Source organism: Sminthopsis crassicaudata, chromosome 1, assembly GCF_048593235.1.
Source record: "Sminthopsis crassicaudata isolate SCR6 chromosome 1, ASM4859323v1, whole genome shotgun sequence".
NCBI lineage: Eukaryota > Metazoa > Chordata > Mammalia > Dasyuromorphia > Dasyuridae > Sminthopsis > Sminthopsis crassicaudata.
Window position 1 is genome coordinate 66,658,592 of NC_133617.1, and position 144,179 is coordinate 66,802,770.

The window sequence follows — 144,179 nt, forward strand, 5'->3', positions numbered from 1 at the left end:
TCTGGGGGGATAGAGGTGGGGGTGTTGTATCATGACCTGGTGCCACTGAGATCAGCGAGGGGAGAAGTGCTGTGTGTGCTCTCCGTGGAGCAGATTACATGCCTGAGCTCCTTTTCTAAAAAATGTGTTTCTTCCATTCCCACCAGGAGAAATACTTTTCGATTAGCACAGAGGCTTGGTTTCTATTTCTGCTTTCGAAAAGTGGCGTGAGGAAATTGGACTGTAATCATATAAAAGCCTGGGAAATTGCTGGGCTAGAACCAGTAGAAAGAATTCTGTGGGCCAATGGACTCATTCATACTCTTTCCCCCCATCCCTGGTCCAAATATTCTCATAAATATACCTCCCTTCGATCAAGGGATGGAGGCAGTTTAAAGTCACCCCAGTGGCTGACTGTTGTGGACAGTCTTGTTAGACACAGAATTTCAGGGATCCCAGAGCTAGAAGGGACCTTAGAAACCATCTAGTACAGCCTTTCAACCTTACCATGAGTGAATGAAGGTGGGATCTGGAGTCAGACAGAAGTTTCCAATCCTGGATATGACTTTTTAGTGCCTTAGTGACCTTGGACAAATAACTTAATTTCTCTTTCCTCACTCTGTTTCCTCATTTACAAAATGAAAGGATTAGATGAAGCCCTTTCTAGCTCTAAATCTGTGACCCTAAATAATTTTTATGTCTAGTGATCCTTTCCTTCCACTTCTCAAAAAATCTTTCTTCTCACAGAATGTCAGAACTGGGAGGGCCCTTAGAACCCAGGATGGCAGGGCTGGGAGGGCCCTTAGAACCCAGGAAGTCAGAGCTGGGAGGGCCCTTAGAACCCGGGAGGTCAGAGCTGGGAGGGCCCTTAGAACCCAGGAGGTCAGAGCTGGGAGGGCTTTTAGAACCCAGGATGTCAGAGCTGGGAGGGCCCTTAGAACCCAGGAAGTCAGAGCTGGGAGGGCCCTTAGAACCCAGGATGGCAGGGCTGGGAGGGCCCTTAGAACCCAGGAAATCAGGGCTGGGAGGGCCCTTAGAACCCAGGAAGTCAGAGCTGGGAGGGCCCTTAGAACCCAGGAAGTCAGAGCTGGGAGGGCCCTTAGAACCCAGGATGGCAGGTCTGGGAGGGCCCTTAGAACCCAGGAAGTCAGAGCTGGGAGGGCCCTTAGAACCCAGGAGGTCAGAGCTGGGAGGGCCCTTAGAACCCAGGAAGTCAGAGCTGGGAGGGCCCTTAGAACCCAGGAAGTCAGAGCTGGGAGGGCCCTTAGAACCCAGGATGGCAGGGCTGGGAGGGCCCTTAGAACCCAGGAAGTCAGAGCTGGGAGGGCCCTTAGAACCCAGGAGGTCAGAACTGGGAGGGCCCTTAGAACCCAGGATGGCAGGGCTGGGAGGGCCCTTAGAACCCAGGAGGTCAGAGCTGGGAGGGCCCTTAGAACCCAGGAGGTCAGAACTGGGAGGGCCCTTAGAACCCAGGATGTCAGGGCTGGGAGGGCCCTTAGAACCCAGGATGGCAGGGCTGGGAGGGCCCTTAGAACCCAGGAGGTCAGAACTGGGAGGGCCCTTAGAACCCAGGATGGCAGGGCTGGGAGGGCCCTTAGAACCCAGGAGGTCAGAGCTGGGAGGGCCCTTAGAACCCAGGAGGTCAGAGCTGGGAGGGCCCTTAGAACCCAGGAAGTCAGAGCTGGGAGGGCCCTTAGAACCCAGGAGGTCAGAGCTGGGAGGGCCCTTAGAACCCAGGAGGTCAGGGCTGGGAGGGCCCTTAGAACCCAGGATGGCAGGGCTGGGAGGGCCCTTAGAACCCAGGATGGCAGAACTGGGAGGGCCCTTAGAACCCAGGAGGTCAGAGCTGGGAGGGCCCTTAGAACCCAGGAGGTCAGAGCTGGGAGGGCCCTTAGAACCCAGGAGGTCAGAGCTGGGAGGGCCCTTAGAACCCAGGAGGTCAGAGCTGGGAGGGCCCTTAGAACCCAGGAGGTCAGAGCTGGGAGGGCCCTTAGAACCCAGGATGGCAGGGCTGGGAGGGCCCTTAGAACCCAGGAGGTCAGAGCTGGGAGGGATCCATATATTTCTAATACAACCCCTCATTATACAGATGGGAAAACTGAGGTACACAAAGAGGAATCAATAAATCACTACTCCATGCTCTGGTATGTCAATGCCCTTTCTAAAATATCACTTCCATTACTTCTGGTAGGATGTTCCCAAGTCATGGACTTTAGGACTGTCGCCTTCATTGTTATAGTCACTCGATCTTTATGGATACAGATTGAAATCACCATAGCTTTGTTTAATTTTTATCAGGGAGACTAAAGACTAAGCCAGACATAGCACAATGGAAAAATGGGCCAAGGAAAGGAGGCAGGTTTTATAGTCCAAACAATTAAAGACTGAAAATAAAAGGATGGTTGAGAGAGAAAGACACACACACACACACACACACACACACACACACACACACACACACAGAGTGAGAGAGAGAGAGAGACAGACAGACAGAGACAGACAGAGAGAGACAGAGAGACAGAGAGGGAGTGAGGGAGAGGGAGGAAGGGAAAGGAAGGGAGGGAGAGGGAGAGGGAGAGAGGGAGAGAAGGAGAGGGAGAAAGGGAGAGAGGAAAAAGTAGAGGGAGAGGATGGGAGAGAGAGAGAGGAGGAGAGGGAGAGGGAGAGGGAGGGAGAGAGGGAGAGAGAGAGAGAGAGGTCTAATTTAATGGGATAAAACAGCCTATTTCCAACAGGATTTTGGTCCCATTAATGTTGAAACATAAAGATAGATGCTTCCTGTAGCCGGCAGAGCTGTCTAGGGCTGGCAGCTGTGGGGAGCCACCACGTGACCCCATTGCTATAGAAAACCATACTGGACCAAGGGCAATGGGAAGATCCAAGGAAGCAGACATCACAGGATCACAGCACTGACAGCTAGAAGTGACCTTGGAGATTGTGTCCCAGAGTGACATCTGACCTTTCTCTTGCTCTTTAAGACTCACAAAAATGCTTTCTTCATGAGATTAGGAAGATCAACATTTCCATTTTACAGATAAAAAAACCGAGGTCAAGAGAAGTAGAAGGGCTTATTTCAGGTCACACAGCTGTCGGTGCTGGGCTATAAATCTGGGTCTCCTGATTGAGAGACGCACCTGGAGTATTGTGTATTCTGGGTGCCATATTTTAGGAAAGGTTCTGATTCAGGTAGAGTTAGTCCAAATGGGAGTAACCAGGCTAGGAATGGGCCGCTTAAGGTATAAAAGGAAGAGAAGACCTTAGGGGGATCTCTTTCTACTGTGGAAGGTCTGTCTCAGAGAAAAGGAGCTAGCTCTGTTCTGCTCGGTAGAGGGTAGAAGGAGGAGCAATGGGGAAGAGATGGCTGAACATCTAGACTCAACATTAGGAAAAGGTTTCCTGGGATTAGAGCTGTTCAGTAGTGGAATGAGGTCCCTAGGGGAGGGGGTTGCGGGCAGCTTTCCCCTTAAAGCCAAGCTGGATGACCATTTGCAGAGAGGAGGCAAAGAGCATTCCTGATCAGGAAGAGATTGGGCTAGATTTCTTCTGAGGTCCCTTCCATTGCTAAGACTCTGCCATTTTGTGAAGGTCCAACTACCTTCCACTACCTTGAAAAGATGTGATTTAATTCCTCATTTCACAGATGAAGAAAATGAAGCTCAGAAAGGGCCCCTTCTGCTATGGGTGAATCTCCATTTTGAGGAAGGGAAGGACCAGCCCAGCCATCATTCATGCTCCAGAACCACCATGGTGCCCCTAAGTGGGTAGCTTTCCTTACCTTTTTATGTACTGTTTTGTCCCAGTAGAGATCCTTAAAGGCAAAGACTATCCTTGTATTTCTATCTTCAGCTCTTAGTGGTTTGCATATAATAAATAATAGTAGTAAATATATTTTAACATATATTATATATTATATGTAATATACATAAATAATTTAATAAATAGTAAGTAGTAAATGAATAAATAAAAACAGGCAAATAAATTATGACAAAATAAATAATAAAAATAATAATAAAATGCTGATTAACTAGGACTAAACGAAAACTAGGAAACTAAGAAAACATAGGAAACTAAGGTCACATAGAACAAGTCAATGGCAGAGCAAGGAACAGAGCCTAAGGTTACAGCTACACATCCATCATGTGATCAAAGAATCAGTCGTGTGACTGGGAAACCCATTAGAGGCTATCAGAGATCTTCCACTCAAAAACTCTCTTTCTGCAGAGGAACAAACTGCAATCTGGGAGAAATTAAGTCCCAGATCATATAGTTATTAGGGAGCAGAGCCAGGATTCAGATCCAGACCCTCCAATGCCAAAAATCCTATGCTTTTTACAGCATTGTTGAATTGAAATTAGAAATGAGAAAAGTCCATCATGCTTTTTGCCATTTTCTTCCTCCAGGAGCTAGATGGAAACATACAGGAAGCAGGTGGATGGGGGGGGCATCCAACAATCTTGGCCTACTTCAAGACTAGGAGGAGGATTCCAGCAGCCCTTTCTAGGCTAGTACTGGCACCTGGGACATTCAACAATGATCAGGGGACAGAAACCTTCAGTGGTGGCTTAAATCAACACATAACCGACCCACTTTCAAGGAGATTGAATGATCTCTCACCAAGGAGTCATCTTGGTGGCTGTTGATTCTACAGCTTTGTTTTCTCTCCTTTTAGGGTCGTTTTTAATATTTTATTTTCCAAATACACATAAAGATAGCTTTCAACAGTCATTTTGTGGTAAGACTTTGTGTTGTAATTTTTTTTCTCCCTTCCTCCCGTATCTCCTCTCCCCCTCCCCCCCTCGCTCAAGACAGCAAGCAATCTGATATAGGTTAAATCTTTTAAAACATATTTATATATTTGTCATGTTGTATAAGAGAAATCAGACCAAAAAGTAAAAAAAATAAGAAAAGAGAAACAAACAAAAAGGTGAAAATGTTATGCTTCAATCCACATTCAGTCTCCATAGTTCTTTCTCTTGATGCGATTGGCATTTTCCCTCCCAAGTCTACTAGAATTGTCAGAGCTCTCCTTATCAAATATCTACTCACAGTAGAGCAGACTCCCCACTTAGTCCTCTCTATTTTGTGACAAGAAGGCTATATACCTGGTCCCTGAACATATTTAGAATCAGGAAACATTAGACCACAAAGCCATGGAGCATCAGAGGTAGAAGGAGTCTTAAGAAGAAGTATAGAGCATGAGAACTAGGAGGAATTGTAGAGATCATCTAATGAGATGTCTGCCTTTTATAGTTGGGGAAAGCTCAAGGCATCCCCAAGAGAGAAAGTAAGTCATGCCATAGACCCCCAGAGGCGACTGGGACCAGTTCTGGGACCAGAATCCATATCTCTCGATCGTATCTCTCTGGGGTATCTTGGGATTTCACCTGGTAGAAGAGGTCATGGTGCAGGAGGAAAAAAGTCCTGCCCAGCTTAGATTTAGGAAAATTGGGCCCTAGTCTCAGCTTTTCCAAGAACCATGTGGCCTTAGAAAATCCATTGCACCCCATTGACTCTAAGGTCATTCTATGGGGTAAGATCAAAGAATTTATGTGATCAAAGAATCAGTCATGTGACTGGAAACCCATTAGAGGCTATCAGAGATCTTCTACTCCAAAAACTCTCTTTCTGCAGAGGAACAAACTGCAGTCTGGGAGAAATTAAGTCCCAGATCATATAGTTATTAGGGAGCAGAGCCAGGATTCAGATCCAGACCCTCCAATGCCAAAAATCCTATGCTTTTTACAGCAGCACTTTGTAAAAATTTGTTGAATTGAAATTAGAAATGAGAATAAAAACAAAATCTGGTGGATGTAGAAATGAAAATGGAAGGTCAAGAAGAATATGCTAGGGGAAGTTTAAGAATTTTAGAAAAGGGAGAGTAGTTCTTGTGGAAGAAGTATTGGATTTACAATCAAAAGATCTGGGTTCCAATTAGCTTTATTGGCCCTCAGTTCCCTCACTGTTAAGATGAAAGTACTTAACACTAAGATTTCTTTCAATTGTAAATGTCCAATCCCATAAACTTAGAAGTCTAGCATTCTTTCTGCTAAGTATTAAAACCATACAGGGCCCTAGGAAAGCCCATAGAAGCGGGGGCTCTGACATGTGGGAATGGGGTCCCGACAGGCCTGCTGGTCTGAATCTCGCCGCTGGCCTATTTTCACAAGTACCACGAAGGTGTCTTTATGTCCCGTTTCCATTCTGGCCCCTCGCCTGAAGCCCCTGCACAGAGGGCTGGCTGCCATATGGGCTTTTTGCTGCCAATCTCAGCTGCCTGATGCACCTGGGGTGGGCTTCTGCAGCTGCCAAGGGGCATATTGCCTACACACAACAGCCACTCTTTCCCATGCCTTCAATGGCCCGGGCAGCAGCAAGGGCTGTATAACATAGCAGGAAGCTCTGTGCATTCTGTTCCAAGCTTCCAGGCTGCAGAATATACCCGTGTTTAAATTTCAGCCTGTCCTACACTCAGGGGACAGACAACAAGGGCACTGGCTCCACAGGAGCCCAGGTGATGTGGGAAAAGCCTGCCCTTCCATCCACAGCCAAATCACATCTGGGTTGGAGACCAGGGACAAATTGGTCCTTGTTTCCCCATAACACAGTTTTATGTCTGCAGGTGACTGAATCATTTTCGCCTTTCTTCTGGTCTCACCTGGCCTGAAGCTTTGAGCAAACTCTCTTTTCCTTCAGGGACTGATTAGGGACATTGATTGGGACACAGGCAGTGAGGAATGCATAAGGAAGCTGGGGGAAGGGTCCCCTTCACACTGAGATGTCCTCAGACCCCTGCATGAGGCAGAATGATGTCAAAGTTCAGTGTTGGGCTTTGGATCACAAGACCTGAGTCCAAATTCAGCTTCTGACACTTATTAGCTCTGTGACTATAGGCAGTTTTACCTCTCTGAGCATAGGGTGGAAAAAAAAAGGATGGAGAAACAGAGACAGAAAGAGGGAGAGAGAGAGAGAGAGAGAGAGAGAGAGAGAGAGAGAGAGAGAGAGAGAGAGAGAGAGAGACAGAGAGAGACAGAGAGAGAGACAGAGACAGAGAGACAGAGAGACAGAGAGACAGAGACAGAGACAGAGAGACAGAGACAGAGACACACACACACACACAGAGACAGAGACAGAGACAGAAAGAGAGAGACAGAGAGACAGAGACAGAGACACAGAGAGAGAGAGAGAGAGACAGAGACAGAGACAAAGACAGAGACACAGAGAGAGAGAGAGAGAGAGAGAGAGAGAGAGAGAGAGAGAGAGAGAGAGAGAAATTCACACACACTCACACACACACACACAGAACGAGAGAGAGAGAGAGAGAGAGAGAGAGAGAGAGAGAGAGAGAGAGAGAGAGAGAGAGAGAGAGAAAGCATGCATCAAGTAGGACCAACAAAATTGTTGATAAAGTGAGATGACAAAACAAAATCAAACCTGGGAGACAAGCTTTTCATTAGAGCCAGAAAGGGAAACAGCTTAGTGTACAGATGGGCCTCGTAGGCACTTACACTTTAGAGAAAGGAGTGCTAAGCTTTGGCAAGGTGAGCGATGTGTGTGCATGTGTAATGCGGTGGGAGTGAGGGGAGGAATAGGGATGGTGTTGATCAGTCCCTCCCTGCCCCCAAATCCTATACTTCGGCTGGGGGCTGGAGGGGGGGGAATGCTGTGCTCTCTTTCAGCACGGAAATAAAAGCAAAGAACACTCAATTGTGAATTCTTGGTTTACTTTAATTCAATTCAAAGCACCCTGGTCAAAGCTTGGCAAGTGATGGCTCAGTCTTTATATCATATTTTGGGGTTTGTATTTTAAGGGATGTCTTTTACTCCTCATTTAAAAATTCTTGCCTGGGGCCTTTAGGATTCACAATTAATTAAGGAAAAGCAAGGGGAGGTGTCTAGCTTCTGAAATGAAGTATTATCATCATTCCAATGTCCCTTAAAGGTCCACATTTTTGAATGTTTGGGCATTTGAATGAGGAAATAAACAAAGAGGGCTGGCTCAGCTCTGGGCTGCCTTGGAGACTTATCACACAATGCACAGAGATGGGAGTTCATTTCCATGACCTTTCAAGTATCTGTTATCTCAGGATGGAACCAGATCATGGGACCCCTCTCAATAGATATGTATTTGTAGATATACTCTAGTATGATATTTAACCCATGAAATACAAAAACCTTTACCTTTGCTTAAAATTGCCTAGGCAAAGAGGGAGATGCTTCTTTTAGTTACGATGCACAAACATAGCTGGGCTTCCAACCAAGTTTGGGGAGTTGTTTATACTTCCCCATTTGTGGAAGAAGATGTACCTCCTAGTCAGTGGCAGCTATATACCTATCTAAGATGCAGAGTTGATAACAGAACTTTTTGGGGAGAAAGGCATGTGGTTCCAGATATTCTTCAGGAGAGACCTATGGCTAGGTTTCAGAAGTGAAGTCATGGACAAGAAACCGACTCCTCAATGTGTCTCTAGTTCTATCTCTAGAGACTGCAGAGAGAATCTATCCTCTGAATTAGATTGGGAATTCTCTCTTGGTTTCAACTGAGAGTCTCACCTCCCATCTAAAGGGTAAGCTAAAAAAAGAATGAATTCACTCTTGTGTATTTTGGGGCATATTCTAATCTGTGTTTTTGTTTGCTGCTTGCTTGGATAAATGTCCTATTTCTGACAGCCTTTTGTATAATCAGCATCAGGTAGGAAGGGGCCAAGCTGGTGGGTGTAGGCTTGAAGTCATTCTTCAAGGAAACATCAGCTTTGTCTTTACCATTTCCCTACAAGTTGTACCCCAGAGGCCAGCGATGTTTGAGGGGCAGATGGATATGACTAATATAATACCCCTCTTGGTCATAGAAGAAACAAGTATGTAGCTATTTGTCTCCTTGTGCTCCCATCCAGGCAGAGAGAAAAAGGGAGGGAAAGAAGAAAGAAGGGAGGGAGGAGAGAGAGAGAAAGAGAGAGAGAGAGAGAGACAGAGAGAGAGAGAGAGAAAGAGAGAGAGACAGAGAGACAGAGACAGAGAGAGAGACAGAGAGACAGAGAGAGAGAAGACAGAGAGACAGAGAGAGACAGAGAGAGAAAGAGAGAGAGACAGAGAGAGACAGAGAGACAGAGAGAGACAGAGAGAGAGAGAGACAGAGAGAGAGAGAGAAAGAGAGAGAGACAGAGAGACAGAGACAGAGAGAGAGACAGAGAGAGAGACAGAGAGAGAGAGAGAGAGAGAGAGAAAGAGGGAAGGAAGAAAGAAGGGAGGGAGGGAGAGGGGGAGAGAGAGACAGAGAGAGAGAGAGACAGAGAGAGAGAGAGAGAGAGAGAGAGAGAGAGAGAGAGAGAGAGAGAGAGAGAGAGAGAGAGAGAAGGAGGGAAGGAAGAAAGAAAGGAGGGAGGGAGAGGGGGAGAGAGAGAGAGAGACAGAGAGACAGAGAGACAGAGAGAGACAGAGAGAGACAGAGAGAAAGAGAGAGAGAAAGAGATAGAGAGAGAGAGAAGGAGGGAAGGAAGAAAGAAGGGAGGGAGGGAGAGGGGGGGAGAGAGAGAGAGAGCATGCATCAAGTAGGACACAGTTTCTCTTGCATAAGGAGTGGGCCAAATTACCCAGATCTCTATTCCTGAAACCTCAGAACCACATCTATACATTTTATTCAAATATGTGAACATACATCTGTCATGGATACCTATAGCCTCCCCAGACATGATCATAGCTCACTGCTGACTTGTGTCACTCATTTGGACTATAATTTGCCCTCAGGACAAGCATTTCCTAGTTTTCTGGCCATGGTCATTCCTGCTTTAGGTTTCTTCCTCCTATAAAGTTGGCTTAGATGACTTTCTGGGTCATCTCCAAAATTCTATTCTCTCCCTCCCTGTAAAAAGGAAGGTTTTGTTATTTTTTACTTTTGATGTAAGGAAGAAAGCTTTGGTTTTTTGTGATAGTCCTTCCCATCCTCTTCTTTGTGTATTGATTGGGTTGTCATTGTTTTAGTCCTTTCAATTTTCCAATTCTTCTTTTCCCTTTTTGGAATTTTCTTGACAAAGATATCTGAGTGAGTTGCCATTTCTTTCTCCAGCTCCATTTTCCTCCAGATGAGGAAATTGAGTCAAACAGAGTTAAGTGACTTGCCTAGGGCCACAGCTCGTAAGTGTCTGACGCTACATTTTAACTCAGGAAGATGAATCTTCTGGACTTCAGGCCTGACATCCTATTCACTTTGACACTTGACTGTCCCCTGTGTAGAGGGAACTGTCCATGAGTGGAATGGGACACCCCAAGAAGTGTCAGATTCTCCCTCTTTGCAGGATTTCAAACAGAAGCTGGATGACCATTTGTTTACTGTGTTATAGTGGGAATTTTTTTCATGAATGATTTGGACCAACTGACCAATGAAGTCCCTTCCAATTCTCAATTCTGTGATTCTATTAATTGATATAGACCTTAAAAAGTGAAAGAGTTGAATTCAAAGAGTTAAGAGAAAGGGTCTTGAAACCTTAACTTTTCTAGGGAAATAAATAAAGGAATAAATAGTTCTTATAAATAAAAATTTGATGATAATTTCAAATGACTTCTTAACATGCAATCTTTCCCATTGGAATCTTAACCTTCTTCAGGGCAGGGGCCCTTTTGTACCCTCTAGCACTTGACACAGTTCCAGGTACATAGTAAGCACTTAATAAATGCTTATCAACTGAACAATACACAGGGATTTATTTTTAGCAGATCCAGGAAAGAAAAGCAAAGGCCATAGGTTAGCCTGACAGATCAGCTGATTGGTCTTCAGATTCACATTTCAAGGTGTTTTTAGGAGAGACTAACAAAGCTCTGGGAGCTGTCTTAATATATTTGAAAGCCTGTCAACGGGAAGAGGGATTAGACTTGTTCTGTTGGGCCTCAGAGGAAAGAACCAGGAGCAATGGGTGGAAGATATAAAGAGGTGAATTTAGACTTGATATAAAGGAAAACTTTTTACCAATGCAAGCTGTCCTGGTGTGGAATGGTCTGCCTCAGGAGGCAGTAAGTTCTCTTTTACTGGATATTTTCAAACAAAGAAATGGATGACCACTTGTGAAGTAGAGTATTAAAGAGCTGCAGGTTGTGATGGCCTCTGAGATTCTGTCTATCACTGTGGCTCTGTGACTGTAAAGGTTGATGGGAGAGACATAATCATTAGGGATTCATTATCATTAGGAAGGGTATCATTATCATCATTTTACACAGGAGGAACTGAGATGGAAGTTAGCCATGAGACTTGCCCAGGATCACCAGGGGAGTTCATGACAAAAATTGCACTTCCAGGTCTTCCAACTCCAATGAGGCAGCAAGGCATAATGGATCACCAGGGTCTCTGTGATCTATTGCCCTGTAGTGGCCTTTCCATCCAGCATGGTTGACTTGAAAAGAGGGCTTGTTATAGGCCCCCATTAATCAAAGATGCAGCAGCTAGGACATTGCCCCAGTGCTGAAGGGGTCTGTGTCCCTCTCCAGTTGAGGAAAACCCTCTTAGGGTTCTAGGGCACTTCAGGAAACTAGGATTAATGGATTCTTATTTTTAGTAATATAGTTCATGAGCCTTCACTGGTATGTTTCCTTTAGTGACTAACAATTGTACCAAATTGTCCAGCCAATTAATTAGTTTTTATTAAAGTAGTAAAGTACCAATATCTTCCCCCCCCTCCAAAAACTGGGGATACACTCCCATAAGCACATATTGACTAGAAGGGTAATCGCATCAAGCTGATACATGTGGCAAAAGGACAAATCATAGCTCTTGAGTGTTGGGAATGCTTTGCTCCCTTTGTTTAAGCATCAGGAAAATCTCCGTGTGTACAGTGTGGCTTTCTGCTGAGCCCCTTGTAGAGTCCCGAAGCTGCCTTTTCTTAGGATGCCTACCTGGTCCTCGACTCCAGATACTGATGCTTCCCTCAACTACTGCCATTACAGGATCACTGGGAGGTTGCTAATGAGAAGCCCAAATCCCTTAATCTTCCAAAGTTCAAAAAGGCTGGACAGAGGGTTTTTTATCTTTCCACCCCCATCAGTGATTTCCTCTCCAGGGCTTGAGTGGACTCTTTCTCATCTACATTGGTCAGGCACTAGACACCCAAGTTACAAACTGCCCTGTTTGTTTTATACATGCCCCACAAAGAGCAAATGAGTGACTCCAGCTAGTCTCAAACACACTTCCTGGGTAACACTATTTCATGTCACCCAATGGTATTCATGCCTTCCAAATTGATTAGCTGAGTTGTTCAAACCTAGCTGTAATGCCATTGACTGATTGATTCAGTAGAGGTGTTCTCACTTGATAAAGGTCTTGGGAGTTACTTAAAGGGGGGGGGGGTAAGGATAATTAATTGATTGATTCAATTGATTTACATTCTTGCACTGGGAAACAGAAATATAAGTGGGAAAACTCATGACATGATTATATTTCTCTCTTATAGGCAGCCAGTAGAGTCAGCCAATAATATAACTGTTGTCCTCCAAAGATAAGTTTGCAAGTATATTATGAACAATATCTATAATAAATACAGAAGAATGTCAAGAACACTAAAGCTTAGAAAGATCTGAGGCAAATAACAAATGAATCCAATAGACTTTGTATATACATGGGAAGCGGTTATAAGAATATAAAAGAACCAGAAAACACTGATCTGGCTATAAAGATCAATGGAAAGAAGGCAGAACTACTCAACTCTTACTCTGCTTCTTATTTCTCTTCCAAGTGAAATAATCTTGGGATTAGGAAGGACAGAAGAAAAACGAGTAATAGAGAATCGAAAACCAGAGTAAGCAAAATAATGAGAGCTCCTGACTAGCTACCCTTAAACAAATTGTAGGTCTTTCCTTCTAATTTTACAATGATGATGGCTGACATTGAGGTTGTGCTTTAAAGTTTACAAAGTGCTTTTTGTGTGTATGTAATTGCTGGTTCACATCAGAGATCTTTGAAAAATCTTGGTGATTCAGAGGTGCTGAAGGACTGAAGAAGAGAGGAGCATCTTAAACTAGAGACCAGTGAACTTGACCTTGGTCCCTGACTATATTATTTAAAGCAGGATTGAAGAATGTGTGGCTGAAGGGCCACCTAAGGCCCACAAAATCATTTGCCAAGGCAACCACAGATGATGATGAACTGAAAGCTAGGTACTGCCTCCCACTGCTTGAGTTTTATAAGTTGATAACTTTGTATGGCCCACAAATGATGTTATAAATATCATAATAGCCTGTGGCAGAAGAAAAAGGTTCCCCTCCCCTGATTTAAAGCAATGTGACCATTTAGAAAAGAAATCAGTATCACTCAAAGTCAGCATGGCTTCATCAAAAAGGTCATAGTCAGACTAATGTTTGTCTCTTGAAATGGTCACTAGACGGGTAGATCATGGGGATGCTACAGACAGATTATGCTTGGATTTCAGCAAAATATTTGATGGAATCTCTCCTACTATCCTTGTGGAAAAGAATAGAGCGATCTTATCTAGATTATAGTACAGTGAGGGGAACTCAGAACAGGCTGAAAAATTAGATTAAAAGACCAATTATAATTGAGTCAATGTTAAATCAAAGAGAGGTCTGTAGTGGGGTGCCTTGGGGATTTTTGTTTTTATTAATGATTGGGTACATCTGTTATTTGACACCTAAATTCAGAGAAGTTTATCACCAAAGTTGCTAAAGGGTGATTAATTTTTTTAAGTACAGCAACTTCTGAGGCCTATCAACTACCAGCTAAGAGGGTTATTGCTACATATGTGACGTGATTGGTAAAAAAAGTGCACCAATTGAAGAAATCACAGTTATTTAAGTACCGAGTTTTCTGACAAAATTAGATTGGGAGGAAAAACCACCATGTCAGAATAGAATTGGGATCCAAGATGATGGTTATTAATGCGGTGCATTTTAAAACAAAATTAAATGTAAAAATCCTACACTTTGGTTCAAGAATCTCCTCTGCAAGTTGGTGTACTGCAAGCTCATTGAGGAATCATCAGATTGATGTACAGCCAAAATAAAGTCTAATGGGATCTTGTGGAAGGGGATGGGGAGGAGTCCAGAACTGTGACTTTTTTTTTTCAGTATGAGAATTTTCCCATCAATGCTGATCAATAACTTATAGTCTTAGAGAGCAGTGTGTGGAGGAGAGGGGGTGGGGTGGGACTGAGAGCTTCTGTGACTTGCCCATGACCAGTCAGCTAGTACGTAGTGGGGGCTGAAGGTAGACCCAAGTTTTCTTCATCCTTTATACCATTCATGCATTCTCTTGATATGATCTTAGGCTGACTTGATAGACCCATAGGTTCAGAACTGATTGTTCAAGAGAGCCAGTTATTATATTTCTAGTATAAGCATTCATACCTCGGAAAATGGCAAATTGGGACTTGATTTACTGTTTTGTTAATTTTTTCTAGACTTAATAAAAGGAGGAAGAGAATGTTACTATTGCAGATTATACTTTAAAATGTGCTGAGTATATCACATCCCTCCCTCTCAGCCTGTGGTTAAACATTTTACCACATGGCTGTATAGACTTTTTTTGCATAGAGACGCATTTAGGGTTTATGTAAAGAAAGACTTCAAGGTGTCAGCAAGCATTTATTAAGTTTACTTTGCTCTGCGCTTTAGATGCAAAAGGGGCAGAATTAGGTTCTATGCAAGGAATAAATGGCCATTATGTATTTCTAGCCATTTTGTAATGGTTTCTTTTTTTGACTTTTTTTTTTAAATTAAAGCTTTTTATTTTCAAAGCATATGCATGGATAATTTTTCAACATTGACCCTTGCAAAACCTTGTGTTCCAAAATTTCCCCTCCTTTCCCCCACCCCCTCCCCTAGATGGCAAGTAATCCAACATATATTAAAATATATGTTAAATTCAATATATGTATACATATTTATACAATTATCTTCCTGCACAAGCAAAATAAAATCAAAAAGGAAAAAAATGAGAAAGAAAACAAAATGTAAGTGAACAAAACCAAAAAGAATGAGAATGCTATGTTGTGATCCACATTCAGTTCCCTCCTCAGTCCTCTCTCTGTCTCTCTTCATCACAAAATCATTGGAACTGGAGTCAATCATCTCATTATTGGAAAGAGTCACTTTCATCAGAATTGATGATTGCATAATTTTATTGTTCCCGTGTATTATGATCTCCTGGTTCTGCTCATTTCATTCAGCATCAGTTCACATAAGTTTCTCCAGAATCATCCTGCCGATTGTTTCTTACAGAACAATTATGTCCCATAACATATGTAATGGTTTCTTAGTCTAGATCTAACACAGGATGGGTCCCTGAATGAAAGGGACTTTGTTCAGCACTTTCTGTAAGGGAAACATTGTGTAGTAGGAGTTGTCCTCTTATTCCCGGGAGCCCTGTCCCTCTCAATCCCCCTGGTGACCCACAGTGAGGCCATAGACACCAAAAACCCCAAACGCTTTTCGGAACAGTGGTTATCCGGCTTCCTGCGTCTGGTCCTGGGAAAGTGGCTTTATCTTTCATTAGAGGCAGGGAGGGCTCAGGTCTGCTCCTTTCTTCCCAGGAGGAAGGGAGTTAATGGTCCTGGGTCACCCTTGACCCTCCTGCGTCCTCTGGCCTGGAGGCCCCTGGTCACAGGGCTCTGGGACTGAATCGTAAAGAACAGGAGAGGAGAGCGGGGGATGAATTATCAGTCACCTCCTCACAACCTGCACCGAGGGACGTGAGTCACTGTTCACTGAGCTGGATTCAGTCCCCGGGGCCTGGCTTCCTCATGTCAGACTCTCTCCCTCGCTCAGTCCCTGGAGTCCCAGAGCCAGCGGCAGGTGTTTATGGGTGTCGCTCACCCGTGGCCGACTTGTCTCTGCCCTCGGCCGCCTGCTCTGGTGGGAAAGGCTGGAAGGGAGGGAGAGACGGATAGGCTCCTCACAGGCGACGGCTGGTGTCGGTAACATCCCGGAAAAGACCCAAATCCAGGCTATGAACCACGGAGGGGGCCCATCAGCGCTCGGGCCGGCGCTCATTTGCCCATGGGCTTCTGTGCTTCACGTGTTTCTGTGACATGGGGGGGGTGCATGTCCCTGCACACATGAGCCCACACTGGTCAGTCCCCTTGGTGGGGGGGTTTAACGCCACTAGAGAGTGTGAGCCCCTCAAGGGCGGGCCCTGTGTTCTTTTTGCCTTTGTGTCCCCAGCGCCCATCACAGAGTATGGAGAGTGACCTGGAAAACCAACCGGGCGGTTGTTGCAATAGTCTGGACATGAAGGGGTCAGGGAAGTAGCCCGGAGGATGGCGGTTGTTAGAGGAGAGGAAGAGTCACATGAAAGATGTCGAAGATAAAACTGGGAGGACCTATGGGATAAGAGGGTGACAATTCAATCATGATATCAAGGTTTCAGGCTTGGGTGACTGGAATGATGGTGGCTGTTATTAAAATTGTTATTAAAGGAGGGGTAATAACAGTACCCCAGGGCTGCCGTAAGGACCAAATAAGATAATATTAATAAAGTGTGTGGCCTGGTATAGAGAAGGTGCTTAATAAATGTCTATTCCTTCCCCCTCTCATTTCTGTAGATCCTCTGACTCCAAATCCAAGACTCTCTGCTTCTCCAACCATCCATGGAAGCCTCATAGTATAGAAGAGAAGCAGGGAGAAGAAGCTCAGCAGACCTCACTCCAGGACCAACTCTGACACTCATTGTAGTGTTCCCAGCTACAAGCCATTTTCCATCTCTGAATCTCAGTTTCTTCCTCTGTCAAATGGGAAGAAAACTCACACTTGTGAGAAAAGCACTTAAAAATCACTAACGATGGAATGTGGAAGCATTGTTTAATCCAGGAGGGGTATATTTAGTGCCTGCCCCCATGCCAGGCACTGTGCCAGTCTCTGGGGGGACTTGTGTCCTCTCTGCCTCTGCCCTTAGGAGTTATCTTCTACTTGGGGGTGGGAGGGAATGTAGCAGCTAAACTCTATATACACATGTAAGTTAATGCAAAACGCCCTTAAAGTAATGCAGGGTAATTTCCAGAAAGAGAGAGAGCTAATAATAGGGGAGTCAGGAAAGGCTTCATGGAAGAGGCGGCGTCTGGACAAGACTTGGAAGAAAGCCAGAGATTCTTCAAGGTGAAGGTGGAAAGGGAGTCATTCCGAGTGGGGAGAACCATGCTGTGTGAAAGCACACAGGGAACGCCATGTGTGGGGAACACTGGAGTGGCGAGCACAAGAAGAGTAATGTGGAAGGGGAGGAGAGATCCAGAACTGAACATATTCTCTCTAGACAAATTAGCTCATCTGAACCTGGTTAAAAAAAAGGTGGTACGACGGGATAGTCACTAAAAGGGAATTGTTTGCCCTGACAAGACTCTCTAAGGCTCCTTGGGATGCCAGCTGTGAAGTGTAGTTTTTTTTTTTTAATTATAGCTTTTTATTGACAGAACATATGCATGGGTAATTTTTACAACATTGTCCCTTGCACTCACTTGTGTTCCAACTTTTCCCTTCCTTCCCTCTACCCCCTCTCCTAGATGACAGGCAGTCTCATACATGTTAAACATGTTAAAGTATATCCTAGATACAATTATATGTGTGCAGATCCTAATTCTCTTGTTGCACAAGAAAAATTAGATTGTGAAGTGTACTTCTAAAGAGGTACTGAGTCAGATCCATCTCTCTCTTCTCTCTCTCTCTGTCTCTCTCTGTCTCTCTCTCTCTCTCTCTCTCTCTCTCTCTCTCTCTCTCTCTCTCTCCTCCTGTCTCTCTCTCCATCTCTCTTTCTTTCTCTCCATCTATTCCTCCTTTCTTTTTACCATTCCTCCTCCTCCTCTCCTTCTCCTTCTCCTTCTTCTCCTTCTTCTCCTTCTTCTCTTTTTCTCCTTTTCCTTTTCTCCTTCTCCTTCCTTCTCCTTCTCCTTCTCCTCCTCCTTCTCCTCCTCCTTTTCCTCCTCCTCCTCCTCCTCCTTTTCCTTCTTCTGCTTCTTCTCTTCTATCTCTGTCTCTGTCTCTGTCTCTCTGTCTCTGTCTCTCTGTCTCTGTCTCTCTTTGTCTCTCTCTCTCTGTCTCTCTCTGTCTCTCTGTCTCTGTCTCTGTCTCTCTCTCTCTCTCTCTCTCTCTCTCTCTCTCTCTCTCTCTCTCTCTCTCTCTCTCTCTCTCTCTCTCTCTGAGTGTATGAGAGTACAAAACAGTTTAGACTGATAGCTTCCCTCCTGAAGTAGAGCCTGATTGGGCAGCTTTATTTAGGACCAATCCTAATTTTCTGGGGCTAATTAATGAGCAGAATTCTCAGTCACAGGCATTGAGGCAGCCCACAAAGTTCTCTCTGGTCCCTGGGTAGAAAAAACTTCCTCCCATGAAAGCAAAGGATGGTGACCTGCCAGGGAAACCCGCTGGGAAACATGTCCTGGAAATGTGTGTATCATAAATGGGGATGGGAGAGTGTTTGAAACAGTGGAGAGTTCTTCCTCTCTTAAGTACTCCAGCCCTGGTCCATGTGTGGAGAGAAGCATAGCATGGACAAGGTGTACTTACAGACAACAAACTTCTCAGCCCTGAAATAACAACAGCAACAACCATCACTACAGTAACAATAATGTTCCTTTCTATGCACTTTAAGTTGGGAGAAGTAAAAGGGGGATGGAAATTAGCTTTTATATAACTCCTGTGCTGATCACTTTACAAGTATTATCTCATTTGATCCTCACAACAATTCTTCCAGGTATGTGCTGTTACTGCCCCCATTTTACAATTGAAGCTGACAGAAGTTGTATGATGTGTCCAAATTTTTGAACTCAGCTTTTCCTGACTCCAGGTCCAGCACTCTGTGCACCATGGTGTCACCTAGCTAGCTTTGAAAGAATGCTTTTCTTACAATAATTTGAGGGAGATCATCTTCTCATTTCACAAATGAAGACACTGAATCCCAATCCCAAAGAGGGGAAAGGGCTTGATAAATAGTTCATGTCTTCATGTAATACTATTTTAAAAACTTGAAGAAGTTTTCTTACCATAGGTCTACACCTGTTTTACAGATTAGTACATTGAAGTTCAAAGGAATTGATATGACTTCCCAAGTTAGCATGTGTTTGTGCTTCCTTAGTCTAGATGGCTCTTCCTACTACCTAACTAGTATTATATTTATTATATTTATATAATATTATATATATTATATGCTAGTACTATAACTAGTATTCTGAACTTAATAGCTACCTCCATGACCTTTCTAAATTCCTAGAGAAGTAAGACTGGGAACCATGAAGTAGTTGGGAACTAGGGTCAGGTTTGGATGTTAGACCTTAGAAATCATCTTGTCTAGTTCCCAGAGATGACAAAGGGCTTGCTTAAAATCATGCAGTCAATAAGGGATAGAATTTGGATTCAAACTCAAGCCTCTTGATTTCCAGTTCAGGGACCTTCACTGTCTCAACTTCTAGGGCAAAATTTTTTTTCTGAAGAATTTAGTTCAACAGACTGATGTGCCAGACACAGCGTTCAGTGCTTGAGATGCCCTCAAGGAACAAGGAGCTTACATTCTTTGGTGGGGAAGGGGAAAACAATACATACATGGAGAAATATATGCAACATACACACAGAGGAAAATCAAGATGTTTTTCAGGGAAAGGAAAATCATGAAACCACTTCAGGGATCAAAGGAGATCTTCTGAAGGAGTTGGAACTTGAGTTGTGCTTTGAAGGAAGACAAAGATTCTATAAGATAGAGGTGAAGAGAAAGGGCATTTTAAGCATGGAGCACAGCCTATGCAAAGGTTCGGGGGAGGGGATGTCATGTATAAAGGAGACCAAATGTGCTGGTTTGGCTGAAAGATAGTCATGTATAATTAACATGGAAAGATGTGTTGGAAAGCCAGATTATAAAGGGCTTTAAATTCCAGGGAGAGTCAGAGGGGGGTGGTTAGTAAAGCTTCTTTAGCAGGAGAATAAAATTATATCTGTAGAAGTATCAATTGGATAGTTGTGTGGAAAATGGATTGGAAAGGGAAGAGTCTGGAGGCTATGAGCAATTAGGAGGTTAGTTCAATATTACAGATGAGAGGTCATAACAGTTTGAAATAGTAAAAAAAAGTGGAGAGAAGAGAATAAATATGAGAAATATTATATAGATCGAATATACAAAACTTGGGAAATGATTCCATATGGAAGGATGAAACAGAAGGAAATATAGAGTCATCCAAGAAAATCTTGGGTAATTTTAAGGTTAAATTTCTCAGTGACTGATAGTTGGGGTAATTTTAGGAGAAATAAATAAATCTGGAGGAGGATTGGGTTTGGGAGAACATAGCCATTTAATAACCTCACACCTGGATTATTCCAACAATGTACTGATTGGTCTCCCTGTCTCAAGCTGATGCTCCACTCAGCTGTCAAAATGACCTTCCTAAAGCTCAGGCCTGACCATGTCATCCCCCTATTCCATAAACTCCAGTGGCTTCCTATGACATACAGGATCAAGTAGAAAATTATCTATTTGGCATTCAAAGTTGTTCACAACCTGAATCCTTTTCATTCCTTTTACACCTTACTCACCCTATATCCACATTTCCAAGATGCATTTCCCATTGGGATTCCCTCACAGATCACTACTTTCTGCTTCCATGAGAGGTAGTTTTCTGCCCAGGGACTAGAGTTCGCTTTTCAGGTTGCCTTAGTGACTGTGACTGAGAATTCTACTCATTAATTAGAGATCTACACCTGTGTCAAAGTGTGTGTGTGCATGTGTATATTTGAGGTGGGTGATTTTTTTAAGAAATATTTTTTTCCAGTTACATGTAAAAACAAATCTTAACATTCATTAAAAAATTGAGTTCCAAATTCTCTCCCTTCCTCCCTGAAATAGTAGGCAATTTAACTGGAGGATGAATGGATGTCCATCAGTTGGAGAATGGTTGGGTAAATTGTGGTATATGAAGGTTATGGAATATTATTGCTCGGTAAGAAATGACCAGCAGGAGGAATACAGAGAGGCCTGGAGAGACTTAGGTCAACTGATGCTGAGTGAAATGAGCAGAACCAGAAGATCACTGTATACTTCAACAACAATACTGTATGAGGATGTATTATGATGGAAGTGGAAATCTTCAACATAAAGAAGATCCAACTCACTTCCAGTTGATCAATGATGGACAGAAATAACTATACCCAGAGAAGGAACACTGGGAAGCGAAAGTAAATTGTTAGCACTAATATCTGTCTGCCCAGGTTGCATGTACCTTCGGAATCTAATGTTTATTGTGCAACAAGAAAATGATATTCACACACATGTATTGTACTTAGACTATATTGTAACACATGTAAAATGTTTGGTATTGCCTGTCGTCGGGGGGAGGGAATAGAGGGAGGGGGGGCAATTTGGAAAAATGAATACAAGGGATAATATTATAAAATATATATATAATAAAAAAAAAAAAGGAAGAGAAAAAAAAAAAATAGTAGGCAATTTGATATATACATGGTTATACATTATAATCATGCAACTTATATTTTTATATTACTTATGTTGTGAAAGAAAACACAGATCAACCTTCCCCCCACATCTATAAAGTGAAACATAGTATTCTCAGATCTGCATTCAGACTCCAGTAGTTTCTTTGGATGTGGCTAACATTTTTCATACTTTGTGATTATCTTAGATTATTGTATTGCTGAAAATAGTTATGTCATTCACAGTTGATCCTTACTGTGTACAATGTTTTCCTAGTTTTATTTACTTCTCTCTGTATCAGTTCATGTTCTGGTTTGTTCTGAAATCATCCTGCTTTTCATTTCTTATAGCACAATAGTATCCCATTACATTGATCTACCACATAAAACACAAGTTTTCCATTCCCCAAATGATGAACATATCATCAATTTTCAATTCTTTGCCACCACAAAAAGAGCAACTATAAATATTTTTTGTGTGAATAAGTTCTTTTCCTTTTTTTTTTCCTTTATCTCTTTGGGATACAGACCTAGTATTGCTGGATCAAAGGGTATATATAGTCCGTGAGGCTTAGTTCTAAATTTCAATGAGTGATGTTTTAGATGGAAACAGCCTAAGTCAGGTGTGTACATTCTCCTAGAAATGACATGCAGCCTGGCCCAGTACTAAGTTAATACCTTGCCATTCTCTGTGCTGATACTTTAAGAGGATTCCCCCACTTCTTCCCTATTTGTTCTTCCAGACTCTGACATCTAGTAGCTTCTCTCTCTACCATCAGAGCATAGTCTTAGAAGACAATTCCTATGGAAAGTAAAAACCCAGGGCATGTACTCAAACTCAGGGAAATGAGGAAAGTTCATAGTCTTTCTTGAGAGCTGTAAGAAGGGAAAGCTTTAGACATAATGGAAAAAAACTCAGGATCTGGAAGTAGGGGATTATAGTATAAAAGTGGGTGTTAATTGAATAACCAATCAAATAATTTAAAGTAAATTTCAAGATGCTGAGCCCTAATACTTTAACCAGGAGAGAAATCTCTTTTGAATCACTCCATCATTATCTTTTATCTAATTGCAGAAAAAAAATCCTTTATCAACTGAAGTAAATTACATGGGGAATGTGTGTAGATTGGTTAAGGAAATCAAGCCAAGAGTGCTCTGGTTAACCCCCAGAGAGTGAATTTCTTACGAGTGGGGGGAGTGAGGTTGAGAACAAATTTGATTTGTACCCCTGCCTCCTTCATGTATCTGCCTCTACTACCTCTATCCCGACATGCCCTTTTCTGGAAGAGAACTTTGTAGATATCAGAGGACCAGAGGATTTGGACATTTTCACTGTCTTCCTAGCAGTGATCGTGGGACAGCAGGGGCTGATAGTATCATCTGCTACAGGAGCCAAGAATAACGTGGATGGAGTGAGTAAAGGCAGATTTGAGTCTCTAAAAGAAACCCAGCAAAAAAAAAAAAACTGCAACATGCATATGGGGAATTTCATGAGTATCTCAAAAATGGGAAAAAGGGCCTTCTGGCCCTTTGCCATAGCATCATGCATTCTAAGCTTTAGCCTACTTTCCCTTGGACTCTGTATATATTATGCCCCTAGTTTGAAAGGATGCTTTGTAGCAACTATATACAACTGTATTAAATACTTATTTCTAAAAGCTAATTAAGGGTAGTTCAATAATTGATATCAACTCATAATCATGGGAGGAAAGAATATCAGTAGGGGCATATGAATTCTAGTGGTAGAAAACTACCCCTAACTCTTCAGGACTACCTTTAGGTCCCATAAGAGGCCATAGCAGTTGAGCTCTTGGGAATTGCTCTCTCAAGGCCAGTGGGGATTGAGAGCATGGCCCTAGAACCTACTTTATAATAGGACCACAGATTTAGCACAGGAAGGAAGTTTAGAGGTCAGAGAACCACAGAATCTCTGATTTGGAAAGGTCCTTAGTAACCATCCATTTTTAAGCCCATATATAATTCCTATTTTGAAAGGAATTCTCATTATAACATCCCTGACAAGAAGTTGTTCGTCTTCTGCCTGAAGACTTCCAAGGAAAGGGAGTCCATCAAACACTTGAAACAGCCCATTGCCTCTCTGTTAGTTCAATGGACCAAACACTGGGCTTGGAATGAATAAATCTCACATTCATGAGTTCAAATCCAGCCTCAAATCCAGATTAAATGACTTATTGCCTACTTGTACTGGGCTTATATCCCAAATTGGTACTAAAGAAGGGAAAGGGACCTGTATGTGCCAAAATGTTTGTGGCAGCTCTTTTTGTAGTGTTTAGAGACTGGAAATAATGAATGCCTATCAATTGGAGAATGGCTGAATAAATTGTAGTATATGAATGTTATGGAATATTATTGTTCTGTAAGAAATGACCAGCAGGATGATTTCAGAAAGGCCTGGAAAGACTTATATGAACTGATGCTAAGTGAAATGAGCAGAACTAGGAGATCATTGTACACTTCAACAACAATACTGTATGAGGATGTATTCGGATGGAAGTGGTCATATTTGACAAAGAGAAGATCTAATTCAGTTCCAATTGATCAATGATGGACAGAAACAATTACACCCATAAGGAACACTGGGAAATGAGTATAAACTGTTTGTACTTTTGTTTTTCTTCCCAGGTTATTTTTACCTTTTGAATCCAATTCTTCCTATGCAACAAGAAATTCCGTTCTGCACAATATACTGTATCTAGGATATACTATAACATATCTAACATGTCTAAGATTGCCTCCCATCTAGAGGAGGGGGTGGAGGGAGGGAAGGGAAAAATTAGAACAGAAGTGAGTGCAGGGGATAATGTATCCATGCATATGTACTGTCAAAAAAGTTATAATTATAAAATAAAAATAAAAATTAAAAAATTACTTACTGCCTTAGTTTCTTTATCTGTAAAATGAGCTGGAGAAAGAAATGGCAAACCATTCCAGCTTCTTTGCTAAGAAAACCCCAGATGGGGTCATGAAGAGTCAGAAAGATTGAAGAACAAGAACAATAATAGTTAGGAAGTTTGTCCTGACACCAAGCCAGATTTGCTTCTGCAAATTCAGCTAATATGGCCCTTCTTTTTACAGATGAGTAAACTGAGGCCCAGAGAGGTTAAGTAACTTGTTTCAAAATCATATAGTCATTAAATATCAGAGTTAGAATTCCAGGCCATGTCTCCTGACACCAAATCCAGTGGCTTTTTTTTTTAAACTACACAACTTCTAGACCTGGTTGCACCTTCTAGCTCTGCTACTGTATGTAATGTTGGATGAGTCACTTAAAACAAAAAAGGACATAATATTTGGAAAGTCTTAGCACAGATCCTGGCATATAGTAGGTGCTGAATAAATGTTTGTTCCCTTTTGGGTCTCAGTTTTAAAATGGAATGGTTGAACTGGTTGATCTCAAAAGTACTTTCCAATCTAGAATCTGTTGACTTTAGGGATGAAACAATAACAGCAATAATAATGATAATGATAGCATTCATATAGCACTTTAAAGTTGGCAAATTAGTACAAATATTTTCTCATTTGATCCTCACAACTCTTGATTTGAACTCAGATTTTCCTGACTCCAAATCTAGCATTCAATTACTCTACCTAGCATCCCTGTGAATGGGATTTGAATACATATTCTTAGACTCCAAACCCAGGGTTCTTTCTGTAGGGCTGCTAGTTCTAAATGGAGCAAGATAGAGAAGGGGAGCTCAGGCTTTGAAGACAAACTTCAGTCACAATGTTATTATTTTGCTCAGAATACTTAGTTACTAGTTACCTACCCAAATCTTAAATGTCCTTTATGGCCTACAATCCCAATCCTTCCTCTCCCAGGGAGCCTTTCCTGATTTTCCCTCTCTCCACCCATAATGCTAAATCTCTTTTCTTCTCTGAGTGCAGAGTCTGGAAGCAGACCTGAGCCTCAGCAGCACTCAGTTTAACACTTAATTATAGACCATCTTATCAGATTTCTTTTCAACCTATCTGCTTTCCTTCTTATTCACTCCTTTGCTCCAACTCCTTCTGCCTGCATCCCTAGAACTTCCTAAACGTGGCTCATTATGGTGCTCCAAGGTCTCTGGGCACCCTCGGTCCCTGCGCCCTCCCAGAGTTGGTGCTAGGCTCTGGGGAAAGACAGAGCTGTGTCTGGTGTATCTGGGAGAGGATGATGCAAGGTAGGAGAAACATTACCTTGGCAACCAACACCCCTCTCTCCCATTCCCAAGGTCCCCTGGCCAACCTGGGTTTTCCCAATTTCCTGTTTTTCTTAGTCCCCCAGCCCTTCCACCAAGGCCCCAGGTATTGCTTCTGCCCCTTGGGAGGGAAGGAGAGATACAGTGCAGAGCTTAGCCAACACTCAAGAGTGTGAAGGGTGCTGAGTTTGCTTCATAAGATATGGATTTGAATCCTTATCACCTGTTAACACACAGTCACAGACTTGCAGAATTTCAAAGGGACCCCCTGAGGCCATCTAGTTCCGGCCACCTGAATTGTCTCTAAATTAGACATCCCAAAAGGGAGACTCCCTCCATCCACTCCCAACTATTCAGTGTAGTGTCTGGCAGGGGAAGAAAAACTGGATTGGAATCCCACAAGTGACACCAAAAAGTGATCTTGATATTCCTAGCTCTCAGTGCCTCTTCCCCAAACTATCTCGAATCCTTTTGTAGTGATCTTAAATAACTCCCAGACCCTCACTAGTGGCCTTGAATTTTGTCTTGCTGCTGTGACTGGAGGAGAGAGGGAAGCCAATGGCTTCGTGCATTTCTATTTGACTTAGTTCACTGGCCAAGTCAAGCTGTCATGTCCTTGGTCTTCTTTGAGAAGGATTAACAACAGCATATGCAAGTATTTGTCATCTCTTCAGTCAGAATGCATTCTGTTACCACAAAGAGAAATATTATAATCATTTTTGTGTATGTAAGTCTTTTTTCTCTTTGATCTCTTTGGATGGGGTTATTGGTATCACTGGGCCAAAGGATATGCATGTTTAGTGGTATTTTCAACACACTATGGATTCACCAATGACTCTTTGTGGAATCCAGTCATTTGCCCAGAGGGTAGGAACTTCAGCTCTCTGTCTGGATAGCCAGTGAGTAATAACGATCTCAGCACATAGTAGGTATTTAATAAATGCCTGTGGATTGATCCACTGATAACTTTGCATCCTGGGTAAATCATCTCTCTTGACTGTCAACTGTAAAAGGAATAATAACATCAGCACTACAGGGGTGTTATGAAGATAAGAAGAAAAAGTGTTTTGCAAAGCTTAAAGCACTATATAAATGCAATTTATTCTTTTTTTGATGATCTATTATTATTCATTATTATTTTTATTATTACAATCACTTTCTGAGGAAGCCTATTCCATTTTTGGGACAGTTCTCATTGTTAGGAAATTCTCTCTTATTTGGAGCCCAATTTACCTCTCAGAACTCAATCCTTTCCATTTTCCCCTTCCAGCCCCTGTTCCTTGCTGCTAGTGCTGTCCTCTGGGACCAAGGGGAATATTTCCAACCCTTGTGTCCTGAGCCTTTTTCACTTGTTTCTAAGCTTTCTCCCTTAGTGAGCCCATCTACTCCCAATGGAGCAATTATCATCTCTATGCAGATGACTTCTAAGTTTATAGATCCAGATGTAGCCTGAATTCTAAGTTTATGTTGTCAGTTGCCTGCCAGTCATCTCCACCTGGACATCTCACAGGCCCTTCAAACTTAAGCATCCAAAACAGAATTCACCAAATTTCCCTTTAAACACATATGTCCTCCAAACTTCTCTGAGGAGGGTACCACTATCCTCCAATTGTCCCTAATCATCTTTGACTCTTCTCTTGGAATCCAGTCCAATCAGTTGCCAAATCCTTTTGATTCCACTTACACAATCAATCTCCTCTTCATAGTCCTTCAAATAATAATAGTCCTTTGCATTCTTCCAGTAGAATATAAACATCTTGAGGGCAGAGTTTATTTTTTCTTTTGTCTCGTGCCTCCCACAAAATAACCACATACTAAAATGTTTATGACATTGAGTCGAATTAAGCTACACAAAGTAGCCTTTCATGTATTTAAAGGCATCTATCATGTTCCCCCTAAAATCTTCTCTTGTCCTGTCTAAACATTCCCAGTTCCCTTAAGTAGATTTCATATAACTTAGTCTCCAGTCTCCTATCTTGGTCGTCTTCTTCTGGAGGCTTTCCAATTTTTCAATAACGTCTTTTCTAAAATGTGGGGCTCACACTTGAATATCCTTCATCACCAATGAAATCTGACTGTGGTAGAATAAATGAATTTTCCTCTCCCTAGTTCTGGACACTGTCTCTCAATCAAAGCAAAAATTGCTTGAACTTTTTTGCCTCCTTTATCTCAATGCTGAATCTCATTGGCTTATCGTACCTCTAAACTCCAGATTGCTTTGTAAGAACTAGTGTCTATAACTCTATTCCATCTTAAACTTACGGAAATGATTTTTCAAGCCATTGTATAAGATTTTATATTTGTTCTTTGTTCATTTCATCTCTTTAGATTCAACACATTGCATTCTCACCTGTTGAGATCTTTTTGGATGCAGGATCTGTTGTCCAATGTGTTGGATATGCAGGCACCTCAATTTTTCATCATCACAAATCCACCTTTTATGACTTCATCCGAGTCAATGAAAAAATGTCTAATAGCTCAGACATAAGCACAGATCCCCGGGGCACTCTCCTAGAGACCTCTTTCTTAGAAGCTTTAGATTTTTAGCCTTAAATTTTTAAAATCCTGAACTAACAAACATCAAATAAAATGAGCATTTTTATACATATCATGGAACAGATGGAGAGGATTGCACGTGAAACTGTGAATCTCTAGTATATAGAGCTTGTGTTTCCTTTTACATATATAATAAATTCAACATGTCAATTTCATAGCTGTCCAGCTTGCTTTTTAATCCTTCTGGTCTTCCTTCTGTTCTCTTCTTATTGGGGGAAGTGAGAGGAACATTATCCCTAACTCTTTCTCTTCCTTCTACCCTTCCCTTAAAAAAAAAAGAAAAAAAATTCTTGCAACAATATGCATGGTCAAGCAAAACACATTCTTACACTGGACATATTGTTTTTTAATATCAAAATAAAAAATATCTTCTCAATCTTTACCTTGAATCACCCCTGTGTCATAAGGTGGGTAGGATTTCATTCAGGGCCATTTCCTGTCATCTTGATCTACATCTTGCCACTGGGCCCAGGTGACTCTGGAGGGGAAAGTGAGGTAAGTGACCTTGCACAGCCCTCCCTCACTTAAATCCAGTTCACTTGCACATCATGGCATCACCTCCCTGATGTCATGGGCCTCTTGGAGAATGAAGAACAAACAACAGCACGTTTTATCAATAATTCTCTGAGACTACAGTTTGCCATCACATTGAACAGAAATTTTTTAAAATTAAAGCTTTTTACTTTTCAAAATATATGCATGAATAATTCTTCAACATTAGCTCTCACAAAACCTTGTGTTCCAATTTTCCTTCCCTTCCCCCATGCCCTCCCCTAGATGGTAAGAGGTCCAATATATGTTAAATATGGTAGAAATGTATGTTAAATCCAATATATGCAGACATATTTATACAATTATCATGCTGTGCAAGAAAAATCAAATCAAACCAGTAAAAAGAAAAAAGAAGATGCAGAATAAAATGTAAGCAATCAACAATGGAAAGAGTGAAAATGCTATGTTGTAAACCACATTCAGTTCCCATGGTTCTCTCTCTGGGTGTAGATGGCTCTCTTCATCACTGAACAATTGGAACTGGTTTGAATCATTTCATTGTTGAAGAGAGCCACGTCCATCAGAATTGATCATGGTATAATCTTCTTGTTGCCATGTATAATGATGTCCTGGTTCTGCTTGTAAACAAATCATCATGAACAGAGATCTTAAGTCTTTCAAACTTGTTTTTCTTTACAATGCTGTTATTGTTTAGATCGTTTCTCCTGGTTCTGCTTACTCCACTCTGTGTCAGTTTGTACAAATCTCATCTTACCCTTTGTTACAGTACAATATCGTTCCATTACATTCTGATACTAGAATTTGTTCAGCAATTACCCAATTGATAGGTACCTCCTTAGCTTTACTATTCTGTTACCACAAAAGAAATATTAAAAACATTTTTTGTGCATATGAGTCTTTTTTCCTCTTTCTTTTATCTCTTTGGCTGAGGTGATAAAAACTTAATACTGGTATCACTAGGTCAAAGGGTATTTATAGTTTAGTGGCATTTTGAATACAACATGGTTTCATCAATGACTCTTTGTAGAAGTTCAGTCATTTGCCTAGTTTTCCATCCAGTTAGCTGGATTGTCGTTTAGCCCACATCCCTTTATCTTGTCCACAAGGCTAGCCTGAAAATATTTGCTTTTCTAAAATTATAGTAAACTCTAACTGCAACATTTCCCCAATTGACCAGTTGAATAACCCTGTCAAAAAAAAAAGGAAATGAGGTTAGTCTGGTTTGACCTGTCCTTGATGGACCTGTGTTGGTTGTGACCACTGTTTCAAGTTTGGAAAGAGGAGATGGTTAGAGAGGGAAAAAGAGAAGGGGATCTGGGTCTTGCATCTCTTTACACTCAAATGCACAAGATCTGACCCTTTTCCCACCCCACCCCCAGTTTTTAGTCCTTCTCTAGAAAGGTCAAACTTTTTGCTTGGCCTTTTAGGTCCTCTGTAATTTGACACCTAATGTTTTATCTATCTGATATTAATCCTTTTTCAATGTTGTACTGTTAAGCCTAAATATTTTATAAATAAATATAAATATAAAAATAAATTCTAATAATAAATATACTTTTCTAAAATAAATCTTTGCTGCCTAGAATGTCTTTTCCTTCATTTGTTGAATTCCATTAAATCAATTCCACTAAAGTTCAATTCAGGTGCCATTTTTTCAAACCTGATATTTTGTGATTTTGGGAATAAATGAACTTTGGTTTCCAAGAGCTCCTCTCCAGCCACTGCTCCAATAGACTATTGGGTAGTCATGTGACCATGGGCAAGTGATTTTGCTTTACAGAAATTCAGTTTCATCATCTGTAAAATGGGGAACATAAAAACATAGATCTAGAGGGAATCTCAGAGTTTATGTAGACCAACAAACTTATTTATTAAGTAAAAAACTGAGTACCAGAGAAATAAAATGAAATCCCTGAAGTAATACAGACAGTAATCAACCAGTCAATGAAAAGATGATTACTTTAAGTACTAATTTTGTGCCTTGCACTGTGCTGATCTCTGGGAATAGAAAGATAAGACTCTATTTTCAAGGAGAGAGGCAGTGTATCAATAACTAGGTGCATATAAGATTTTTTCAGAATGTGCAGGAAGGAATCAAAAAGGGGAAGACATTAGTATCTGGGGAAACCCATAAAGGCCTCCTACAAAGGGTGGGAGTTGATCTGAGAGTTGAAAGGAACCAACTGAAATAAGAGAGAGAGGTGAGGAGGGGAGGCATTCCAGGTGGATAACACTGCAAAGGTGTGGAGGTGGGACATGTAATGGGAAGTTTGAGGAATAATAAGCACATCAGTATAACTGGATGATGGAGCAGGGTAAGAAGTATGGGACTTGCCTGGGATTGACTGATACAGAGTTTGGGATGAGAGTAGTGGAAGGTTGGGAAGAAGAGGAAGGGAAGGGGGAATAGAAGGGAATAATCATTTACATGGTTCCTATTGTGTAGCATGGACAGCTAAGTAGATTAGAAGGCTGGGCCTGGAGTCAGAAAAAACTCATTTTCTTGAATTCAGATTTGGTCTCAGACATTTAATTCTCCGCAAGTACTTAGCTCTGTTTACTCATCTAAAAAAAGAGCTGTAGAAGGAAATGGCAAACCCCACAGGTGTCTTTGTCAAGAAAACCCAATCAGGGTTACAAAGAGCTGGACACAATTCAAATGACTGAATGACAAAAACCAAAAATGTGCTATGTCTTGGGCTAAAGATTTTATAAATATTATCTCATTTAATCCTCACAACAAATCTGGAGGCAGGTATTGTTATACTCTTCATATTTTACAGTTGAGGAAACTGAGGCAAACAGAGCTTAAATGACTTGTCCTGAATTAAACATCAAAATTATTGAGACATACCTTACTCTACTAAGTGCATGACACAGAATTAGAATTCTGGTCTTCCTGACTCTAGATCCAGCATTCTGAGCCACCCAAGGCTGATTGGGAAAACCATGGTGCCTTAAAAGATGAAGAGAACAGATAATGAGTTCTGTTTTGATCACCTTGAGTTTGAGATGCCAATGGAACATCCAATTAAGAAGCAATTGTTAAAATAGGATCAAAGTAACTCAGGAAAGTTGTTTGTGGAATTAAAGAGCTCTACAAATATGAGATATTATTTGTCCGGTTCCCTTCTGAAAGGCAGGTTTTGGAGCAGCAGTCTCTGCCCTGACCTCCTCAATACTACTTCTGCCAGTGGTGTATGGAAGAGTTCTGATTCTGGAGGCAAAACACCAGCATTTAAGACATTGGCTCTGCTTCCAGTCTCTCTTCTCTCCAGTCTCTCTTCCACATGTCAACTAAAATCATCTTTCTAAATCTGATCATGTCCCTGTTCTGCTCAAGAAACTCTGGTGGCTCCCTATTGCTCATCAGATAAAATGCAAACTCCTCATTCAGCTTGATTTAAAGCCCATCAATCTGAATATTCTAGTCCTTTTTCTTACTCTACTTCCTACTCTCTGTGTTCCAGAACACAAGGTGGCCTTGAACTTGGTGTAAGCTGACCTTGGCATTCATCTTTGTTCTTTTGCATAGATTGCCCCCACAGGATTGGAATGTTCCTCCTTTCCATTAATTAAAACAATTCAAGCTTAATTTCCAACTTCTGGGAGAAGCTTTTCCTTTAAAAGAAATAGATTTTTATTGATAGCTTTTGTTTTCACATGACCTAGATTTTTCCAGTATCCCTTCTCCTCCCCCAGAATCATTCTTTGTTACAAAGAATTTTTCCAAAAAAGAAAAAAAGAGGAAGGAGAAAAAAATTCAACAAAATCAATTAATCAACAACATCAAAATAAACATGAAATTCCATGACAGTTCTATGCATTGTTCCCACACCTGTGGACTTTCTTCTTCCCTCCCTCCCCCACCTCTACAAAGGAGAGGGAAGAGGAGTTTTCTCATATCTTACAGAAGTTTTTCCTAATCTGCCTAGATCCTCCTCCCTTAGATTTATGCTGTATTCATCTGTTTCTATCCATATCTCCTCTTCCTGTCCTCGAGGGCAGGAACTGATTTTTCATTTTTGCTTTGTGTTTCTAGGACCTAGCATGTGTAAATATTTGCATTAGAGAACTGTCATCTATTTTTAATTTCATTAGGGAAGTTATTTTTATATTTTTGAACTTCAATTTTTTCACAGATGAAATTGGGATAATAAGTTGGGAAGCTAGGTAGTGCAGTAGAGAGAGTTTCAGGCTTGGTGTCTGGACAAGACTCTTCTTCCATAGTTCAAATCTAGCCTTACACACTTATTAGTTAGCTGATTCTGGGCAAGTTATTTAATTCTACTTTGCCTTAGTTTTCTTATCTTTAAAGTGAACTGGAGAAAGAAATGGCAAAATATTCTAGTATCTATACCAAGAAAAGCCCAAATACTCAAAAGAATTAGGACTACAACCAAGAATCACCTACCTGGTAAAATGAAGCATAATACTTTGAGGAAAAACATGGTTATTCAATGAAATAGAAAGATTTTAGGCTTTCATAAGGAGAAGACTAGAATTGTACAAAAAATTTAATCTTCAATCAAGGGAAACCTAAAAAGGGGAAAAGGAAAAAGAAAATATAAAGGACCCAATGAAGCTTAATGTTTTACATCTCTATATGGAAAGATATTTGTAATTTAAAAAATCATACCACTAATAGTATAGCTAAAAGGAATATACATAGACAAAGGGTATTGACATAAGGTGAATTTGAAAGAATGACATAGAAATAATTAAGGGATGAGAAAAAAGAATGCACTGGGTACAGAAAAAAGGGAGAAATAGAGTGGAGGAAATTATTTCATATGAAAAACCTATTACAATGGAGGGAAAGATGGGAGAGTGGGTGATGGGCATTGCTTGAACCTTACTTTCATCAGTATTGATTCAAAGAGGCAATAATGTACACAATCAGTTGAATATAGAAATCTATCTTACTTGATAGAAAGTAGGAGGGAAGGAGATTAAATAAAATGTTTGTTTGTGGGGAGGAGAGAGGAGACACTAACCGAAAAGAGGGCAGACTGGGAGAGGTAGAAGGCAGAAGTAAAACACTGTCAAGGAGGGAAAGAGTGAAAGAAGAAAGAGGAAAAACAGAAGGAAAAATTGGATAGGAGCAAATACACAGTAATCATTATTGGGAATATGAATGGGTTGAACTCTTCAGTAAAATGGAAGTGGATAGCAGAGTGTATCAAAAACCAGAAATAATATATTGTTTGCAGAAACACACTTGAAGCAGAGAAACACATACAGAGTAAAGGTAAGGGTCTGGAGCAGAATCTATTATGCTTCAGCTAAAGCAAAAAAAATTGGGGGGGGGGAGCAATCCTGGTCTCAGACAAAGCAAAAGCAAAAATAGAACCAATTTAAAGAGAGAAGGAAGGGAACTACATCTTGCTAAAAAGTACCATAGACAATGAAGTAATAATATCAATACTAAATATATATGCACTAAGTGCTGTAACATCTATATTCCTAAAGGAGAAGCTAAGTGAGTTACAGGTTCATGACCAAACAAGAGAGAGAGACTATTAAGAAATATATAATAGATAATTTTGATTACATTATGTTAAAAAGAATTTGCACAAACAAAAACAAAGCAGCCAAGATTGGAAAGAAAGAGAAAACTGGGTAATAATCTTCATAATCTTTATTGTTTCTTATAAAGACCTATCTCATTTCTCAAACATATAAAGAACTGAGTCAAATTTATAAGAATACAATCCCAACTGATAAATGCTCAGAGGATATGAACAGGCAGTTTTCATGTGATGAAATAAAAGCTATCTATAGACATATGAAGAAATGCTCTAAATCACTTTTGATTAGAGAACTGCAAATTAAACCAACTCCAAGATACTACCTCATTTCAGATTAGCTAATGTGCCAAAAAAGGAAAATAAATAAATATTGGAGATGATATAGGAAAATTGTGACACTAATGTACTGTTGTTGGTAGGATTGTAAACAGATCCAATCATTCTGGAGAGCAATTTGGAACTATGCCCAAAGAGCAAGCAAACTGTGCATACCTTTGATCCAGCAATAACACTTACTATATTCCAAAGAGATCATAAAAAAGGGAAAGACCTACATGTGCAAAAAATGTTTATAGCAGTACTTGATGTGGTGGCAAAATAGTGAAAAATGAGGGGATGTCCATCAATTGGGGAATGACTGAAGAAGTTATAGTATATAAATATAATGGAATACTACTGTGCAATGAGAAATGGATAGGCAGATTTTAGAAAAACTTGGAAAGACTTGCACGAACTGATGCAAAGTGAAATGAGCAGAACCAAGAAAACACTGTACATGGTGTCTGTAACATTATGTAACTATGTAAAGAGGGAGATAATAAATAGATTAGAGGAACAGAGGATAATCTACCTCTCAGACTTGTGGAGGAGGAAGGAATTTATGACCAGAAGAGAACTAGAGATCATTATTGATCACAAAATAGAAGATTTTGATTACATCAAACTAAAAAGTTTCTGTACAAATAATACTAATGCAAACAAGATTAGAAGGGAAGTAACAAATTGGGAAAATATTTTTAAAAACAAAGGTTCTGACAAAGGTCTCATTTCCAAAATATATAGAGAACTGACCATAATTTATAAGAAACCGAACCATTCTCCAATTGATAAATGGTCAAGGGATATGAACAGACAATTCTCAGAGGAAGAAATTGAAACTATATCCACTCACATGAAAGAGTGTTCCAAATCACTACTGATCAGAGAAATGCAAATTAAGACCACTCTGAGATACCACTATACACCTGTCAGATTGGCTAAGATGACAGGAACAAATAATGACAAATGTTGGAGGGGATGTGGGGAAATTGGGACACTAATACATTGCTGGTGGAGTTGTGAAAGAATCCAGCCATTCTGGAGAGCAATCTGGAATTATGCCCAAAAAGTTATCAAACTGTGCATACCCTTTGACCCAGCAGCGCTATTACTGGGATTATATCCCAAAGAAATACTAAAGAGCGGAAAGAGACATATATGTGCCAAAATGTTTGTGGCAGCTCTTTTTGTTGTAGCTAGAAACTGGAAGATGAATGGATGTCCATCAGTTGGAGAATGGTTGGGTAAATTGTGGTATATGAAGGTTATGGAATATTATTGCTCGGTAAGAAATGACCAGCAGGAGGAATATAGAGAGGCCTGGAGAGACTTAAATCGACTGATGCTGAGTGAAATGAGCAGAACCAGAAGATCACTGTACACTTCAACAACAATACTGTATGAGGATGTATTCTGATGGAAGTGGAAATCTTCAACATAAAGAAGATCCAACTCACTTCCAGTTGATCAATGATGGACAGAGGTAGCTACACCCAGAGAAGAAACACTGGGAGGGGAATGAAAATTGTTAGCACTAATATCTGTCTGCCCAGGTTGCATGTACCTTCGGATTCTAATGTTTATTGTGCAACAAGAAAATGATATTCGCACACATGTATTGTACCTAGACTATATTGTAACACATGTAGAATGTATGGTATTGCCTGTCGTCGGGGGGAGGGAATAGAGGGAGGGGGGGTAATTTGGAAAAATGAATACAAGGGATAATATTATAATATATATATATATATATAAAAAAAAACAAACATTATGTAACTATGAATGACTCAACTCTTTTCAGCATCACAATGATCCTAAATAAATGCAAAAGACTCACAAAGGAAAATCCACATGTGGATAAAAAACCGATGAATTCAAAATGTAGATTGAAGATTTTTTTTTCATTTACTTTATTCTTTTTCATGTTATTTTTTCTTTTTGATCTGTTTTTTTTTTTTCTTTCACAACTGTGACTAATATGGAAATGTTACATATGTATAACCCATATCAAATTGCCTGCCATTTTATAGTAAGAGGGAAGGGAAGGAGGGAAAAATTTAGAATTCAAAACCTTGTAAATTTCAATGCTAAAAATTGTCTTGACATAGAATTAAGGGGGGGAAATACTACGAGGAAAAAAAATCCTAAATGAAGTTATGAAGAATTGGATATGACTGAAGAATGACTGAAAAACAACAAAATCTCAGCCTTTTAAGAAATGTTGTAATGAAAGTACACTATCAATCTTAAAGGGCTATAAGGGTGAAAGTTTCTAGAGACCAGGAGTTGTTGGTGGAGAGAGGTGATTAGAAACTATTTCCTATGTTGAAAGATATCCAAAGAGCCAGTCAAACAGGAGCCTGTCAGATTAGAATGGATCTCAGATATTTTCTATTCCAGGGTTGTTTTTTCCCCTTGGTATCACAGAAGTGTTTGCGAATGGGGCAAAGCCTATAGATTTCAAGGGGATACACTTGAAGAAAATGCTAAATTTCAGGTAAATGTTCATTAAAAAATATTATTTTTTTCTTGTCCAAATTCATGAATTCCCTGAAAATTCAGGTTAAGAACTCCTTTTCTAGCCCATTTTTTTTCATTTTATAGATGGAGAAACTGAAACCCAGAAAAGGAAAGCAATTTGCCCAAAACCAAAAGGAATAGTGTAAGACTTGGCACCTCGGAGCCACTGCTCTCAATTAAGGATCTTGTTCAAGTTAAGTATAATGGACAATCAACAGCCAGGGTTTGTCCTTAGGCTCTGCTTCTGCCCCTCCAGTTAAATTTGCCATGGTTCAGGTTCTGGCTTTCCAGATCTGCTACTTTGACATTATCCTTAAATTCTTACTCTCTTACCAACATATACAATCAGTTTACCAACCTTGCCATTTTTATTTTTACATTTTACATGGCCATTTTACAACATCTCTCATAACTATCCCTTTCTCATAACTTTCTTGGCCATCACCATGGTTCAATTTCTTATTTCCCCACAGGAATGCTGCAGTGAGCTTTTCATTCTCCTTCCATTCAAGTCCTTCCCCTCTTTAACCTGTTCTCCAGATAGCTGCCTTAAAGGGTTTTTTCCCCTTTAAGTATAGATCTAACTATACCACTAAGCCTTCTCAATAAACAGTACATCTGATTTACTTCAGCATTCAGAACAAAGCACCACTTTCTATATGAGGCCTTTCTTGATCCCCATAATTGTCAGGACCTTCCCTCCTTAAATACCTTGCATTTATTTTGTAAATATTTTGTTTTATATTTATTTTCTTTCTTTCTTCTTTTTCTTTTCTTTTCTTTTTTTGCAAGTCAATTGGGGCTAAGTGACTTTCCCAGGGTCATATAGCTAGGAAGTGTTCAGTGTCTGAGATCAGATTTGAATTCAAGTCCTCCTGACTTCAGGGCCTGTGCTTTATAAAGTGTGCCATCTAATTGACCCCTTTATTTTCAATTAATAGGTGTTTATTTTCTTTCTTTCCCAATTCTCCTCCCTGTTACACCTCTATGGACTACTCCAACCTGGTAGCTCCCCTTAGAGCTACTCTTAATGCCCGTCCATCGAGGGCACGGCTAGGCCACCCTTACCCATCTTCGGGCACCAACCTGGATCCCATAGAGACAGACCACCAGAAGGTAGGAGTGAATGAAAGAGAACTGTATTCTGAGATAGCACATATTTATACCCCACTGATGATATGGGGGAAGGAGGAAGTCCTCCAGGAACCTGGCATAATGGGATTGGCCTGAGGAGAAGGAGGGAGGCATGCTAGGCTTTGAGAGCACTAAGGAGGGAGGCGTGGTACCTGGAATCAGACACCACCTCTTGGGCCTATGCCCCACCACCACGTAGGACTCACCTGAGCCTCAGAACCTCTCATCCCTCAGGTCCTCTCATATTCCTTGAATTGCATTCCTCGCTTCTAGAGGCTTTTTAACCTTTACATATCCCCCTCTTTTATTAATAAGACAGAGTGTTCTCATGTTGACAAACGAGAAGCTCTTCCATAAGTACCTCTAAAGAATTTTTTTTAAAAGAATAAGTATAAAGCATCCTAGCAAAGTAGGCAAAAGCAAAAGAAGCAACAATACAAAAATGGCTACATAGAGCCCATGGGATACAATAGAAGGGGTTGGGAAAGGAAGTATGTTGGATCCAATCACTAAGTTGGTTTGGCAAGGATAGATCATTGGAATTGTTACGTTCCTCAGAATTGATCATCCTATAATATTGATGTTGCCGTGTACAATGATCTCCTGATTCTGCTCATTTTACTCAGCATCAGTCATCTAAGTCTCTCCAGGCCTTTCTGAAATGATCCTGCTGATTGTTTCTTATAGAACAATAATATTCCATAACATTCATATACCATAATTTATTCAACCATTCTCCAATTGATGGGCATCCACTCAGTTTCCAGTTTCTAGCCACTACAAAGAGGGCTGCCACAATTATTTTTGCACATGTGGGTCCCTTTTCCTGCTTTAAGATCTCTTTGGGATAAGCCCAATAGAAATACTGCCGGATCAAAGAGTATGCACATTTTGAGAACTTTTTGAACATAGTTCCAAATTGCTCTCCAGAATGGCTGGGTCCATTTTTCTGGTACTTTTTCTGGTAGTCTTTTTGTCTTGGGGCCACCACTTTTGTTGAATGTGAATATTGAGCTTGGAGAGGATAAGTCTATGATCAGTTCAGCACTTTGCATCACACATTGCCTTGGTCACTTTCACATCTTGCCTGTCTTTTCTTCTTATAGTCTCATAGTCTACTGAATGCCAATGTTTGCTGTGAGGGTGCATCCATGAAGTTGTATTGTGTTTAAGTGAATAGAGCGTAGTGTTGCTGATAAGAAGGTCATGAGATGTACAAGTTTTCAATAGTGAAATGACCATTGCTGTTGCTGTTTCTGACTCCATTCCCAAGGACTCCCTTCTATGTCTGGTAGTCTGAGTCTACTCTAGCATTAGTCACCCAGAATTATAAGCTTGTCCTTTTTTTGTCATATATACACATTCATATGACATTTAAATATATATATATATATATACATACACACACACACACACACACACACACACACACACACACATATATATATATATATATATATATATATATATACAAGCACACTTGCTCTAATAGAATGTAAGGTTTTAGAGAGCAGGGATTGTTTCATTTTCATCTTTCTATCTCTGATACTGGCTTCCTTGTGGAATGTGCTCTCTTTGTCTATCACTTCCACTCACCATTCACTCTTGGGAAAAGTTCTACTTGTTTTGCTAGAGGAACCCTGGCTGAATTCTTGAAATGCACTCCTTTCTCTGCCTCTCTGTATGTAGCAATGCCACAAAGCCCAACTCTTTTCCTATCCCACTACCATTCAGTTCTCCTTGAAATCATATAAAGTCCATTTTGCCCACACTGTTCTGGGCTCTATGTTGGGTGGATGCTCCTTTTTCATTTTTTGGAGGACTGGGATGAACTGGAGAAAATCCAGAAGAGGTTGACCAGAAGGACAATCAGGATTCTGAGGAGATTATAGACCAAATTATAAGAGGATCAGCTGAAGAAACTGGGGAAATTTAGCCTAGAGAAGAGAGAACAAGAAAGAAAACCTGATAGCTACCTTCAAGTATTGGAAGGATTATTGGAGAAAAGGGAATAGCCTTGATCTGCTTAACCCTAGAGAACTAGAAGAAGTGGAGGGAAGTTGGAGAGAGGTAGATTCTGGCTACACATAAAAAAGTTCTCCAATAATGGAAATTTTCCAAGAGTGGATTGCCCAGGGAGAGGAAAAACGTCCCTTGGCCTGTGACCATGGAAGTTAGATGACCATTACTTGAGGATACTGCAGAAGTTATTCATATCCATCCTATCCTTATCAACTTAATGAACATCATTTTTCCTTCATGTATTTCTTTTCTAACTCAACTGATCTTTTTAAAATCTCCCTTGTACACGACACACTGGAGATATCTTTACTTCTTATTTCTTTTGAAACTTCCCCTAGCCCTGATTGTCCAGACTTCATTCAGATTGCTTGGCTGTTCATGCTGCTTGGATGAGATGAGAATCACTAGTTCTTTTCCTTCTAGTAAGATGGAGGACCACCAACCCTTCCAATCTGTCTTGAATGCTAAGGTCCTCCAGTCTTTACTATCTACCCTGCCTTTGAGCCTTTCAGACCTCTGAATATTCTCATCTTATTTACTGGTGCAATGTAAGTTAAACCTAGGCCTAATTATCCACATTGATACTGAGCACTCTTAAACTTCTGGGTTTTTCTATTTGCCCTTAGCTGAATATTTTAATGAGTTGCCTTCTCTTATTAGAGTGTGAACTCCTTGAAAAATGGAATTAACTCACCTTCTTATTTGCATCACCAGTGCTTAGCATATAGAAAAGACTTAATAAATGCTTTTTAATTTATTCATTTGTTTATTCAATCAATTAGTTTCCCACTGCACCTGTGTTCCTCCCTTGTCTGGAATATATTCTCTATCCTTTGGAATTCCTATTTTCTCTAAAGCTTATCTTATAGACCACCTTCAACATGAGTTTTTTTCTATTTCTTGCCCTCCCTCCCCCAAATGTTAGAGCTTCCCACACAAACTATCTTGAATTGCTTTTTTTTTTTTTTAATGAACTCACATATATGCATATTTTCTCTATTGATAAACTATAAAGGAAAGGACTGGTTCATGTGCCTGGCATATTATCTGGCAACTTACTCAGGTGTTATTCTCTCTGATTGAACAGGTAAGGAAACATAATAATGATAGTTAGATGCTTAATAAATGCTTACTGATTGATTTGGTTATGGGCTCTCTTTTATTAGTCAGATTAATCAAAGGCTGGACAATTTTATTAACCTTTTGAAAGAATGACTTTTTAGTTTTATTTATAAATTCTATTTGGTCCTCCCCCAACTTACCTATTTCCATTCTAATTTTTATCATCTTTTTTGTGCTTATTTTAGGTTTGTTTATTTGTTAGTTTTCTAATTTTTAAAATGCATATTCAGTTAATCAGTCTTCTCTTTTTCTATTTTGTTAATGTTATGTTGTCAGGATATGATTTTCCCTCTCAGGACTGATTTAGCTGCATTCCATAAATTTTGGTATGCTGCATAATTAATATTTTTACCATTATTTTTTGTTTGTTTGTTTTGCTCTTAATAGTATCTTCTCCCCCTCCCCCCAATTACATGTAAAGATAGTTTTCCACATTCATTTTTGAAGATATTGAGTTCCAAATTTTTCCCCTTCTCTCCTTCCTTCCCCTTCCCCGGGACAGCAAATAATCTGACATATTAATCACATTCCCACATTAGTTATGTTGTGAAAGAAAAATCAGAACAAAAGAGAAAACCCACAAGAAAGAAACAAACAAAAAAGTAAAAATAGCATTTTCAATCTACATTTAGATTAAATTTTTTTTTCTGGATGTGGATGGCATTTCCCATCATGAATCTTTTGAAATTGTCTTGGATCATTGTATTGCTAGAAGAGCTAAGTCTATCATAGTTGGTCATTACATAATGTTGTTGTTACTGTGTATAATGTTCTCCTGGTTTTGATCACTCAGTATCAGTTCTTGTAAGCCTTTCCAGATTTTCTGAAATCTTCATGCTCATCATTTGTTATTGCACAATAATATTCTATTACATTCATACATCATAACTTATCCAGACCTTACTCAATTGATGGGCATCCCCTCAATTTTCAATTCTTTGTCACCACAAAAATAGCTGCTACAAATACTTTTATATGTGTGAATACTTTTCACTTTTTTATGATCTTTATGCTATATAGACCTAGTAGTTGTACTGCTGAATCCAAGGGTATACACAGTTTGATTGCTCTTTGAGCATAGTTTCAAATTGCTCTCCAGAATGGCTGGATCATTTCACAACTTCACTAACTTTGCATTCGTTTTTTACGTAGTTATTAATCTATAATTCATTCTTTGACACATGCATTACTTAAGATTTCATTGCTAAATCTTTATTTGGAACTATATCTTTTGTTTGTGGTTTCTGAACCAGTTATGCATTATGGTCTAGGACAGATGTAATAACTATATATTTTTGCATTTTTATATATTTTGGTCTATATGTCTGTGCCCTAGTATATGTTCATTTTTTTGTAGAGGTTCCATATGGTATTGAGATATGTGTATTCTTTTGCTGTCCCATTCAGAAGACAGTTTTCTTTTAACTCTAGTTTCTCCAGAAATTTGTTCAATTCTAGATTTTCTCTTTTTCTACTTTTTGGTTTGATTTATCTAAAACACACAGAAAGAGAATATTAAAATCTTCCATTAATATCGTGTTATTACCTATGTCTTTTTTGTGGATCAGATAATGTTTCCTTTAGATCATGGATGCTAAGGTATTTGGAACATATAAGTTTATTACTGATATTGGTTTGTTGTCTATGGCTCCTTTCAGCATAATATGGTTTCCTTGTTTAGCTTATTTTACTTTTTTGAATGCTCATTTTTTGCTTTGTCAGCATAATTGCAACTCTTATTTTTGTGGATTCAATTGATGCATAGTAAACTTTTCCCCTCTGCTCAGTTTTATTTTGTGTATAGAAATAGATTAATTATGGCTTAAAATAGATTAAAAATAATCTCTTCAGTTCTGGTTTTCTTTCTAAAAAAATTGATCTAGACACCTATTTATTATTGAATGTCCATCTTCTTTTGTTTATGGTTATGTTCTTACAGGGATAGGTCTCCCTCAATCTCCATTGCTCTTTGAAACATATTGTTACATTCCCTCCTGTGTTTCCTAGTGGGTACAGAATAGTCTTGCAGTTTAGAGCTTTGCAGCACTGGTGCTATGGGGTTGTCTCCCAAGTCGCTAGCTGTCTCTACTGGCACACAAGAAAACTTCTGCAGCGTGGAGGCAGTATCTACCCAGCTTGGACAGTGGAAGGGGAGCTTAGGGGGTGGAGGCAGGTTTTTGTACACATCCTAGCCCATGGGATGGGTCCTTGGGTCTGCCAGTGCAGCACTGATGATGGTCACATTGGAGATGGGAGAGGAGTGCTAAGTGAGCTCAGGGTAAGTGAGCATCAGTTTGTGGATTTTTTAAAAACTTTATTGTGCTTTCTGAAGGTGCTAGACCATGGAAACATGAAATTGCTTTATCTTTGACACATAATTTCCTTTTTGGAGAGGTTTGGAGATCTCGGTGATCAGAGAAAATGTCTAATCCTCTCTCTTGGTACTCACACGACTCCAAACTCTGAACTAACACTATTTAATTCTTATGAAAGCCTAGCTATTGTTATCCTCATTTCTACAGATGAGTAAAGTGAGGGCCACAAGGATGCACTCATTTGCCCAAGCTTGCACTGTTAAGAAGTGGCTGTGTCAGTTTTGAATATAATTCTCTTGATTCCAAGTATGACACTGCCTGAGAACTCTCTGAGAGCAAGGACTGTGCCACCTTCTCTGTGTCTCTCCTCCATTGGTCACCCCAATCTTTTCTGCGTCTTCCCTTCAACTTCCATCCCAGCACTAAGCTTGGGGCTGGACTCACAATGAATCATGAGGTAGGAGATTCTGCATGTGGGCTCAGAATGAGGGACAGGTGGGTGAGGATTTCGTTTCCCTGCCTCCTCCTTTTCCAGGGAAGTAGTTCACGGGGCTGCCTGGCCAGTGGGGAAGACTCTTGGCTGAGCTTCACAAGGAGGGAAGCAGATGGGGAGAGGGTGTGGAGAGGATGCCCAGGGAAGGATGGGAGAGGAACAGAGGGAGGAGAGTAGAGACAGAGAAAATCCGTTAAGGACAGTGACTTTAAAAAGAGGACTGACAGTTCTCCTGAGGCGGAATTCACGTCTCCTCCCACACTGCCCCCTAAACAAACACAATTCTGCCTAGTGCTTTCCCAGAAAACCTTCACACATCGTCACACACAAGCACCCCCATGCCAGCTCATTCCTCCCCCGAGCATGCACATATATGTGTACACACCCCCTATAGAAACACAGACATCTTCCTTTTGCAAGCATACATGCATATCTCCAAATATCAGGTCGCTCCCCCTACCTGTCACCTCATTCTTTTTCTAGGTTCCCAGGCGTGCATGAGCCTGGGTGCCCACCCACGCTAACACACGTGCCATCTCCTTTTTCTTGGAGTACATGCCTATGTGTACCTGCCAGCCACCATGTTTTCCCACAGATCCAAGTAGCCACGTGTTGCCACATTTTGCCTGTATGTACACCCACTCCCATATGCCAGCTCATTCTTCACCCAGGCAGGCGCACACATGGTCTTCTGCTGTATACACATATATACCCATGCCAATTCCTTCTTTCAAGAGCGCTGAGATGTGCCCATATGCCATGTTCTTTCCCTGCAGAGAGAGTGCCCACATGTTACCTCATTTCTCCCCAGCACATACATGTTAGCACAATGCTATTGTGTTGCTTCCTGTCTCCATGATCACTTCCTTCCCCACCTAAACACACAAAATGCATACTCTCGTGCCTTTGTCACTTACATTTCCCATTTTTACATATCATTGTTTAGTCATGTCAGTCATGTCCAACTCTTTGTGACCCCATGGACTCCATGGGATTTTTGGGGTAAAGAAATGCCATTTCCTTCTCCAATAGATTAAGTTAAGTGATTAAGTACCTTGTCCAGGGTCACACACTCTCAGGCTGCCTTTGAACTCAGGTCTTCCTGACTCTAAGCCCGGAGCTGTATCCACTGAGCCACCATCTAGCTGCCCCTATTTTTATATATTTTTATATATGCTCACAAGTCACAAGATGTGTCCTCACATCACCATATTTCTCCCTTAAGCTGACATGTGTCTACAAATGTCAGTCCCCCTTTTCCTGTATTTACAAACACACACTCATCTACCTACAATCATATTCCTTTCTGAGTATTTCTACATATCCTCACATTCATACACATGTGAAAACACCCCACCATATTCTGCTCCCTCTTAAATATTATACACGTACCACACACTACACTTCTCTGAGCTTATACTCCAATTCTTTCATCCTTTGTACAAGCAAGGACATATGTCACCTTGTTCTCCCCATACCCATAAATCCACCCATTGCTTCAACTGTTCCTGCTACTTATGTGCCCCTATGTACCTTCACTGTAGTCCTCTCCCACAAATACCTGCTTGTACACCTATATACACACATGTATGCATAGACACATGTAAACCACAGATCCCTTCTTTGATTCAAACCACTGGTTGGGTGAGTTTGCAAGTCCCAGGAGAGACTTCCTCATCTGTCAGATGGATTAGAATACCCATCAGTTGCTCAGCCTGGCAAATACAGACTATGGTCGTTACTTGGGGTGGGGGGACATGAGTGGGGCAGAGAAGGAGAATGGGGTTAATTCAATGCCTGTTGCTCCATTTCCCAGCTCTGATTCTCTCTTGGGATAGGAACACAAATGGGCGAAGAAGCCTTTCCTCTGGGGTCCTGGGGGTCCTGAGGGATGTCTCAGCAGAGCAGAGTTGCCCTTGCTTTGACATTTCTTTGCTGGAGAGCACAGCACAGAGCAGTCCTCCTGCTGGGGCCTCCTTGTCCCTCTTGGGGAGGTGGTAGGATTAATTTAAGATAATGTTAGCTTGAGTGACGGCTCTGGCTTTTGTGTTCTCCTTGTCTATTTTCTGCTTGGTTGACCACGGTAAAACTTGGGAACTGTTCTTCCATTCCCACAGCAGCCGAGACCCAGGCTCTGGCTGTCCTGTGGTCCTGAGATCTAAAAATCTGGAGCCTCCCACTCTTCAAGAAAATCCTTATTTTCTTTTTTTCTTTTTTTTTTATAATTTGGAAATATTTTATTTTTTTATTTATTTATTTTTTTATTATATATATATATATATATATATATATATATATATATTTTATAACATTATCCCTTGTATTCATTTTTCCAAATTACCCCCCCTCCCTCTATTTCCTCCCCCCGATGACAGGCAATACCATACATTCTACATGTGTTACAATATAGTCTAGGTACAATACATGTGTGCGAATATCATTTTCTTGTTGCACAATAAACATTAGAATCCGAAGGTACATGCAACCTGGGCAGACAGATATTAGTGCTAACAATTTTCATTCCCCTCCCAGTGTTTCTTCTCTGGGTGTAGCTACCTCTGTCCATCATTGATCAACTGGAAGTGAGTTGGATCTTCTTTATGTTGAAGATTTCCACTTCCATCAGAATACATCCTCATACAGTATTGTTGTTGAAGTGTACAGTGATCTTCTGGTTCTGCTCATTTCACTCAGCATCAGTCGATTTAAGTCTCTCCAGGCCTCTCTGTATTCCTCCTGCTGGTCATTTCTTACCGAGCAATAATATTCCATAACCTTCATATACCACAATTTACCCAACCATTCTCCAACTGACGGACATCCATTCATCTTCCAGTTTCTAGCTACAACAAAAAGAGCTGCCACAAACATTTTGGCACATATATGTCTCTTTCCGCTCTTTAGTATTTCTTTGGGATATAATCCCAGTAATAGCGCTGCTGGGTCAAAGGGTATGCACAGTTTGATAACTTTTTGGGCATAATTCCAGATTGCTCTCCAGAATGGCTGGATTCTTTCACAACTCCACCAGCAATGTATTAGTGTCCCAATTTCCCCACATCCCCTCCAACATTTGTCATTATTTGTTCCTGTCATCTTAGCCAATCTGACAGGTGTGTAGTGGTATCTCAGAGTGGTCTTAATTTGCATTTCTCTGATCAGTAGTGAAAATCCTTATTTTCAATGAAAACCCCAATTCTTCTGGGTCCAACTAGAATAGCTGCAGATCTCAAAGGCACCAACCCGAGACCCCAAGTTTCTCCCAGACCTTTCTATTTCCTGCACTCACCCACCTTCTTCTTTGGATCTGAGCTCCAATACTCACTAGCTGAGTGACTGGAGTTAATCATTTTATCCCTGTAAGCCTCCGTATTCTCATCTATGAAATGGGCTACCTTGTTCACAGGTTTGTTGTGAAGAAATAACTTTGACAGTCATTATTTCATCTCTAGTAGAATTAGGTAGCTGGAAGGGGAGGGACTAGTACTTACTGTGTGACCTTGAAAAAATGCTTTTTTCTGAACCTCAGTTTTACCTCCCAGAGGGGATGACCATGCTCAGACTATGTATAGAAGACATGAGAATCACCGGCTGACAGATTTAGCTGGAAGGAACTTTTGGGCTATCTTGTTCAAACTTCTTATGAAGCCCAGGTAACATCAATGCTAACTAGCAAGATAGGGCTTTGAAACTAGACCGGAAATGTTCTTCCTCTGGTCCCACTTCATTTTTTCTGCTGTGGTTTAAGCCATTAGACTTGCCTGGCTTCTAGTGAATTTCCCCGCCTTCCCTGCCCTAGTTCCTTCCTCCCCTGGAATTTCTGAAGGCGAGGAAGTTTATTTTCTGAAACTTCCCAGAGATGATTTCGCACCCCGGACCAGCCACGAGTGAAACTTGAAATTTTTAAAGGTCAGCATCTATATTTGAATTTCCCCTGATAAAAATAGTGGCTTCCTAAGAGTTTAGATTGTGCTAGTGGAGAGGCAGTAGAGGGATAGAATGAATTTGTGGTCTTGAGGAGAGTAATTCAGTATGTGGTGGCTTACTCCCATGGTCCTACACACCTTGCCTGTGCAGAGCACATATATATGTCAGCACTCAGCCATGTGTTTATTTTTGCACAGCGATTCAGTGTGTGAATGTACATGTGCGAATGTATTTATAGATGTATCTGTCTATATTTTTGTGCATATCTCTCTCTCTCTATCTCTATAATACACACATATATTTGGCTGTGTGTCTGTAAATGAATCTCTATATCTGTGTGTTCCCTGAGCAGAGCACATGTATGTGTCAGCACTCAGCCATACGTTTACTTTGCACATGTGATTCAGTGTGTGAATGCACATGTGCAAATGCAGTATTTATAGATCTGTCTATATCTTTGTGCATATCTATCTCTGTCTAATATACACTAATCTATAACTGTGTGCTTATAAATGAATCTCCATAGATGTGTGTATGTGTTTACATATATGTTAAATGTCCTTGTGTAGATGAAGAAAACATTTATTAAACATTGATTATTTACCAGATGTGCAAAGCACTGGGTAAAGAATAGGAACGCAAGCAAGCAAGATAATGTCTGCCTTCAAGGAGCTATATGTTCTGCAGTGGCCCATGAAGGCAGGTACAATAATGGCTCAGGAGCTCTCAGCTCAGAGAAAGCAAGGGAGTCAGATAGCTTGTCAAAAAGATTACAAGGGGCCCTTTACAAGTTAAGGACCCTGTTGTATTGTCCTTGACAGTTCTGGGTGGCAATTTAAGGACAAAGAAGAGTAACCACATGAGAGAAGGGACTTGAATTACAGTCCTTGGACCAAAAGGAACAATAGCACATGTGACTTCAGGGCAATGGGAACCCTGATCACAGTTCCAGGGCCAAGAGAAATATTAACACTTGCAGCTACAGGATAACAATGTATTTTCCTGGGTAAAGATCAGAACACAGACTAAGAAAGCAGAAAGCACACCTGTACTTAGATGAACGAAGCACCAAAAACTTATGGATCCCCAGATCTAGCACTGAAAACAGCAGGATAAAAAATCTTAAGTTTGGAACACTGCCCTCTTTATTTTATTTCATTTTTATTGATCACACAAGCTATTTTTTTTTTAGTTATTTTTCTTCATGGCAGATCTTTTTTCAATTAAAGCTTATTATTTTCAAAATGTATACATGGATAATTTTCAGTATTCACCCTTACAAAGTGTTGTGTTCTAAATTTTTCCTTTATTCCCCCCACTCCCCCCTTAGAGGGCAAGTAATCCAATATATGTTAAATATGTGCAATTCTTCTATACATATTTCTACAATTATCATGCTACACAAGAAAAATCAAATCAAAAAGGAAAAAAATTAGAAAGAAAGAAATGCCAGCAAAAGCAACAAAATGAGTGAAAATACTGTGTTGCAATCCATATTCAGTTCCCATAGTCTTCTCTCTGGGTACAGATGGTTCTCTTCATCACAAGACATTGGAACTGGCCTGAATCATTTCATTGTTGAAGAGAGCCACATCTTTCAGAATTGATCATCATATACTCTTGTTGCTGTGTGTAATGATCTCCTGATTCTTCTTATTTCACTTGGCATCAGTTCATATAAGTCTCTTCAGGCCTCTTTGAAATCATCCTGCTGATTGTTTCTTATAGAACAATAATATTCCATAACATAAATATACCATTACTTATTCAGCCATTCTCCATGATGGGCATCCATTCAGTTTCCAGTTTCTTGCACTACAGAAGGCTGCCACAAACATTTTTGTACCATATGGGTCATTTTCTCTCCTTTATGATTTCTTTGGGATACAAGCCCAATGGAAATACTGCTGGATTAAAGGGTAGGCACAGTTTGATAGCCTTTGGACATAATTCCAAATTGCTCTCCAGAATGGTTGAATCAATTCACAATTCCACCAATAATGTATCAATGTCCCAGTTTTCCTATATACTCTCCAACATTAATCATTATCTTTTCCTGTCATCTTAGCCAATCTGAGAGGTGTGTTGTGGTACCTCAGAGTTGCCTTAATTTTCATTTCTCTGCTTAATAGTGATTTAGAGCACCTTTTTATATAACTTGAAATAGTTTTAATTTCTTCATCTGAAAATTGTCTGTTCATAGCTTTTGACCATTTATCAACTGGAGAATGGCTTGTATTCTTATAAATTTGAGTCAATTCTCTAAATAGTTTAGAAATGATGCCTTTATTGGAACCCTTGTATTTCCCCCCATTTATTGCTGTCTTTCTAATCTTGTCTGCATTGGTTTTATTTGTATAAAACCTTTTAACCTTAATATAATCAAAATTATCCATTTTGTATTCAATAATGTATTCCAGTTCTTCTTTGGCCACAAATTCCTTCCTTTTCCACAGATCTGAGATGTAAATCATGCTTTGTTCTTCTAATTTGTTTTTAATATCACTCTTTATATCTAAATCATGAACCCATTTCAACCTTGCTTTGGTATATAGTGTTAGGTATGAGTTAATCCTTAGGTTCTGCCGTACTAATTTCCAATTTTCCCAACAGTTTTTGTCAAATAGTGAGTTCCTATCCCAAAAGTTGGGGTCTTTGGGTTTGTCAAAGAGTAGGTTACTAAAGTAACTTTGTCTAACTTTGTCCTATGAACCTAACCTATTCCACTGATTGACTACTCTATTTCTTAGCAACTACTAAATGATTTTGATGACCACTGCTTTATAATATAGCTTTAGGTCTGATACAGCCAGGCCACCTTCATTTGCATTTTTTCATTAATTCCCTTGAAATTCTTGATCTATTGTTATTCCAGATGAACTTTATTATTATTTTTCTAGATCTGTAAAATAATTTCTTGAGAGTTTGATTGGTATGGCACTGAATAAGTAGGTTATTTTAGGTAGTATTGTTATTTTTATTCTATTAGATCAGTTTACCCTTGAGCACTTGATATTTTTCCAGTTGGTTAAATCTAACTTTATTTGTGTGGAAAGTGTTTTATAATTGTGTTCATATAGTTCAACAGTGCCCTCTTTACTTCAAGAGTAGAGCCCAACTTAAAAATAAAGTTAAAAGTCAAAATATTGGCTGGGAAGATAAGCAAACAACAAAAAAAAAGAACCATAAAAAGTTACTATGGTGAAATCCAGAAGACAATGATGTCAAATAACCATAAACAAAGCCTCAAAGAAAAATATGAATGGAACACAGACACTACAAGAATTCCTGTAAGAGCTCAAAAAGATTTTTTTTTTTTTAAATCAGAGAGGTAGGGAAAAATTGGGTAAAGAAATGAGTGCGCTAAGAAAATTATAGCCAGTCAATATATGAACTGATGCATAGTGAAGTGAACAGAAGCAAGAGAATGTTGTATATAGTAGCAACATATTAAGTCCTTCTTTCCCTCCCTGCCTTTCTTGCTTGCTTCCTTCCTTCCTTCTTTCCTCTCTCATTCCTTTTCTTTCCCCTTCTTTTATTTAATCCTTCTTATACAAAATTTCTAATAAGAAAATATTTTACATAATAAAAAAAGAAAGTCAACATCTTGAAGAAGGCACAAATAATACCTTAAAAACAGAATTGGTCAAGTGAAAAAAGAGGCACAAAAGCTCATTGAAGAAAACAATTTCTTAAAAATTAGATTGGGCAAGTAGAAGTCAATTACTCCATGGAACATCAAGTTACAATAAAAAAGAATGACAAAAAAGAAAGTGTGTAATATTTACTTGGTTGTTTGGATGACTTGGGAAATATATCCAGGAGAAATTATTTAAGAAGGTATTACTGAAGGACCTATACTGGAAAATCCTATACAACTGTAGAGAAAGAACTGATGTAGTTTGAATATATATTGAAGCATACTTTTTTATTTTATTTTTCTTGTTTTTTTTTTTTTAGTGTTTCTTTTTGCAGCTTGGCTAATATGGAAATATGTTTTGCATGACTTCACATATATAATAGATATCAAATTGCCTGCTTTCTCAAAAAAAAGAAATGGAGGTAGGTAGGGAATTTAGAAATCAAAATTTAAAAAAAATAAAAAGACTTATGTGTAATAGAGAAAAACAATAGTTTTTTTTTTAAAGAAAATAAAAGAAAAACAACCACCTCAGAGATTTATTGTAAAGATCCAATGAATCATATATAAATTATTTTGCAAATATGAATGTCTATATAAATGCTACTCATAATAATGATGCCTCCAGCTTTATTATCTGCTGTCCTGCCTGGTTTCCATTGAACAAGTTGTTCATCCCAGAATAGGATCATCACTTCTAAATTCACTACTATGTTGCAAAATTGGGTCTTGATTGACTCCACTTCCCTCAGCTTTCTCTGCCTTTTGATTGGAGGGCCAAAGGGTGAACTATCCAATTCCTCCCCAGTGCTTTTCTTTATAAACAAGGCAGAAACTGGACTCTGCTTTGCATCTCCTGCCCTGCCTGGTTTCAATTCCATAGAACAAAATGTTCCCTTTGCCAGGTGTCCCTTGATGTCCCGCTTCTCCTCCTTTCTCCTTTCCTACATTCTTCTTTTGTGTCATTTCCCATTTTAAAGTGTTAAGCTCCTAGAAGAGAACTGTCTTTTTCCCCCTCCCCCTCTTCTTCCTTCTTCTTCTTCCTCTTCTCTTCATCTCCTCAGTACTTAGCACAGGACTCCTTCATCTTCTCTTAAGTTAAATATTCGTAGTTCCTTCAATTTAGCTTTACATCTGATGTCTTTATAACTGAGCTTAATATTCAGGATTATTTTTATTTTATTTTATTTTTTTTTACCATCCTGGTCTTCCTCTAATGGATTAGCTCCAGGCTGTCAATGTTCTTCCTAAAATATGGTCCCTTGAATTGAACACCATGTTCAGTCAGTCAACTAGCTTTATCAAAGACTGATGATGTGTCAGACAGAGTAGAGAAAACCTGTTATTTCTCTAATTATGGACACTCTGCCTCTTATAATGTAACCTAATATTGCATTAGCTCTTTTGCTGTCATTTTGGTATTGAGCTTGTGGACCATTTAGATCTCCAATCTTTTTCATGTCAATTTCTTTAGCCACACTTTCCCTAATGCTGTAAACTGCAGTTGGTTTCTTAAAAAATTATCTTTATTAATTTCAATTCAACAGACATTTATAAAATGCCTATTGCATACAAGGGATGTACTAGGGCTTGAAAATATAAAGACAAAAGCAAAACGATTTCTTCCTTCTAGAAACTTGAATTATAGTGTAGCATTTGCAGCATTCTTCTTTCTCACATTGGGAGTTTTTCAGAAAAGTGACCTCAACTTCTAGATACTCTGTGGATCTATATCCTCTCAAAAGTTGATAAGCTTGCGAGCCCCTACTGATGCACTTATTTTTACTAGTCAGCCAAAGGACACAATACTTTTTAAACAGGCATGAAATAAAATTACTTAGTAAGAAAACTAGTAATAGAACATTTCTTCCATAAACCTAGATTCTACTTTTTCACAAATGCACTCCCCATGAGTGAAAAGAATAGATATACTTAGGGGACACAGACTGAGAGGTAAATAGGTAGGGGACACATATGGACAGGGTATATACATTGTTCCCCTGGTAGTGCAGGGTAACCAAGGCTCCCAGTGATAACATCTGTTCTGTTTAGACCTACTTCCCATTGGTCTCATGAAACAAGCAGTCTCTAAAAGACACATAGTTCCTTCTGGGCTTGTGATCATGAAATGACTCTGTCACATATTGATCTCTGTTTTCACATGGATGTTGCTGGTCAATGTCACATTGTTCTCAGGAAACATGCAGTCTCTGAAAGACACATAGTTACTCCTGGACTTGTGGTCATGAAATGACTCTGTCACATATTGATCTCTGCTCTCACATGGATGTTGCTGGTCAATGTCACATAGTTCTCAGGAAACATGCGGTTTCTAAAAGAAACATAGTTACTCCTGGACTTGTGGTCGTGAAATGTTGTCTCTGCCAGGTATCAATCTCTGCTCTCACATGGATGTTGCTGGACATTGTTACATTGGTCTCATGAAACATGCAGTCTCTAAAAGATACATAGTTCCTTCTAGGGTTGTGGTCATGAAATGTCTCTGCCATGTATCGATCTCTTCTCTCACATGGATGTTGCTGGACAATCTCGTGCATTTCTGTTGGTCTCATTTCTAATACATTATCTGAGTTTTCAGAACTTCAGAGGACCTGGCTCTTAGTTGAATGCAGTAATTAGAAAATCTCTTTTGATAAGGATAGGCTGATCAGTCCTTGAGATCAGAGTTAGGCAGAGAGCTCTAACACTGAGATTCAATCTACTTTTTAAAACTCTTCTTCCTGTTAAGGTCCACATCCTGTCCCAACATTCTATATAATTTGCAGTTATTGCAACTTCTGCTTAATTGACTTCTGGGGAGACTATTTTAAAGGACTCTGCTTACCATATAAACCTCACACAAGCGCAGTGTGAGTCTTGGATGTTACATTTTTTTCTCAATCTCAAAATTCTCTAGGTTTTGACACAGCAAAGAACAAAACCTCCAATGCTCCATTGAGGCATAATCTCCACCTAACTTTGTTCTGAATTCCTGCTTTTCTTATGTAAATGTGATTGGCAATAAGACTCCCCTAAGCAGACCTACATTACAATGAAATTTCATCTTTGTAGATTTTATCCCATCATTTTAATAGAATCTTTTGGGATCTTGACTCAGTTATTAAATACCTTAGCTCCTCATTTCCCCTCCCTTTCCTTCTCAGCTTCATTTATCTGTAAGTTTTCTAAGCGTACACTCATCCAAGTCATTGATAAAAATGTTAAATAGCACATGGCCAAGGACAGAGGCCTGGGCCGCAACACTAGAAACGTCCCTACAAGCTGTTCCTGAAACCAGTTGGTTGTCAGGTTTGACAAGTCTGTCAAGCCTGGATACATGTCCCAGGAAGACAGCTGCCCTTGCGGTTGTTTATGTCAGGTCAACAGATGGTACTGTGGCTACTCATCATTTCTTTCCCTGATTCTTTCTGGATGACTTCTCTTTTGATCTGTATCATTGTTTCTTGGAGTCAAGTCAAGAAGCATTCATTAAGCATCCATGCCAGATATTGGGGATACAAAGCCAGAAGTAAAATGGTCCCTGCCCTCCAGGAGCTAACTGTCTAATGGGGAGACAACATGCAAACAACTATATACAAACAAGTTACATACAAGATAAATTGGAGATTACTTAGCAGAGTGGCCCAGTAGCATTAAGAGGGATCAGAAAAGGATTCTTGCAAAAGGTAAGCTTTTACCTGGGACTTGAAGGAAGGCCAAGGAAGCTGAGAGTTAGAGATGAGAACAGAGAATGATTCAGCTATGGAATGTTTTGTTTAAGGCTGTGGGATCACAGAGTACATGGAGAAGAGTGAGGTAGAAAAGGATCAGATTATAAAAGGCTTTAAAGTCAATCAGAAGATTTTATATTTGCTCCTGGAGGCGATAGGGAGCTATTGAAGTTTTTGGAGTAGGAGAATAATGTGATTCTATCTTCACTTTAAGAAGATCACTTGAACAACTGGAGGATGGACTGGGGAGAGGCAGGAGCTGACCATTTGACTTTTGAAGCAGTTCAGGTATGGGGGTGATGAGGGCCAGGACAAGGGTTATAATAGGGTCAGAAGAGAGAAAGAGGTAAATATTAAAGCTATGAAGGTGGAAATGGCAGGATATGGTGGCTGAGGCAGGATGAGGCAGGTTGATAGTTTATGGGGGTGAGAGAGAAGGAGAAGTTGAGGATGATACTAAACTTCCAAAACTAGAAGGCAGGGAAAAGGGTGGCTCCTTGGGTGGTTCCTTAGGAAGGGTAGAAGGTTTGGGGGAGGGGTGGGATAATGAGTTCCATTTTGACATCTGTTAGGAATGGGAAACTGTTTCCTTTAGAAGTGACCCAGCCACTTCCTCCAGTAAAGAGCCTCATGGCACCCACTGCATTCTGCCTTGGTTAGACCACATCTGGGGCAGGATGGTCAGGATAAGGAGGGTAGTCAGGTATGATAGAGGGCTTCAGATCATACCATATAAGGATTTGTTGAGGGAACTGGAGATGTTAGCTTGGAGATAAGATTAAGTCTAAATGGGGGAAGTGCTGATCATCAGCTGAGGAAATCAAGTATATGGAATAGTAGGTGACACAACAGTAGTGGATTACATTTGGAATCAGGAAGACCTGAGTTCAAAACTGGTCTCAGACACTTACTAGTTGTGTGATTTTGATAAAATCATTTAACCTTTGTTTGCCTCAGTTGACTGAATTGTAAAATAAGGATGATAATGGCACCTAACTCCCAGGTTGTTGTATGTATGTATCTCTATCTATATCTATATCTCACAGTGCTTGGCACATGGTAGGCACTATACTAATGCTAACTACTTCCACCACCATTATTACTATTACTTTTATTACTATTACTATTACTTTACTACTACTCTTCCTGCTGCTGTTGCTATCACCACCACTACCACCATTATTACTTTTTTTTTTTTTCCCTGAAGCAATTGGGATTAAGTGATTTGCCCAGGGTGACACAACTATAAGTGTTAAGTGTCTGAGGTCACATTTGAATTTAGGTCCTCCTGACTTCAGGGCTGGTGCTCTATCCACTGTGCCCCCTAGCTGCCCCACTACCACTACTCCTACTTCTTCTACTACTATTACTGCTGCTGCTACTGCTATTATTGCTACTACTATCACTACTATCACGACTACTACTTCTACTACTACTGCTGCTGCTGCTGCTGCTGCTATTACTACTGCTCTTCCTCCTCCTATAACAACAACAACAAAAGAAACGACAAAAGGAAAGGTTTCAGAGAAACTCAGGAAGATTTGTGGGAGCTGATGAAGAGTGAAGTGGGCAAAAACAGACAGTAGTTTATGCTATAACAACAAAAATGTAAAGATAATTACTTGAGAAGATTTAAAATTTCTGCTCATTGCTGTGATCAATAATTCCTGGGGATAGATGTTGAAACATATTGCCCACCTCCAGCTGGTGAGGTCATGGACTCTGGCTACAGAATGAGGCCTACATTTTGAGACATGGGCAATGCAGGGATCTGATTTGCTTGAATATAAATATTTAGCCTAAGGATTTTGGTATGTTTTCTCCCCCATTGCAAAAGTAGGTAGGAGGAAGAGGAAATAAATCTTGTTAATTGAAAAAATATATTTAAAAGACATCCTGTAGAAGAGATAATAGCTATCTCAAGTTTAGGAAGGGCTTTCATGAGAAAAAGGACTGAGACTTGGTCCATTTGATTCTAGAGAGTAGAAATAATAACTAGAATATGGAAGTTGCCAAGAAGGGAATTTAGTTTGAATGACAGAAAACAATGAAGAGCTTCCTGACAATTAGTGCCTGACCTATACACAGGAAGAGTCACCTACTTGAATTCAGATCAGGCTTCAGACATTTACTATTATGTGACCCTGGGTAAGCCACTTAACTCTATTTGTCTCAGTTTCTTCATTTGTAAAATGAATTGGAGAAGAAAATAGCAAAACCCTCCAGTGTTTTTGCCAAGAAAACTCAAATGGGATCACAAAGAGTTTGACATAACTCAGTAACAATCACCCCACCACCACCATCACCACTGGCCATTAGAGCTATCTCAGAGTAGACTGGGCTACTTTCAGAATAATTGTTGGTCTTCAAACAAAGCCTTTAGGACAATAAGGTAAGGATTTTGTGGAGGGGACTCATTCAGGTGAGAGATGGATGAGATGTACTCTGGTGGTCCAGATCTTGTGATGATTCCATGATTCTCCTTTTCCTTCTCTAAGTCACATTTTTCTATTGTCCAGCCTCCTGACATAGGAGAGAATTCCTCTCTGCTATTTTGGATTCTTTTTCCTCTTTGTTTTCTCTGTTGAAAACACTCCTTCCAGGAACAGCTCATTCTGATCATCAGGAAAGAGGACAATCTGTACTCTGTACATACACAGCTGCGGCTTGGAACTGGTAGGCCTAGGAAGAAAAGGATTTCTCTAAGGTCACATTAATAGTAAGTGGCAAGATTGGGATTCAGACTAAGGTCTCTTGATTCTGAGTTCAGATTGCTTTTCACTCTGTAGTATCTGCCCCTTTCATTTTGCAAAAGGAGAAACTGAGGTCATCAAATTGAAAGGCTTTAGAAGCATAAAAAATGAGTGGGAAAGGGTCCTTAGAGAGAAAGCCTCTCATTAAGGCAGGTAAGAAAACTGAGTTCTATGGCCCAAGAAGTGTCTCTTTTTTTGAGAACAAGATCACACAGATTATAAAGGCCAGAATCTGAGCCTATCTGGCCCTCTTTCCAAGACATTGTTCTGGTTTTTTCAGAGGTTTCTGCTAGAGGTAGCTCTGTGTTTTCCTGCAGTCCCTCCATCCCTACCCCCATCCTTCTGCATTCTGCTTTAGATGCCCAGGAATCTCTGGGACCTGATGGACAAGGGTTAGGGCTGCAGACTCATCCCACAATGCCACAGTTCCAGGAGTCTTTGTTCTCCCTAAGAAGGGGAGAGTAAGCTGACAAAGCAGGGCTAACAGAGCAGCAGCTCCTAGCCCTGGCCCAGCTCTCTACCTCAAACAGCTGCCAAATCTCTCCCATGTCAGAAATGCATCAGCCATCATTATAACCCCCTGCACTTTGCTCACACCTTTTATTGTTCGGTTGGAGAGATGGGCCTACGTTAATGAATAGGCTTCCATTAGAACTGCATGTCTCCTGGCTTTGTTGCATTTGGAGGCCAAGCTAATGAGCCAGAGCCAGTTAGCAAAGGGGCAGGTTTATTAAGAATGAATATCAATGGTGTTTAAATGGAGCTGCCTAAGTGCATGGGATTGCTATGAGCACCCCCCTCCCCAGGAAGCTCTATGGCTCAGCTTTGCACTGTTCTCTCCTGGTTTGTACATTAGCCACACACAGTTAAGATACCAGGTTCATGCTTAGGGAAAAAGACTGGCCACAGAGCACCTCAAGAATGAGTGCTGTATGGCCTGGATGCTGCTTGGTCCTCAGCTTTCTGGAGAGAGACTCATAGAGCTAGAAGGAACCACAGAGATCATGGGCTTCAGCCTCCTCATTTTATAAATGGGGAAACTGAGGTCCAGAGGGTGGAAATATGTTAGCCCAAAGTCAGGAAGTGCAAAAAGTGCCAGATTCTCTGTCCCCAAATGTAATACCTTTTTTTGTGCCCCATAATGTTCTCTGGGATAGATTGAGCTCTTACCTTCTGGAGAAATCAAACATAGAGAGGAACTTCTGACGGCAATGAAGGTCTGCTCCAGTTTGGTCACAGGGTAAAAAATAACAGAAAGAAAGGGGAGGGAACCTTAGAATAGAGGATAGTATGTCAGAATGGAAGAAAGCTTTGAACACTTTTGTCCCATTTATGGCAAACAGATTTCCTTCTATGTCTGGTGGTATATAGATGATGATGATGATGATGATGATGATGATGATGATGATGATGATGACAATGATGATAATTATGAAGATGAACAAATTTTTCAGATATGCCCAGCACTATTCTGGGAGCAGAAAGTACAAAGAGGGAAATTAAACTAAAAAAGTCCTTAAACTTAAAGAACTTAAACTTTGGTATGTGCTTATGTGTGCATGCATTGTGAGTTGTGTTGTGGAACTAGTCCCTTTCCTTCCCTGAGCTTCAATTTGTAAAATGAAGTGTGGGATTAGACAATCTTGTCATTCTCTATAATTCCATGGTCCTTTGTAAAGCTGAATGGGATAGTGTAATAGAATTCTACAAGTCAGGAGACCTGAGTTCAAATCTGGCCTCAGACACTAGCTGTGATCCTGGGCAAGTCACTTAACCCTGTTTGTCTCAGTTTCCTTATCTGTAAAATTAACTGGAGAAGGAAATGGCAAATCATTCCAATATGTCTGCCAAGAAAACCCCAAATGGAGGCATAGAGTCAGACAAAACTGAACCCCAGTTTGGGATGAACCCAGATAAGTAGAATATAGGATGGAGAGGGGAGGGGAGAAAAGAGAGATCTTCATAAGATGCTCTAGGATAACTCTGAGGAGAGAGAAAACTGTTTCAGCTGGGAGGAAACAAGCAAAATTCCACAGATGAAGAAACTGAGGTACATGGAAGTGACCTTTCTTGTCCATAGTCATAGAAATAGTAGGTGCAAGAGCTGGGATTAGAACTTAGGTTACTGGATGTTTGATGTGCGTGTCCAATATACACTTGCAATGGGCTACTTGAAAGAGTGGCGGATTGCCTGTCTCTAGAGGTCTTTGATTTAGTTCAATTCATCAAAAACATTTATTATTAGTGCTTAACATGCAAGATACTATGCTAGGAACTGGGCATAGAAAGGCAAAACTAAATCAGTACCTGCCTTTGAGGAGTTTATATTCTCCTAGAGCAGAGGATGGGGATAGATGTTTATAAGAAAGTAAGTGCAAAGAAATTTCAAGAAGATTGAGAGAGAGAGAGAGAGAGAGAGAGAGAGAGAGAGAGAGAGAGAGAGAGAGAGAGAGAGAGAGAGAGAAAGAGAGAAAGAGAGAATCCTAAATAAGGGGAGGGGAGAATATCGAGGAAGAAATCAGGAAAGAAAAGCATGAGATAGGAGTTGGAACCTTAGCTCTACTCTGAAGGAAGTCAGGGATTCTATGGGGTAGAAATCAGCATAGAATACATGCCCCCAAATGGGCAATAGTTTCTTCTTAGTTATCAGTTCCAAGATTAGGTATTCAGTTCTAAGATTCCAGGATTTGATCATTCAGTGATTCTGTGACCCCTTTGTGGGGTGACCTTAGATACCTCATCTACCCCTACATCTTTCTCTTGTTGAAATGAGAATTGGAACCCAGATGGATAGAGGAAAGCAGAGTGTAACAAAGCCTTCTAGGTGACCAAGTAGTTGTAATGAGACCCAACCAGTAATACCAGCTCTAAGACTTTCTTCATTAGCCTTGTTTCTAAGTATCAATTTTGATATGGCGAGAAAGTGGGTTTGACTTTGAGGACCAAAGAGATATGAGAGTGGGAAGGGACAGGTATCATCTTTAGGCTAGTCCCAGCAAAATTTTTGCTTTCTAAGGTTCTACCCACGCATACTCAAAGTTCTTCAAATCCATTACTTCCCTAGTTACTCTTGACCACTGACAACTTACTGACTTTCATCATTTAATCCAAAGAGGCTAGCCTTGGCCCAGATAACATTTCTTCGCGGAGATCGTTAGGGAAAATAGGAACAAATCTAGGTGCCCCATCTTGCTTCCTTCTCATACAGGTTGCATTAGGATGCCTTCTGACACTCAATCAGTCTTGGGAAGTCCAGATGTCCCAGTCTGGTGCCAAAAGGGAGCTCTATTCTTCTTCACTCCAGCTGTTGGGGAGAGGAAGGAGGTGTCAATGGACATAATCAATTATCTCAATGAATTAAATAATTAGATTAACAGCCTGGGTTTGTCTGGAGGCAGCCTGGGGATGATATAAAGAATTCTGGAATGGTAAGGAGTCAGAAGACCTGGGTTTGAATATTGGCTTTGTCATTAATTTTTTGTGTATATCATTAGGCATATATATATATATACATGTATGTATATATATATATATATATATATATATATATATATATATATATATATATATATATATATATATATATATATATATATATATATATATATATATATATATATATATATATATATGTATTTTTTTTTAACACATACATGTATAAATAGAATGAAATATATACCAGGAATATCTCATCTACTCCTTAGTTGTTAGATTCTTACTAAGTGCTAATGTGATAATGAGATGATAGGTTCTTACTAAGTGCTAAGTCAGTACTTAACAATTCTCTAGTTCCGGCCTTTAGGGGAGTTTTACCCCTGTGAACTCCTGTGGAGGAGTTTACATGCTTAGGAGGAGCAAGTTCATTGGTTGAGGTATTTTTCCCCAGAAGTCCTTGTGTTATCCCACGCCCATTCTCTGGGAGGATAAAAGAAGACACCATTGAGTAAGAAGAGAGTCTTGTCTGGGCCAGACCTGGGGCTGCTCTCTGGAGGAAGAGGAGTCTCTACTCTAGGTCAGACTTGGCGGCAGTTGAGACAGCAGATCTCCTCCCAGAGAGCGATCAGCAGTTTCTGGAGACAACAAAACTTTACATATTGGTGCCCACAACGTGGGGCAAGGACTTTTGCTGATCTTGACAAGGACTTATTCTGAGCCCTTCAGAGGAGCTAGCCTGGATCTTCGCATTAGTTTTGCTTAGTTCTATTAGTATAAGAGGATCTGTGGAAAAGGATTCCACAAGTGTGGCCCACAAGTATGGAATTTTAGCCCCTTTTCACTAACTTAATGCCCATAATAATAAAAAAAAAAAATGGCCTGGGTTGGGGAAGGGCAAGAATGGGCTCCTTGAGCATAGCTGCCTCCTCACCTGTCACAGTTTGTGTCATGCACCATGACCTGGGCATAGAACCCAAGGATTGTGGGCCACTTCCCTCTTCCACTTCTCCCTGTGTTGTTTCAGACTTCCAGGGTACAAAGCATGGAAAAGGGATTTTGTTTAATTCTTAGAAGGCAGGACTAGCAGAAATGGGTAGGAGTTGTAGTGAGAAAGATTTTAGCTTTACATCAGAAAATAAAGATCTAATAATTTTAGGGTCATAGAATTTAGATCTGGAAGGGAACTCTGGGATTATCTATCCTACTTTCCTCATTCAAAAGATAAAGAAACTGAGGCTCAAAGAAAGGGTTCAGCATAGTACAGAACTTCTTAACCTGGGGATCCATAAATTAAAAGTTTTTTGTTAACTATATTTCAATATGAATGGTTTCCTTTATAATTCAGTGTATTATACACATTTAAAACCATGATTCTAAGTGGGGGGGGGGGAGGGAACATTGGCTTTAATGAAGTGTCAGAGACAAATCCATGACCTAAATTAGATTTAGAATCCCTGGTCTAGTACCTAGAATTCAAGGAAATCTAGGGTGCAATGATGCCTCATACTAGCTGTGTAACCATGGACACAATAAAAAATCACTTATAGGAATAATAACTACTCATTATCCCTACTATATATACTTTTATAAGCCTTGTATGTAATAATGAATTTAAGGAGCTTTGTAAATCTTAATCATAACACTATTTTTAAAAAGCCAGTCATCTTCCTCCTCCTCATCAATCATTACCATCATCATCATCACTTATCCTCTGCTTGCCTCAGTTTCCTCTTCTATAAAATGGAGATACATAATAGTACCTACTTCTCAGTGTTGTTGTAAGGACCAAATGAATTGTAAAGTGTTTAGCATAATGCCTGGCACATTGTGAGTGCTAAATAAATGTTAGTTATCTTCCTCTTGCTTAAGGTTTATGGTTCAAAAGTAATAAAGAACTGAAATGTAAATCCAAGTCCTGTGACTCCAAGTCTCTTTCACTTTCCACTACACCATGCATTGTTCCCACAAGCTGAGGAGGGAGGAATTTTTTCTTTGCCTAAAGGTTTTCAAGTGGAAATGGAAGCTAATAATTCACTCAGAACAGAAGTTGTATACCATATTCCTGGTTAGGTACAGGTTGGACTAGATGGACTCTAGGATTCTGGGTCATTTGTTCATTCATTCAGCAAACAATTATTACATTCCTATTATGTACAAAGCATGATACTAGGCACTTGAGATTCAAAGCTAAAAAGGAAATCAGCAGAAACTCACCACACACTGTCATACAATGAATGCAACACAGCCAGAGTCAATACAATCCCTAACTTACACACATGATCTGTGGTATACAAAACTACCCTCAAATTGCCCTAGTCAGATACAGAGCCCTTGCTCTCCTTCCATTCTCTCCTTCCCTGGGTTTTCTGAAAGAAACTTCCTTTCCCCTCCTGCTTCTCACCAGAAGGACAAGTGTGTCTGTTTAGGGAAAGGGAGAAGGGAAGTAAGAAGGGGGAAGGGTTTTTCTCTGTTGGACTGTTCCTTTCCATCGATCCCCTCCTCCCTCTCTGGTTCCCTCCTGATCAGCCAAGCACAGTGGCTTCCAAATGAGGAAGTGCTGCCCACAGAGAAGTCTTTGACAGATCGATGTTGGGAGAGTGGGAGAGCTGGGAGTGTGGAGTCTGGGCCAGGCCACTGTGAAGGTTCAGAGCAGCCACTGGAAAGGTCAATGGCTCAGAAGGTTTCAGACTCATTTGATCAGAGTTGGAATGGATCTTTGAGACCACTTAGTGCCATCCCCTCATTTTCCAGATGGGAAAGCTGAGGCTCCAAGAGGGAAGTGATTTTTTTTTAGGGTTACATAGTAAGTCAATAAACATTTATTACCATGTACTGATACTGTGTTAGTGGTAGAGACACAAAGAAAAGTAAAAACATGCTCGTTGTTCTCAAGGAACTTACAGCCTCGTGGAAGAGACAAAAGGAAAACAATTATATTTGCAAGATATCATCTCAGAGGGACGGTACCAGCAGTGGGAGGACCAGAAAAGGCTTCTGATAGAAGAAGGGGTTTAAGTTGAGCCCCAGGAAGCCAGGAGGTAGAGATGAAGAGAAAGAATATTCTCTCATAGGAAGCAACCAGTGAAGAGCCAGGAAATGGAGTACCACATTAGAGGAACAACAAAAAGGTTATTGTCTATGAATCACAGAGGACAGAGAGTGATGAAGTATAAGAAGACTGAAAGGGGGCTTTGAATGACAAACAGAAGATTTTTTAAAAATTTGATTCTGGAGGTAATAGGGAGCCACTGAGTTTATTGAGTGGAAGGGCAACATGATTAATTAGATCTGTGCTTTAAGAAAATCCATTTGACAGCTGAGTGAAGAATGGATCAGTGGGGAGACTTTTGTTGCAGGGAGACTTTACAGCAGCCTCTTTCAATTGAAGGCGCTGTATGAGGGTGGTGGTGATGTCAGAATAGGGAAGAATTTGTACATAAGAAATGTTGGCAAGGTAGAAACAGCAAGACAGGTATAGATTGGCTATGTATAGATTGGCTATGTGGAGTGAGTATGTGTGAGGAGTCAAGGATAATTTGGAGGCTGTGAGCTAGGAAAAGTAGAGGGGTAAGGTCTGAGAACTTGAATCAAAGTCTTGAATCCAAATTGACTATGCTTCCTATCCATAGTGTGGCCAAAGTCCATACCAACCAAAGAAGGAGGTTATGTGAGTAACTCCGTCCAAAATGAGTATACTTGCCATTACAGCCTTGCCTTGAGCCTTCACTTCCCATCTAGCAGTATCTCTTTTCCTGAATACCTAGGGTGAACTTGAGACATAGCTAGAGAGAAGAAGAAAGGGTCCCATGACTCTAAGGAAAATTGGGAAGATAGAATCAGACTCTGTCATTTGGCTTGGTCATAAACTATCAACCTAGTCTAAATTCAATCTCTTAGCACACAAACTTGGATCATCCGGGGTCTCAATCTCCTGTGCTGTAAAATGAAAGGGTTGAACTAGATATTCTTTGAGGACCTTCCCAGGTCCCATGTTTTCTGTTCTCTGTTTTAAGGCTCTTACAATTCTGACTTTCTGTGCTCTGAGTTCTATGGCTCTTTTCAACTGTAATGTTCTGTGACTTGAGAGAAAGAATGAAAAAAGGGAAGCAGGCAGAGGAGAGGGTGAAAATCACAGAACAGCAGAAATGGAAGGGACTTTTGCAATTCCTTCAGTTCAGCTCATACCTTAAAGGAATCCCTAATGAAATATTCTTAATTAGCTGTCTAGACTCTGCTTGAAGACTTCTAATGAAGGGAAACTCACCACCTTCTGGGGAAGATGGGCCCATTCTTGGACATCTCTAATTGTGAGAAAGCTTTTTCTGCCACCAAACTAAATTAGCCTCTTTGCAACTTTCAACCATTCTGTTCTCTGGGGCCAAACAGATTTCTTTCTCAGGGCACTCCTTCAAATACTTAAGCACAGCTACATGTATCCCCTTTGAATCTTTTCTTTTCTAGACGAAATATCTCAGTTCCTTTCATAGAACATAGACTTTCCTTTTTCTTCTTAATTGTTAGTGACTTATCTTTGAGATTACCTTTAATTTGTCCTGTATCTTATATGTACATAGCTACTTATATGTTGTCTCTTGTACTAGACTATAAGCTCCTTGAGAGTAATGATTGTTTTTGCCTCTCTTTTTTTTTTGTATCCCCAGTACCTGTCATTTAGTACATGTTTAATAAATATTCATTTCCCCCTCTTCAAAAATGAGATGAACTAAATCAGTTTCAATAGAGCAGTAATGAACTGAACCAGCTACACCCAGCGAAAGAACTCTGGGAGATGACTATGAACCACTACATAGAATTCCCAATCCCTCTATTTTTTTCCGCCTGCATTTTTGATTTCCTTCACAGGCTAATTGTACTCTATTTCAAAGTCCAATTCTTTTTGTACAGCAAAATAACTGTTTGGACATGTATGCATATATTGTATTTAATTTATACTCTAACATATTTAACATGTATTGGTCAACCTGCCCTCTGGGGGAGAGGGTGGGGGGAAGGAGGGGAAAAGTTGGAACAAAAGGTTTTGCAGTTGTCAATGCTGAAAAATTACCCATGCATATATCTTGTAAATAAAAAGCTATAATAATAAAAAAAGAAAAAAATAAATACTCATTTTCACTGTTGTAGTCATTACATATGGTTTTTTCCCAGTCCCATTTCCTCCACTTTTCATTATTTCATATTCAGCAAGTTGTCAACAATGATAGAAGATAGTCAATGCTGGAAGAGCTTCAGATAGATGGATATACCCTTATCTATCATGTAGTCTTCTCATGCTTCTCTAAATTCTTTATAGTCATTATCTCTAGTAATATTTCATTATATTCATGCATGACAACTTGTTTAGTTAGTTCCCTGATGGATAGATGGTCATCTACTCTGCCTTTAGTTTCTTTGCTACCCTAAGCAAAATGCTGCTAAGAATATTTTGATGCTTATGGGACCTTTCTGTCTTTGTCTTGGAATATTTGCTTAGCAATGGGATCTCCGGGTCAAAGGGTATCAATATTTTAGTCACTTAGAAACAAGATTAAGTGTGGTCCTTTTACTCAGGCTGGAAGTGAAGGGACTATCCATGGGCCTGATCCCTCTGTAGAACAACATGGGAACTCTGACTTAGTCCATTTCTGACCTGGATAAGTTTGCCCTTCCTGAGGCAATTTGGTTGCCTTCCATTTCTAGAAACTCACCAAATTAATGTCAAATTTAGTGTGAACACCCAATTTGTATAGAAAACAGCAGCTCACAACTACCCAACTCAAGAGATCGTCCAGCCTCAGCTTCCTTGGAAACTGGGATATTGGCAATTTTCATCATACCTGGTTAGTCATTAAAATACAAAACAAAATAAAACAAAAACCAGAATTCTAAATTATTTTTAGGGTGGTTGGATTAATCCAAAACTTCACCAAAAAATGTAGTTTTCTGTAATTGACTGTTTCTATCATTTGTTATCTTTGCCAACTTTTGGGGTTTGAGATAAGGCTTCAGAGTTGCTTTTATTTGTATCTCTCTTATTATTAATGGTCCAGTACAATTTTGGATATATAATGTTGTGATCATATGCAATTCTTTGAGAATTGACTTTTGTTGGGTTTTTTTGACCATTATGTAAAACAATAATTTTAGCCTTATGTATTTATGTTAATTCTCTCTATATCTTTTATATTAAATCCTTGTGAGTGATAATTTAATTCTTTCTCTCTGTCTTTCTCTGTCTCTTTCTGTCCTTCTTTCTCTGTCTGTCTGATCTTTTATATTTTTGTTATGCTATTGCAGCAAGGTAAAAAGGCAAAGCAATAAGAATTTATTAAATGCCAGGCACTGTTCTAAAAACTGGAGATGCAAATACAAGGGAAAAAAGCAATTTTGTGCCCTTGGGGAGTTTACAATCCAGTTGGGGAAGATACCACACTAGAGAAAGCTGATATGCTAGGGATAGAATGTGAGAAGGAAGGTATTTTCCCCTTTTTTGGGATGATGTTGACTATTTAATCCTATGGAATATTCTTTTCCTCTTTTTATGATATTTCTGTGTTCGAGTTTACCTTTCTTTCTGACAATTCCACTGGATCTCTTCCCTGCTTCACTTTCATCTTTTGATCCACCAAATATGGCTACAACCCATGACACTGAGCTTCTGTTTTCTTTGTATACTTTCTCACTCAAACTAATTCTCTTCTGCTTCTCCTACCTAATTGCTCCTTTTTTATTCTTCTTTTCTTAGATGATTATCCATCTCCCTAGGTATCTCCCAGGCTCTGTCCTAGGTCCTCTTCTCTACTTTTCCTATATTCTCTCTCAGTGAGCTAATCTACTCCCCTGGGTTCAATTATTATCTCTACGTGGAGATAATGTGTTGTTGCTTATTATTTAATTTCTATTAATCCACATCTCTATCCTGAACTCTCAGAAAAATAGAGTTAGGGTGCTGAGACTTGATTCTAGTTCTTCACAACACTAATATATCAAACTCAGCATGTCTCAAACTTGTGATATTCGACCCAAAGTTCATATCTTCTTCAACTTTCTCCATTTATGTTGATGATACCATCACCTTTATAGTCTCCAAGGTTAGGAACCTTGGTGCAAGGCTTGAATCTTCCCCTTCTCTCAGTTTTTTCATCCAATCAGTTGTCAAGTTATATTGATTTTCTACAACATCACTCACACCTGGCCCTCTTTACTCACATGTCCATCCTCCCTAGTTCAATCCTCCATCTCTTCTTACTTGGACTATTGTAATAATCTTCTGGGTTTTTCCCCTATTATCTCACTTCCCTAATTTATCCTTCATAAACCTGCCAAACTTTTTTTTTTTTTAACAAGGCAATTAAAGTTAAAGTGACTTCCCTAGGTTCATAAAGATAGGAAGTGTTAAGTGAGTGAATCCAGATTTGAACTCAGGTCCTCCTGCTTCCAGAACCTGCTCTATCCATCCAACAGCCCCCAAAATAGTATTCTTGTACATTTTTTAATATATTACTCCCCACTTAAAAATATTCAGTGACTTTCTATCACTGCTTTAATAAATTGCAAACTTTTTAGCTGGGCATTTAATATCCTTCAAAGTCTGACTCTGGTCTACCTTAACTGGCTTATTTTACATTACTTCTCTTCATATACTCCATATTATGGACAAATGACACTACTCGTTTGCACAGGACATGCCTTTGCATATGTCAATCACCATCCCTAGAATGTCCTCTTCCCTTATTTCATTTCTTAGAATCTCTTCCTTCCTTGTCATTTCCTATGCAAAGAAAAGCTTTTTCTGATCCTCTAATTTGTTCTCTCTGTCCTTGAATTAACTTGCGTTTATCTATCTGTATTCACATTATTTCCCTGGATAAAATGTAACTTCCTACTAGATAGTGACTATTTCATTTTTGTCTTTATATTTCTGCTGAGCACAGTATCTTGCATGGAGTAAACCCTTAATGTTTATCACACTGAATTAATGATTTCAAGTATCCTCACAGTTTCAGTTATAGCCTCTGTGCAAATGATTATCTTTAATCACAAAACCCAGTCTTTCTCCTCAATTCCAAGCCCACATCTTACCCTGACCCTTAGACATCACCACATCAATGCCTGTCTCAGTATCTTATGCCCCAAACTGACATCATTATCCTTCATGTTAAACCCAAATCAGTTGAATGGAAGATCCTAGAGACTGTTTTTTATTTGTCTTTCTGTGCCCAGCATCTAGAACAGTGCCTGGGAAATAGTACCCAATAAAAGTTTGTGAATTGAATCAAACTGAACATTTGCATCTTCCCAGTTTCTGGTGTTGATCCTGCAATCCCCCCAGTCCAAACCTTGGAGTAAAATTACCCAGTCAGGGTGTTGGAGAATTGGAAGGGACCCCAGCCACCATCTAATTCAACCCATACATGACCAACAAGTCAGCATCCAACTTCTGCTGGAAGACATCCCAGGGAGAGAGAACAAGCCACCTTTTGAGGTAGCCTCATCCATTGGGGCAGCTCTAATTGGGAAAAAAGTTCTCTTGACATCAAATCTTGACCTCTTTGCAAATTCCATCCATTGATCCTTGCTTTGCTGCCTCAGGACAAGTGGAACGAGTCCAATCTCTCCTCCTTCAGAGACTTGAACACAGTTCTTATGCCTTCTTTGTATCTTTTCCTCTTCAGGCTCACAACGTCTGTCCTGTGTCCTCAGAGGACACAGATTTAAAGTACCCATCATCCTGGGTAGCCTTTTTTGAATGCTTTCCAACTTATCAGTGTCCCTATAAAACTGTAGAGTTCTAGATGAGTTCTGACAATGGCAGCAGGCAATGGTAGGAATATTACCCATTGCTGGAAGTTCTGCTTGGAATTGTTCCCGACACTTTCTTCTCTCTTGTCCCATACATCCCATCAGTTGTCAATTCTACTTTCTGTTAATTCTATTTCCATAATTTTTTGTTCACAATCTTCTCATCTTCATTCATAATCTTAGTTTAATCCTTTAGCCCCTATACCCTAGATTATTTTAACAACCTTCTAACTGATCTCCTAGAATTTAATATCTTCCATCTTTAATCTATGGCTTTAAAAGTTTTGTAGCAAATGTATTTTGGAGTATTTTTTTAGAGCAAGGCTGGCTACATTTCTTTTCAGGGTTCTCAAGAACCCTGAGTGATTAGTATATTTCTCTTTTCTATTGCCATTGGTTACCCTAATTGGCTATGTTCCTTATTGTCAGAGACATGTGAACAACACCACAGTTACATTTACTGCTAACTTTGATTAGTGTTTCCAGAATGATAGTTATTTCAAAGATACAGCATTCCTCCCTCCCAACCCCTTGGGTATCTGGAGGACAAGGGTCAAAACAGGTCAATTCCCATATGGCACTGGTTCCATAAAGTTTGTGTTCAGACATGGCATGATTGCTGGGATGAATCTTCATCATCATGTCCACTGGTCTGGGTCTCATAGGTCACTTCTACCATCTAGAGACATCACTGCTGCACTGGCTCTAGAATTTAGAATCTGGACTTTGAGGATACCTGAGCATTCTCCTGACTTTCTGAAACTCACAAGATTGTGAATTCTCTGCTTCTTTTGCCCCAAAGGGAAAAAAAGAGATGCAGAGGCCAAAGTCTCAGGCCCCCTATTTCTTTGGGATATATATATATATATATATATATATATATATATATATATATATATATATATATATATATATATATATATATATATATATGTATATATGCAGAGAGAGAGAGAGAGAGAGAGAGAGAGAGAGAGAGAGAGAGAGAGAGAGAGAGAGAGAGAGAGAGAGAGAGAGAGAGAAAGACTTCATCACTTCTCCCCTTACAACATAGTGTCTTATGGGACTCTGTGAGTGAATCACCAACTGAGGCAAAAAAGAAATGGCTAAATTTGGAAGGTCTCTATAGCTCATCAATGAAACTCCTCTTCAACATGTGGTTAGCCACCTGGAATTACTTGTAAAATGTCTACACATGTTCCACACTCTCTCCAAAATACTCCCCTTACATGTCATCCTGACCACCTTCTGAATTATAAAGTGCTTTGTAAACCTTAGAGTGATCTATTAAACGATAGCTGTTATTATTATCGGCAGAGTAGAGGCTTAATAAATGCATGTTGAGTTGAATTTAGTCTTTCAATATTGAATGTATACCAGTGGAATATATGGAGTGCCTCTTGGTAATTTCTTTCTCTCACTATATAACCAGCTCACCACTTTTTTTTCCTGGTCATACAGCTCTTTGACTGTAGCATCAACACTGCTCCTCCCATATAATTCTTCATTAATAATATGCTTTAATGTACACCCACCCACATGTGCTTCTTCATTGCCCTTAAACAGGAGCTTTAATTCTTCAGAAACTGTGGAATTCCATGATTTAAAACTATACAGCCTCGCTGGAAGAATATCAATGTTTTAAAAAAATAATCCTTTGTTTAGTGGAGAGACATGGGTTCATTAAAAAACACTGTTCATTTTCCTAAATGCAATCCAGCTTATTCTCTTCCTACTCAATTCTTGGCTTAATTCATTGTTCTATTGTAGTGTCTGTCCATTATAGAGTTAGGGGACTAGCTCTATGAATTGTATAACTAGCTGTAATTCTCAGCCACCAGTTTCAAACTATGCCATCTTCTCTCTAGTCATCATCCTTGTTCCCAACTCTCACAGGAACCTTAATGTCCTCCTCTGGAATCACCCTGAGTCTGACATATGACCTGTCAACTTATCTCACCTACATTCAAGCTCTACCTCACTTCCCAGCTACTAGCTCCAAACCAATACCACTAAGTTTGCTGTAGTCCCTTTACAGCTCCCCATTATGTCTTATCTTCACCTGAAACATAAACTTCTTGAGGGCAAAAATTATGTTGTTTTATTTATTATATTTGTATCCTCAACATTTAGCACAGTGTTTATCACATCCCAGGGGCTTAATAAATGTTCACTATCTATTTTTTTGTTTGTCACCTTATCTACCTCCCTACCACCCTACCTCCCTAGCTTTCTTTACTTGGTTTTTCTTGAGTGGATACTTAACTTGACAAGAGTATATGGGATGCTCAGGGAAGAGTAGCATATGTGGTGGGAGAGTTTTCTGAATCCATTTCAATGTTGCTTTTCCATCTTTGATGTCCACTTGTCACCCAGCTCTCATCTATGGCTCCAAGAACCTGTAGCACATATAGTGGGTACATCCCAGTAAAATCATTTTAGCAGATGGGCTAAACAAATTGAAGGTAACTGACAGGGCCATCCATAAATATGAGGACTTCTCCCCAGTGGAATGAGAAATGAGATCATTTTGCTTCATTGTCTATGAAGGCAGCTGAAGCAGGCCCTGTGAAGTGCTTAGAGGTTGGTCAGACATTAAAGATACCAAAGTCACTGTATCCTTTGCCATTGCCGATGGCCCTGACTTTTGTCCTACCACTGGACTACGATTACTCTGGAAGAGAGAGTAAAGCTTATGACTTTACACAACTTTGTTTTCCTTAAATCCAATTCATGCACAAGTCAAGATATCACCCATTGCATTGTGATATCATTGGTCTTCAAAAACAAAAGATGAACAACAGTGAATTTGACCTTCTTTGAGAAATTATGAATTATATTGTTGGGGTTTGGTACAATCTGCCTATAGGAACAATCATCTGTAGGAAATGCGTCTTCAATTAGGAATTTGCCCTTAAATCTTCCATTTTGGTATCAAACCCTTCTTGTAATAGTACCATACTTTCCCTGCTTCTTGAATCATGATATTGATAAGTCAAAGAACTGTCCAACACGTTTATCTTTCTTATTCAAGATGTAGTTCTTTCACAATTTTTACATGTTCTCTAGAAAGTTTTCTGGAGGATAAACTTTTATAGGGTGTTTTGCCAAACCAAATACATTTTTATAGTTAACAAATAACAAATAAAAAGCAGTCGGTTCTTATATTCTCTATTTTTTCAGTCAGTTGTATGGCTGTAAGAATGTGCTCTATTTCCTTATGTTGTTAAATGGAAATCTGCTTATTCTTTCATATCCTCATCAAAGATGCTCTTAATTAATGTGATTATTCTTATAAATATTTTATTAAGATGAGAGAATAGACAGATAAGTCACAAGTTGTTGACACATTTAGTTGCCTACTTTTTATAATAAAATGCCCATGATTATCTCCCAAATATTTTTTATCTTCCTCTCTTTCAATTGTGAATAAATCCATTAGTTCCCTCAAAATTGTGTGTCTTCCAGCTTGGACCTATTCTGTGTATCCTTGATGTAGTCCAACTACTTTGGCCAGTTTTGTTTTCTTCAGTGTGGTTTCTACATCATTTTGTACCATATTGGGGATTATGATACCAGAACACAAATGTAATATTCCATAGTCATTGATAGATGGAAAAGAATTTGTCATATAAATATTTACAAGCATTCACCATTTTCATCAGTTCATTGTTTTTCTTCTAGTTTCATTCTTGGATGCCTTCAAAAGGATCTTTTTTAGTTGGGTCACTCACTGTGCTTTCTATGAAATTATTTAAACTTTAATGCTTTGTAGCTCCCTTAAAGTTCTAGTTAAAAATATCACCTTTTTTCCTCTAAGAAATCTTTTCTAATATTCTTTATTGCTAATGACTTTCCTCTCTTGACTATACTAAACTAAATTTTCATGTAACTTGTTTGTACATAGCTATTTGCATGTTATGTCCCCTAGTAGACTGTGGAGTCCTTGAAAACAGGGACTGTCTTTTGCTATTCTTTGTAACTCCACTGCTTGTTATAGTACGTGGCACATGGGGAGTATTTAATAAGTGTTTATAGACTAATTGATCAACTGGCACTGCTTCTCATTGATCTGTGAGTTGATAATGCTCACATCTTCTAAAATTCTCCTCTGTAAAATTTAAAAAATTATTTAGTATTCTGAACCAGTGTTGCCCTTGGTTGCTATTTTTCACTGACAAAGAAAACAAATATTTGATGGTTGAGATGGTTCCAAGACTTTTTTGATTTATATAGATTATATTTCTTTAGAAAATAGTGATAGTTTTTGCCAATGTTTGTTCTTTTATCCATTTCCCATTTTAAAGAAATCTTTAATAGCTTGTCTAGAAAGATCATGTTGGAATTGACTCAATTACGTCTCATATCTTTGCAATTTTTTTTTTTTTGCTTTTTCTTCTAATTCGATGTTGATTTTGATTTTTTCTCTACTAGGTTATTGGTCTACCTGGATATAGATACTCGAAATGATTGCCCCATTGGTAATCAATTATTTTTTGTCAACATATAATCAGATCCATTTTTGCTGGTACTCTTTGTTTCTCACCTTGTCCAATGTCTGCTAAATCTCTTTTTGAGGAAAGCATTTGTCATATACATAGGTATGCAGGTTCTGTAGTGTATCAAGTCTTTCCCTATTCCAATTCATTTTCTATTGTAGCAGCCAAAGTGATTTTCTTAAAGTGCAGGTGTGACTATGGTGCTTCTTGACTTGTGGTACTCTCTGGCTTAATAAATTCCAGTAGCTCCCTGGTACCATTAGTAGAAGAATTCTCAGCCTACTCATCCTTTACAATAAATATGAGCATATAAACTACTATTATCTGATCTGAACACTACCAAATCTCTCAAGGAAATTATGTTTCTTAGTGCCTTTGAATATACAATAAAATCAATTCTATTAACTACCAAACTACTAACTATCCTAAAGGATAACTTATGAACATGCATTGTTCCATTTAGCTGTAGTAGACCTGTTGCCAGGGAAATTACTTGCTTTTCCCTTGAACTACATCTCCTAAAACACTTTGAGTGCATGAGTTCTGGAGGTTTTCCCAGGGACCTGTATGCAAAGCATAGACATCTCTGAGTACAGAGCTAACAAGGTGATGGTTGAAAGATGAGATCCTAAGAGTGGAAGAAGTCCTTCCATGTCTTGTTGACCTCTCTCCTTTCAACCAGCAGAGAATCAGTAAGCATAAATAGCAGAGCAAGTACCATCCTAAACACTCCAAAGAATAACGTGGAGAAGCAATGGGTAAGATCTAGGTCCTTGCCATTTTTAGATGGTAATAATGTGGTGATAAATAAATGGTAATTAAAACCCTCCCCTCCAAAGCAAAATAGACTATGTAGCTTAATCAAATCCACCCTATCCCTGAACCTGTAAGAATTAGGAGAATGGTTTAAGCACCCAAAAATCCTATTTATTTTTAACTAGAGGTGAAGTCCAACAAGAATGATGTTCTGTCCCTGCTGGGGATCTGATAAATCAAGTTGAATATTGCTTCTGAGCTACATATGTCTATGTTTACTTTTTAATACTCTTTTACCTAATCCAATTAAACTGTTTAATAAGATTCAATTCAATTTAACTCATCAAACATTAATTAGTCCTTTCACTGTGCAAGACACTGTATTAGCCACTAACTATATAAAGACAACCATGAAACAATCCCTGACCTTTTGTTCTAATATATCCAAAATAGTTTGAAGTAGGAGAAAGAAATATAAAATAAGGGTATTAGGAAGACTTCCTGTAGAAGGTGGCATCTGAGCTTTGCTTTGATGGAAGCTAGCAACTCTTCAAGATGGAGATGAGGAAGAAGTACAGTTGAGATATTGGAGTCCATTTGTACAAAGGCAAAAGACAAAAGATGGCTTCCAATGTATTGAAAACAATGAGTAGGCCAGTTTGACTGGAACAGGGTGTGGACAAGCATGTAAGAGCCAGATTATAAAGATTTCCTGGATGAGAGGTTTACACCTTACCCTAGAGGTAACTGGGGACCATTGAGGGTTTTTGAGATGGTATGGAAAGGTGATGTGATCACATTTATGTTCTAGATAGTGACTGTACTAATTTGGCAATTATGTATAGAAACATTAGAGATGGGAGAGACCAGAGATGGAAAGACTAATTAGGAAGGTATTACAATACCCCAACAACACGAAATAAGATTCTGAAACAGAGTATAAGGTGTGTGAGTGAGGGGGGGGGAAGGAGGATAGTTATGGATTATGTTGTAAAGATAATGATTGACAAAACTTGGTCATTGAATGGATATAAAATTTGAAGAATAGGGAAGAATCCAGGATTACATAAGAATTTCAAACCTGAGTGACTGTAAGAATAATGGTGTCTTCAATAGAAATAGGAAAATTTGAAGGAGACGTGGGATTAGGGCAAAATAAAATGAATTTGGGCTATATTGAGCTGGGGAAATCTGAAAGGGGATCTATAGCAGGCAGATAATAATGAGGACTCAAGCTCAGAAGAGAGATGAGGGCTAGCTATGTAGGTATGGGAGTCATCTGTATAGAGGCAATCATTTAATCCTTAAGAACTAATGAGATAACCAAATGATAGAATGTAGAGAGCGAATAAAAGGGGGCCTAGGATATAATAGCTTTAGGGGGTGTGAGCACCCTAAAGGGATGTTAGGATGGTGATGAGGAGGAGGCAATAAAGGAGACTGGAATGGAAAGATCAGCAAGTATAAGAGGTGGATCAAGAGGGAATAACAGTATGGACAACAAGGGAGGAAAAAGAATCCAGAAGGAAGGGGTCATCAAATAGTTTCAAAAGCTACAGAAATATAAAGTAAATGAGAATTGAGAAAAGGCTGTTAGATTTAGCTGTTAAGAGATCATTTGTAATGTTGGAGAGAGCAGTTTCTGCTGAATAGTGAGGTTGGAAGCCAGATTGTAAAAGATTGAGAAATCAGTGGGAGGTGAGGGAATGGAAGCAATGAGTATAGACAGCCACCTCTAGGAGTTTGGCTGTGAAAGAGAGAAAGGATATATATTAATATCTTGGGGGAATGGTAGGGTTGAGTGAAGATTTTATAAAGTTCAGGGAGAGATGGCCATGTTTTTAGGTAGCAGGAAAGGCACCAGTGGAGAGTTTTAAGGTAAAAGAAAGGGAGTGATCAAGAGTACACAAGCTCTCAGAAGTGATGGAGAGAGATTGTGCAATAATAGCATAAAGGAAGGGATTTATCTTAGCAAGAAGAGAGCCTATATCCTTGTCAGAAATATGTATAAAATATAAAAATCTTCTATTTGAGAGCAGTAATGAATTGAACCAGGTACACCCAGCATAAGAACTCTGGGACATGACTATGAACCACTACATAGAATTCCCAATCCCTCTATTTAATTCTGCCTGCATTTTTTATTTCCTTCACAGGTTAATTGTACAATGTTTCAAAGTCTGATTCTTTTTGTACAGCAAAATAACTATGGACATGTATAAATATATTGTATTTAACTTATACTTTAGCATATTTAACATGTATTGGTCAACCTGCCATCTGAGGGAGGGGGTTAGGGAGGGGAAAAATTGGAACAAAAGGTTTGGCAATTGTCAATGCTGTAAAGTTATCCATGCATATATCTGGTAAATAAAAAGCCACATATTTTTAAAAAAAATTTCTATTTGGAATTTAAAGCCCTTCACAATTTGGTTCCTATTTTTATCTGCCTTTGTCTGTCTATTTACCTATCTGTTTGTCTATCCATCTTCCATATTTCTATTTGCTTGTCTACCATTTGTCTTTCTGTTTATCTATCTTTATTCTCTCTCTCCTCCCCCCTGACCATCTACCTTCCTTCTCTAAGTTATCTATCCTTACTGCACTAGACAAAAAGGCCTCTCTAATTTTCCTCATGAAAAGCACTTCCTCTCCCATTTCTATACCTTAATACTGGTCATTCCTCATGCTTGGAATCCTTTTCCTCCTCACTTCTATTCTGGTTTCCTTCAAAGCTCACTCAAGCCTCATGAAGTCTTTCTTGCACATACACTCTCCCTCCCCCAACCCTTATTAACTTCTTCTCATTTTGTTTGCATATATAGATTATCCCAAAAGTTTTAGTGAAGTTTTAGACTTAAGTAACTTTACAAGTGTAACTTTTACCAAAAAATGTAAAATTATTTAATATTTTTAAATCTTGATGTTTCTTATCAAAATTCACCATTACCACCATCTTGTACTCTTCATTGCTCTGTTTCATTTTCTTACTTTGTAAAAACTTTCATCAGTTTCTGCTCAGTGATTAAAAGAATTATACCTGTTAAGTCTCACTTTAAGATCAGTCAAAGACTGAGCTTTTGATGCCCATGTGACAGTTTTGATGTGACTCTTCAAGAAAATGTCTAATGGAGATAAATCAGGGGAACAAGGTAGCCAAGCAAGAGGGTACCTTGCTTCTTTTACTGATCTACCAGTCTCAGAAAACGTCATCTAGAAACAATTGCACACCCACAAAATGATGACTGGCAGAGTAGCTGGTTTTGTTAAAATTAAACATTTAATTATCCCAAATTCACAAAAATAAAAATTTCAATAATAAAGCTTTCAAATGTGTTTTGTAATTGTGGGGCATTTACACTTCTGAAGTTTTAAAGCTTCATACCACTCTAAAACTTTTGGGACACTGCATATATAGAAATGTATTTGGTTTATATCATTATATATACATATTGTCTTCCTCAATAAAATGTAAACTCCCTGAGGGTAAGGTATGTTTCATTTTTGTGTTTTTGTCTTTATATTCCCACATTCCCAGACTAGCACACAGCAAATGAGGAGGATTGTGGGACAATGAAGAAGAATTCTGTGGTAAGGAGTGGGTTCTTGCAACAGATGTTCTCTATTTTTTCAGTAAAGTGGGAAGTAAAGAGGGAAGGGAGAAAAGTTGTACATCTGAGGAGAAAGGTGAAGGATTAACAGTCATTCTGTGGAGCCTGTGAGATTCAGCAGGGAAGAACAAAAGGATTCCAAGTCAATGTGAATTTCACTAGGTAATGACTGTAGGATTGTTGTTGTTAGTCCTTCATTTTTCAAAGAGAACTGATAACATCACAAGTGTATGTGGTATTTAGGGAAGACTAGCCCTTTTCCGAGCTGTTAATCCACTTTGGCATCTACTTGTCAACTCTCTCTTTTTTTTTTAAAATTAATTATAATTATAAAATTTTTTGACAGTATATATGCATGAGTAATTTTTTTATAACATTATCCCTTGTAATCATTTTTTCCAAATTTTCCCCTCCTTCCCTCTACTCCCTCCCCTAGTTGACAGGCAATCCCATACATATTACATGTGTTACAGTATAACCTAGATACAATATATGTGTGTAAATCCAATTTTCTTGTTGCACGTTAAGAATTGGATTCCGAAGGTATAAGTAACCTGGGTAGATAGACAGTAGTGCTAACAATTTACATTCACTTCCCAGTGTTCCTTCTCTGGGTGTAGTTGTTTCTGTCCATCATTGATCAATTGGAAGTGAGTTGGATATTCTTTATGTTGAAGATTTCCACTTCCATCAAAATATATCTTCATACAGTATTGTTGTTGAAGTGTATAGTGATCTTCTGGTTCTGCTCGTTTCACTCAGCATCAGTTGATGTAAGTCTCTCCAAGCCTCTCTGTATGCATCCTGCTGGTCATTTCTTACAGAACAGTAATATTCCATAACATTCATATACCATAATTTACCCAACCATTCTCCAACTGATGGGCATCCATTACTTGTCAACTCTCAAGTGTGACTCATTCTTAGTGTAAAGAGCATTGCACCTAGAGTGAAGAAGACCTCAAACCAAATGATCCCATGTAGCCTTAAGCAAGTCATTTAACTTCCATTTCCCCCTTTTTTCATCTATAGATTGAAAATAATAATAGCCCTTCTCTTCCCATTGTTGTGAGGATCAAATGAGATAACACAGTATTTGCAAACATTAAAGCACTACAAGGGGGCAACTAGGTGGTGCAGGGGTTATAGCATCAGTTCTGGAGTCAGGAGAAATGCAGTTCAAATTCAGCTTCAAACCCTTGCTAGCTGTGTGACTCTGGGCAAATCATTTTATCCCCCATCTCCCCATCTCCCACAAAGCACCATATAAATGTTAGTGATTATTGGTTTATTGGGAACCCAGGAGACACAGTTGCTTGATTTTCTCCAGGAGGGAGAGTTGAACAGCATATGAGTAGGAATGGAAAATGCAGATGGTGGGGGCAATTCAGGCAATGACAATTTGCACAAACACTTTTGATTGATAGCTGTGAAAGAAAGGAGGGGGCTGAGAATGAGTAGAAGATGACCCAAGTGATTTATTGGGTATAACATAAATATCTATACCTAGGCTGGAACCCATATTTAGGGTAGGTGGGACTAGCAAGTGATTGACAATCAGAGTTCTAGAGGGACCTGCAGCTTGGCTGATTTCCACAGTGCCCACTGGTGGCAACATGTGTGAACTCATTTGGGTAAAATAATTTTTAAAATTTTTGTTTTCTTTGGGAGTCTGAGAATTATATTGTTCCAAGTTTGAGAATGTTTCCTTTTGGCTAGAATAAAAAAAAAAGAATCTGTCTTTTTTTTTCCTGTTGGATGTTATTTTAAACGGAATTAACAACTCAAAAAATTGTTGCTCCTACTGGAACTCCTTTCCTGAAGGAGCAGCTGCGTTACATTGTTAATGTTAATGTCTCTAATGTTAGGCTGTTGTTGGGTGGTGTTGCTTAAAATTGTCACATAGTTGTATAATTGAGTATACACGTTCCTTGTGATGCTAGGTATGATTTAAGCAAGAAAACAAGCGAGAATGACGTTCCGTCGTTAGCGAGCTAGACTCTAGCTTTGTACCTGGAGCCTCACCAAGGATCTCAGTCTTGATGCTGAAGACAAGGACGTTGCGGGCACATTGTGTGGTGCTGAGGATGGTGTGAATTACTTAAATGTGCCAGGAGTCAAAGCTAGGTGCGTCTGTGTTCTGTAAATTAGCTGAACCAGCAACTCATTCCAGCATCCCTGGATAAAAGTTTGGAGGAACATCTGGAAATTGATAATGAGACATCCTACTGAGGACAAGGAGCTGCTACAAAGGGTCAGACTCCTCCTGCAGAAAGAAGGGTTCACTCCAGATTAAATGATGTGACAGTTTGTGCTGAGACTGACATCTGAAAGATCAAAGACAGACAAATGTTTATTTTTGTGATATCTTCAATTTGCCACCTCTCCTCTAACATGGCCATCACCCTGGTGCAGACCCTCCCCCCCTCCCCCCGCTTTCAATCCAATCGTTTTTCTGTCATGTCTGACTTCATGATCCTAGTTGGAGTTTTCTTGACAAAGATAGTGAAGTGGTCTGCCATTTCCTTCTCCATTTCATTTTACAGATGAGGAAACTGAAGTAAACAGAGTGAAGTGACTAATGTCTGAGGCCAGATTGGAACTCAGGAAGATAAGTTTTCCTGACTCCAAGCCCAGGGCTCTATCCACTGGGCCACCTCATTGCCTATCACATCACTTCTGGACTATTGCAATAACCTGCTGGTTGATTTCCCTACCTCAATTCTTTTCTACTGCAGTCTATTCTATACAAGCTGCCAAACCAATCTTCCTAAAATATAGATCTGCCTTTGTCACTCAGCCCTCTTCTGTACTTAATTAATTCAGGTGGCTCCCTATTACTCCTGGGGTAAAATATTTGTTTGTTTTTTAAAACCCTTCATAATCTGGCTCTTCCTACCTTTTCAGTTTTCCCATAGCTGATGACCCTGGCCTTCTCACCATTTCTCTGACAGAATCCCCCATCTTCCAGCTCTTGAGCATTTTCTCTGGCTGTTCCCCATGGTTAAAACTCCCTCCCTTCTCAGTCCTTGTCTTCCTTTAGCCTCAGCTAAAAATCTTCCCTTTTTGCAAGTAGTTTTTCCAGTCATCCTTAATTTTAGTGCATTCCCTCTGTTGACTGTCTCTATTGTATCATATATATTATATATGTAAGCTTATATACATATGCACACACATGTGTGCACAAATACATAGGCATGTATATATATACACATGAACACATGGCCACATAGTCATGCCACAATGCAATGTATGTATGTTCACACATGCATATACATACACACAAACACATTCACATATATGCATATGCACACACAATGCCTGCATATACATACATGTGCATATATGTGCACAACACATAAAATACCTCATGTGTGTACACACGTGCAGCTACATACACACACATATACATGCATACACATACACCTATACAATTCACATGTATGCATTATAAACAGATGCATGTACATCTACACACATACAAAAATGTAAATGCAACACACATATGCATATACACGTGTGTGCAAACACATCCACACATATACATGATATATACATATGAATACACATACATGCAATACACAATATGCAAACATACCATACACCCAATAACATATAAGCACATGCATATGTATACATTTGTAGAGGTCCCAACTTTATTTGAAGCAAGGATACTTACAACAAGGTGTTAACTCAGTGGAACTGAGGAGATGATGGTTCTTTAGTATACATATACTTAGTAGTTAGCATGGTGATGTAATGTTCTCTAGTTCACACATATTCAGTGTGCTGTAATGATATAATTACAATAGAGTATTTAAGTACTGTAAATGAGACATTCCATCTTTGACCAGCCTCGTGGTGGCCCTTCTGCCTCCTGCACTAAGACCAAGGACTCAGGCTGATCCTGAGGATCTCAGAAAGCTAGCCTGGACATTACACACATGTGTGCACATGTACACACAGTGCAATATGCACAATACATATGCATATAAACATACACATACATGCAAATGCACCCATACCTATATGCATATACACTTAATAAATATTAATATATGCATATATACCCACATATATGCATATATACATGTACATACATAATATAAGCATACACATATATACAGATATGTACATATACACGTACACACATATACTTCTTTTTTGTATATAATCATTTTATTAGTCTCTCCCATTACCTTGTGAGCTTCTTTGTCTCTTTGTATCAATGGGGGCTTAGCACAGAGTCTGCTACATGGTAGTCATTTAGTAAATACTTGTTAATAGTTTTGTTCTTGGAGCCTCACCAAAGACTCCCGGTTTTTAAAATGCCCTTGGATACTGAGGACAAGAATGTCAAAAGCACATTGAATGGTACTGAGAACAGGTGAATTATTTACTGAAGTACATCAGGAATCACTCCTACGACTGTTTGTGTGGAGGGCAGCTGGGCGGCCCTGGAGGCAAGAAGACCTGAATTTAAATCAAGCTTCAGACACTTCCTAGCTGTGTGATCCAGGGCAAGTCACTTTAACCCTTTTTGCCTTGATGTATTGGAGAAGAAAATGGCAGAGAGCTCCAGGATCTTTGCTAAGAAAATCCCATGGACAGTATTGACATGCTAAACTCTCCAGGGTCACAAAGATTTGGATATGACTCAACAACTCAACTACAACTTATCAGAGACATAGGCTATCATACATTAGTGACTGAGGATTAAAGATGCAAAGTGTCATTAGGCCTGTATCACAAAGGGACAAAGAAGAAGGAAAATGCCCAATGTGTATAAAATATTTACAGCACTCTTTTTGTAGTGACAAATAACTAGATCTGGAAATTAAGGGGGAAGCTCATCAAGTGGGGAATGACTGAGCAAATTATTATATATGAGTGCAATGGAATACTATTGTGACATAAGAAATAATGGAGGGGGAGCATTTCAGAGAAACCTGGGAAGATTTAAAAGAACTGCAGAGTGAAACTAAAAGAACCAGGAAAACAATTTAAACAAAACAACACCATTGTAAAAATAAATAACTTTGAAAAAGTTCAGACTTCTGATCAATGACTAAACACTATTTCAGAGGGCTAATGATGAAACCTGCCGACCCAACTCATAAAGAGGGGATGGACTGAGAGAACAGAATGAGACATTTTCCAGATGTGACCAATATGGGGATTTATGCCTGACTATGCATATTTGTAACAAAGAACTTGCTTTTTCTCCCCCAATGGAGGAAGAGGTAAAAAGGGAGAGAAAGTGAATTTTTATTAGTTGAAAACAATTTAATTAAATAAAACAAGATGTCAAGTGTCTTAGGCTGGTAGTTGGTGGGTAGTGACAAGTGAATTCTCATTGTTCTATGACAGACATTTGCAAAATATATCTCTACATTCTGATAATCCACAGATTCTGTGGAAGAGTTCACAGAAATGTAAAGGCAGGTTGTAATAGGAAGTACCAAGTGACAGAGGCCTCCACATTAAGGAAATAATAATAACATAACAACAACAATAATAGCTAGCATTTACATTGCACTTTAAATATATTATAACATTTGATTCTCACAATCCTGGAAGATAGATTCTATTATTATCCCTATTTAACAGATGAGAAAATTGAGGTTGAGAGAGTTTTAGCAATTTGTCTGGGATCATACAGCCAAGAAGAGTTTGAAACAAGATTTGAATTCTTTGCAACTTTGAAAACTGCAGTTCTTGAAGAATGGAAAGATTATATGCATCTGAGGAACTAGCATAATCTTACTGCGTAAATGAGCCTATGGAGTAATGTACAGAATCCATCTCCTTGACCCCTGGCTCCTTCAAGTTGTTCCAGCTGCAGCATCCTTTTGTCTTTTTCTTTCATTTATAGTGAAGACGTCAAGATGGGTATGACTCAGTTCCTCTAGCAAGATGCCCATTCATTGGTCACTGGATGAGGATCTTATATTTAGAATGCTGCAGCTGAGTTCACGTTTATAGATGGTTTAAAAGTCATGTGCTTCTGTCCCAGGCATCCTGGGAGCAGGAGGGGCCATGTGGGACCGAAGACCAGTCTGTACATTGTGAGTGTTTATTTCATGAGTTGCAATGGTCAAAGCATTCATTTGCAGGTGGCCAGCCTGCTGTGGACAAACCTCTCTATGCTTAGTAGGCTGGTTCTCAGAAAGGAAACATAGTCTGTAACTGGCTCTGTCCTTGAAGCCATCCTGGCTTGGAAGAACTTGCCAGATTGCGTGCTCTGTGGGAATAGCCTTTGGGGACTCCTGGCTACCTCTATGACATAAGGGGGCACTGGAAGGGGATGTTGTAGGGGTCTAGCTTTCCTGTGGTTTCCAAAACAATCTTTCTGAGGCACACTTCTGATCATGTCACCTCTTTGCTCAAAAATCTTCCATGATTCCTTAGTCCTTCTGGGAAAGAATAGAAATATGTAGCCTAGAAGTTCGTGGGATTGTAGATTTACGGCTGCTCACTTAATGTAACCCATTCGTTTTACAGTAGAGAAACTGAGGCAGGATTCAAACCCAAGTTCTCTGACTCCAAAAGTGAGCTTCCTATCACACCAGCCTGATTTCAAATTACTCCTGTTCACATAGACTGTGCTTAGAGACAGCTAGGTGGTACCACCATGAACAGAGCACTGGGTTTAAAGCAGGAAAACCTGAGTTCAATTTCAGCCCTAGACACTTATAAGAAATATGAACCTGGGCACATCACTCAATTTCTATTTGCCTCAGTTTCCTCATCTGTAAAATGAAATTTTTAATTGTAGCTTCATTGAAGGATTACTGCGAGTATCAAATGAGATAATATTTTTTAAAAGGTGCTTAGTACAGTGACTAGCACATAGTAGTCACTAGATAAAGGCTTATTCCCTTTCCCTTTTGGTCAAATTAGACAACAAGTTGTTACCTCCATTTGACATGTGATTTCCAGCCTTCATGCATTCATATCTCCTTTTCCTTCAAGACTCAGCTCATGTGCACCTCCTCCATGGAGCCTTGCTAATCTGCCTAGATTCCTGTATTTTTTCCCTTTTCAAATTTTCTGGAGATTTTGTATCATGCATTTCTTTGAGCCCCACACTGTTACTACCTTCTTCTACTGGATATTTTACTTCAAAATTTAAGTACATACATGCATATATAGATATTATATTTACATACACACACATATATATATGCATATATATGTATAGATATAGATGTAAATGAGATATTTTGCACATAACCTACATCATCCAAGATGGAAGCACTTATGTGAAAGATGCCGGGGATCTGCTTCTGGGAGAAGTCATTCTGTGTTCCCTACCATATGGGAGGGAAGCAGTCTCCTTCTATTGACTGTGTAGCCAGCACTAACTGTACTCTTAAAACCACCTGACTGAAGCATAGTCACTGTCTTTCTGGTGGAGTTTTGTTCATCTGTGCTATTGGTGCCATATATTAGACTTACTGGTGGAAGCCCTATATTCTTCTTAAGCCTCGTGGCCCTAGAAAATAGACTTGGGGATTAGTGGGAGTAGGAGTTGGGGAGAAGAGGGCTTCTTTTTGTCTATGCTTTTCTAATTGTAGGGAATAAAGTCTCTGACTTGGAAGCTTGAACCATGGTGACTTCAGAGGCAGGATTTCAAGCTGGATGTTTCAGGGAAGCAAGTGTGTGCTCTGTGTGGATAGCTTTGGGAACTCCTGGTTATCCCCATGACACGAGGAAGCAGTAGAGCAGGATTTTGTAGTGGTCTAGCCTTCCTGGGGCTGCCAAAATAATCTTCCTGAAGCATACCTCTGACCATGTCATCTCCTTGCTCAAAAATCTTCCGTGATTCCCAAGTCCCTCTGGGACAAAATATGAATACATGGCCTAGAGGAAGCCTAGAAGAGTGCAAGCCCAAGGGCACTTGGACTTGTAACTTGGTGGGAAGGATGCTCGACAAGAACAGAATTAATCATGAAACCTTGTTAGGATTACTAGGTGAGAACTCAGGTTGTCTGGATAGTGACAAGGTGAGAATTCAGGTTGGACAATTACAAGGTGAGAACTCAGGTTGACTTGATAGAAGGAGCAAGCTCATTGGCTGAAGTGGTTCTTCCCAGAAGCCCTTGCATTATCCCACCCCCATTCTCTGGGAGAATAAAAGAGAGGACACCCAGAGATAGAAGAAGACTCTGCATTGCATCAGGCTTGACGGGGCTCTCTGCAGGAAGGGAAGTCACTTCTCTGGACAAGAGTTAACAGCAACTGCCTGGAGACAACAGTTCGTTACAGGAAGAAGAATCTGTATGAAAGATTTGAGTAGACACAGCAGATCTCTTCCCAGAGAGCGATCCAGCAGCTTCTGGAGACGACAGCGCGTTACAATTGGCGCCCAACATGGGGCAAGGACTTTTGCTTATCCTGACAAGAGGAGCTAGACCAGGCCTCCGCAATTTGCACCCGAATAGGAACAGACACGGTCCTGATTCCAGTGGAAAAGCCTCCCATCCAGATCTCAGTCTCTCTAACCCAGAACCGTGAGTAAAGAGGAAACTTTGTTAAAGATTAAGTGAGCGTGCTAATAGATAAATAAGGAACTTAAACTTGTTAAGGGCTAAACCAGGAATCTCTTATAGCTGAAATGGGGCACATGTTAGCTAAATTCAATCCCTGGACCTCAGCCGACTCAACTCCAGCCCCAGAAGCAACCTCAGCTCCACCCCCATTCAGGAGTGGTACTATAGAGAGTATAATCAAGATAATTGAGGAGCAGAGTTTACTTGTAACCTGGGTACAGATTGCTAAATTCTTGGCTGCATTAAGACGCACATCCCCTTGGTTCTTAGAGGAAGAAAAGATAGATGTAGATAAATGGAAGCTAGTGGGATTTGAAATGAAAGAATTTCAAGCAAAATGGGCCTCGTTCAATTTCTGCAGAAGTATTTTATATCTACAACATAGTTCAATTAGCCTTAAACTATCAAGCAAGTTGTAGGAGAAGGAAAAGTTTTAAAAATGAACAGAGGAGGAAGTGTGAGGAAAAAAGGAAAGATCAAGATCTTGCCCTAGAGCAAGAGGATTTAAATGAGGAATTGTGGTATGATTCTCTTGAAGAAGCTTCAACCCTGCCTAGAGAACAGATTATTGACAGGCCCACATCAACCACCACCCACAGAATCGAGAAAGAGCTATCAATCTGTCAATCCTTTCCGTGTCCAGGCCGGGTGAGGTTTCCTGTGTTGTAATTGTAATGCGCTGTCGTCTCCAGAAGCTGCTGGATCGCTCTCTGGGAAGAGATCTGCTGTGTCTACTCAAATCTTTCATACAGATTCTTCTTCCTGTAACGAACTGTTGTCTCCAGGCAGTTGCTGTTAACTCTTGTCCAGAGAAGTGACTTCCCTTCCTGCAGAGAGCCCCGTCAAGCCTGATGCAATGCAGAGTCTTCTTCTATCTCTGGGTGTCCTCTCTTTTATTCTCCCAGAGAATGGGCGTGGGATAATGCAAGGGCTTCTGGGAAGAACCATTTCAGCCAATGAGCTTGCTCCTTCTATCAAGTCAACCTGAGTTCTCACCTTGTAATTGTCCAACCTGAATTCTCACCTTGTCACTATCCAGACAACCTGAGTTCTCACCTAGTAATCCTAACAAAACCTAATCTCCCTTCTTCCCCAGAATCTGAGGTGGTGTTGGGGGGGTGATGAATCATGACCCTAAAGTCTGGGAGAAGGAAATGTCATGCCTTTAAATTAAACATTCTCATGGAAGAGCTTATCTGATTGGTAAGTGGTTAAATGGAATGCTGGGGACCCTTTATAATTGAAGAAATACTATTAATAGGCCAATGGCATGAGACTAGCTGTGCTTCAACCAACCCCTTTAAGGGTACCAGAAAGCCCCACGGGAGAAGCAAAATGTAATAGACCTGGCTCTCAAGCAATGGAGGCCAGAATAGATATTTTTACATATATATATTTGCATATATATATATATATATTTATACATGTATGCTCCAAAAATGTATCCTCTTTTAGGGGGACTAAGTCATTTTTTGTCTTTACACCTCCAGTACTTGTACACTTAATAAATGTTTAATGTCGGTCCAGAAAGAACCTGAAAAATTCACAAGGGGAAACTGAGGCCCAGAGACAAGGAATCATATACCTTAGGTCACATAGCGAATTAGCAAAAGAAACTAGAATCTAGGGCTCTTGATACTAAGCCTGAGTGTGTTTTTTTAGATCAAATAGCATTCCTAAAAGGACTTGTTTGGTGATATCATTTTTATTGATTTTTAACAAGTGCACAACACAGAAATAACACTTCACTCTGCTGTTTACAATGACATCTGGATTACTCCTATTACATTTCTTCTCTCTCTCTCTCTCTCTCTCTCTCTCTCTCTCTCTCTCTCTCTCTCTCTCTCTCTCTCTCTTTCCCTGTATTCCTATGTGCATGTATATGTGTGTGTATGTGTGTTTTTATGTGTGTGTATATATGTGTAGAATGCAGCTGACTTTTCATGATTTAATAAAGCTCTTGAAGAGCTCTCACATTACTCCAAGGAAAACTATGTTCAGAACTTTTCTAGATACACAATTTGTTCAAGATTTACCAATTGTACCTTAATGCTTTCTCTCTCTCTCCACACATCATCCTTCTCTCAGTTTAAGTTCATTGGGCTTTGGCCCAGTAAGTGCCAGAATCTTAAGGGTGCTATAAGATGGACTTTCAATCCTATCTATGTAAAATGGTGGGGGGTTTCGTTGTTTAGTCATTAAGTAATATCTGACACTTTGTGACCCTGTGCCCATAGTGTTTCCAGGCCCTTCTATCCTCCATTATCACTTAAGGTCTGTCCAAGTTCATGTTTATTGTTTTCACGATACCATCTATCTACCTTAGCTTGCACTGTTCCCTTTTCTTTTTGCTTTCAATCTTTCCCAACATCAGGATCTTTCCTAATGACTCTCATCTTATTATGTGGCCGAAGTATTTAAGCTTCAACTTTGGTATTTGACCTTCCAAAGAATAGCAAGAATTAATTTCTTTAAGTATTGACTATTTTGGTCTCTTTGATATCCAAGGGATTCTCAAAAGTATTCTCCAACATGATTTGAAAGCATCTATTCTGCAGCAGTCAGCTTTCCTTGTAGTCCAACTCTCAGCCATACATTGCTACTGGGAAAACCATAGCTTTGACTATATGGACCTTTGTTGGCAAAGTGAGCTCTCTACTTTTTAGTATGCTGTTCAGATTTGACATGCCTTTCTTCCAATGAGCTTCTTTTAATTTCATGGTTGCAGTCACTGTCTGTGGTGATCTTTGAGCTCAAGCATATAAAATCTGACACTGCTTCCATTTCTTTCTTCTCTATTTACCAAGAAGTGATGAGACCACTTGCTAAGATTTTAATTTTTTTTGATGTCAAGGCAGCTTTGATATTCTCCTCTTTCACCCTTATCAAGAGGTTTCTTCACTTTCTGCCATCAGAGTGGTATTATCTGCATATCTGAGATTGTTGATATTTCTCTTGGCAAACTTAATTCCAGCTTTTGATTCATTCAGCCTGGTAATTTCTTCCCTCCCTTCTTCCTTCCTTCCTTCCTTCCTTCCTTCCTTCCTTCCTTCCTTCCTCCCTCCCTCCCTCCTTCCTTCCTTTCTCTTTCTCTCTCTCCCTCTTTCTCTGTTTCTCTTTCTTTCTATCTTTCTGTCTTTCTCCTCTCTCTCTTTCGCTCTCTCCCTCTCTCCCTCTCTCTCTCTCTCTTTCTTTCTTTCTTTCTTTCTTTCTTTCTTTCTTTCTTTCTTTCTTTCTTTCTTTCTTTCTTTCTTTCTTTCTTTCTTTCTTTCTTTCTTTCTTTCTTTCTTTCTTTCTTTCTTTCTTTCTTTCTTTCTTTCTCTCTTCCTTCCTTCCTTCTTTCCTTCCTTCTTTCCTTCTTTCCTCCTTCTCCTCCTCCTTCTCCTCCTCCTCCTCTTCCTCCTCCTCCTCTTCCTCCTCCTCTTCCTCTTCCTCCTCCTATTTCTTCTTCTTCTTTTTCATCATCTTCTTTCTTACAAGGCAATTGAAGTTAAGTGACTTGCTCAGGGTCACACAACTAGCAAGTGTTAAACATCATCAGTCTGGAATTCTGCATGCTGTACTCTTATTTATAACTTAAATAAATAAGGTGACAATGTACAGCCTTATAGTATCCTTTTCCAATCTTATACAGATCAGTAGTTCCATGTTCAGTTCTGACTTGCTTCTTGGCCCACACACAGATTCCTTGGGAGACAAGTAAGATGACCTGAAACCCCCATCTCATTGAGGACTGGCCAATTTTTGTTGTGATCCACATAGTCAAAGATTTTAGTGTAGTCAATGAAGCAGAAGTAGATGGTTGGAGGTTTTTTTCTGACACTTCCATTATTTTCTCCATAATCCAGTGAATGTTAGCAATTTGGTCTCTAGTCCCTCTACCTCTTAAAAAACCAGCCTGCTCTTTTGGTAATTCTCAGTTCACATATTGCTGAAACTTAAACTGAGGAATTTTAAGCATAACCCTGCTGGTTTATGTGTGAAATGAGCACAATGATGGAGAAGCTTTATATCAGGGCTTCTTAAACTTTTTCCATTTATGATCCCTTTTTATCCAAAAAATATTTATGTGACCCTGGGTAAATAGTTATACACAAACCAAAATTTACTTATAATAAATCATAAAGAAATTTATTTTAAAACAAATCATTGGTGTATATATATCATTTATTAAAGATGAAAGTAAATTTGCATACTAAGGAGATGGATATGGTCATTTATTATTACATAAAGAATCAAATCTTGGTGGAATATTTGACACCTTTTACTGTTGCCAAATTTTTTGAGACCTCACATTCAGTTATATGACTTCATATGGGATCACAACAGTTTAAGCTTTGCTCTATATGATTAGTTAAAAAAAGACCTGGAACTGAATGTGGTTTGGATCATGAGCTTCTTATTGCAAAATTCAGATTTAAGTTGAAGAAAGTAGGGAAAGTTATAAGACCATATATGACATAAATGTTTATAAGACCTAAATAAACTATATCCCTTATGAATATGAAGTAGAAATGATTTAAAGGATTAGATCTGGTAGATAGAGTGCTTGAAGAACTATGGGCAGAAGTTCACAATACTGTACAGAGGTGCACCAAAAGACTTTCCAAAGGTATGAAAAAAGCAAGAAGGCAAAATGTCTGATGAGGCTTTTAAAATAGCTTAGGACAGAAGTAAAGTGAAAGGGGAGAAAGGGAAAGATATAGCTAACTGAATACAGATTTCTAGAGAATAGCAAGATGAGATAAGAAGATTTTCTTAAATGATCAATACAAAGAAATAGAAGAACATAAGAGAAAGGGAAAGACAGAAAATGCCTACAAGAAAATTAGAGATTTCAAACTAATGTTTCATGCAAAAAATGTGCGTGATAAAAGACAAAAAATGGTAGGGATTTAACAGATTAAAAAGGGGTGGGCGAATCCACAAAAGAACTATACAAGAGAAATCTCAACATCAATGATAACCACTGTGGTGTGGTTACTGATCTAGAGCCAGACATCCTGGAGATTGAAGTCAATTGAGCTTTAGGAAGCATTGCTAATAATAAGGTTAGTGGAGGTGATAGAATTCCAGCTGAGCTATTTAAAACCCTAAAAGATGATCTTGTTAAAGTACTGTACTCAGTATGACAGAAAATTTGGAACACACAGCAATGGCCACTGGATTGGAAAAGATCAGTTTATGTCCCAATCCTAACAAAAGAAAAAAAAAAAGAAAAAGGGGGAGAGAGAGAGAGAGAGAGAGACGAGAGAGAGAGACGAGAGAGAGAGAGAGAGAGAGAGAGAGAGAGAGAGAGAGAGAGAGAGAGAGAGAGAGAGAGAGAGAGAGAGAGAGAGGGAGGGAGGGAGGGAGGGAGGGAGGGAGGGAGGGAGGGAGGGAGGGAGGGAGGGAGGGAGGAGAGTTAGACTAGATGATTTCCAAAGTCTCCTCTTTTGTTAAATGTAATCATTCCATGAATCCATGAGAAAAGGTCAGAGTCTTATGGGACCACTGTCCTTAGAGTTTCATGACAATAGCACCATAGAGCTTGGGTCACTGAAGGACTGAAATCCTGGGAGCCCTGTACACCATCCCTCAGTAGCCTATTGCTTTCTCCTGAGTATCACCTTCCCAAACTCCCACATTGGTGATGATTGTACCCAACTGCTATTCTCTGCCTTCTGGGCAATGTTGTGGGACACTTAAGATCAATAGCGATGCTGGCTTAGCCAACCTCCTCAGCAGCAGACTTCTATATCCTACCCACTCACAACTAAATGGAACTTCATGACTTCAAGTCTAATCTCCAAACAAATTGTCACCAGACAGAGCGGGATAAGCGAGGACAATAGGTAACAGCCTTCGGGAGCTCCTACAGCAGAGTGTTAGGGGAGACCAGGACCATCTGGGATGGAGACCAAGACCACCTGGGATAGAACTGAGGCCTGGGGAACTGCAAAACAAAGAAATTTGAGGGCTGAACTTAGAGAGAAGCTTTTTCCACACAAACACAAAAGACACAAGCAGTTTTTTAAATGACAGACAATATAGGGGGAGGTAATATATTTAAAACCCATATCAGTTGTTAACAGACCATAAAAATACGGCTCCATTAATCTATGCTGTCTGTCATGACTCGGATGGGTAGGGGAGCAGCTGTGGGAACCCGCGTTTCCCTCCTGCATCCTCCTCTGACACGTGAACAAATACATCTCAATTTATTGGATAAGAACAAATAGAAATATTGTTTTCTCTTTCTCTCTCATTTCATCATGAATGGGTATTAAGTCTCTACAGAGAATGTCTCTACAGAGGGTGTCTGTGGGTGGGAGACTGCATAAACCATGTGTCTGTGAATATGAAGATATAGAAAAAGGCATATATATATATATTTATGCACGTGTATAATAATGTTGCTAGCAGGACTGAACATGTCTATGTGTGCAAACTGGTATCTACATACGTGTTCATGTATGAGTGTAAATGTAATATGTAGGTATATAAATGTGCATTTGTGTCTCTGTGTTAAATGGTATGTTCATAAAAAGGACCTGGGGTGAATATACCTAAATGTATGTGAGAAGCTATATACCTTAACGTGTCTCAATGACTATGTTTATGTATTCATATACTGTTTTTATATCTCTGAATATGAATGTATCTGTATGAATATAAATGTATCTATCTATATGTGAGGGTGTTTCTTGTGAGGGTGTGCTGATAATCAAAGTAACAAGCACTTATTAATTACCTACTAGTTGCCAGACACTGTGTTAAGCACTAAGGATACCAAGCTAGTAAAAAAATAAAATTACCCCCTGCCCTCAGGGAGTATATAGTCTATGGAAGAGTGTGAATGTAAATGTGAGCACAAATGTATATGTACATATGTATGTATGAGCCTTCGTCTTCATGTGCATATTTTTAGACAACTGTCTCTGGGTCTGTTATTATATGTTATTTTCTTTTTGTTATATAGATGGCTTGGGGGCAAGTGGCTGCCTATTATCCTTTGATCTGGGGACTTGGGAAATGATCCCCAGGACTTTTCCTTCCAGAATTCAGTGTCCTTTGGAATAAGGTTCAAGCTAGTGAAAGTCCTCCACCCATGTGTCTCAGAAGTTCAGGACCTTCTGGAAAACAGATTAGTAGAGCGGGCTCTGAGGATGGTGTCTGGAAGCCTGGTCTTGATCCTTTTTAGGGATTTAATTGGAGAGGAGAATTTTAAAGAAAATAACCTAGCCTTTCAGATGTTCCAGAGAACACTTGAGTGTTGCCAATAATCAGTAAGTTGTGTATGTGCATGTGGGTGGGAGTGTGGGGGGGCACTGTAGGGACAACTGCGTTTGGAGAAGGTTTTTAGTCCTTGATTATGTTCATGGTATAATAAAGAGTTCAAAATGTGAGGTCAGGAAATGGAGGTCCAATCAGATCCCTGACACCAGCTGCTTGGATGTCTCTGAATTTTAGTTTCCTTATCTATAATATGGGGAGAATAACATTCACACTGCAACCAGGAAAGTCAGGAAAATGCTTTATAACCATCAAGCACCATCGAAATATATGTTATTACTCTTTCTTTATCTGACTTAAAATAGATAAGATCCTAAGCAGACACCCAGGGCTGGAAATGACCTCAGAAGCCGTCAAGTTAAACCCATCCCTGAACAGGGATTGCCTTCCATAAAACCCCTGATTAAATTGTCATCCAGCCTCCATTGGTAGCTCTTGAATAAAGAGAAATCTACTACCCCCAAATTGGGTAATGCCAATGGTTAGAAAATTACTCCTCCCATCAAGTTTAAGACCCCTTCATCAATTCCCAGTGGTTTCTCCTTGTCTTGACGCTCAAGGGTCGAGCAGAACAAATCAAATCCATTTTTCATGAGTCAGTCCTCCCAAAGCTTGAATACTTCCTATCATGTCCCCCTTTTGCCCCTCCCAAATCTCCTGTTCTAAATGTTAAACCTCCCCAGCTTTCAGACAGTCTCTGCATGGTGTGGTGTCCAGACCTCTCATTTTCCTAGCTGCCCTTCTCTGGATTGGCTCCAGCTTGTTAATGTCCTTCCCAAAACTCCCAAGTTCGAGCTCAAACAAAATCAACAAATATTTGAGGTTTTCTAAAGAAAGACCTCTGGACAGGGGCCAGAAGACCTGAGTTCTCCATCACTGATTTAGGGCTTAACTCTGGGCAAACCTATTTCCCTCTCTAGAATTGAATTTTTCCATGTACAAAGTAAAGGGATCAGAGGAGCTGATTTCTAAGATTTTTTTTTAACAGGAGGTCTGTAGTTTTCATTGGGTCTGTGTCTTTCTTTCCATGACTCATCCCACCCTCCTGATCCTCTCCAATGATGCTTTCTACATACCCACAGTTCTATGCTTTGTGGGCCTGAGGAAGAGAATACAAGAGTGTCCTAGACCTTAGCCTTGCCTTTGAAGAATCAGATTTGGCAAAGGATGATGGGAGAGCTGGAAGGGACCTCCAAAACCCTCTAACTCAGTCCTCCCATTTTACAGATGAAGGAAATGAGGTCCAGAGAGAGTCGACTTGCCCGAAACCACCCAGTTAGTAGATGGCAGAGCTGGGATTCTAATGAGCGGATATAAAGTCTGAACATTGCTCTCTTTTCTTCCTCAGGCTATCTCAGGGGACATCATTGGAGAGGATCAGGAAGGTGGTCCTGGTTGGTACGAATAATGGAAGGAAAGTCACAGACTCCAATAAAAATACCAGAAAATCAGTGGAGTTAGAACTATGAGTAACTTAAGTTTATCTAGTCCAACTCTTTTTCTACACATTTATAGTAAAGTGATCTGACTGAGATTGGAACCCAGATCTTTGACCTCCAAATCCAGGGCTCCCCAGGATACCATGAATTGGTGGTCATCTAACCCTTATTTCTACTCCCAGAAACCTTATGCTTAGCATGATGCTAGTAAATAGTAGGTGTTTAATAAATGTTTGTTAATTTATGAGCCTAGCTCAACTTTTATCAGCCATTCAGCAGGTGACAGCCTCTTAGACTAAGATTAACTGTCCTCATATCCCCAGCCCCTAGCCCAACCCTTCTGTGGGTATCTTTGCCTAGTGTGGAAGACAAAACGAGATCAATTACTCTAGGAGGCCCCTGCACAGATGTCGCCAAGAAGGAACATCTGGCCAATCTTGCTGGCATCTGGCAGGGAACTGTGCTTTCAATGGATTATAGCAATGGTGGTAGGGACTGGTGCTGTCCACTGCCAGCTCCCTGTTCTTTACCATCTGCTGCCCTGCTGGTGTCTCCCTGTGGCTTCAACCCCCGGCGACCACTCAGTCTCCTGTCATCTACTGGATGGCCAGGGGAAAATATGCGCGCTCCCTCCAAAGAAGCAGGTTAGCTGGGCAGTCTCTCACCTGGATAACAACTTAGAGATTCTTCATCTTCCCCTTCTCTCCACTCCCCCTAAATCTTTCATGTGCTGACAGAACTCTCCTCCCAAAGCCAGGAAATCTCTTCCCTGTTCAAGAAAAAAGTCTGAACTCTTTATGTTATCCCCAGTATCCCTCCTTAGTTTTATCTTCCCCCCATCCCCTACACCAACAGTGGGGATCATTATAGGACTGAGAGTGAGGAGAAACTTGATGTCAGCTACTCCAACCCTCTCATTTCATAAACTGGGAAACTGAGGCCCAGAGAGAAGTGATTTGGGCAGCACTGATTGTATTAATAATAGCCACAGAGAGATTCAAAAATCTGTGTTCTGACTCTACCACTCCCTTGCTTCCATGTCTCTGGGGATCACAGGATGTCAGGGGACAGTGAGGGGATGGGAGAGGCAGTGATTTCCTTTTCTAGAGCATTTTAAGTTTTACCGATGCCCCCCAAGAGTGAGTCACTTGGGCATTACAAGCCCTATCATTATGGCAAGGAACCTGAAGCTCAGAGAGAACAAGTAACTAACTTAGCCAAGGTCATACAGTTTGTAAGTGTCAGACCTGAAGTTTAAGCCTGAATCTCCCTTGACTCCAAGTTGAGGGCTGTTTCCATGACAATGAGCTGCCTCTTGGGGACCACTGATCAGTTCATTTTCTTTGCTTGATGGTCTGAGCATCAGGCTGTTTTAGCACCACCCTGAACAGGCTCTTTTATTCTTCCCTTGACTGCTGCCTTGTGTTCCTGTCCCAGCTCCAGCAGGATGCCATTCCTATTATCACCAGTTATAGGACAAGGGACCTCTCCCTGATTGGGCAAGAAGGCAGAGGTCATAAGACAAAGCATCTTAGAATTCAAGCTAGAAGGGATCATAGAGGTCACCTAATTCAATCCCTCATCTTAAAGCTGAGAATCTAAGAATCCTAGAGATTAAGTAATTTGCTCATGGTCATATGGATGGTGAATGAGAGCCAGAATTGGAGAGCGGGCCCATGTGACAAGGAGAGCCCCTGAACCTCATCACATGGACTCCAAATTCAGCTTTAATTGGGCCTTTAATTATCAAGAAGGAAGCCAATTGTAATGGTTATGAAACTGAATATTCAGCCCCTAGGTTAAAGTCTCTCTCATATCATGGTGGAATGGGGCAGTGGAAGAGCAAATTATGTCCTGATTTTAAAAAGGGGGAATCCTCTTTCAAAAAAAAAAAAGAATTAAAAAGTTAAGAACATTAATAACAATGATAATAATAGCTAGCATTTATAGTTGTTATTCATCTTTTGTTCTCAAAGAGAGCCAAAGACATTAGCAGACAGATGTCTTCACTTGCAAATGAATTGGATTCAAGTGAGGCAGTGCCATGCAAAGTCATCAACAGCCTCACTCTAAGCTCCAGAGTCACTGGGGTCCAGTGGCAAGACATAGATCTAGAGAACTGGCTATGGCCCCAGATTCAGGAAGACCTGGCCCTTTTTAAGTCTCTCCTTTAAGCTAAGGTCTCTCCTTTAAGCTAAGGTCTCTCCTAGGTCTGTTTATTTGAGGCAATACCAATTCAATGATTATGGCTAGATAAGAGCAGAGGCAAAAGATGATCTTGTTTGCCATCACAAAAGAATCAACCTGAGAAGGGAAGAGCCTCTGGTCAGAACAGAAACAATTCCTAGCTAACATTTATGTAATACGTCAAGGTGTGTGAAGTACTATATATGTTACTCATTGATCCTCACAAAAACAACCTATGAGTTAAGTGCTATTATTATCCTCATTTGACAGAAGAGGAAACTGAGGATGAGAGAGACTGAGTGACTTTAAGGTCACACAACTACTAAGGCATCTAAGCCATCCCCTACCTGAAAGGAATCCCAACTAGAACATATCCAGTAAATGTTTATCCAGCCTCTGCTTAAAGGTTTCCAAAGAATGGGAATCTTTACTGCTCTAGGCAGCCCACACAACTTTGGGGCTGCTCTAATTGTTACAAAATTAGGGTAGCCTGATTGCACAGGTGATAGAACAATAGCCCTGGGGTCAGAAGGAATTAAGTTAAAATCCATCTTCAGACCCTTACTAGCTGTATGACCCTGGTCAAGTCACTTAACTCTACTTGCCTCAGTTTCCTCATCTGTAAAGTGAACTGGAAAAGGAAATAAATGAAACTCCAATATTTTTGCCCAGAAGATCCCAAATGGGGTAAAGAAGAATCAGACATGACTAATCGACCAAAAAAAATCTTCTGGACATCCAATCGTCATGTACTTCTTTGCAACTTGGACCCACTATTTTGCCCTTAGAGGCCAAACAGAACAAAGCTAATGCCTTTTCCACATAATAAACCTTTCAGATACTTGTAAACAGCTAACATGTCATCACCATCATCATTGTTGTCATATCATCATCATCATTGTCTCCTTATCTTCTTTTTCTTTTTCTTCTTCCTCCTCCTCTTTTTCCTTTTCCTCCTCTTCTTCCTCCTCCTCTCCTTCTTCTTCTTTACTAAACATCCTCAATTCCTGACTTTTCTCTGTATGATATGGACTTCACCATCCTGATAGGCCTTCTCTGAATACCTTCTAGTTTAAGGGTTCTTTTTTACATAATAATAGCTTTTTATTTTTCAAAATACATGCAAAGATAGTTTTCAGCATTCACCCTTGCAAAACTCTGTGATCCAAATTTTTCTCCCTTCCTCTTCCCCTCCCCCTCCCCTGGACAGTAAATAATCCAATATAGGTTAAACATGTGAAATTCTTTTAAACATGTTGCCACATTTATAATTCTGCACAAGAAAAATCATATCAAAAGGGGAAAAATTAAAAAGAAAAAAAAAAACCAAGCATAGCTTAAGGGTTCTTAACGTCATTTTGTCCTGAACCTTTCCTTTGGCAGTCTGGGGAAATTGAAGATTCCTTCTCTGAATAATGTTTTTAAATACATAAAATGAGGCATGCAAAGGAAACCAATTATAATGAAATATAGTTTTCAACATATTCTTTAAATACATGGTAACAGATTACAAATTAAGAGCTCTCATTTCAATGTTCCTCATAAACCTTGGTGCCCATATCTGAGCATGATACCTGAAAACAGCTTGTGTTCTATCCACTGTGCCACCAATGTCAGTGTCCAGGTCTGTGGAGGGCAAACTGTAATGGAACCATCACGTCCTTATTCTTGGCTCTTTAAGCCATAAGTATAGTAGATGGGGCTATTACTGGATACTTGAATCTTGTCTAACTCTTCCTAACTAACTTCCTTCCTTAGTTCAGGAAAAGAGAGGTATTTCCCTCTGTTCAAAACTTGGCAGGGACAGTTCCTGGCTGACGATGCCCTGTATTTCACCTATTCCTTTTTAAACTTTCTTCCCTCTTTGAAGCCCAGGAAAGAACCTGGGTAGTCTGAATAGTTATAGATTTAGAACTGGATAGTCTTGATAGGATAGATTTAAAACCAGAAAAGACCTTAGAGTTCCTTCTCCCTCATTAAACCCAAACCCCTAATTGCATTCTTAAAGAAATGGAAGTCCAGAAAAGAAAGGATCTTGCCCAGGTTCTCACAGAGAACTAGGTTTCACCAATTTCTAAATTTGGTGTTCTTTCTACTAAGTCACGTTGCCTCTACTCTTGGTTCTGCTAAAGACTCCCGTGAGTCCTTATTGAGGTCTCTGGACCTCAGCTTCCTAGTCTGGCAAATGATTTCTTCAATAGAGAGTGAATTCATATTCATCCTTTAAAGCTCATCTCCAATGCTAATTCCTCCAGAAAGTTTCCTCTGATCTTTTCTCATTTGTAAGGATCTTCTCCCTCAGCCCCAACCTGGTCCATTGCTTTGTCCCTTCACCATTTCATATGTCTATTATTTTTATAGTTAACAGTTAACTACCTCTATAGGCAAATGATCCCATTGTTAGGATCCTACTATGTGCCAGGAACTGTGTTAGGAGTTGGAAATATAAAGACAAAGCCAAAATAATTCTTTTCATCAAAAAAGCTTATATTCCATTGCAGGGAAGCAGCATATGCAAGGACACTTAAATACAAATTGTATACGAAGAGGGAAGGCACATGTTAGATATGAAGGGCAGCTTGTTAACAATAGAACAAGGATTCCACTGGGCACAATGGTAGAGTAAGGCAGAGAGTAATGGAAATAGGGGAGTGAAAGCTGAGGAGGATAGTGGAAAGATAGCTTGAGTTATGCAGCAGGCAATTCAGAATCACAGAATTGTGAGTAGAGCCACAGGGAAGCAGAAAAATCTCCTTCCAGTATTACTGGAAAGACATACTCAAGAATTATATATACCAGTGGGATTTCAGCAGAGGGAATACCCAGCATTGATGGGCTGAAGTTTAGCACTCTGTGTTTTTGTCTTAGCCTCCCTATTAGGCTGTAAGACCACCCCCCCAGGGATGGGGGATCAGGTTTTAACTAAACTTTGTATCACCCCCTTCACTGAGCACAGAACCCTGTACATACTGCATACCCCATCAATTCTTGTTGAATTGAAAAACATCCACTATAAGAAGGTCAAATTGGGTAATTTCTAAGGGCTTTTCCAGTTTAGCCAGTCCATGTTTGTTCTAAGAACCTAATCTCCTCAGGCATTCTGTGTTCTAAAGGCCCTCCAAACTCTGACACCCTACATTCTAAAGCAACACCCCCTCCCAGTTCTGACAATTTGTGTTCTAAAAGCCCTCTCAGCTCTGAAAACCTCTTCGCTCTGACATTGTATGTTTCAAGAGCTCTCCCAGCTCTGACATCCCCGTTCTAAGATCCCACCCAGTTTTGTGTTCTAAAGTCCCTCCCAGTTCTGACAATCTGGATTCTAAAGTCTCTTCCATTTCTGATATTTTAATTTTTTAAGTCCTTTCAGATGCTAACACTCCATGCTCTAAGGTCTGTTCTAGCTCTGATTTTCTATCTAATCTCTAAGACTAACATGGGAATCAGGTGGAGACGAAGAAGAGCAAATACTACTTAGAGGAAATAAAAGTCTGTTTATCCCAGTACCCAATAACTGCTTTAGGCAGCATAGCCAGGACTTCAGAGGGAGGTCTGGCAAATGAAGGAGCTTGCCTTAGGCTGAGTGGGTGGGAGGTGACCAGCAGCATTCGTCTCCATGGTACCACAAGAGTGGGTTTCCTTGGAAGATGGATTTCCTTTTTTTCAGGCCATGGGCCTTTAAGGGAGCCATGGAAACACGGGTGGCCTTCGGCAGCCATACCTCATGCCAATAATTTCGTAGAATATCAGAGCCAAAAGAAGCCTTAGAATCCAACCTCTTCACTTATGAACTGAGGTCCAGAGAAGGGAAGGGATTTCTCACAGGCCAGATAGAAAGTCCAATGGCAGAGCTGGGCACTGGGATCCAGGGCTTTCTCCACTGCCTCCTACTAATCTCATAACTTCATGTCTTTAGAGGTGGAAGGGCTCAGAGACTTTCTAAATCCAATATCCTCACGTTACAGGTGAGGAAACTGAGGTTTAGAAAAGCTAAATGACTTGCTCAGGGTGACTCAGTACCTGTCAGAGGCAAGATTTAAATCTTCATCTTTCTGAATTTTAAACACTATTTCTACTACACCCATGTTTCTCAAGCCACAGTCTGTAGACCCCAGGGGATTTTCCCAGTGGATATGTGAGGTCAACACTATTTTCACAATAATATCAAAATGTTTCATAAACATATCAAGATGTTTCAATTTTTAAAACAGTAAATGCTGATTGATGGTTCCTGACATAAAAACTCTTGGGAGAACAGTCTGATCCTCAATAATTTTTAAGAATGTAAAGGGGTCCTGAGTTCCCTAAGTCTCCTTTTGTTAGTTGGTCAAAAAACATGACTAGGTCTTGCTTGACTGGGTGTTCAGTGCTGAGTCCAGGGAGGGAGGTAAGAGAAGGAGTCCAAGGTCATGTACTCAGGGAGTGTAAGAGATTCTGAGGACAAGCTGATCTGGGCCGTGACCTTGGGAATCTCCCAGTCTGCTTCACTTGCCAGGACCCACAATCCTAACCAATAGGGGCAGAAAGCTGAAGGTCCTTATGGCCCAAACAGCCAAGATTATAGAGAATCAGAGTGACCTCCACTGGACTCAGAAGGGTCAGAAGTGGGATGGGAGCCAGGGGCTGCTTTGTGATTAGAGATATCAGGGCCAGTGACCCACAGGAGACTCACAGAGAAGGCCCAGTGAATTTATATTTATAGAAGGTTACTAAAATGTTACATTTCCCTGAGAAACTGTTAAGGAGTTTCATCCCTGGCTTCATTTGCTTTATTACAATTGTACAAAGGAGAATAACATAATAACTCACTGTAATCTCATAGAATTGAGCAAGGCTATAATTTTTTTTTATTAATTGTTTTTTCCAGCTATATATTAACTTTTTAAAATATACATTTCTTTATGAAACATGTTGGGAGAGAAAAATCAGAATAAAAGGGAAAAATCACAAGAGGAAAAAAAAAACAGAAAAAAAGAAGTGAACATAACATCTGTTGATTTACATTTAATCTCCATAGTTATTTCTCTGAATGTAGATGGCATTTTCTATCTTGGAAAGATTGTAAATTTCTTCTCTCCCCTCCCCAACTGATACCTGAAGTTCAATATCAGTGTGGTGGGCATTTATTTCCATATTTTTATGAAACTTTGATTGTTTCCTTCTCTCTCAATTCCAACATCTGGATCATGTTTTATTGAGGGACTCTCCTGCTCCTCACTACCATGCTCCCTCTTTAAAACAAAACAAAACAAAACATTTACTCCTTTACCAATTACATGTTAAGGCAAATTTTAACATTTATTATTATTATTTTTTCTTTTCTGAGGCTGGGGTTCAGTGACTTGCCCAGGGTCCCACAGCTAGGAAGTGTTAAGTGTCTGAGACTAGATTTGAACTCGGGTCCTCCTGACTTCAGGGCTGATACTATATCCACTGTGCCACCTAGCTGCCCCCCAACATTTATTTTTTTTTTAAGTTTTGGGATCCAAATTCAATTCCTACTTTTTTCTGTCCCCTTCCCCCTCCCTAAGAGGTAAGCAATCTGATGTAGATCATACATGTCACACCCCTTCTTCTTTAGACAGTAAGCTTTTTGAGAGAGGCCCTGTGACATTGTCGTTTATCCCTAGAGTCAGTGAGTAAAATTCCCATAGCACATGCCTAGTGAACATTGGGGAAATTGAAGTGAATTTATTTAGAACATAGAATTTCAGAGGTACAAGAGACCCGAAGACATAGAACATAGGATTTTGGAGCTGGGAGATCCCTTTTGAGATCATTGAAAACAGAGGTTTCTACTCATTTTTTGTGTCCTGGTCCCCTTTGACAGTATGATGAAGCCTAGGGACTCCCTAGGAGCTACTGTGTGCTACAGTGGGTAGAGTGCTGAGTCAGGAGTCAGGAAGAACTGAATTCAAATCCAACTTCAGATATTTCCTAGGTGTATGACCCTGGGCACTTAGCCCTGACTGCCTCAATTTTCCAACTGTAAAATAGGGATAATAATAGTATTTACTTTCCAGGGTGGCTGTGAAGATCAAATAGAATAAGATTTGTAAAATAGTACAGTTCCTGGAGTACGGTAGCTACTCAATAAATGCTTTTTTCCTTCCTTTTTTGGCCCTTCTTGCTATTAATATCTTTCCCCAACCCCCACTCTTAGGGATCTTGCACTTGTTTTGAACTTACCTTTTTATATACATACTGCATAAATGCAGATGAAGCTGTTTCTCTTTTATCTTTGTATCTTCAATGACAAGCACATAAAAACTTAAATGTTTATTAATGGATTGATTGAATGAATGGACAGGAATTCAGTATGGTGCTCAGTACTGCTTCTTCACCAAAAGACCCTCATTCAAAGTAGGGCTGGAGGTTGCTGTCTGACTCCATCCTTCAGTTCTTTCTGGGGATTTCTTTTTCTTCTTTCTCTCTCCCTTCCTTCCCTCCTTCCTTCCTTCCTTCCTCCCTCTCTTCCCTCCTTCCTTTTCTTCTTCCCTCCTTCCTTCCTTCCTTCCTTCCTTCCTTCCTTCCTTCCTTCCTTCCTTCCTTCCTTCCTTCCTTCCTTCCTTCCTTCTTTTCTTCCTTCTTTCCTTCTTCCCTCCTTTTCTTCCTCTTCCCTCCTTTTCTTTTTCTCTCCTACCTTTTACCATATCCAAAAGCTATAAGAAATACAATTACATGGGACATTTATTCATGATCTTAATTGTGCTCCAGCACATTTTCTTAATAAGGTTTGCAAGACACTATACATACTTTATTTGATTCTCACAATAGTCCTCTAAGGTATGTACTATTGATCCCATTTTATTTAACTTTAAATTTATTTTTTTCCATTGGACAAATATATATATTTTCCTTCCTTCCTCTATTAAAAAAAAAGAAAACAAATCCTTGTTATAAACATGCATAGACAATGAAAGCAAACTCCCACTTTGTTCAGGTTCAAAAAAATATGTCTCATTATACACTTGGAATCCATCATCTCTCTGTCAGAGGGTGAGAATAACTGGATTTGTGATTGGTCATTGCATTGATCAGAACAGAGTTCTTAAGACTTTCAAAATTGTTCGTCTGCACAATGTAATTATTGCACAAATTGTTCTCCTGCTTCTGCTCACTTTACCTTTTTATCAGTTCATATAAATCTTATCAGATTATTCTGAAAGTATATCATCATTTCTTTTAGTTCAGTAGTAGTTATTACATTCACATACCATAGTTTGTTCAGTCATTCCCCAATTAATGGCCATGCTCTTAAATTTCAGTTCTTTGCTACTATCAAAAAAGTAATTCTGTTTTTGTACTGTACATATGAATCCATTTACTTTTTCTTAAATCTCTTTTAAGTCTAAGTTTAATGGTGGTATTGTTGGGTATGTGTGGTTTAGTAACTTTTTTGGAATAGTAGCAAATGACTGTATACTTTACCGACATATTAATGTTCCTAATTTCCTTTTAATATCTGTCATTTTCCCTTTTTCTCATCTTTACACATACATACATACATACAGGAACATATGCATATGAAGCTGATTCTCATTGGCCATCAAAAAGGTCTCAGGACAAGCACTATTTGGTCATTTTTTTGTGGTCCAGGCTGACTCATTGAATGTAAATAGTAATCATTTCTGCTTTGATCAGAAACCCTGAGGATTTTCCCCTTCCAGATTTATTTATTTGTTTGCTGATTTATTTATTTATTTGCTCATTCATTCATTCATTCATTTATCTATTTACTTATTTATTTGTTTATTTATTTAATTATTGGCTAGGTGAAAATGGAGATTTTTTTGCTTCCATTGCTACCATGCCTTAATCACTGAATTGCTGTGGTATAAATCAAACTGAGACCTGTTGAAGACCTTAGCTTAAAAAGGCCAGATTTCCCATTTCATCCAGGGCCATTTCTAGTTGTCTTTATCTCTATATGCTCACTGGACCCAGATGGCTCTGAAGGGGAAAGTGAGGCACATGACCTTACACAGCCCTCCCTCACTTCAATTCACTTGTATATCATGGTATCACCTCCTTGATGTTTTGGGCCTCTTCAAGAATGAAGGACTAGCAACATCCCTCTTCCTTTCCCTTTCTTTCTTTCTCTTTGTTTGCTTGTTTGTTTCTTCACATGAAATTCCTAGTTGATCATAGGTCATAGATTTAGAAGCAAAAGGAATCTTAGTCCAATTTAATCCAATTGTCTCATTTTAGAGATGAAAAAGCTAAGGTCCAGAGAGATCAGGAAGCTTTCAAATGTCACACAGAGAGTAAGAGGCTTAAGTGTGAGGAGGAAGGAAAAACAGAAGTTGAATCTTGTCAGGAGAGCACAGAATGGTAGATCTGGAAAACTCTTTAAAATATAAAATATCAAAGCTGGAAGAATCTATAGCTTAAAAAAGAGATCCAAAGCTGGGAGGAACCTTAGAATGTAAAATGTCACAATTGGAAAGGAGCTCAGAGACCATCTAATCCAACCTCTTTGTTTTACAAGTGGGGAAACTGACGCCAGAGAAGGGGGAAAACTATGCCTGAGGCAGGCAGGTCTACCATCAAACTCCAACCCTATCTCAACATTCAAGCTACCTCCTGCTTGTTTCCTCGGGAAAGAACCTTTATATTTATGGATATGTTGTTATCTTTTGTATGACTGTACCTAAGTGACAGATGATGTCTATTTCCACCAGCCTTGATGAGGGTCTGGGACTAAGCAGGGTGACTGTCGCCTTGAGCCTTGTGATGTGAGTCCAGGGCAATCCTGATGAGGAGGCAGCTGCCAACATGGCAGGATGTGAAGGAGCTTGAGGCAGAAACACTGAGTTACAGCATGATGGATTCAACTAAGCAAACATTTAGTAAATGTCTGCTTGTGCAGGGTTCTTTGCTCAGCATTGAGCATATAAAGATGAAAAATGACACAGTTCCTGCCCTCAAGGAGCTTACAGTCTGCTGGTGGCAGGAGTATGTGACATGTTCATAAATAAATGTATTACAAGGTAGAGAAGCATTTTAGAGGCAAAAGAGACACAACGTTCTCTAGGAAGTCTGAGAGAGAAATAATTTGTGTGTGTGTGTGTGTGTGTGTGTGTGTGTGTGTGTGTGTGTGTGTAGGAATAAGGTAATACTCCATAGGAGAGGCAGAACTTAGGAGATCTGAAGGAAAAGAAATAGACAGAGATGAGCAGAAAGTGTCATCTAGGCATGGAGCTTGCCCTTAAAGGCAAATGTATAGGAGTGGGAGATGACAGGACAAAATGAGGGATTGACTATTTGTTGAATCTGGTTTGAATTCAGAGCGTATAAAATAGAATAATAATTCATAAGGCTGAAAGAGACAGATTGCAGCTTTAAGGGACAAAATGGAGAGTGTGTGTTTTATTCCAGAGGCAACAGGGAGCCATTGAAGACATATATGATTTTTAGCATGAGAATGACATGCTCAGATTAGTGTTTTAGGAAGATAGAGAATGGAGCCAATTAGCAAGCAATTATCATAGTCTAGTCAAGCAATGCTGAATGTCTGAGTTTGGGTAGAGAATGTATGAGAAAGAGCTATTAAATAAAAGTATGTCTAGAATGATTTATGTACATACATATGTGTATATATATAACAATAAATACAGACATACATATATTTGTGTCAGATGGGTGGTGTGGGAAAGGGAAGAAAAAAAGAAATTTACATGATAATTTTATTATATATTTAAAAGGAATAACAAGTTCTATATAATAGATTTGTGGTTTCATGGGTAATCATTTTTTATTAAACAATATTATGAAAATGTTTGTTTTATTCCATAAATTAAAAATAAACTAAATTTTATTTTCTAAATACATACAAAAATTAAAACATTTAAAATTTTTTTAAAGATGAGATGGATCTAAGAGAGACTTCAGATGTAGAATGGGCATGACTTTGTGATTTGTGGGGATGAAAAAGAAAGAAATCCCAATAGATCAGATATATCTGAAGTTAGGAGCTAGAAATAGAAAAATGGTAGTATTTTTAATAGAAAAGGGGTGAGACTGGAAAAATGATAGTATTTTTAATAGAAAAGGGGAAGTTGGAAGAAAGAGAAGTTGAAGGAGAGGTGATGAGATTTGTTTTGACCATAAGGAGTTTGAGATGGTAATGGCACTTGGAGATATCTAGAAGGGCATTGGAGCTATGGGACACCAAGGGAAGAGAACTATACTTCTAGGTCAACTGCATGAAAGTGCATTTGACTCATTGACTCATTGGAGCAAAGAGGCCATCAATGAAGAGAGAAGAGATGAGGGGCCAGATCATCTCAAAGCCCTGTTTGGGGAGACTTAGACTTTTTTTTTTTTAAACAGCCTTGAATTTAAACATGTCTTTCTGCTGTTTGGCAACCCAGTCCTTTACCTAATCTAAAACCCTCGGATCTTCCTTTCAGGAAACTTCCAGATTCCCCCAAAATTGGAACCTCTCCACCATCTGAGATGAGATATGATTCACACACACCTGAATGAGATCATGTCCCTCCATGAACCCTACTGACATTGCCAAGCAGTCCTGTTGTATGAGACAACCCAAATGTACCCACAGTGACCTGAGAAGGAGGAACAGAACTTGCAAGAACAGGGTGCCAGATCTGGAGGGAGTCCATTGTGAGATCATTGGTTTGCTTTCTCCTTCTGCATTGGTTCCTAGCATTTATGGCTCAGCATCCTCTGTTGGCAAAGTGCTTTTCCAATTGGATCTTTGGGTCACTGGTGACTGTAATCCCAATATCCGTGCTTCTTCAGTTAAATACCTTTTTTTTTTTTTTACAGAATAGAGAATTATAGAACTAGAGCTGAGTGACACTTGGGAGGGCATCCAATCTGACCCCCTCATTTTACAGATGAGGAATTGAAGCAAGTAGAGTTAAGTAATCTGATCAAGATTACACAGGGAGAAAGTGGAGGAATCAGGATTAGAATGCAAGTTCTCTGCCTCCAAATCCAGAACTCTTTCCGTTTTACCACATTGCCTTTTGGATAGGAAACATAAAAGGGTTCTTGCTTATAGCATCATTGGCTTAGTCTGACTCTTCTGTAGAACTAAGTCTCCAAAAGCAATTGCAAGAGACTGGGCCAGCAGTCAGTTGCACAGAGGTGACATTGGAAACCATGGCAGCAGCAATTATGTGGAGAGAGAGAAGAGTTCCAGGATTAAGTCTTGGAGGGCATATACCCAAGGTCAGAGGGAAAGAGAAAAATTCTGGACCTAAGAAGCAATGTGGTCAGCTAGGTAGGAGGAGAAACAGGGGAGAGCAGCATTCCCAGAAGTCATGAGACTGGGGAGGAGGGACTGTTCAGGAAGCTGGTAAACAGCTGCAGAGAAACGAAGGAGGCTGGGGACTGGGAAAAAGCCATGAAATTTATTTATTCATCTTAAAAACAAGTTGTATTGGTGCCTTTTGTTTTTATGTCACAGTCATTTCTGGAAATATCATTCCCTTCCCTCCCAGACTGAATCTTCCTGTGTAACAAAGAAAGCCATTAAGCAAAAGCATCTGAAAGGATAAGTGTTTGAAAATGTATATGACATTCTGCCCTAACAATTCTTGGCCTCTCTTCTTTGTGGAGGGAGGCACGTTTCATTATCTAGTCTCCAGAACCATTATTGGTTTTTCAATTACTCAGAGTTTCAAAGCCACTGAATTTAGCAAGGAGTCACTGGTGACCTTTGGAAGAGTATTTTCAGTAGAGTGGTCAAAAGCCAGACTACAAAGGGTTGAGGAGTGAGGCTTTTCCTGCTGCTATGCTAGTGCTTCTTTCATCTCCTCAAATTGCCTTCAAGTTGTTTTTTAAATTATATATGCATACATGTACACATAAATATATACATACTTGCATGCATGCATATATGTATGTATATGTAACATACTCTCTAGACTTCTCTAACTATCCAACCAATACTGGCAGTTTTGGGTCACCAAATGGCAATAATTACTTCTTCCCTCAGGGGACTAAAGGAAACTATGAGGAGTGGGTTTCTAACACTTTCAACCATGAGGCCCTATTAGTGTGCTTCTATTTATTGATCCAATCAGTTGATCTTCATTCTTTTTTTTTTTTTGAGATTTCTTAACATTCATTTTTATTATAGATTTTTATTTATAAGATATATGCATAGGTAATTTTTCAGTATTGACCCTTGAAAACCTTCTCTTCCAACTTTTTCCCTCCTTCCCCCACCCCCTTCTGCAGATGGCAGATAGACCAATACATGTTATATATATTAAAGTATTTGTTAAATACAATATATGTATACATATCCATACAATTATTTTGCTTCACAAGAAGAATCGGACTTAACTTCATTCTTTTTTTTTAAGAAAAAGGAAGTTATTAAAATGATAACTCAAGAATCACCTTTGAGTTCTCTCTTTTAAAATTTAACCTCTTAATTTTATTTTCTTTTGCAATTATCAAGCATTTTCTCTCTCTTTCTCTTCCTCCTTCATTTCTGAAAACACTAGGAGAGAGTAAAAGAGGGGGAAAGGAAAAGGAAAGAAAGAAAGAACGGAAGGAAAAAAGAAAGAAAGAAAGAGAGAAAAAGAAAAAGAAAAATGAAGGAAGGAAGGAAGGAAGAAAGGGGAGGAGGGAAGGAGGGAGGGAGAGAAGAAGGGAGGAAGGAAAAGCAATACAGAATTTTTACATCATATGAGCTTAGCCAAAAAATGCAAATTCCCACATTGACCACATCCAAAAATGTGTTTCACATTTCGCATATTAGTCCATCATCTCACTGTCCATAAGATCAATAGAATTCTTCTTTGTCAGCACTCTGGAATCATTGTTGATCATTTCATTAATCAAAATTCTTAAGTTTTTCAGAATTGTTCATCTTTATATAATTGATATCATACTATAAATTTTTCTTCTTGCTCTGCTCATTTTACTCTGTATTAGTTTATATAAGTCTTCCTAAAATATCTCTGAAATAATCTCTTTGATTAATTCTTTTGGCATATATTATATGTATATAATATAGTATTATATAATATAATAATATTTATTATTGTAATATATTACAATATAACATAATCATATTATTTATTATTATAATATATTACAATATAATAATATATTACATTCATAAACAGTACCATAAATGTCCAACAATTCTCCAATTGATGGGCACCTCCTCAGTTTTCAATTCTTTACCACCATGAAAAGAGTGGCTATAAATATTTATATATATATATACATATATATATATGTATGTATATATGTATGTATATAGTCCTTTTAAATGTTGGAAATAATGGCCTCAAGTTTCTTCCAACCATGAAGATTAATGTTCTAAAATTGCTCCTAGCTTCAGTATTCCATGGACTAAGTTCTAAAGTTCCTGGAGTTCTGACATTCTCTGCTTTATGGTCCCTTTGGTCTAAGTCCTAAATTGATTTCTGATAGTCTACATTTTATGGCCCCTTTTAGCTTTTGCATTCCATGGCCAATGACCATAGATTTTTAAAGTTGGGAGGGAATATCATAAAGGTCCAACCGCTCGTTTTATTGATGAGGAATTTGAGATTTATAACTAAATATATGATAACTAAAAGCATATATGATAACTAAAAGCATAAAATCACACAAGTGGTAAGTGAAAGAGTCAGGATTTGAACTCAAGACTCTCACTTAAAACCCAATACTCTTCTTTCCATCTTCCTCCCTCCTAACTCTAAGGTTCCCTCTAGTTCTGATAGTGTATTGTTCTATGAATAAATATGAGTATAACTCTAGAGAGCAATTGGGACAGGTGGGACTATGGTCTAATTCACTTGTAAAAGAAAACATTTCAAGGGCTTGAAAGAGTTATTGGTATCCAGAGTCCCTAACTTATTTAAGATGACAAAGCTAGACTGAAAACTAGGTTGTATGAAGACTGAATAAAGGAATTGATGATTTTTACTTTGAAAAAAGAAAGACTTAAAAAAGGATATGAGGAAGAAAGAAAAGATGTTCTCTGTGTCCTGAAAGAGCAAAAAATAGGATGAAGGAGCTAAAGGAAGGAAAGAAAAATTGGTTAGGGCTTTGGGTTCAATGTGAAGAAACATGTTAGCAGTCAGACCTACCAAAATATAGAACAGAACTAGATTTGAGCAAAGCATTTAATTAGGTCTCTGTTCTAGATAAGATGGAAAGATGTGGATTAGATGATAATACAATTGGGTGGATTTGGAATTGGTTGAATGGCTAAAGCCAGAGTCATAAGTAGCCCCATGTCAACTTGGAAGATGGTCTCCAACTTCCCTTCACTGGTTAGTATTCTTATTAATGCTTGAGAAAAAGTCTTAAGTGGTATAATATCAATAATTCACACATTGAATGAATTAGCTTCCAGAAAGATCTTGACAGACTAGAATTCTAGATGAATTGAGTAAAGTGAAATTTGCAAGGATGAAGATAGTTTTGCCTTTGAGTTCAAAAGTTGTCTTTATTAGTACAAGATGGAGAAACTATGTCTAGACAAGCAGATCCTTTGAAGAAGGATTGGGAGTGGAGGACAGTTTAGTGGATTACAAGCCAAAAGTTAATAGAAAACCGTCTTTGCAACTTAAGAGTAAGGCTGAACCACATTAAAATAGAATTGGGAAATGGTCAGCAAAATGAAAAAAAAATACAACATACCATAGATAATATTAAACTGTGACTTTCTAAGTCAATATGTGACTTGCAGAAAATCATTTACTTTTTAGTTTGATGCCATCGACCTAGAGCCTTGAAAGGTTGAATGGCTTGTCTAGGATCCTTAAGGGTAGAAATTTTGCACTTGTATCTCCAAGGCCTAATATAGTGCTTAGCACATAGTAGGTGCTTAATAAATACTTGTAAAGCTATTGAATATTCTTTACACAAATAAAGACAGATCCAAATAATTGGGAAAATATTTGCTTGTGGGTCAGCAAGCCAGTGTGATAAAAATGACAGTATTATGAAATTAATTTACTTACTCAGTGCCATGGCAATCAAACTATCAGATGATAATTTTATAGAGCTAGAAAAAAATAATAAAATTCAGCTGGAGGAACAAAAGGTTAAGAATCTCAAGAGAATTAATGAAAAACAGTGAGAAGGAAGGGAGCTTAACAGTACTACATTGCAATCTATTTTACAAAGCAGTAATCCTCAAAACAATATAGCATTGGTTAAGAAACAGAGATGAATCAATGGAACAGATTAGTTATATAATACATAGAAATAAATGAGCACAGTGCTCTAATGTTTGATAAACCCCAAAATCATAGCTAGTGGAGCAAAAGCTCACTATCACACAAAAACTATTGGGAAACTGGAAAGGAGGTTGGGAGAAACTACTTACTATACAGTAAGTTAAGCTCAGAATAGGCACATGATTTAGACATAAAGGATGCTATAAATCATTTATAAACAAGGCAAGAAGAAATTGCCTATCAGATATATAAATATTGGAAGTATTCATGATGAAACAAGAAACAGAGAGGATTGTAGAAGATAAAATGAATAACTATGATTGTATAAGCTTTGAAAGTTTTTACATAAAAATATTCAATGTAGCTACGATTAGAAAAGAAGTAGGAAAAGGGGAAAGTAATTTTTGCTTCAAGTTACTCTGATAAAGAACTTATTTCTAAGGTATATAGGGAAATGTTTCAAATATAGACTATAGCTCGGAAATGTTGTGGATTTAGTTCCAGACCATCTCAGTACAGCAAATGTGTCAAAAAAGCAAGTCACATAAAAATATGTTCACACAATATAATATCTATTAAGTGTGCAATGGTATTACATCTATATTATCTATCTATCTATATATATACATATGTAAATATATGTATATATATAAAATACCTTAATTAAAATACTTTATTGCTAAAGAAATGCTAAGCTTTACTCTGAGATTTTAGCAAGCCACAATCTTTTCTCTAGTTCTTGTCTCGATTTTGATGGCTACTGAATGATCAGGGTGGTGGTTGCTAAAAGCTAGGGTGACTGTGGCAATTTCTTCAGATAAGACAACAATCAAATTTGCTGTATTGATTGATTCTTCCTTTCCCAAAAGAGTCTCTGTATCATGTGATGCTGTTTGATAACATTTTACTCATAGTAGAACTTCTTTCAAAATTGGAGGCCATTCTCCCAAACTCTTACCACTACTTTATCAAGTTTATATAATATTTTTCAATATTGTTGTCTCAGAAAATAGAGGCTTACAGAGGAGAGAGATGGGAACAGCTGGTCAGTGGAGCAATCAAAACATAACTTTTATCAATTAAGTTCACCATTTATCAATTAAGTTCAACATCTTATATGGTACAGTTTGTAATGCCTCAAAACAATTAAAAGAGTAACATCAAAGATCACAGATCACATAACAGCTATAATAATAATGAAACATTTGAAATATTGTGAGAATTTGCAAAATGTGACACTGAGACAGCACAGTCATTTGGAAAATGGAATCAACAAACTAGTCCAATGCAGGGTTGCCACATACTTTCTATTTATAAAACAAACAGAAAAACAAACAATACACTCCCTAAACCGTAATATCTGTTAAGTATTAAAGAGTAAAGTGAAATAAAATGAGATATGCCTGAATAGAAAGAGTCATTTCCCAAATGATAAATGATTAAAGACAATTTTCAGAGGAAGAAACCCAAACTATCAATAGCCATATGAAAAAATGCTCTAAATAACTAACAATTTAAAATTCAATTTAAAAACAAATTTAAGTTTCCATCTCACACCAAATTGGCAAAGTTGGCAAAAAAGGAAAATACTAGAGCTAAGGTAACTATGATTTTGGAAACAGGCACATTAATGTACTTTTGGTGGAGTTGTGAACTGGTTCCACCATTTTGTAAAGCAATTAAAAAAACTATTTAATTATGCATACAATTGGATGTAGTAATACCACAGTTGATTTTATAATCCAAAGAAATTTTTTGAAAAGGGGAAAAGGACCCACATATTCAAAACAAGTTATAGTAATCTTTTTTGTGGTAGCCAAATATTAGAAATTGTTGCTATTGGGTATCAATTGAGGATCAACTGAACAAGCTATGGTATCAGAATGTAATAGAAAATTATTTGCTATTAAAAACGATGAAGGGGATAGTTTGAGAGAAAACTGGGAAGACTTGCATGAACTAATTGCCAAATGAGTTGAACAAAACCAAGAGAAAATATATACGGTAACAACCTTATTTTAAAGGCAATTTCAAAAGTCTTGAGATCTTTGATAGACACAGTGACCAGAGTTTCAGAGGATCAATACACACTTCCAAATAGAGAAGGGACTCAGAATACAGATTGAGGCATATTTTGTTGGGACATGGCCAACACAAGAATTTGTCTTATTTGACTCTATGTTTTTATAACTGTTTTTCTTATGGGGAAAGGTATGAAGAAGAGAAAATGGATTTTGTTTGAAAATACAATTTAATTAAAAAACAAATACTGGTAAATTATTTGATAATTGTGGCTAAAACAATAGCAACAAAAACTCTAATCTTAGGCTGTCTTGAGAAACCAGTGTCCAGAACAGGAGAGGTGATGATGGTCCTACTGGATTCTTTTCAGATCAGACCATATCTGATATATCATGTTCAGTTCTGGCACCACATTGGGAAGGATATTTGATAAGCTGGAGAATGTCCAGAGAAGGGAATACATGATAGTGAAGGGACTTGAGGTCATGTCATATTAGGACTGGTGGAAGGAATTGAAGTTGTTTATCCTGAAGGAAAGAAGATTTAGGAGAGGACATGATAGCTGTCTTCAAGTATTTGAAGAGTTATCATGGTGAAGATGGATTTCACTTGATGTGATTGGCTCCACAGGGCAGAAAAGGAAGTAATAGATGGAAGTTACAGAAATGTAGATTTTGACTTGGTGTCAGGAAAAATTCTCTCACAATGAGAACAATTCCGGAGGGCAAAAGATTGCCTCACAAGGCAGAATCTTCTCTTTCCCTGGAAGTCTTTAAACAAAGAAGGAATAACTTCTTCTTTGAGATTCTGTGCAAGAAACCTGTTCATGTATATACCTATGTATATATTCATGTATATGGCTTTGGAGATTCATTCTAGCGGTGAGATTTTGTGATTCTATTATGCCAAATCTGTGTGACCTTGGGCAAGCTCTTTTCTCCTCTTTGGGTTTCAGTTTCCTTTTCTGTAAAATAAATAAGTTGATCTAGAGGTTTCTAATGGCTAGTGACATCTTGACTATTCTAAGAACAAGATACCACACCTCTCAACTCCATGCATTTTTTCTGGCTATTTCCATGCTTTGAACATTCTCTTTCTTCCTTTCTGACTCCTAACCTACCTAATTTCCTTTAAATCTCAACTGAAATGTCATTTTTTACAAGAAATCTTCCCTAACTTGTTAAAAATTCCATTTCCTTCTCTTGTTTAATTATTTCCTATTTATCCTTATCTAGCTTGTTTTGAATACATTTGTTTGAATGTTGTCTCTCACATTAGATTGTAAGATCTTTGAGGGCAGGGGCTGCTTTTTCTCTCTTTTTGTATCTCCCGCACTTAGCACAATGCCTGGCACATATTAGATGCTTAATATTAATTAATTAGCCCAGATATTCTGAGATTCTGTAAATATCACATTCATTCATGCATACATGCATGATTGATTGACTGACTGAATGAAAAAGCATCTATTATGTGTCATGTCCTATGCTTAAGGATTGAGGATACAAATAAGCAAGATAGCCTGTCTTCAGAAAGTTGGAGGTAACAATGCTTAAAAGGGAGCATTAAAAGGAGAAAGAAAAAGGGATGAGGTAACATCTGGTAACATGATCTGCAAAGGCCAGGAGAAGCTGGCAGAGGCTTGGACCTGGGAAAGATAAGGTCAAAGATCTCCTTTCAAAGTCCCAGGGCCCATGGGAAGAGTCCAGATTCTGGTGCAAAGAAGTTGATGGGATGTTTAGAGTCTCTGTAGATAGAGACCAGAGGGCCATGATGCAGAGCAGGACCGTACTATTTTATCCTTGTTATAGATTCTCACTACGTTAAGGCAAAGAAATCTCATTTTATTAAATATTCATGATTTTCAAATTCCATATTTCATTCCAATATAGAACTTGAACTAAGAGGGTACTTGTACTAGAGCAACAATCATCATCATCATTGTTGTCATCATTATCATCATCTTCATCATCATCATTATCGTCATCACTGTCATAATAATAGTCATTGTCATCCTTATGATGATCCTTATCCTCATTATAGTCATTATTGCCATCACCATTGTGATGATCATTGTCACGACAGTCATCACTGTGATCATGACAGTCATTGTCATCACTATGATGATCATTATCATCACAATAGTCATCACTGTCATCATTATTTTTATTGTTATTATTATCATTATTATTAGTATTGTGCTTGTCAGGGATGCCAGGCTCAAATCCTAGATTTACCACTTACAGACTGTGTAATCTTTTTTTGATAATAGCTTTTTAATTTTAAAATATATGCAAAGATAATTTTCAACATTCACCCTTGCAAAACCTTGTATTCCAAATTTTTCTCCTTCCCTTCTTCCCATCCCCTTCCCTAGACATCAAGTAATCCAATATAGGTTAAGCATGTGCAATTCTTCTAAATGTATTTCCATAATCAATAGTCACTTAAAATGTTTTGTACTCTAGGCTTAAGTGAATCAAACTTATTTTCTACTGAGTTTATTCTGTTCCCTTTTTTAACTTTTTTACTTTCAAAACATATGCATGGATAATTTTTCAACACTAACCCTTGCATAGCCTTGTGTTTCAGATTTTCCCCTCCTTCCCCCACTCCCTGTGTATTCTTGAATAAGTCACTTTTCCTCCTATATCCAAAAATGAGAGAAAAGAATCCTGGATTCTTCTAACTCTCACTAACTAATTTTCTTCATAGGACTATTGTGAAACAAGCACATTGTAAGTCTTATAAGTGTTCTAGAAATGGAAGCCGCTTGCATGACAATGGTGATACTGACTCAAGCTCCCATGAGTCTGTCTGTGATCTAATCAGCATCTCAGATGCTGTTTCCTCTCCCTCCCCATCAAGTGTAGGAAGTGCCAAAATAAACAATTACCGCCTTTCTCCCCCTGGGTTTCTCTCTCAATCTCACTTTCTGTGTCTTACAACACCTCAAAATAGGGGCCACTAAGAAAGGGTAGGGAAAAAGAGGAAAGATTTCTCACAGGTCTTGTTACCAGTGGCAACGGTGTATTCTACCCTTCGGCTGTGGGTAGGCTGCTCCCTCTTCCTCCATGACTCCCTCTTGTACCTCCAGAACACAGAACTCACAAACTCCAAATTGTTAGCAACAGGAATGGGAACAGGGATGAGGGTTAACACATAAGGAGAAAGGAAGTTGGGACAATGGAAAGGAGAGAAATGTTCTTTTTTAGAAATTTTTATCTCAATCCTAATTCAACAACCACCCATTAACATTTGGAAGAAAAATGGTGTAGTAAAGAGGGCCCATGAATTGGAGTCAGAAGATATGAATTCATATCTTGCTTTAGATTTGTTCTGTGACATGTAATAATCTCTGGGAGTCTAGTTGTGTCTGACTCTCCAAGACCCCATTTGGGATTTTCTTGGCAAAGACACTGGAATGCTTTGCCATTTCTTTCTCCAGGTCCTTTTACAGATAAGAAAACTGAGGCAAACAGGATTAAATGACTTATCCAGAATCAGTTGGTTAGTAAGTATTTGAGGCCAGATTTTAGTCTTTCTTACTCCAAGGCCTGCCATTTTTACTCAACTTATATATACTACATATTCAATAAATGTTTGTTTGTTTTGTTTTGTTGTCCTTAGAGACTCTCTATTCCAACTAGAATACCTTTTACAATATTCCTGCCAAGTAGTCATTCATCTTTTGCTTACTTTGGCCAAAATAATCCTCACCTAAATCTGCTCCTCTGCAACTTGTACCCATTGGTCGTAGATCTGTCTTATGGAAATGAACCTATCTGGGTTTCAGTTTTATTACCAGCTTTCATGCCAGCAAATTGGGTGCTTGCCTGTTTAGTCATGATGTGGCAGTCATGATGATGGGTATTATCAGACCTCTAATGGGGACACTGCCCAGCTGCTCAGCCATTCTTGGCAACATCACAGTTACCCACAGACACTAAATTATCGTCTAAGACACTACATTTCAAAAAGGGTGGGCTTAAAGGTCATAATTTGAAAGAGGGTTTCTTTCTAAGATGAAGAAGGCAGGACCCTCTTGATTCTAAACTATCTGTCGCCATTAAGTCCTATGGGCTGGATTGAGAAGATAGCTTGCTTTGTGTTTGCTAATAGAGCGGGGGTCTTGAGTAAAACTGACTCCTCCATAAAAGGTAAACCATCTCCTCCATTGTCCTTCAGATTTCCCAGAACTAGGTATAGAAGGGATACAATACTGCTTCTCTCTTGAATGAGTAGCAGCCTTCAGTAGTTTTAGGCTATTAAATTTAAAACTGAATTAAAACTTTTTGGATATCCTGTTTAAGAATCATTCCTGATAGTGTCATACATAGATTTGTAATGAACTAGAAATTGTCCCTGAAAGTCTGGTGCTTGGTGAATTTTACTTTAGACTTTATTTGTATCTTTGTTTTTGAGCTAAGAACTTTTTCTTAGTTTATGTACTTAATAATCTCTCTCTCTCTCTCTCTCTCTCTCTCTCTCTCTCTCTCTCTGTCTCTCTCTCTCTCTCCCTCTCTCTTCTCTCTTCTCTCTCTCTCTCTCTCTCTCTCTTTCTCTCTCTCTCTCTCTCTCTCTTTCTCTCTCTCTCTCTCTCTCTCTCTCTCTCTCTCTCTCTCTCTCTCTCTTTCTTTCTCAGACATTCAACTTCCAGGCACTCCATTGGTCAGATAAAAAGATCTAAAGAGTACCAATTTCCAGTGAATTTTGAGTGCAAGCAGGCTCAGCAGTGATAACAGTTTCTCCATCTGTAAAATGGAGGTAAAGCTACCACACTGACTTTGTAAGATTGTAGAAAAAGCCCTTCATAGAATTTCACCAATGGGAAGGATTTGAGGAAACACCTGTTCCAATCTATAGCAGAATTAAGATATTTTCTTCTGGTCATCCAGCCTATGCTTGAAGACCTTCGATCTGAGAGAATTATCTCCCTCTTTTGGCAACCAGGATCAATGTTTGGGAAGTTTAATGATTAGGAAACGTTATCTTACAAAGAATGTAAATATACCTATTGACTTCTACCCATTGCTCCTACTGTAATTTTTCCTTTTGGGAGCAAACAAGTCTAATCCCTTTCCACATAATAAGTATAACAAATGTTATATAATGCTTTAATATTTTGTCTATAACTTTCTATGCATTATTTCCTTTTAGTCTCATAGTGAGTCTATGAGGTTGGCACTATAGTTCCTATTATCTCCATTTTGCAGAAAAGTAAACCGAAGCTCATAGAGATTGATGACTTGCCCATGGTTATACAGCTACTAAATGTCTCCAGTAATGTTTGAACTTCAATCTTCCTGATTTCAGGTCCAGCACTCTATTCATTCTGCCATGCTTCCTTTCACATGATAATCCTTTAAATTCTTGAAAATAGCTATCATGTTTCCTTTTAGTCCTCTCTTCTCCAGATTAAATATCCCTACTTCCTTTAACTAATCATTATAAACTACCATTACATGGTAGGTCAATACTATACTGGTTGCTCCACTCTGGACACTTATTAATGTCTTTCTTAAAATATAGCACTCAAAACTAGACAGTCCTCTAGATGTGATATGACTGAGGAAGAATTAAGTGGGACAACCACCAATGACCCTAATCTCTTTTCTTTGAATACTTTGGAATACAGATCTAGTAGTGATATTTCAGAGTCAAAGAGTGTCCAAAGTTTTATAGCCCTTTGGTTATAGTTCCAAGTTGTTCTCCAGAGGGGTTGGATTAGTTCACAATTCTACCAATAGTACATTTGTGTCCCAATTTTCCATATCTCTTCAAGCATTTGTATTTTCTTTTTCAGCCATGTTAGCCAACATGAATGTGAAATGATATTTCAAAATTGTTTTAATTTGCATTTCTCTAATCAATAGTCATTTAGAATATTTTTTTCATATGATTATCAATAGTTTTAATTTCTTTTTTTTGATTTATATCCTTTGACCATCTACCAACTGGGGAATGGCTCTTATAAATTTGACTCATTTCCCTACACACACACATACACACACACACACACACACACACACACACACACACACACACACACAAACAACAACAACAACAACCACAAAAAAGGAAGCCTTAAAAACTTTAATGTAAAAAATTTCCCTTCAGTTTCTGTTTTCTTCCTGATTTTGGCTGCATTGGCTTTATTCATACAAAAACTTTTAGAATTTCACATAATCAAAATTATCTATTTTATACACTGCCATTTTACAAATTTGTCTTGTTTGGTCATAAACTCTTCCCTTGTTTATAGGTATGATGGGTATGCATCCCTAACTTTTTTGTGGTATCACTCTTTGCGTCTAAATCATTTATCCATTTTGACCTTATTTTGGGATATAGTACGAGATGTTAGTCTATATGTTTCTGCCAAACTGCTTTTCAGTTTTCCCAACAATTTTTGTCAAATGTTTGAGTCCTTTATCCCCAAAAGCTGGATCTTTGAGTTTATCAAATATTAGATTCCCATGATCATTTAATACTATGTATTGTGTAGTTAATTTATTATATTGATCTACCTACCATTCTATTTCTTAGTCAATCCTACATTGTTTTGATGATTACTGCTTTATAATGTAGTTGAAATCTGGAATTGCTAGGATGTCTTCCTTCACATTTTTTATATTGATTCCCTTAATATCCTTGACATTTTGTTTTTTCTAGATTAATTTTGTTACTTTTTCCTATCTCTATAAAATAAATCTTTGGTTGTTTAATTGATGTGACTGAATGAATAAATTAATTTATGTAGAATTGTCATTTTATTGTATTGGCTCTGCATACCCATCAGAAATTAATTGAATCAAATTATTTGGATCTGAATGTATTTGTGTGAATTGTTTGTAATTGTGTTCATATAGTTCCTGGGTTTATCTTGGCAGGTAGATTTCCAAGTGTTTAATATTGTCTATAGTTATTTTTAATGGGTTTTGTAGTAATCATAATCATTTTGTTAATGATTTATGTGGGTTTATTTTATGTCCAGGAACTTTGCTGAAGTTGTTGATTATTTCAAATAGTTTTTAGTTAATTCTTTAGAATGCTCTAAGTATACCATCAAATAATCTGCAAAGAGTGATAATTTTGTTTCCTTGTTACCTATTTTTATTCTTTCAATTTCTTTTTCTTCTCTTATTGTTACAGATAAGTATTTCTAGTACAACATTAAATAATAGTGTTGATAGTGGATAGTCTTGCTTCACTTCTGATTTTATGAGGAAATCTTCAAGTTGATTCCCATTACAGATAATACTGCTCTTGGTTTTAAATAAATATTACTTATTTTTAAAAAGATTCTATTGACTCCTACCTATGATTTTTAGTGTTTTTAATAGGAATAAGTTGGATTTTGTAAATAGTTTTTTCTGCATCTATTAAAACATAATTATATGACTTTTTAAACTTAGATTTAAGTCTTGGCAAATGCTAATGCTATTGGATTAGATTAGACTAAAATTATTCCTATAAAATTTCCTTTTAATAGCTCCCCCTAATGTTTTGGTCTAGCTGACTCTTTTTGGACTCTGGATATGCCATACAGTTAGTCAGCCATCCTGTAATCTCTGCAAATTTCATGAGCTTCTCATTGATATCTTTGTCAATGATAAAAATGTTAACCAGGTCCACCAATTCCTGTGGTGCTCTACTGGAAATTGCCTTCTAAACTGACATTGAACCATTAATGACTCTTCTGTAGTTAGTCACTCAAATAGCTTGGAAGCCATTTGACTTTTTGTTCATCTTGCTCATATCCCTCTATCTTGTTGGCAAGAATAGCATGAAAGGCTTTTGTTAAATGTTCAGCTAAAATCAATGGAAGATATAGCTACATCAATCCCCTCATCTGTCAGTCTTCTAACCTGTCAAAAAGAGGAAATGAGGTCAGCTTGACATGACCTCTCTTGATAGAACCATGTTGACCTTTTTGTGAGCATCATTTCCTTTGCTAGATCATCACAACTATGACTATCCACATTGATCTCTTGAGAAGTAGATTAACTCTACTCCCCTTTCCTTCTCATCAAAATTGTTGTCTCTTTGTAGTTTTAGAATTTCCTTTTCAATAGCTTCCCATATTTCCTGGGCTGATTTTCCTTTTGTTTTGTAGTCTGAGGGAACCTACCTATTCTTTTTTCTTCCCAAACCTAGGATGCATGTGAGACTATCCCTGATTTTGCTCTCTTGTATCACAGATTCTAAAATGCAAAGACCACTTCCCTTCCTTCCCCTGAAATTCCAGAAACCAAGTTCCTCATCATTTTGCCTCCAAATTTTTTCCCCTGATTGATGAGAGTTGTCTATTCCAGAATAAATCTTTTTATTGGTTTTTCTATTTTTTGAAAGATGAAATTATCATTTAATCAAGCAAATAAATTATTAGTTGCTCAATTTAGGGGAGAAGGAAGAACAGAGGATAGAGAAAGAATGGACTACTAAGTATTTGATCATTAAGTCCTTCACCATTACAACAGGTAAAAGATCTCTGAACCAGGCTTGTTATTTATTTCCAAAATTTGTTACCTATTTTCAGAACTTATCACCTATTTCTTCCTTCTGTCTAGGTGAACTGTAACTATTCCAGTAATTCTTCTATCCCCTCCCACACTTACATAAACCTTTGCATAAATGCTCTTCACCATCAATCATTTATTTAGATAAAATTAATTATTCATTAATCAATTATTAATCTCGCAATTAATCAAAGCAAACATTTGTTAAGCTTCTACTATGTGCCAAACACTATGCTCAGTGCTGGGATTGTATTAGTATAAAAGAAAAGTGAGATAAACCTTCTCCTCAAGAAGCTAGCATCCTACTGGGGAAGTGCAACATATTCATAAATAAGTAACCATAGGATATATACAAGGGTACAACTGGTTGCCCTTTTTAGTTCCTAGATTTTCTCAAATGAGGTGGGATCAGACCATAATTGTATATATTGGTAAACTTTCTTAACATACAAAGCTACTCTGTTCTTTCCCCATTTTTATTTAACCTGTTCTGGTTCTTTTGAATAAAACAGAACCTTCCAAAGCCATGTGCCAATGATGGGTCTTAGTGACAATTCTAAGGTCAAATTGACCTTGTATTTAGAATCTCTAGCTCACCCTTCTTTTTTAGCTACTTTTTGGGCATTTGTGTCTTGAAATCTGAGGCCACAGGTTTTCCTTCTGGCTCCTTTCTTGAATTTTGTTGCCCAAAAGCTATTAGGTATTTTGTCTACTATTATTCTTTTTTTGTCTTTAGTAGTTCCCTTACTTGGTATAAATAAGCAATTTTCTCCTTGTCCTTTCCATTTTAAAGGTCTTTTAATTAGATTATCAAATATACAGGCAATACATTCTTGTCCTTCTTATCAAAGTGTCCTTTACAGTCTTTAAAATGTTATGGACATATGATATAGTGTGATAATTATTGTTATTCTTAATGGTAGGGAAGAATGGGAAGTCTATTAGTGAATGGAGAAGGGTCATTGATCAGGGCAGGCTTACTGGAGGAGGTGGTGTTTGAGTTGGGCTTTAAAGACCAGGCTGATTCCTGCCTAGGCCAGGCTCCAACTTTGCCTGAGCTGGACTAGAGCTAGAGCTTTTGACAGTCCCTAAACCCCCTGCATTTTCCAGAAGACAGCCATCGTTAATTATGATGAAAAGGAGACCCTGTTCATGGCAAATACTTTGACGGATGTGAAGCATGAAGTTACAGATGCTTCCCAAGCTCCCTTGGAGGCTCAGCCTGCCCAAGCTTGTTCAGACATTGTGGGCTGCTTTTCCTGCTCTCATTTCCTATCTAGTTTTCAGCTTTTGGGGAGCTGGGCAGCTGTGTCCTATAATTAGACATAATAGCAAACATTCACATAGCACTTTAAAGTTTTCAAAGTGCTTTACAAATGTGGTCTCATTGGATTCTCACAACAACCTTGGGAGGCTGATGCTATTATTATCATCTTCATATTACAAATAAGGGAGCCAAGCCACAGAAACATTAAGAAACCTGCCCAGTCACAGTCAGTAAGTGTTGAGGAGAATTTGAACTCAGAACCTCCTGAATCCAGGACCTGCACTCAGTCTGCAGTGCCATCTAGCTGCCATATGAAAGGCTTCCTATTGTTTCATCTGGTTGGGGAGAAAACTGGACTAGGGAGTGTTTTAGGTCTATCTGAAGGCAGAGGAGGAAGATCCTCTTAATAATCCAGGAGGTCAGTGTGGTACAGTGGATAGAGCTTGAAGTGTCTAAATTCTGACTCAATTGCTCATTCCCTCTGTAATGATAAGTAATCACCTCTACTCCCTGGGCTTTTTCTTCCTACTCTATCAACTGAGAACGTTGGACCAGGTGATCTCTAAGGTTCTCAGCAATTCTTAAGCCCATGAACATATGACTCCCAGTTAAAACATTTCAGAACCAGGAATAGAACTGAGGTCTCTTTCCTCCAACTTTAGAGCATCTGCTGTTCTATCCCCAACATTCTCCATTGCTCACACCCAACTTTTCCTTTTCTTAGAGCCTTCTGGTTGTATAATTGATCTCAGATAACAATTAGAATGTCCATTTTGCCTAAGGCTTCCTTCAGCCTAGGGAGAGATCTGGCTTTTTGCATGTTCATTCTCTGTGCCATATCTCCTTGTCAACACTCAAACACACAAACCCACCAGGCTCATTCCCATCCTCACATAAGTCATTTTTCCAGACTGACTTGTCCCCCTCTCACTGAGTGCTCATCTCCCACTCATTCTTCTCTGTCTTCTAGACTGCGGCTTCTTAAACTGTGGATCTTGACCCCATATGGAATCTTGTACCTGAATTGTAGGTTGTCATGAGATTATGACTTATTATCAGTATATGTTTGATATTTTATATACCAGGAGTCATGTAAAAATTTCTTGGATGAAAAGGGGTTTTGAGTGGGAAAAGCTTGAGAAGCTCTGTTCTAGATACTTTCTTTTTTTGTGTTTTTTTATATTAATTATAGTTTTTATTTCCCAGATATATGCATGGGCAATTTTATAGCATTGACAATTGCCAAACCTTCTGTTCCAACTTTTCCCCTCCTTCCCCCCACCCTTCCTCCAGATGGCAGATTGACCAATACATGTTAAATATGTTAAAGTATAAATTAAATACAATATATTTGTATTTAAAACAGTTGTTTTGCTGTGCAAAAAAGAATCGGACTTTGAAACAGTGTACAATTAGCTTGTGAAGGAAATCAAAAATGCAGGTGGACAAAAATAGGGGGATTGGGAATTCCATGTAGTGGTTCATAGAAATCTCCCAGAGTTCTTTCACTGGGTGTAGCTGGTTCTATTCATTAATGAACAAATAGAACTGATTTGGTTCATCTCATTGTTGAAGAGAGCCACGTTTATCAGAATTGATCATCATATAGTATTGTTGTTGAAGAATTTAATGATCTCTTGGTCTTGCTCATTAGATATTTTCTTTAGGAAGTCCCTTTTGATTATCTTAGCCCCCAAACCCCTTTCCTTCTTCTGGCAACATTGACTATCCGTAGCATACCTTGATAGAAAAGTAAATTATTGTGCAGAATTCCCAGTCAAACTGGATATTCCTTGGGGCAGGAATACTGTTTTAGAAAATACTCCAATGGTTTCCTGTCATCTCTAGAATCAAAACAAACCTCTATTTGTCAAAGTTCTTCAAATTATTGAATGTAAATTCATGTTTAAAGCTTTCAAATTATAGAATATAAACTCCTTAAGAAGAATTATTTTAATTTTTTTTTTGTCTTTGTGACCCCTACACTCCGCACAGGACCTGGCCTATATAGGCCCTTAATAAATGTCTGCCCATTGAGTCACAACCTGATCCCAACTTACATCTCCAGTCTTATTACATATTAATTATTCTCCTTCACACTATGATCCAACCAGACTAGCTTTTTTCCCATACTTCACACATGATACTCCATCATCTATCTCTAGGCTCTTGCATTGTTGCCCTTCTGCTTCTAAAACAATCCCTTTCTCAGTGCAACTCCCCAAATTCCTGGTTTCCTTTAAGATTCGGCTCAAGAGGGCAGCTAGTGGATGGAGAATGAGCCCTGAAGATAGAAGGATCTGAGTTCAAATCTAGCCTCAGACACTTAATACTTCCTATCTGTGTGACCCTGGACAAGTCACTTAACCCTAATTGCCTCCACAAAAATAAAGGATGAGGTTTTTCCTGTTTCCTTCAGTTACACACATGACCCTATATATATATATATATATATATACACACACACACACACACATTTATATATCTACATACATACATATACATACATACATATATGTATATATATGTGTGTGTATATATATATATATGTATATAATTTTTTATGCCTATATGTCTGTGTGCTCTGGAAGAGTATATGTTCCTAAAGGACAGAGATCATTATTTTTATTGTTGCATACTCAACATTTCACATAGCACCTGATACAGAATAATCATTTAATAAATGTTTGTCACTTGTTTGATTACATGTGCACAGAAGAATCCAGCAAAGGGCTGGACTATTACTATGCTGACTAAGCCAGGGCAAATGAATCATAGGAGTAAGAAGTAGAATATCCTTGAGAAGAGCCCAGGTGTTTCTTCCATGTCTGAAGTGGGAAGAACCAGAATCACTGAGATGCCATTCAAGGCAGGTCCATTTTACTGTTTCATATAGAGAAAAGAGAGAGGGAAAGAAGGAAGGAACAAAGGGGGATAGGAGGAAAGGGGGAAAATGAGCCAGATAATATTTCTTCATGGCCATGAAATGTTGCTAAGTGGTCTTTTGTTCCTGAGATTCTTTCCTTGTCTATCCCTATTCTTGGTGGTGATGGTGGTGGGGAGGCAGCGTGGAAGTGAAGATGAAGATATGAGGGTCTCCCTGAGGAAATCTTCTAAGATTGGCTGTGTTATGAGCTTTCTGAGGTCCCAGGCACAGAGAACACTAAAGAACTGGGTGATGATGACTCTGTCACCAGATGAACAATAGCTCTTTCTTGTAGCTCTTTCTGAGTTCTTCTCAATTTTCTTGGGTGGGACTAGGTCATAAATCCAAGTATCCTGACATAAGTAGGCAATCTGCAAAGAGATGAGAGAATGATGCTCATCCATTTTTTCTGAAAAAGTTAGAGGGAACAAATGGAACGTTTTGAAACCCTTCTCTCTAGTGCTTTTAAATGCATTTCATGTCTTCTGTGATAGTAACATTGTCTAAACAATTATTCATTTTCCATCTGGTATAAGGTCCATTTTAAAAATCCTTCTAGAACTGAAAAGTACCTTAGAGGTCATCTAGTCTAATCCACTCCTAAATGAACCCCCTTTCCAGTATCCCTGGCAAGGGATCACTCAGCTCCCTCACTCTCTAGTGATAGAAGGAAGAAAATAAGCAATTATTAAGTGCCCAATTTGTGACAGGTAATTTATTAAGCATCTACATGTATTATCTTGTTTGATCCTCACAACAACCCTGGGAAGGTGGTGCTATTAATATCCTCATTTTAAAGCTGGGGAAACTGAGACCAAAAGCTTAAGTGTATCTTCTTATAGTGATATAACTATTAAGTGTCTGAAGTCAAATTTGAATCCAGGTTTTCCTGACTCTAGTGCTCTTTTTTTCTACACTGTCTAGCTGTCGCTGTAATGGGGAATTCAATCCCTCCCAAGACAGCCTATTTCACTGAGACAGGTCTCATAGTTAGGAACGTATTCCTTATCATGAGTCACATCTACTTCCTTGTGACTGCCCTCTATTGTTCCTAGATCCCCCCTCTGGGTCTAATCCATCTTCCAAGAGACACTCCTTCAGATAATCAGTAACTATCAATTCTCTTGTAGCTATCAAAGTAACAAAGCCCCGCAGACCACCCCTGCACCCACCAGTCCCTTTCCTTCCACTTCCATCACAGTAACATCTCATCAGCATGAATCAGGGGGACCGATGCTGAGCCTGATGAGACACCCATGAGGTGATGTCTGGGTTTTTTTTAATGTATGAAACATCAGAAATTGATTGCTAATTCAGATCAGGGATGAAAGTGAAGGCTGTCATGTTGGAGGCATGTTTATGTGATAGTCAGGGCTCATGCTACCTGATAGACCCCACTCCCAAAAACTACTGGACACAAGGTGACTTGTGAGCTCATCAGTTTGTAGGATCCAGAGCTGGAAGGGAACTTAAAGGTCATCCAATCAAACCCCTCATTTTGTAGATTGAGAAACTGAGGCACAGAGAAAAGTGAAATGAAAAGTATTTATTAAGTATTTATTATTTGGTTATCATTCACCATATAACCTGGGGCAAGGTTATAATGCCCAAAGTCACACAATGGCAGACATGGAATCTAGAACAAGAATTCTTAAGGACTCTTGTGTGTGTCATAGAACTCTTTGGCAGTCTGGTTAAGCCTATAAACTCCTTCTTAGAATAGTGGTTTTTAGGGGTAGCTAGATAGTACAGTAGATAGAGCACCAGCCCTGAAGTCAGGAGGACCTGAGTTCAAATCTGGTCTCAGACACTTAACACTTCCTAGCTGTGTGACCCTGGGCAAGTCACTTAACCCCAGTCTCAGGGGGAGGAAATGTGATCTAATTTGATTTTTAAAACAACCCTGGGAGTTAAGTGCTATTATTATCCCCATTTGATAGATTTGAGGAAACTGAGGCACATGGAGGTTAATAAGTGACTTGCTTGGGTTCAGCTAGACAGGTAAGAAGGGTCTGATGCTAAATTTGAACTTGAGTCTTTCTGATTCCAGGTTTTGATCTGATGATTTAAACTATTTAACAATCAACTTGGCTCCAAGAAGCTGGGATGGTGAGAGCCCCTTCCTCTTCCCTCCTATGCCCAATCTCCCCATCTCTCCCCGCCCAGCCCTGAATCCTGACAGACATGCTGACAATCCTGACAGACAGCACGGGTTCACCTCCAGCCTTCGTAATATCCTGGCCACTGTAAATGGTGACGGCAGGGAGGGGAGATGGGACAACCGCTTCTGGCGAAGGCTGCTCACCCTCTGCCTTCCCTGCCTCCCACAGGAACCTTTCGGAGGCTTTCCTTTGTTTCTGTACGAGCTGGGCCTTATGAAGATGTCGGAACCTGCCACGCAACCTTCTGCTCTCTCTTCATCTTCTTTATGTTGGTACGTTCACTGTTCTGACAGTGACACCCTTTACATAATCAGGAGAAGGCTCAGCTGCCTGGCCCTGATTGACATTGCAAGGAGACGCCGTGTTGTGTGTTTTTCTCTTGTTTGTGGGACTGTCAGTGTGTGTGGTGTGAAGGGGTAGGGAGATGAATATATGCAGAGGGCGAGGGGGGATGTCTGTGGGCTTGGTGAGGTTGTGGAGTGACATGGAGGCTCTGGGCCCACGGGATAACAAAGGGTGATGCTTTTTCTTTTTCTTCTCTTTTCTCTTTCTCTTTTTTCATTTTGCATAGGTAGTTCTTTGTGTGAGTGTGTCCCCATGTGAGGCTATAGAGAAAACAGGACTCATAGCCTGAGAAGGAGCAACTCTCAGGAGATGCTTCAAACCTGCTAACGGCAGTTCCAACCTCCCCAGTGCAGTGATAACTGTTTTTTGTTTTGCTTTGTTTTGTTTTAAAGAGGCTCGGGAACCTTTTTTTCTTACTAATGGTTCTTTGTCTCAGTGCTGTTGTCAAATATATTCATAACCTCCCCTCCTCCAGTAAGCAGACTGGGGGGGGGGGTTCTGGAAGTCACATTCCTGCTTGTTGCTTTTCTTGGGAGTTGTACTGGGGGATTGCCAGAGACATAGAGCTGAGCATGTCAGAGCCAGAACTTAGAACACAGATTGTCAGGATTCAGAAGCCAGAGAACATAATAGGGGAGAGCCTTTAGAATACAGACTGTCAGGGTTGGGAAGGACCTTAGAACATAGAATGTTGGGGGCAGCTAGGTGGTGCAGTGGATAAAGCACCAGCCCTGAAGTCAGGAGGACCTGAGTTCAAATCTCATCTCATACACTCAACACTTCTTGGCTGTGTGACCCTAGATAAGTCATTTAACCCCAATTGTCTTATAAAAAAGGAACATAGAATGTCAGAGATAGAAGAGACTCTAGAACACAGAATGTTAGAGATGTAATGGTTCTTAAAATGTAGAATGTCAGGCATTGGAAAGGTACTTAGTACATGGAATGTCAGAGGCTGGAAAGATCCTTAGAACATGGGCTATGTTCTAACTGAGCAGCATCTTAGGATAGAGTGAGAATGATGGGAAGAAAGGGACAGGGAAGGGAAAAGAAGACAAAGGAAGAGAAGAAAAGGGAAACTCATTTTTTTCAGAGAAATTGAGACCCCAAGAATAAAAAAAAAGCTTGCCTAAGAGTATAAAGCTAGAAAGCAGTGGGACCCAGATTGTCTCATTTCAAACTCAACCTGATGTTGGTGACTAGGGAACAGAAATGTAAAAATAATCTTGGTGTTATAAAGGACCCTAGAGGTTATTTAACAGCATGATGAAAATAAGCCTTGGGTTTTGAGTAAAAAGAAGAGAGTTTGAATCCTCTCAACTATTCTACTTCCTGCTGGTATAGCCTGTGGTAAGCTACTTTATTTCATTAGGCCTCATTTTTCTTAGTTGCAATTTCCATATTTCCTTATTTTATTCCTTATTTCCAGGAAAGAACTGGAAGCTCTCTCTGGAAACTTCCAGCTCTAAAGCTGTGATCCTATGTGTGTATCCAGACACCTACTTTAGGTACCCCTTTCACTTCAGGGTGTGGGTTTAGAGCTAGAAGAGACAGCCTTAAAACCATCAAGTTAAGTTATCCCATTTTAGAGCTAAAGAAATGAGGTCCAGAATAAGTAACTTGCAAAGAGTAATACAGGTGGAAAGGAACCAGGTCCTCTGACTTTAGCTCCAGAAGCCATATATACCATATTTGCTAACTTTTCTGACCTCCTTCCCAGGTATTAGGTATACCCTGGTCTGGTCCAGTCCTGCTTCTAGATTTAACCTGTCCTCTCTAGCATTGTCTTAGCTTTCCCTGATTCAGGTTTCCTGGCCTGTCTTTGTTAGTTACTCTTCAGTTGAAGGTCCTGGTTTGCTGCCTTCTCAATCATTATCCTCCCACCCCATCCCTGAGCCCCAAAGATCAAGGTTTATGGAGAGGAAGACACTTATTCAAAGCTCCCCTAGAGAGTAACAACTAGGCTATAATGGCCATTTATATATTGTTCCCACAGATCACTTCTCTACGGACTCAGTTTCTGTAACTGAAAAAAAAAAAAAAAAAAGGAATTTGAATTAGATTATCTCTTACATCTCTCAGCTTTGAAAATCTATGTTCTATTTTGAAGGGCTCATTCACCTCTAACATTCTGTGTGCTGACATCTTTTCTGGTTCTAAGGGGCTATATCCTTTGGTCTAAGGCTTCTTCCAGATTTAACAAGTAACTCCACAATTCTAACATTCTGTGTTCTGTATTTTGTCCCTTCTCTTTCTATATCCTAAGGTTTCCTCTAGTTTTATTTTCTATGTTCTAAAGGCCTTTCTCCTTTGAATATCCTGGAATTTCAGTGGAGTTTTTATAATTCAATTGTTGGAGGTGAGGATGGGTGGTGTGTCCTTTGTCCATGGTGCTGAAAGGTAACCCATTCACTTTGGATACATTTATTTGAACCATGTTGTTCTGTTCAGTAGTTTCAATAATGTCTGGCTCTTCACAAACCCTTTGAGGTTTCCATATCCTTCTCTAGCTCATTTTAACTGAGGCAAACAGGGTTAAATGACTTGTCCAGGATCACACAGCTAGTGTTTGAGGCTGGATTTGAACTCATGAATCTTCTTAATTCCAAGTCCAGTGCTCTATCACTGACTAATAGAATCACAATATTTAGATCTGCAATGAGTCAGAGATAATATAGTTTCCCTTCAAATACAGAGGAAGAAACTGAGCCAAAGAGAAAGGTACCTGTCCAAGGTGACATAGGTGGTATATGGCAGAATAATGTCTTCTGACTCCAAAACCAGAGTTCTGTTCACCACTCCATGCTATTGTTCTCCCTGCCTGACAAGTTGATTTCCATGATATTCATCCCATTTAGAGTTTGGAACAAGCCCCGCCACATGCCCTGGGGCTAATTGTTCCTCTGGTGCTCTGACAGATCAGCTGCTACTGCTGGATGACAATAATTGTTGGAGTAATTACAGAAATGACATTTATGGTGGGGCTGCCACCCCCTCTCTCCTCTGTCAGCTCAATCCCAGGGCTTCAGAAGCAGCCACTGTTCCCCTGGCCACCTTCCCTTCAGAGTCCTGTCCCCCAAGCTTCCTATGCACAAGCTTGAAGATAAGCATCCTGGTTAATCTCATAATTCTCATTCTCTTCATGTCAGAATCCATAGAGCAGCACCATGGGGCTCCTGTCAAAACGATGGCCGAGGCCATCAGTGCCTAAGAACTGTGGCCTGCTCAGCATCCCCAACAAGAATAGTATATCTGGAGAAAACTCTCCTGGTGCCAGATGGGGGGTACAGGGATTGTGGGGAGTGATCTCAGAGGCAGACAACTCCAAGACTTTGTTCTAGTTCTACTCCAGAAACACCGTGAGCCGGAGCAAGTCAAACTTGGTGTTCAATGTAGTAAACCTTATGGAGGTAGTGAAATGTGCCACATGGTTTTCTGAGATCAAAGATGGTCTCTAAGGTCCCTCCCATCTTTGATGTTCTAGAAGCAGCATAGCATAGTAAAAAGAGTGCTGGGTTTGGAGCAACCGGACAGGAGTTTGAATTCAGGATCCAGCATTAATTCGTTAGGTTCCCAGAAGCAAGTCATTTCATCTGAGTCTCAATTTCCTCTTATGTAAAGTGGGAATAATTCTTGAAAGATCAACACTTTTATAAATCATAAATGTTACAGAAATTCTTTTGTCTCTTGATTATTTCCATTTTATACATGAGAAAACTGAGAAACTGAAAGGATAAATGTTGTTCAGATTCCCACAGTTAGTAAGTCTGGAAGAATTTGAACTCAGGTATTCTTGAATTTGAATCTATTTATCTATTGTGCTACCAAACTGCCTGACTTGTCACCTAACTGTATCCATGGGAACTATTATTATTCTAAGGTCCCTATCAGCTTTGATATGCTATGTTCTCATGTCCCTACAATTCTATTTGATGTTCTCAGAGTCTTCCTAGCTCTGAAATCCTGTATTCTAAGATCTATTCTAGCTCCACTGTTCTCTATTCTCTGTTTCCAATCTCCAGGTGCTCACTTCCCCTCTATCTTCTTATCCTAAGTCAACTGACACCGTAACATTAGGTGCCTGTGAATAATTTATTGTGTAAGTCTTTTTAATATTTTATAAATGGTTGTAATGAGACTGCTCTAGTGTTTTTTTAGCTGTTTATGTGTAGTTAAGATTGGAGGCAGCAAACAAGATACTTTAATTTAATATGTGCCCTCTAAAATCTTGTTTAATAAGCCAACTGCTGCTACTTGCCTCTGGAGAGCCATGGTTAGACTAAGATACCTGAGCAAGGTCTTTTGAAGAAAATCTCTTACCCTGTGTGAAACTTAGGTAAACCCCTCTTACCTGCAGAAGAGGTGAAGGAGACAAGTTGTCAGTGGTTCTAGAATGGAAGATTTTGCCTTTCTTTCCACCCTCCCCACCCCCATGCAGAGTTCTGGACACACAAATTCACAGAACATCAGAGCTGGAAGGACCCTTTGAACAAAGAACCCAGAATGTTGGACCTGGGAAGAATCTTAGAATAATGAATTATTAGGGCTAGAAGAGCTCTTAGAACACAGAATATAGAAGGTCAGAGTTCAAGGAGATCTTGGTGATCACATAGTTCAATGTCTTCATTTTACACAGGAAGAAACTGAGGCGCAGAGAGTATCAATGATTTACCCCATATAGCTAGTAGGTCACAAAAATAGAACTTAAACCCAAGTTTCAGTTCCCCAGACCCAGCATTCTTCCAGGCTGCCTTGGTTCAGCTTCCTTATTTGGTCTGGGAAAATAAAATTAGCACTGTCCCAATACCCTACTATTTTCCATACAGAAAGAGACAGAGAGATTGACTTGCCCAAAGTCACACAGGAAAGGGCAGAGCAGGTATTAGAATCTAGGTCTCATTGCCTATCTGACTGCATAGCTAGCCTGCTATTCTAACTGATGGCTCTCTAACCATTCAACACCTTTAATGGGTACCCAGAGTATATGAGTGCCTGTTCCAGGTGTCAAAGAAGAGAGAAGGAAGAGAAAGAGAAAACATAATATGATTGCCCAAGGGAACTGAGAATCCGGGAGAGACAAGCCTCATGTCCAGGGAATGAGTAAATAATGAGCCCATTGTAGCATAATTCAGAGTCAAAATGATTAGGATGGTTTCTAAGGGCTGGAGAAACAAAGGAGAGATCATTGTGGCCTGGAGGGAAAAGGGTGGAGGCAGACATGGTTTTCTGCAGGAAGTGAAATGGAACTGTTGGTAACAATATTAACAACTCTCATTTGTATAACCCTCTCTTTTTTTTCCTGAGTCAAGTAGTACAAGCAGCATCATTCCTATTTCACAGATGGAGGAACTGAGGAATATAGAGGCTCACTCAGGGTCACTCAGTTTTAAATGACTTAACCAGAATTTGAATCCATGTCTCTTGACTCCAAGTCCTACAGTCTTCTGGTTTCCTTTAACTTTCCTTTTCCCCTCAGTTTCCTAGTGTCTTCCCTTTGAGATTACTTCTCATTTACATGATATATATTTACATTTACCTAGCTGTTTGCATGTAGTCTCTTATATTAGACTGTAAATTCCTTGATGAAAGAAGACAGTTTTGTTTTTCCTTTACCCCTAGATCTTAGCTTAGTGGCTGCCTGGTGCATAATAAGCACTTAAAAAATTCTCGTTAACTTGACTTAGCACAGAACAAAATGGGTCTTTATCTGAGGGGCACTGACACGGCTGCTGATGGTGGGGTTGGAGTCAGGGAACATACACACTCCCAGGCAGAGAAGGGGTTAATGTTCCAAGCAAGGGGATCAATAATAGGGAGAAGTGCAGTGTGTGCCAGAGAGCCAGGAGCTGACCTGCCCAGCTTGCAACAGAGAACGCCTCTTGATGCAATGGGATAGAACCATATCATGGCCTCCAGCACTAGGTGGAGGAAAAAAATCTAGCCTTCCTCCTGTGGCCAGTGATTTTGTGAGCTCTTGGTGCCCTCGGATCCATCTTTGAATCTTCTCAGGTTCCTCTCCTCCTGCTCACCCGATCTGGCCCCTGGGCTGACTCATCCTAAGTGGAGAGCTTTTACTAAGCAACTAAGGTTTCCATGGGCTTCAGTCGTGGCCTCCTCCCACGTGCCTCAGCAGGCCAGCTCATCCTAGGTTTGCTATTTCACATTAAAATAATCGTAGCTGACTTTATAGAGAGCATTAAGGTTTGCAAATTGCTGTGCATAGAGTGGCTTCCTTAATCTTCCCAATGGCTGCAGACAGAACCATCTTTATTTTATAGATGAGGAAGCTATGAGCCCCAGTAGGTAGGCAGCTCCAGCTCCAGTGGGGTGTCTGGGGTCTTCCCACTTATGGTTTCTTTGATACAGAGCATTCCAGCTGACCTTATTTAGGGGCAGAGAGCTAGAGTTGAAGGAACCCTTACGTTACAATGGAGGGAAATGAGCTCCAGAAAGACTTTCCCAGGTCATGGATAGTGTCAAAGGTGGGATTTAACTCTAGATCTTTTGAGTCCAGAGCCAGAGATTTTTCCACTGAACCACAGTAGCTGAGCTCTCTGTCCCTATCTGGACTCCTCTAACTCAGTAGAAGAACTGATGCTCTTGGGTCAACTCTCCTTTATCACAACCTGGAAGGGAAGAGCAAAGACCTGAATGGCTCCTGAGGGAAGGAAGCAGGACAGCTCCAGGGACCTTAAAAAAGCTGATGTCTCTTTATACCATGTTAATCCAGGTAAATTCAGGCTCAGATTGTCACCCTTGCATTCCCAGATTTCCCATTTCCCAGATTTTAGTAAGTCATGGGACCTGATCTATAACCTGTGAGTGATTCATTTTATCAGAGTCCTGGCAAGAGTGCCTCTTTGTGGTGCAGAGCACAGTTCTGTACCTCCTGAAAGTGGTCTGTATATCTCTTGGCAACCTCTCTAGGGGCTTTAAGGTTGACAGATAATTTTCCTCAAAACATTCCTGTATAATGAACAATGCAAGAATCACCTTCCCCATTTAAAGAGAAGGAAATTAAAAATCGGAGGAGCTAAGTGACTTGCCCAAGATCATATAGCTAGTAAGTTTGCAGTCAAGATTCAATCTCAGATTGTCAGAGTCCTAAAATACAATGACTCCCTATTATCTCCAGAGTCAAATATGAAATCCTTGCTTGGCTTTTAAAGCCCTTCACAGCCTAGACCCTTCCTACCTTTCCAGTCTTCTTATACTTTAGTCTCTCCCATGCATCCTGCAGTCTAGGGACACTGATCTTGTAGTTCATCACACATAACATTCCATCTCTTGATTTGTGTTTTTATTTCCCCTTCTATCCACTGTCCTTTGGATTCTGTCCCTCCACATCTCTACTTCCTGGTTTCTCTGGCTTCTTTCAAAACTTGTAATATATATATATATATTACATGTACCTAAGCTGCATATGATCTCCTACATTAGACTGTAAGTTCCTTGAGGTCAGAGACTATGTTTTGCATTTCTTTTACCCCTAGATCTTAGCATAATGCCTTCCTGGCACATAGCAAATGTGCTTTTAAAATGCTTGTTAATTTACTCAACACAGGACAAAATGGGGCTATGCCTTAGGGGCACTGATAGGCTGCTGCTGCTGGGAGTGAGGGAACATGCTTCCTCCATGGGAGGGTGTGTTTCTATACAGGATGATCGCCATCTCTCCAGTTCAGGTTGAGGTCCTTCTCTTGCTGCCCTACGACTACTGCTCCCTATTCGCTCCAAGGTCCTGTTATCTCAGCATCTTTCTCATGGTGCCTTCCTTTTTCTCTTACCTATCTGGGGATGAGGTTCAGACCACCCTCTCTCTTTCACTGGCTGCCCTTGTGTTCAGATTGTCCTCTTGCTGCCTCCACATGGCAACCTAATAATTCTTGCCTCCGGTGAAAGTAATCATAGCTATGAGTCTACAGAATATTGATGATGGCTACAGCAACTAGCTTTCGGATTTCAAATCAGAAGCCAAGGTAGGGCAGCTAGGTGGTGCAGTGGATAGAGCACCAGCCCTGAAGTCAGGAGGACCTGAGTTCAAATTTGGTCTCAGACATTTAATACTTCCTAGCTGTGTCACTTAATCTCAATTGTCTCAGGGAAAAATGCCAACGTAACACTATAGATTACAAAATAGAAGATCCTGAGAAACCATTTTGTCTGACTCTTCATTTTATAGATCAGGAAACTGAAATCTAAAGCATTTAAGTGTCTCTGACATTTAAATTTTTTTAAATTACAAATTTAATTTCATAAATTCACAGAAGATAGAGAGCTGGCAAATTATGGGAAGATGGCACCATTTTAGGACACAAAGAAACCCACAGTTCCTGCAAACACCCCAACAAAACTCTAAAAATGCACCAGAAGGAACAATGAAAAGACAACTAAAGAAAACCAGTTATAAACTCCTCCATCCAGTCCCAGACTGCACAGAAAAGACTGCCAGAATCTCACAAAAGCTCTGAGAAGAGACAAACCAAGCTAAAGCACACAGGCAGCACAGTCCCAGGGAAGGAGGTATGGACAAACTAGTGCCAAGTCTATGAGACTGCCCTAGACCAGTCAGTGCCAGGCCAGAGCCTCACCTGAGGCTCCATAGGAGATAGGAGCAGACCAGCTCCCAGAAGCCTCACTGAGGCTCAGTGTGAGAGGCAGGACCAGACCAGCACTGAGCTCAGACTCAGGCAATATACAACCCAGGCAGCCCATGTCTAAACCACAGCAGGAATACAGGTACCTAGGAAGCAAAGCAAAGGAGTAATACAGGAGGCCCACAGCCAGCACAATCCACAGCATCTGTCTGGGGCCCATCAGGCTCACAGCAAAGGATGGAGCCAACTCTGGATTGGGATGCCTGAGGAGAAGGAAACAGATAGGAGCCAAACCTCCAACCCAAGCTTTGGAAAAAGAAGCAGAATCCAAGAATTACTACAGAAGGTGGGGGTTTAGCACCATCCTACAGAATGGGAGGGAGCAGAGTCTCAACCAAGCCAAATCCTCACTCTAGAAAGTGAGGGTGAAGATATGAGTAAACAGAAGAAAATTCCAGAGAGACTAAGGAAAGATTATGCACTGAGAAAAGACCAAGGATTAAACCCAAAAGAATAGTCACCCTACAATCCTGTGAATCTAAGTAGAAGCTCAGAGAAAATAATGCCCCGGCTACAAATACTACAAGAGTAATTAGAAGAAATAAAATGAGAGGTAAAAATATAATGTTAAAGAAAATTACAGCTATGGTGGAAATAATGGTAAGGATAATTAATATTTTAAGATACAAGAAACTTTACCTAAGTGTAGCCCAGTTCCTCATATATAAAATAGGGCCACCTGGAAAAGGAAATGGGGTCACAGAGATGGACACAAGTGAATAACCATAAACCTAGACAGACTCTTGGAATTATCATCCCAGTCCTCACTTGTATTGGCAAGTCAGGTCCTAGCCATCTCTCCCCTCAAAGGATGGGGATAGTTTTAAATGATTAGATGGCTTTCTAGTGTTGTTAGTCCCAACTAGGGTGTTTTGTATCATGAATATTAATTGATATTAATTAGTCAGATAAACTTAACTGATTTAATTAGTTTTTGGAAAAAGATCATTACTGAGGTTGTATAGTAATGTACATTGGCTGAAAGTCCAGGATAAGGTGAGCCCAAGCTTAGAGAATACAAAAGGGTAATATAGTTTCTGCAAGTCCTTTTCCCAGAATCCTCTAAATATTTTCCTTTATATGGCAGGGTTTTTTGCTGACCATTTTTTTCTTTAATCATCACATCTGATTTGTCCTTGGTTCCCTGGTGCCAGTCACTATTGTCCTGGAAACATTTGCTAAGATGCTGATGAGAAGCTTACAACCCTATAGACTCTGAAACTTGTAGGGTCCTCCTTTGGTCAAAGAAGAGAGGATAGAGAAAGCTGAGGGGATCAGGAGTTTAACTGGCATGTGAACCATTAATTACAAAAAGCTTTCATATTTTATCCAAGCAGAATAGCTTTCCTGTTGACTTGAGGGAGAAGTCCAGTCTTTTTTTACTCAGTGAATTTTCACCTGATAAATGTATGAGGGCATAGAATTTTTAAAAAATTGGCAAGGCAATTGGGGTTAAGCGACTTGCCCAAGATCACACAGCTAGTAAGTGTTAAGTGTCTGAGAGTAAGTTTGACTTCAGGGCTGGTCCTCTACTCACTGTATCATCTAGCTGCTCCCAGAGCATAGAATTTTATCAATTTATTTAGGTGGGGATTCTCCAGGTAGCCTCCTAGTTGTTTTCCTGACTAGTCTGTCCCAGCTTCAGTGCATCTTCCTCCCTAGTGTAAGAATTGAACTCCTGGAAAAGTAGAATGGGACAAATGGAAAGCTACAATTCCATATTACAACAATAAATGTTAAAAAATTAAAATATTGAATCAAGCAGAAGAAAGTTTAAGCTTTATACCATTAAAAGCAATTGACTTATGAAACAGCTATATTAGCCTAGTACTCTAGTGCTTAGCACAATACCTGACACATAGTGGTGTTTAATAAATGTTGATTGATTGATTGATGTTGAACAAAACTAGTCTTAGAGCTAAGAGAAATTGGGTTCAAGACTTGCCTTTGAATAAACTGTGTGACCCTATGCAAGTCATTTCAATGTTCTAGCCCTATGAAACTCTTTAAGATTATAAATTGCAGAAAAATCCTAACCTAGAGTGATAGAGGAAATTTCCACACGAGGATTATCCTATTCTTTTGAAGCCACAGGTTCAATCTCCATCCATATCCCTAAAAATCATTTAATAACATTTTTTAAAAAGGAACAAGAATTTATTAAGTGACAACAGTGTGCTAGGCATTTTACAACTGTTATCTCATTTGATCCTCACCATGACTCTGGGAAGGAAGTTCTATTATAAGCAGCATTTTACAATTGAGGAAACTGAGACTAGTGAAAGCTAAGTGGCTCGCCCACTCTCACAAAGATAGTAAGTGTCTCAGGATGCTTAAACACAGATCTAGCATTTTATCTAATGAGTGACCTAGCTGTGATTTAACTGGTATAGAAAATTCCTTGGTGAGGAAATTCAGCATGACTTGAATCCAGATCTTTCTTACTTCAAATCCATCTCCATCTTCACTATATTATGCTGCTTCTCAACCACTTATTAAATGTAATAAATGCAATCACCAGTAACAAAAACAATCAAATAACCATACAAAGGAGGGCACACAATCTTATATAAGACCCTAGCATTTAACAAAGTAGAACCAAGCACATTAGCAGTGGCAAACAAAGACATGTTTGCTCTGTGTCCCTTCTGAGTTAGAGGGAATTCTGCTACCTTTGGCTTTTTTTCCTTTTCTTTTCACACAGTTGTTATCACTGCATTTACTGTCCTGATTTGGCCTGATTTAAATTGGTTTCATTTCATCTGGATCTTTCCATATTCCTCTGAAATCTTTATGTTTCTCACTATTCTCAGCAGCTCTGACACTGATGAGGGTTCTCCTCCAGTTCCCCAGGCCCTTTGAAGTTCCAAAGAAAGGAGCTATCCCTGCCGGGGGGGTGCTACTCAGAATGTACATGACAGGACAATACTCTGTTCAGACTTGCTTCCTACAAGGAAGCAGTTGGGCTGCTCAGCCTTTCAGTGCCCCCAAACCTTCAGATGAAAGGGATCTTTTGTCAAGGGTAAAGAGCCTGAGGTTGCTTACAGAGAGCTTGCCAAAGTAATTGTGGTGGGGAAGAAACACGAGCCGAGTTGGGAAGCGATGATGGTGGGATATTCGATTTAACAGTTCTCAGACTGTTCCGTCTGATGGATTCTCCCCTCCCTTTCCTTCTTCCCCAAGAACTCCCTGGGGTCCCTCTCAATGCCTGCTGTTGCCTTTCTACCTTCTCCTTCTCATGACCCCAAAAGACCAGATATTTTTCAGGGCATAGTCAGCCCCAAACAGAAACTCTTTGGTTCTGGTCACAATTACAGATTTTAAGGAGTAAAAATTGCACAGAACTATTGAGTTCAGGAGGAACAAGTACCAATTTATCTGGTTCCTATAAGAATATTTTAATTTAGTTCTGTTTTATTCAATCCCACAACAAGCAACAAGGACCTGGAGTGGGTGTTGGAGCTACAAAAACAAAAATGAGGTAGTCCTTGCTGTCAAGAAGCTGGCAGTGGGGAAAGATATGTACATAATGCAATAATAATAATAATAACAACAATAATAACAATAGTGAGGCAGCATAGCCTGTTGGATAGAGAACAGGCCTTGGAGCCAAAAACTTTGATTCAAATCTCATCTCTCACCCATTCTGGCTGTGAGACCTTGGGCAATCACCTTCATCTCTCAGTGCTTTAGGCAAATATCTAAGAATATAAATTATAGAGATGACAGTTATCTAAACTAATGGAAGGAATTTCTCTATCCAGAATAATCTATGCACCCCCAACCAAAAATTAAACTCGAAATACAAAAATTAAAAGGAGAAATCAATAAAATTGAAAGTAAAAAAACTATTGAATTAATAAATAAAACCAAGAGTTGGTTTTATGAAAAAGCCAATAAAATAGATAAACCTTTGGTAAATTTGATCAAAAAAAAGAAAGAGGAAAATCAAATTGATAGTCTTACAAATGAAAAGGGGGATCTTTCCACCAATGAAGAGGAAATTAGAGAAATAATAAGGAGTTACTTTGCCCAACTTTGTGCCAATAAATTTGATAACTTAAGTGAAATGGATGACTTTCTCCAAAAATATAGGCTCCCTAGATTAACAGAGGAGGAGATAAATTGCTTAAATAGTCCCATTTCAGAAAAAGAAATAGAACAAGCTATTAATCAACTCCCCAGGAAAAAATCCCCAGGGCCAGATGGATTCACATGTGAATTCTACCAAACATTTAAAGAACAATTAGCCCCAATGTTATATAAATTATTTGAAAAAATAGGGGAAGAAGGAGTCCTACCAAACTCCTTTTATGACACAGACATGGTACTGATACCTAAACCTGGTAGATCGAAAACTGAGAAAGAAAATTATAGACCAATCTCCTTAA